The 120,714-nt window shown below is 44.5% G+C and overlaps 1 protein-coding gene across 1 annotated transcript; it reads right to left on the reverse strand.

The window, feature by feature from the left end:
• Nucleotides 1–23,480: 23,480 nt before the first annotated feature.
• On the reverse strand, nt 23,481–94,616 carry UCHL3 (ubiquitin C-terminal hydrolase L3). Its single transcript, XM_075333851.1, has 8 exons — nt 94,581–94,616; nt 93,071–93,199; nt 89,169–89,325; nt 82,895–82,980; nt 80,543–80,590; nt 31,944–32,019; nt 27,787–27,845; nt 23,481–23,708 (listed from the first exon to the last, which is right to left on the reverse strand). The coding sequence occupies exons 1-8, from the start codon at nt 94,614–94,616 to the stop codon at nt 23,625–23,627; spliced, it is 675 nt and encodes a 224-aa protein (XP_075189966.1). The 3' UTR covers nt 23,481–23,624.
• Between the last annotated feature and the right edge of the window lie 26,098 nt (nt 94,617–120,714).

A 120,714-nucleotide genomic window follows, 5' to 3' on the forward strand; every position in this document is an offset into this window, starting at 1 on the left:
ACTACAGTGACCTCATAATATGATGACATAGCAAGTGGGTGTGGCCCCTTTATTTAGTCAGCGAGCGAGGCTCCATTATTTACTTAGTGAGACTCCATTATTTACTTAGCGAGGCTCCATTATTTACTCAGGAGCTTCATTATTTACTCAGCGAGCTTCATTATTTACTCAGCGAGGCTCCATTATTTACTCAGCGAGGCTCCATTATTTACTCAGCGAGGCTCCATTATTTACTTAGCGAGGCTCCATTATTTACTTAGTGAGGCTCCATTATTTACTTACCGAGGCTCTATTATTTACTTACCGAGGCTCCATTATTTACTCAGCGAGGCTCCATTATTTACTTAGTGAGGCTCCATTATTTACTTAGTGAGGCTCCATTATTTACTTAGTGAGGCTCCATTATTTACTCAGCGAGCGAGGTTACGGGGGCGGGTGGGGGTCACTGGCACTATTAATGGTGACATTATGGCTGCCGTCATATGGACAGTCAAAATACTTCTTCTGTTTTACTGCATAAGTGCACAAGACAATAATTAAAATAATACTGCTCCCATATACAAATATACTACCCCTATTTACAAGAATATATCTACTATAATACCGCCCCTATGTGCAAAAATATAACTACTAGAATACTGATCCCTATTTAAAAGAATATAAATACTATAATACTGCTCCTATGTACAAGAATATAACTACTATAATACTGCCTCTATGTACAAGAATATAACTACTATAATACTGCCCCTATGTACAAGAATATAACTGCTATAATACTGCTCCTATGTACAAGAATATAACTACTATAATACTGCCCCTATGTACAAGTATATAACTGCTATAATACTGCCCCTATGTACAAGAATATAACTACTATAATACTGCCCCTATGTACAAGAATATAACTGCTATAATACTGCTCCTATGTACAAGAATATAACTACTATATTACTGCCCCTATGCACAAGAATATACAGTCATATGAAAATGTTTGGGCACCCCTATTAATGTTAACCTTTTTTCTTTATAACAATTTGGGTTTTTGCAGCAGCTATTTCAGTTTCATATATCTAATAACTGATGGACTCAGTAATATTTCTGGATTGAAATGAGATTTATTGTACTAACAGAAAATGTGCAATCCGCATTTAAACAAAATTTGACCAGTGCAAAAAGTATGGGCACCCTTATCAATTTCTTGATTTGAACACTCCTAACTACTTTTTACTGACTTAGGCTAGCTTCACATCAGCATTTTTTTGACTTAAGGCAAAAAATCGCAAACTGCATGTCACTGGATCCTTTTTTTTTTTTCAAGAACAACGCATGCCACCGCAAGTGACCTGAACGTTTTTTAACTGGATCCGTCTACTGGATCCAGCATAAAAACGGAGCAATCACTTGCGTTTGCATGCGTTTGGGTGCTGTTTTTTTGCTTAGTTTTGACGGATCCATTTTTATTCTCAGAATCTATGTCATCTGCCATTATGGTCTGCTACATGCCCGCTGACAGCAGACACAGACAGAGCCGCACGATCAGAATGAAGTCGGATGAACTTCACCCGACTTCATTGTCATCCCACGGCTCTGCCTGTGTGTCATGGGCTGATTTTCGGTCACCGGTGAAGGTTTCCCCTGAGTGACTAAAGTGATGTGCGCTAACAGCGGTGCCGTCACTGAGGTTACCCGTGGCCATAGCTGAAGTTCTCCACCTGAGATCTGTGGCCGCGGGTAACCTGAGTGATGTCACCGCTGACAGCGTGACTCACTTCAGTTGCTGCGGGGAGCTCACAGACAGCGGTTGTGGTATGTGACCGCTCTCTGTTAGCTTCTGATCAAGCAGAGCTGGATGCTACGTGGGACCTCTGTGGATTACGTCGGACCAGGAGGTATATTTGGGGACTTGAATAAAGTGGTGAAAGAGGGTGGGTTTTTTTTTGTCATTTATTTCAAATAAAGGATTTTTGTGTGTATGTCTTTATTTTCTTTAACTTACAGGTTAATCATGGAAGGTATCTCGGGTAGACGCCTGCCATGATTAACTCCTTATTACCTCGATTGCCACGCACCAGGCAATTCAGGATGAGCCGGGTAGAGTCCCGGGACTGTCGCATATAATGGATGCGGCAATTCCGGGCGGCTCCTGGCTGACATTTTTAGGCTGGGGGGCTCCCCATAACATTGAGCTCCCCATCCTGAGAATACCAGCCTTCAACCATGTGACTTTACCCTGGCTGGTATAAAAATTGTGTGGGACCGCACGTCGTTTTTTTATAATTATTTATTTATTTTACTGCAAGATATAGCCCTGCCCACCGGCGGCTGTGATTGGTTGCAGTGAGACAGCTGTCACTCAGCGTGGTGGCGTGTCTGACTGCAACCAATCATAGGCGCTGGTTGGCAGGGAAAGCAGTGAATACGAGATTGAATAATGGGCGGCCGGCATTTTTAAATCAGGAGAAGACGCCAGAAGAGTGTCACAGCCGTGCAGTGCCGCGCAGGTGATCGGTGAGTGGGTGAGAGTGAATGAGTCAGTGACACTCACTCACTCACACACACACTTGCTCTCACACTCAAGGGTGCTTTACACGCTGCGACATCGCTAGCGATCTCATTAGCGATGTGACACGCCAGATCGCTGATGCAATCTGCCGAAGTCGCACATGTGACCGGCGCTATTAAACAGACCTATGTGTGATCTCGACAGATCGCATCTGCGATCTAGTGTGTAACATCGCTAACAAAATCGCTAGCGATGTCGCAGTGTGTAGAGCACCCTTGAGTGTGAGAGTGAGTGTGTATGAGAGTGAGTGTGTAAGTGAGTGTGAGTGAGTGAGTGTCACTGACTCATTCACTCACTCTCACCCACTCACCGATCACCTGCGTGGCGCTGCACGGCTGTGACACTCTTCTGGCGGCTTTTCCTGATTTAAAAATGCCGGCCGCCCATTATTCAATCTCGTATTTACTGCTTTCCCCGCCCACCGGCGCCTATGATTGGTTGCAGTCAGACACGCCACTACACTGAGTGACAGCTGTCTCACTGCAACCAATCACAGCTGCCGGTGGGCGGGGCTATATCTTGCAGTAAAATAAATAAATAAATTATAAAAAAAATGACGTGCGGTCCCCCCAATTTTTATACCAGCCAGGGTAAAGCCACACGGCTGAAGGCTGGTATTCTCAGGATGGGGAGCTCCACGTTATGGGGAGCCTCCCAGCCTAAAAATGTCAGCCAGCAGCAGCCGCATCCATTATATGCAACAGTCCCGGGACTCTACCCGGCTCATCCCGAATTGCCCTGGTGCGGTGGCAATCGAGGTAATAAGGGGTTAATCATGACAGGCGTCTATGAGACACCCCCAATGATTAACCTGTAAGTGAAAGTAAATAAACACATACACCCGAAAAAATACTTTATTTGGAATAAAAGACAAAAAAACAACCTCTTTCACCATTTTAATAAAAATCCCCAAATACACCTCCAGGTCCGACGTAATCCACAAAGGTCCTGCGACACTATCAGCTCTGCTACATAGCTACATGAAGCTGACAGGAGCGGCAGTAGAACACCGCCGCTCCCGGGAGCTCCATTCAGCAACTGAAGGGAGTCGCGCTGTCAGCGGGGACGTCACTGAGGTAGTCCCTGTGTGTGCGCGGTAGTGCCTGCACATGCGGTGATGCTGGGGGCTGTAGTGCCGGTGTTTGTGCGGAGAGAGAGAAGAGAAGACAAGACAATGAGAAGAGAAGACAATGAGTAGAGAAGAGAATGAGAATGCTTCAGGCAATGTTTTGTACGGCAAAAAGTATCCTTCCAGCCGCATACTACTGCAAATGTGAAAACTAGATCCGTCGCCCATTGAAAAACATTGAAGCTAGTGCTGCAATGTACAGGATATGGTGAGCTGCAGTTTTAGGTCGGAGGCAAAAAAACGCTACATGTTGCGTTTTTGAAACATGGTAAAAAAACCTGTAACTCACAGGATCCAGACACTGCAGCATGAAAACGGATGCAAACGCATGTTGCTGCTAGTCCATTGACATTGCGATGAGCAGACAACGGATCCGGCAACATGCAGTTTGCGTTTTTCTGCAGACCGGCAGAATACAGCTGATATGAAGCTAGCCTTACTAAAGCACTAAATTGGTTTTGTAACCTCATTGAGCTTTGAACTTTATAGGCAGGTGTATCCAATCATGAGAAAAGGTAGTTAAGGTGGCCACTTGCAAGTTGTTCTCCTATTTGAATCTCCTATGAAGAGTGGAATCATGGGCTCCTCAAAACAACTCTCAAATGATCTGAAAACAAAGATTATTCAACATAGTTGTTCAGGGGAAGGATACAAAAAATTGTCTCAGAGATTTAAACTGTCAGTTTCCACTGTGAGGAACATAGTAAGGAAATGGAAGAACACAGGTACAGATTTTGTTAAGCCCAGAAGTGGCAGGCCAAGAAAAATATCAGAAAGGCAGAGAAGAAGAATGGTGAGAACAGTCAAGGACAATCCACAGACCACCTCCAAAGACCTGCAGCTTCATCTTGCTGCAGATGGTGTCAATGTGCATCAGTCAACAATACAGCGCACGTTGCACAAGGAGAAGCTGTATGGGAGAGTGATGCGAAAGAAGCCATTTCTGCAAGCACGCCACAAACAGAGTCGCCTTAGGTTTGGAAAAGCACATGTGGACAAGCCAGTTACATTTTGGAAGAAGGTCCTGTGGACTGATGAAACAAAGATTGAGTTGTTTGGTCATACAAAAAGGAGTTATGCATGGAGGCAAAAAACCACGGCATCCCAAGAAAAGCACTTGCTACCCACAGTAAAATTTGGTGGAGGTTCCATCATGCTTTGGGGCTGTGCGGTCAATGCCGGCACCGGGAATCTTGTTAAAGTTGAGGGTCACATGGATTCAACTCAGTATCAGCAGATTCTTCAGAATAATGTGCAAGAATCAGTGACGAAGTTGAAGTTACGCAGGGGATGGATATTTCAGCAAGACAATGATCCAAAACACCGCTCCAAATCTACTCAGGCATTCGTGCAGAGGAACAATTACAATGTTGTGGAAAGGCCATCCCAGTCCCCAGACCTGAATATCATTGAACATCTGTGGGATGATTTGAAGCGTGCTGTCCATGCTCGGCGACCATCAAACTTAACTGGAATGGTTTTGTAAACAGGAATGGTCAAATATACCTTCATCCAGGATCCAGGAACTCATTAAAAGCTACAGGAAGCGACTAGAGGCTGTTATTTTTGCAAAAGGAGGATCTACAAAATATTAATGTCACTTATGTTGAGGTGGCCATACTTTTGCACCAGTCAACTTTTGTGTAAATGCGGATTGTACATTTTCTGTTAGTACAATAAACCTCATTTCAATCAAGAAATATTACTCAGTCCATCAGTTATTAGATATATGAAACTGAAATAGGTGTTGCAAAAACCCAAATTGTTATAAGGAAAAAAGGTTAACATTAATAGGGGTGCCCAAACTTTTTCATATGACTGTAACTACTATAATACTGTTATAATACTGTTCCTATGTACAAGAATATAACTACTATAATACTGCCCCTATGTATAAGAATATACAGTGGCATGTAAAAGTTTGAACACCCCTGGTCAAAATTAATATTGAGAACAGTTAAACAAGTTGAAGATGAAATGATCTCTAAAAGGCACACTGCACTCCTCGCGGCGGCAGTTTTTGGATCGCACTCTGCACCTCCTTAATATACCCCCCATGCTGCCACTCTCCTTAATATACCCCCCATGCTGCCGCTCTCCTTAATATACCCCCCATGCTGCCGCTCTCCTTAATATACCCCCACACTGCCACTCTCCTTAATATCCCCCTAAGCTGCCACTCTCATTAATATACTCCCATGCTGCCAGTCTCATTAATATACCGATCCCACACTGTCTCTGCAAAATATTCCCCCCCCAGTGCCCTTTTATAAAATATCCTACACACACACACACACACACACTGCCCACTCTGAATAAAGTACTCACCCCACTACCTCTCAGGAAGCTGTGTCTCTTTCACGATTGTTCTCCCTTTCTCCAGTACAGTTCATCTTCCGCTCCTCCATGGAGCGCTCACCACTGCCCGACGTGTCTCTGTGGCGCCCACAGCAGTGTGATGACGTCAGCAAGGTGCTGATCTCATCACGCTGATGCACGTCGAAGGCCAGACCCAAGCGCCGCGCTACACTGTTCAAATGTATTTATGGCTGAGAGACGCAAATACATTTGATCAGGAAGGAGAGCTGTGGTCACCATCACTCTCCTCAGCAGTGTGTATGCCGGGCTCAGAATCGCACAGCAGGGCCGACACAGCACAGTGCACACTGCGGAGGAGAGCCGCGGTGACTGAAGATAGAGCGACCACTACAGGCACCGGCCCTTCTGGCATTTGTCAGAATTGCCCTATGGCCACTCCGGCCCTAGATGTAAATTTTTACTTGTATATACTGACTGTTTCATTAGTACTTTGATTCGTGTATAATTCGCAGTCTGATAATGACTGATAACAATAGTAAGGAGATCCTGGGAGTTGTAGGTTCAGGAGATATAACTGTATGTTGACTTGACATTACAATTGATTTCTGTACCAAGTTTGGTGATGTATTCATAAACTGATGGTAGTTCTGGTGATGTATTCATGTACTGATGATGACAGTGGTTCTTGTGATGTATTCATGTACTAATGGAGATTCTGGTGATTCATTGATGTACTGATAGTGGTTCTGGTGAAATACAGGGTGGGGTCAGGGATGAATATAGACATTTTTCCCTGGTATTGTATAAATGGTCTGCAAGCAATAAATGATTCGATATCTAATTATGAAAATGCTCTTCCTCTTGAACCTCACCTCTTTTTTTACTTTTACAGATATTTTTTTCTGAAACTGGTAACAATTCTGGGGGAAGTGATCATCAGGACTTGTTACCTGACCCATTGTTAGGGCACAGGGTGGATTTCGGCTCCTGCCTGGAGCAATAAAATACCTTGTCGTGATCCCGAAGCTTAGTCGATTATCGAGCAGTAGTGAGCACACTCACTCATCACTGGTTATTTCCGATCATTTACATTTTGTGAATATTTTTTTCAGCTCAAACTTTTACCTTCTTCCTAAAGCATTCTGGAAGGCTACCTTACATTCTCTGCATTGTTGACTAGGGATATTAGATTGCAAGGCCCAGTGGAGAAAGTGACAGATGTGGGTAAGAATCTCTGGAGAGTGAAGTAGAATAAGATATCACATGAATAAACTAAACCATAGTGTATTGAAATATCTGATAACTGCTTGTGCATGTTAAATACCTGAAGGCATGTCCTACCAGTCACTCTCGAGAAAGCCCTGGGGTCTTATATCAGCCATAGGCTAACACAATACAACTGTCAGGGCTGCTGATAATGTATCAGTACCATCAAGAGGAACAAGGGAGGAGAGAGAATCCAGCACTGATGTAGTAAAAGTATTTTCTTTAATCAAAATTCATAAAATGAAAATCTGACCAAGTGCAGAGTATAAATACGCTTAATGCGTTTCGGAGAAGAACAGACTCCTTATTCATAAGCAATATAACTATGAAGGTGCATTCTCATATGTGAAGGGTTCTGTAGGACCCTTCATACTATATGGAAGGCTATGTGGGGGCCATTATAGTATTTGGAGAACTATATACAAGGGGGGACAAAGATACAACCAGGGGATGGGAACATTTTGTGCTGAGGGAAAAAGGCTCTTTCCCTCAGCACCCAGCTTTACCATGCTCTGCTATACATCTCTCAGCACCCAGCTTTCCCATGCTCTGATATGGGAAAGCTGGGTGCTGAGGGAAAGATGTATAACAGAGCATGGGGAAGCTGGGTACGGAGGACAAGATGGATATCAGAACATAGGAAAGCTGGGTATTGATAGAGGGATTTCAGATCATGGGAAACCTGGGTTTTGAGGGTAAGAGCCAATGGTCAGCGTCATTATCCCATAGCCCGAGTGTCAGTGTAATTATCCCGTACCCAAAGTGTCTGTGTACATGGAGGGGGGGGGGTGCCCAGGTCTGAACTTTGTACCGGGGCCCATGAAACTCTAGTTAAGCCACTACCCAGAACTGTCCATCAGATTGGCTGGTAGAGAAGCATGATTTGTCACTGGTCAGAACATGTTTCTACTCCAGACTCCAGCATGCTTTACATATCTCTATTAGCATGCTTCAGCTGCGTCCAAAACGCTGCATTGTACAGTACAAGCATAATGGATGGGATTTCTAGAAATCCTGTGCTTACTGTGCTTGTTTTTTCCGCAGGAAACACTGACCTGCGGTGACACAGTTTTTGTGCTGAAGTTAACGCTAGAGGAGGCTTGGTGCTCTTCAGTCACTGAATCAGCAGAGCACTCGTGACATTAATGCACTATGTGCCCTAGCAGTTGCCGACCCCAATATGGTGGTCTACCATTTTAACTGCTAATCTCTTCCACTTTTCAACAATGCCACTCACAATTGTGTGGAATTTCAGGAACTAATTTGTTACAATGGTGACCTCCTATTGCCACGCTCAAGGTCAGTGAGCTTTTTAAAACAAGCCAGTGGATCTGTTGGTAATACAACCGGTGTTATGATGAGGACCAGGCAGGTTTATGCTGCTCTGCCGATTCACTATGTAGTGCTGCCTGCAGTCTGAGAGGTCAGGAGTACCCCTTTAAACTTGTTCTGAAATTGATTTAAATCAGTCTTCCATCTGCTGGTGGATGTAATGGCATATCCTAAAAATCACTCAGAACACCTACTGTGAGCTACATTTCCAAATGATTAACATTTTAGGTGTCATGTTCAAAACTGATTGCAATCCCTATGGATTAAAAACAAAAAGGTAATTCATTTCTGCGGATACATTATCACAAATAAATATATGTTCAGCTCACCACTCTAGAGCAGGTATCTCCAGCCTCTGGTCCGGTGCAAGGAACAAGTGGTTTGGCTTCCACAGCTGAGTAAGCAGTACCATCAAGAGGAACAAGGGAGGAGAGAGAATCCAGCACTGATGTAGTAAAAGTATTTTCTTTATTCAAAATTCATAAAATGAAAATCTGACCAAGTGCAGAGTATAAATACGCTTAACGCGTTTCGGAGAAGAACAGACTCCTTATTCATAAGCAATATAATCGGAATGAGTAGCCACGGTGATATATATACCTATACGCCCCTCATCTGAGCCGGATCTATATACATAATCCACAAAATAGTGCTTACTTTATATACAACAAAAACAATACATTACAAGAGTTATAAAAATACAAACATGCAGAAATATAAAAACAATGTTAGATAAACCACATTTTCATTATAATATATACGTAATAGATCATAGCATTGATTTAATTCCACTAAATAACATGCATGCGGCTTAGAGGTCCAAAGTGCTTGCTTTAAGGCAGATTTCTACCAGTCTCCCTCTCCAGAAGGTCCATTAACCCTCTCCATACCTTGGTTATTATAAGAAAAGCACAAATCCCCCATTAAATAAAATCTTACAATTATGTGATCATAGAATGTGGCTATTTTTTCACCAAGTTCCCTCTTAGATATACTACATAAAGTGGAATCCAATTCATACACATGGCAGGTCCAGTTGTAAAAAGCCCATGGTCATTTTTTTTTTTCTTTTCTTTTTCCTTTCCTTTCCAACCTTGACCACATCTGAACATGTCCCGATAGCACAATCCTCTATTTTATATATACGTATATAGATCCAAGAAAGAAACTCATAAGGGGAAAAATCCCCCAAATTTTTTTAATATGATATTATTTTGTCATTTAATTTATCTCTGACCACAGCTAACATTTATCACAAACAGGGGTAACGAATAGATCATATCTCAATATATGTTTTAATTATATCGGAGAGGAGAGAGGGGGTAGATGAGGTGATGTACCACTAATAAATCTCTTACTCCCTAATTTATATAATATGTAATTTTATTAATTTTGTATTATTGTTTTTTATAAATTTATGTAAATTTTATGTATTTTATGTGGAAATTAATGAAAGGAAAAGAAGGGAAAAATTCCCATATTCCATTATATGCTAAGATCTAAACTAACATAATCTCTCCATAATTATAGTATATTAGAAAAAGGACCCTACCACTCAATAGATATACAATAAATCAGAACGGTAATTAAGTCCTCCAGGGTAGCGTGCATTCAACTTAAGGATCCAAAATGCTTCCCTTGAAAAAAGAAGTTTCTGCCAATCTCCTCCTCTATAGGGTCTATTAACCCTTTCAATCCCTTGAATTTGCAGAGAGCTCACATCGCCTCCATGCACCTCCCTGAAATGTTTTGATAAACCCGAGGTTGTGCGATTTTTTTGGGGGTCAGATGTGGCTGCTGATATATGTTCGCCAAGTCTTTTTTTTATAGTGCGTGTAGTACAGCCTATATAATAAACATGGCAGCTCAAACAAGATGCCATATAGACCACATGGTCAGTACTGCAATTTATATATGTTTTTATGTCATAATTTTTACCTCTATTGTCAAAAAATTGGTTATCCCTCAAAATGAATTGGCAAATATTACACTTTGTTTAGCCACATCTGAACATACCCTTATAACACAACCACGTTTTCTTCTTTTTTTAGATCTAGGAAGGCTGATGGGGAGACGTGATCTCCAATACTCTTTCCCTTCCTTGCCACACATCTAATACCATTTTCCAAAATGTTATGTAATTTATCATCTTGATAAAGTATGGGTAAATTACGTTTTAATAATTTAGTAATTTTATGAAAATCTGTTGAGAAAGGGGTAGAGAAGGTGATGGTCCGATTTGCCGATTTATTGTTCCCTAACCCATTTTTATTTTTGTTAATAGATTTTTCTCTGGAGTTTTTTATAGGGCGATTTATTAAGAGGGACTCCTGTGTTCTGCTCGCTGCTACAATCTGTGCTCTTTCAATGTCCCTATGATTATAACCTCATGCCCGTAATCTGTTATACATACAAGTACTTTCCCGTTGAAAAGCCTCAAGATCTGAAGCTGATCTTCGTGCCCTTATAAGTTCACCAAGTGGCAGATTTTTTATAACATGTAAGGGATGGCAGCTGTCCGCCCTTAGTTAAGTATTTTCACCTGAAAGTTTGCGGAAAAGTTCAGTGTGAATGGATCCACAAGACAAATCTCCCTTCAATTGTAAATCCAAAAAGGAAATTTGTTCACTATCCCAATTAGCTGTAAATTTTAGATTTAGATTGTTTGAATTAAGGTACCCCAAAAATGTATTCACTTGGTCGGGAAAGGAAACTTCAGCATTCCCAGGACGACGCTCCCAAATGATGAGACCGTCGTCCAGGTATCTACCGTACCATCTCATGTTGTCCAAAAAAGGATTATTGGGGCTATGGATAAAGTTCTCCTCCCACCATGCCAAATATATATTTGACAAGGTGGGAGAAAAACTGGATCCCATCGGACAACCGCATATCTGCAGGAAAAATTGTCCATCAAATTTGAAATAATTGTTCTGAAGCAAAACCTCCAATACTTGTACAATGAATTCATTCATATCAGGTGAATACAGTTTAAATTTTCTCAAAAAATAGTTCAAGGCTACAATTGACAGCGAGTGGGGGATAGACGGATACAATGAAACAATATCGCAAGACACCCAATTAGATGTGGAGTTCCACGAGATATTTTTGAGACTTGCTAAAAGTGATTTTGAATCTTTTATTATTCCTACCACACTCTGTACAATAGGCTGTAGATGACAATCTATCCAAACCGACAGTCTTTCCCGAACCCACACTGGCCACAATTGGTCGCAACAGTGGGGGAATGACAGCCTTATGTATTTTCGGCAGGCCATATATGATAGGTCAGACCGGACTATCCACCAGGAGAAAATCTCTAGTTTTATCATTTAAAAGGCCACAAGCATGTCCCTCAGAAATAACCCTGGATAATTTCAACCTAACTGTCTCAGTGGGATCTCCATCCAATTTTCTATATGTGTTATGATCTAGCAACATAGATAGCATTTCCCTTTTATATAGTTCTGAATCAAGGATGACGATCGAACCCCCTTTACCAGAGGGCCTGATAGTCAGCCCCGTATTCAGACTCAAAATTCCAAGTGCTTCTCTCTCCACAACCGACAAGTTATCTTCAAAATGGGTCTCCCTATCAAGTGTCTCCAAAATCTCCCGCTCCATTACTTGCTGCAATTGATCCATGGCAGGGACACGTGAATTTACCGGATAGAAATCCGGATTCCTAACCGGTACATTAATATGCAAATTTAGTGCGTCCTCCTGCTCCAGTTTCAAATCCAGCAGGGATTTAAGTATTACCTGATCTTTCATATCCATATCCAAGGGGGGAGGAGGCACAAAACATTCAACATTAACATCAGAATCCACCAAATGTATTTTTGAAAAATCATCATCAAAGAAATGGCGCTTCACCGTCAATAAGCATACAAAACGGTTAATGTCTTTGATAGTCTTAAACAGTTCCGCCCTATCAAAGACATTAACCGTTTTCATAACACATATAGAAAATTGGATGGAGATCCCACTGAGGCAGTTAGGTTGAAATTATCCAGGGTTATTTCTGAGGGACATGCTTGTGGCCTTTTAAATGATAAAACTAGAGATTTTCTCCTGGTGGATAGTCCGGTCTGTCCTATCATATATGACCTGCCGAAAATACATAAGGCTGTCTTTCCGCCACCGTTGCGACCAATTGTGGCCAGTGTGGGTTCGGTGGGGGAAAGACTGCCGGTTTGGCTAGATTGTCATCTACAGCCTATTGTACAGAGTGTGGTAGGAATAATAAAAGATTCAAAATCACTTTTAGCAAGTCTCAAAAATATGTCGTGGAACTCCACATCTAATTGGGTCTCTTGGCGATATTGTTTCATTGTATCCGTCTATCCCACACTCCCTGTCAATTGTAGCCTTGAACTATTTTTTGAGAAAATTTAAACTGTATTCACCTGATATGAATGAATTCATTGTACAAGTATTGGAGGTTTTGCTTCAGAACAATTATTTCAAATTTGATGGACAATTTTTCCTGCAGATATGCGGTTGTCCAATGGGATCCAGTTTTTCTCCCACCTTGTCAAATATATATTTGGCATGGTGGGAGGAGAACTTTATCCATAGCCCCAATAATCCTTTTTTGGACAACATGAGATGGTACGGTAGATACCTGGACGACGGTCTCATCATTTGGGAGCGTCGTCCTGGGAATGCTGAAGTTTCATTTCCCGACCAAGTGAATACATTTTTGGGGTACCTTAATTCAAACAATCTAAATCTAAAATTTACAGCTAATTGGGATAGTGAACAAATTTCCTTTTTGGATTTACAATTGAAGGGAGATTTGTCTTGTGGATCCATTCACACTGAACTTTTCCGCAAACCTTCCGGTGGAAATACTTAACTAAGGGCAGACAGCTGTCATCCCTTACATGTTGTAAAAAATCTGCCACTTGGTGAACTTATAAGGGCACGAAGATCAGCTTCAGATCTTGAGGCTTTTCAACGGGAAAGTACTTGTATGTATAACAGATTACGGGCACGAGGTTATAATCATAGGGACATTGAAAGAGCACAGATTGTAGCAGCGAGCAGAACACAGGAGTCCCTCTTAATAAATTGCCCTATAAAACTCCGGAGAAAAATCTCTTAAAAATAAAAATGGGTTAGGGAACAATAAATCGGCAAATCGGACCATCACCTTCTCTACCCCTTTCTCAACAGATTTTCATAACATTACTAAATTATTAAAACGTAATTTACCCATACTTTATCAAGATGATAAATTACATAACATTTTGGAAAATGGTATTAGATGTGTGGCAAGGAAGGGAAAGAGTATTGGAGATCACGTCTCCCCATCAGCCTTCCTTGATCTAAAAAAGAAGAAAACGTGGTTGTGTTATAAGGGTATGTTCAGATGTGGCCAAACAAAGTGTAATATTTGCCAATTCATTTTGAGGGATAACCAATTTTTTGACAATAGAGGTAAAAAATATGACATAAAAACATATATAAATTGCAGTACTGACCATGTGGTCTATATGGCATCTTGTTTGAGCTGCCATGTTTATTATATATGCTGTACTACACGCAGTATAAAAAATAGACTTGGCGAACATATATCAGCAGCCACATCTGACCCCCAAAAAAATCGCACAACCTCGGGTTTATCAAAACATTTCAGGGAGGTGCATGGAGGCGAGGTGAGCTCTCTGCAAATTCAAGGGATTGAAAGGGTTAATAGACCCTATAGAGGAGGAGATTGGCAGAAACTTCTTTTTTCAAGGGAAGCATTTTGGATCCTTAAGTTGAATGCACGCTACCCTGGAGGACTTAATTACCGTTCTGATTTATTGTATATCTATTGAGTGGTAGGGTCCTTTTTCTAATATACTATAATTATGGAGAGATTATGTTAGTTTAGATCTTAGCATATAATGGAATATGGGAATTTTTCCCTTCTTTTCCTTTCATTAATTTCCACATAAAATACATAAAATTTACATAAATTTATAAAAAACAATAATAAAAATTAATAAAATTACATATTATATAAAATAGGGAGTAAGAGATTTATTAGTGGTACATCACCTCATCTACCCCCTCCCTCCTCTCCGATATAATTAAAACATATATTGAGATATGATCTATTCGTTACCCCTGTTTGTGATAAATGTTAGCTGTGGTCAGAGATAAATTAAATGACAAAATAATATCATATTAAAAAAATTTGGGGGATTTTTCCCCTTATGAGTTTCTTTCTTGGATCTATATACGTATATATAAAATAGAGGATTGTGCTATCGGGACATGTTCAGATGTGGTCAAGGTTGGAAAGGAAAGGAAAAAGAAAAGAAAAAAAAAATGACCATGGGCTTTTTACAACTGGACCTGCCATGTGTATGAATTGGATTCCACTTTATGTAGTATATCTAAGAGGGAACTTGGTGAAAAAATAGCCACATTCTAAGATCACATAATTGTAAGATTTTATTTAATGGGAGATTTGTGCTTTTCTTATAATAACCAAGGTATGGAGAGGGTTAATGGACCTTCTGGAGAGGGAGACTGGTAGAAATCTGCCTTAAAGCAAGCACTTTGGACCTCTAAGCCGCATGCATGTTATTTAGTGGAATTAAATCAATGCTATGATCTATTACGTATATATTATAATGAAAATGTGGTTTATCTAACATTGTTTTTATATTTCTGCATGTTTGTATTTTTATAACTCTTGTAATGTATTGTTTTTGTTGTATATAAAGTAAGCACTATTTTGTGGATTATGTATATAGATCCGGCTCAGATGAGGGGCGTATAGGTATATATATCACCGTGGCTACTCATTCCGATTATATTGCTTATGAATAAGGAGTCTGTTCTTCTCCGAAACGCGTTAAGCGTATTTATACTCTGCACTTGGTCAGATTTTCATTTTATGAATTTTGAATAAAGAAAATACTTTTACTACATCAGTGCTGGATTCTCTCTCCTCCCTTGTTCCTCTTGATGGTACTGCTTACTCAGCTGTGGAAGCCAAACCACTTGTTCCTTGCACCGGACCAGAGGCTGGAGATACCTGCTCTAGAGTGGTGAGCTGAACATATATTTATTTGTGATAATGTATCCGCAGAAATGAATTACCTTTTTGTTTTTAATCCATAGGGATTGCAATCAGTTTTGAACATGACACCTAAAATGTTAATCATTTGGAAATGTAGCTCACAGTAGGTGTTCTGAGTGATTTTTAGGATATGCCATTACATCCACCAGCAGATGGAAGACTGATTTAAATCAATTTCAGAACAAGTTTAAAGGGGTACTCCTGACCCCTCAGACTGCAGGCAGCACTACATAGTGAATTGGCAGAGCAGCATAAACCTGCCTGGTCCTCATCATAACACCGGTTGTATTACCAACAGATCCACTGGCTTGTTTTAAAAAGCTCTCTGACCTTGAGCGTGGTAATAGGTCACCATTGTAACAAATTAGTTCCTGAAATTCCACAAAATTGTGAGAGGCATTATTGAAAAGTGGAAGAGATTAGCAGTCAAAATGGCAGACCACCATATTGGGGTCGGCAACTGCTAGGGCACATAGTGCATTAATGTCACGAGTGCTCTGCTGATTCAGTGACTGAAGAGCACCAAGCCTCCTCTAGCGTTAACTTCAGCACAAAAACTGTCACCGCAGGTCAGTGTTTCCTGCGGAAAAAACAAGCACGGTAGGCACAGGATTTTTAGAAATCTCATCCATTGTGCATGTACTGTACAATGCAGCGTTTTGGACGCAGCTGAAGCATGCTGCGTCCAAAACGCAGCAAACACTGATCGTGGGCACGCACCCTAATAGAGATATATAAAGCATGCTGGAGTCTGGAGTAGAAACATGTTCTGACCAGTGACAAATCATGCTTCTCTACCAGCCAATCGGATGGACAGTTCCTGGTAGTGGCTTAACTAGAGTTTCATGGACCCCGGTACAAAGTTCAGACCTGGGGCCCCCCCCTCTCCATGTACACAGACACTTTGGGTACGGGATAATTACACTGACACTCGGACTATGGGATAATGACGCTGACCATTGGCTCTTACCCTCAAAACCCAGGTTTCCCATGATCTGAAATCCCTCTATCAATACCCAGCTTTCCTATGTTCTGATATCCATCTTGTCCTCGGTACCCAGCTTCCCCATGCTCTGCTATACATCTTTCCCTCAGCACCCAGCTTTCCCATATCAGAGCATGGGAAAGCTGGGTGCTGAGAGATGTATAGCAGAGCATGGTAAAGCTGGGTGCTGAGGGAAAGAGCCTTTTTCACTCAGCACAAAATGTTCCCATCCCCTGCTTGTATATTTGTCCCTCCTTGTATATAGTTCTCCAAATACTATAATGGCCCCCACATAGACTTCCATATAGTATGAAGGGTCCTACAGAACTCTTCACATATTAGAATGCACCTTCATATTCCTGCATGTATTATAATTCACCCCATAGTCCTTTATATATTATACTGCACCATATAGTCCTCCATATACTATAATTCACCCCCATAGTCCTCCATGTATAAAGTAGCCCTCCAATTATTATAATGAATTTCTCATAGTTTTCCATGTATTATATTTCACCCCATAGTCCTCCATATATTATAATGCACCACATAGTCCTCTGTTTTATAATGCACCCCCATAGTCCATCTATAAAAGGTAGGCCCCATGGCCATCCATATATTATAATGTAGCCCCCATAGTCCTATATGTATTATAACGCAACCCCATAACACTTCATATTGTATTATGCAGCCCGATACTCCTCCATGTATAATGCACCCCTATATTCCATGTATATAGTGTCCTTCATTTTGTATTATGCAGCCCCATACTCCATGTATAATGCACCCCTAGTCCATGTACAAGTTGTCCTTCATGTTGTATAACGCATTCCCATATACCTCCATGTATAATGCAGCCCCATAGACCTCCATGTATAATACACCCCTATAGTCCATGTATAAGGTGTCCTTCATGTTTATTATGCAGCCTCATAGACCTCCATATATAATGCAGCACCCTCAGGCCTCCATGGATAACTAGGCCTCCATATATAATAATGCAGCCAGCCTCCACAGGCCTCCATGTATAATAATGCAGCCCCCCCAGACCTCTGGTCACCGTGTACGCACTAATTTATATATACAAGTGCTCACCTCTCTCCTTCGTTCCCCCGCTGCTCCGGTCAGCGTCCTCTCGCCCTGCATGCCTCAGTACAGCAGTCACACAGCATAGAAGTGATGTCACCGTGCAGGCACAGGGGGAGGCTGATGAAGCATGGAGCGGCACAGGCCACTCTTATGCTTTATCATTGCTGTGCGCGACGACGGGGGAGGGGGCTCCGATCCCGCTGACACTGGGCACGGAGGCCCGGTGTCAGGTCATATAGCGGCCATGTGGTCTGCGACAGATCAGCGCAGCTCCTCTCTCTCACAGAAAGGAGCTGGCTGCTGATCTACAATGCAGCCGCGGGGGCCCCTAACCTGCCAGGCCCGGTCGCAATGGCGACCTCTACGACCGCGGTAGTTACGCCCCTTGTTCTGGGTTAGCATATGTCAGAAGAAAGTTACCTGCTTAACTGCATTTTGCCACCTATAAAGTTTGGCGAAGGAGGATAATACTATGCTCATGTTTTTCACAGGTTCGACTAGGCTTCTTAGTTTTATTGATGATAAAAATGCTAAAATTACTTATAATTAATTTTCCTGAAACCCATGACAGTGTCTGAGAGAGCGATCTGCCCTATCACTAGACAGGAAGCAAAGAACACTTCCATCAATTTAGTTTCCAAGTAATCAAATAGGAGTCACCTAAATTTATCATCAATCGTCATGATTTATATATTCACTCAGACACATTCTTCACCATAAGGAGAGAGAAGGAAAACCTCAACCAACCATAAGCCAGAGAAAAGGAAAAAAGGGTTTCATCATCGGTTTCTAGAAAATCAAATTAGTGGTAAGCAATGATCATTTCTCCTCATCACCCACGACAGCACCTGAGTAACAAAGTAATCCTTTTCTAGGGAGGGAGCACCTCTTGTAAGTTCTTACAACTGAAAAAAAGATACCAAGAATATTGCTTGGTTATTGTCTTAATTTAATTAGATAGTCTGTAGTTGTTAAACCCCTTAATCAACAGGATTGAGGAACAGTTACTAAAACTAGCATGCTAATGGCAGCAGAAGTGAAATGATGCAAGGAAGCCTAACAAGGTTTAGATTAGGGCTCCAAGTGGGAACTACACCTGGTTAAAAATAATTTAATTTAAAATTAACCAATATGATGCTGACATTTCTACAATAAAATAAGAGCCCCTAAGGCCAAGATCTTGAGCCTTAAAGAAACCCTTCTAGTGTTTGATAGAATACAATTCAAATCATTAGCAATTTTCAAATTAATTTTGAACAAGGACCCCCTATGAGTTCAAAATATACACTCAAGTCTATGCCATTAATTGTAGCTTGAGTACTTAAAGGATATCTGTCACCAGGTTTTTGCCACCTAATCTGAGAGCTGCATAACCTAGGGGCAGAGATTCTTTTATCAAAACTACACTGTCAGTATTTTCTATATTCTATTTTCTAGTCTGTGTTTACCACTTCCAGACAGGATACATGCGGAACCTGTCTACTACCTGCGGCTTCCGATTCGTTACCTTCTGTCACCAGAGTGAAACCCCAACCCTAATCTAATTCCCTGAGGTATACGCTACCTACTCCGGTTTATCAGCCAGTTCATCCACCCACCATATTATCCTTTGCCTGTGAGCGCCGGTGTCCATTCAGTCTAGTTTTGATAAAATCACAGTTTCATCAGCAGTAGATTATCATTAGATGACTACTTGGCGTACTACCAGGTAGTCCAGCATATTCATGAGCTCTGTATAACTGTTAGGTCTGCAGCAGAGAAAACATTGATTTTATCAAAATGACAGCAAACAACTCAGTAAGTGACACATCGCTGGAATCAGGGTCTCCATCTCTACATTATGCTGCTCTCAGATGGGGATTGACAGATTCCCTTTAAGAAAGCCAAACTATTTCCAGAGACTGATAGATTATTACTTCCAAAAGTACCTAAAGAACTCTAATCCAACTTCACCATCTCATACGTTTCTCTTTTTCATGTGTCTATTAGGGCACAACCTTAAGTCTTAAAACAAATATTGCTTTAAGTCAAAAGAACTACGGAAGACAAAGAAATCCATCTTGGACAACTTCTGGTTCTCACTTCCTAGCCCAGTACAAAGATCTGACACAACTAGATCAGGAATAGACTGGGATATTGATGGTCTACCTACCTAACTCTGACAAGTCCAACCTGCGATTCCTGACAAGAAGAGAAGACCAGTATTTAGAATTGTGCCGTCTGACTTGGTGCAATTACACACGGGCTATCACGCTGCCCGTCCTGGTGACACACATGCTGCTACATGTGCAGCTGTGAATCTCAATGGCTATCGTGCTGTAGATTCATCTCCTGATGAACCCCAACACACAAGTGGGGGGAAACGCGTCGAGTGGTTGATAATGAATTTTGGACCATGGAATGCCTATTTTTTAATAATTATCAAAGAGAGGAAAGCATATTACCTCTCTTTGATAATTAGATAAGTAAATCGAACACGATTCTTTATTGCTACAGGTTATTGTCACGGATGACCCTGTGTATTTAAGGAGTGAGCTCTGGGACAGCTTTAAAGGGATAGCCACCAAAGAATGGGGGCACCAATTCACCTTTAGGGTGTGGGTGGCGCAAGTAGCATCTCCATTGTTAGGCTATGTGCGCACGTTGCGTATAGTCACTGCAGAAATTTCTGCAGCGATCTGAAGAGCACACGTGCGCTTCAAATCGCTGCAGAAAATGTCTGTAGTGAAAAAAAAAAGCCGATTCCATGCGCTCTGACTGCAGCCCCTCCCATAGACAGAGCAGGGGCTGCCGGCAAAGCGCAGGAAAGAAGTGACATGTCACTTCTTAGAACGCGCGCTTCGGGCAGCAGCCGAAGCGCTGCGCTCTAAGACGCCCCGTGCACACGGCTCCTGCATAATCTTCATAGATTATGCAGGGGTCGCAGGACGCATGCAGTTACACTGCGCTACAAAGCGCAGCGTAACTGCATGTAATTACGCAACGTGCGCACATAGCCTAAGGTAGTGGAGAGAATCGTTCAGGGCTATCTAATATACAGTACCTTGATCTATTAATTAGTAGGTGAACTTTCCCCTGATAATTTTTGAATTCTGTATTTTTGTGGCATCCCATGGTCTTTCAATTTTATTAGTGTGTTTATTGTTTTCACAGTGTGGCGTTTTTTTAAAGATTATAGTAAAGATGTGTTGAGATAGATATATATATATATATATATAAATAAAAATAAACATCAGTGCCTTGCAACCCCAGTTACACGCCAACGTCAGCTGACAAAATATTCACTGCTTCCCACTCCTGGGAATATGAGTGTTGAGCAGTGAATATTCGTTCTCTTTAATAGCGGCCACATGTCATCGTCCAGCTGCTGCAGGAAGCCAGCGACTGGGTAATCACGTGTGCCCGGTATTAAAGAGAATGAATATTCACTGCTCCCCACGCCCATAATCCTGCCCTGCTCTCGGCACTACAGCCAGTGCCGAGAGGTGGGTGGGACTATGGGCGTGGGGAGCATGTGAATATGCATTATCTTTTTGGCTACAGCAGAACAAGGTGAAGGTTCTCCAGTGGCCATCTTAGTCTCCTGACCTCAATATCCCTGAGCCACTCTGGGGAGAACGCAAGCATGTAGTTCATGCAAGAAAGCCCAGGAATTTGCAGGAACTGGAGGCTTTTTGCCAAGAAGAATGGGCTTTACCATCTGAGAAAATAAACAGCCTCATACACAACTACCACAAAAGACTTCAAGCTATCATTGATTTAGAGGAGGCAATACACGGTATTAAGAACTGGGGCATGTGAACTTTTGATCAGGATCATTTGGATGTTTTTGGTTGTCATTAGGATTTAAAAAGAGAAAAAGAAGTTGACAATAAATGGCTTCACCCAACCGCTAATCATGAATGGGAAAAAAAAAAGATTGTGTTATTCATATTCTCTGAAAAAAGGTTAAAAAAAAATGCAAAAAATCTGCCGGAGTATGTAAACTTTTGACCACAACTATACTGTATATAAGGGGCTGTGGTGGCTATTATACTGTATCAATTACTTGGGAACATTTTACTGTATGTAAACTATGGGGGCAATAATACTGTATGGGATGATGTGTGGACCATGATATTGTAGATAGAGAGCTGTGGTGGACATCATGCTATATATTGGGGGGCTGTTGTGGATATCATACTGTAAGGGTGGTTGTAGTGACCATCATACTGTGTAGTGGGACAGGGAGAGGATAGGGTTCAGTTTGAGAATAGCAACATGTTGGGCATTATGAGTTCACAGTGTGAAGAGGATTCACTGAATAGGTATGGAGAGGGGGCAGAATGAAATGGGGGCACAAAATGGAGAGCTGTTACCATGGTGGTGGCTCAGTGTTGAGATAGCGAGTATAAAAGGAAAAAGTCAAAAGTGGACAGCCATGGTATATGCTGTAGTTCATAAGAACAATGTGTGTGCCGGTTATTGCTGATAATGGCAGTGTGGTTGGTGTAGCTCATTACAGCAGACAGCATGGCAGGTGCTCATAAGGGCAGACCGTGTGGAAGCATTATACAATAAAAGAGTCTACTATTGGGCATAGTATGAACAGAAAATATTGTGCAGAGAGCATTTTAAAAGGACACTCTTATTTTTAAGGGCACTGTGTTAGGATGTGCTGCGGAAGACCAAAGAAGATATAAGTCTATAGAAGAGAGATGTAGCTGTGAAAAGTCATCTAGACAAGGTGTAGATGAAAAGAGAGATGACCCCAATCTGAGAAGATGTCATCTATAAGGTACCTTGATGTAAATGTTTGGGATACTTCCTGCATTTCATCAGTACTGTGGTTTCTGTATGGTCCGCAGTCTGATGATGGCTGTTAACAACGGTAGGTTCATGGGATGCAAATGTATATGGGTTCTTGTATTCAAACTTTTGGTAGTTCTGGTGATGTATTTATGTACTGATGATGATCCTGGTGTATTTATTTACTGTTGCTGGTTCCGCATTTATGTACAGATGGTGGTGTTCTGGTAAGGTCCTGACCAATTGTATGGGGGTGCATTAGGGGTCCTGCTATCTTAGTCTCTGACCCATTCTTTTGCTTGGGGGTGCTGTTGGTAGTTCTATGGCACCAAAATATATGGCTCCTGCCCTGATAGAAGGATCCTTCTTTCTCATTTGAGGTCATCGGCAATGGGAAAATTTTAATGCATCAACATACAAAAACATTTTGAATATTTGTTTGCTTCAAATTTTGTGAATACAGTTTGTGGAAAAACCTGACTGGCCACACATAGGCCTGCCCTCAACCCCATCAAACACTTTTTGGATGAACTTGAAAGGAGATGGCAAGCCAGGCCCTCTCGCCCAACATCTGATCTCACAAATGCTTTCCTGAAATAATGGACAACAATTCTCGTAAGAGTGGAAGCTGTTACAGCTTGAACAGGAGGGACCAATTCCATATTAATGCCTATGCATTTAGAATAGGATGTCCTAAAAGCTTCTGTAGGTGTACAATGTTGGTGAACCAATACGTATAGTTATTTTTTCAGTATATAATTATATGTTGACCATGGACATAAGTGTATAGAACTCTATGGGTGGCAGTGAGGTTTGTTTTAAGGTGCAGTCTGTCCTTTCCTTTAGTGCTAACATCACAATGAAATGCTTTAAAAGGAGACAGAAGTGAACACAAGCTGCAGGAGGTAGTCACCACAGTATGTCAGGATTGGTAAACTGTATTTTTATTATTAATGTACAGTACTCTGAGGTTTTCTCACAAACATATAAAATTTCATTTTCATCAACGTGGCTTTCTCCCAAGTTCTCTTGGACCTTTCAGCGTTCCATCGAGGTCTGGATTCTGTCACGCTTTAGAAAAAGCCACCACAGTAAACCTCAATTCATCTGGATCACGCTGCATAAACTTTCTGCAAACTTCAATGGCATCCTGGTTGAAGGGAGAAAGTGGAAAAAAAGATCCAGGAACATTTAATATCAAAGATTAGCGTACTCACTGCATGATTAGACACTTCATATAAACATGCAGCTACAAGATTACCAGGAATGTTTCTTATACACAAGGATGAAACATCACAGTCCTACCGTATTAGCTCGTGGGCATATTGCCTTCGTCCAGACGACTGACTTTCCTCTCTATCATTATTTATTAATTGTGAATGCATGGTATATTGCTGGCAAGCCTTGATCTGCTCCCATTGTGGAAACTGATGGGATATAGACTAAGTAAACACAAGAATGGTTTGTAGGAATTCATGTACACCACAGTTCTGTTTGCCTATAATTACTAATGGGACTTGTAAATGAGTTTTACAAATTTGTGGTTACATAACAAGTGACAGCATTTTGATAACAACAACTCTTGTCCCAGTAGCTAAATATAGGCACCATGTACAGCAGCCTGCGTCCTGTTAATGGACAACTCATGAGTAGGGATGAGTGAACCTGAACAGTAAAGTTCAGGGTTTGTACTAGACACCGTTTAATTAAAAAAAATAAATAAATAAAAAAATTAATTCATGAAAGATCTGGTACCGTTTGTATGCTAATAAAAAGGTTGTTGAAAGGCTGCAGCCAATCACCAAGCTTTATTGCATGCAGAAGATGCCTGCATGCTGCTGTGAAGAAAAAAATAAATAAATAAATAACCAGTGAAGGTAAAGCCTATAACTGTGGGCTGCAGCCCTCAACAATCGCTTTACCTTGGTTGTTTATCAAAAATAGAGGTAATTGCACACAGTTTTTTGTTTCTTAATTATTTAAATAAAAAAAGCCATGTGATCCCCCTTTTTTTTTTTTTTTTTTATAACACCAGCCTCAGGCTGGGAAGGCCGATAGTAATTAGGATTTCATTTTATATTAATACATTGGGTGATTCTTTATTTCCCAATTGGATTACTTTGGAATTTAAGATTTTTTTGAGATTCAATTAATTGGTGGGGGAGTGTTTATTCACAGAAACTATTTTTTGTGTGTGTGTGTGTGTGTGTGTGTCTGTGTGTGTGTGTGTCTGTGTGTATAGGCTGCAGCTAGCAGTTGTCTGCTTTACCTGCTCTGGTTATCAAAAATTGGTGGGACCCAAAGTAATTTTTTTTAATTTATTCCCTATCCACATTTCTTTGCGGGGCAATTGCCCCCATTTTGCTTTCTTTTGCAGCCCCCGAGCCCTTACTACAACCATTTTACCAATGTTTGGGTTTCCATTGATTTATATGGAGTTCAGGGTCAAGCTCGAGTCCCTTCCTGAACTTTTAACTAAAGTACGGCAGAACCCAGCCAACCCAAACTTCACTGGTCTGCTCACTGCTCTACTCACGAGAGCTGTCAATTACTCGGTCATTATTTTATTAAGCAAAGTTGTGTACATTGCTTATATTATTGTTAAGCCAGTACAATAGTTAAGCCATGTATACACCGGTTGATAATGAGGAACGAGGGTTTCTCAGAAAGCTCGTTTCCCAATTATCAGCCTGTCTAAATAGGCCAACAATCACCAGACATTAGCAAAATGCTTATTCTATGGGTGAAATGATTTTTAAGATTGCTTAAAAATAATAATTCTCAGCAGCACATAACAATCGTATTAACAATCGCTCGGTGTGCATTGAAATTTTGTTGGCTTGTCTACACAGGCTATGAGACGACCGCCTGTCAACTAATATGTGGCCGATATATAATATAAATATAAAGCATGAAATGGCTGTACAGCAATTTGGAAATGACTGCAATAACCTTCAGCTGCATGCATTGATTCCAATGGGAACTAACAGAAATTATATATGGTTCTCTATAGGGAATAACAGAAGCATCAGAGGCGAAAGGTGGTATCATATAAAAGAATTTAATCTCCTGGAAAACATTCCAGCCAAAAAATGCACAGATCCTATCTACTTAGAAAGTGAAGTATTACTTATTGTTAGTTTTTCTATATATATCCCATGTGGGTCGGTCTCTGCACGCTGACAGCACCGGTAGCTTAAAGAAAAAACAACATATCTCCAGGGAGGAAAAAGACAGCTGCTAAGTAACCCAGTAGCTGATGACAGAATAGGAGACAAGAAAACGAAGGAGCAGAAGTTGTTTCCTTCCTAAACACCAAGATGAGCTACCTCCAACACCAAGATAACAGATCAACATGAAGTACCAAAATTATAGCAAATGTAATTGTTAATGCTGCTTAGTTTTAAAAAAATAGTGCCGATTTAACCAGGGTAAAATCAGCTGTGTGGTGGGAGTGTGGAAAAAAAAGGGGTCGCCAGCAAGAACATGCTGATTGGAATTTCAGCTCAATCAGGGTCCTTTGCCAAATTTTTCCTGTTTAACTGGACACATGATGCAATCGGTGCTGCAGAGAAGCATAAAGCTTTTTTTTGCCTGTCTGTCGTAGAGATATTGGCTATAAAATGATATGGCACCTAAACAGTTACTACGAAGTGGGCGTTGCCAGAGAGATTTCATTGTGGGTGTGTTCTCCTTTCTCTTCTCGTTGGGACATGTTCTTTCCTTTACCGTGTTGCTGCCTACTTATGACTGGTCAGTCTCAGAAAGAGGAAGAAGTATATACCCCCAGTAACATTTCTCTGGTAACACCCAATTGGAATTTAAAAAAAAAAAAAAGGTTTAAATGACAAGTATTTTGATTGCAAATATATCCACAATAATAAAGGCAAAAATGTTATATTTTGCTCTTCAGGTACCAAAAGGCCAAGTTCACATGTGCATATAAAAAAAACAATTGTTCACAGTTTCATCCAGAAAACATAAGCAATTTTTTTCTCACTCGTCATCTGTGTCCAATCTGATTTTTATAGCAGCAACTGTTTATAAACACAGGTCTGCAAGAGTAAAATTATTAAAAAAAGAGATTTTTATATCCTGTTGATTGCTGAACTCCGTAAAAACATTAAAAAAAAAACCATCACGTAAAGTTTTTTCACAAACACTGACTCCATAGGCTTTATCTTACACCATACATTGGCCCGCTTGCATGACCTTTGGTGGATGATTTTGATGTCACTACCAACACCTGATTCAGAACATGAAGAACAGGATTCTGAAAGACTTTCAGTTAGTCCCGAGCCACAGCTTTCTTCAAAGCTAGAATCAAGAATCCTAAACCTTCTGCAAAACTTTTAGGCTCTATACTAAAGGTACCGTCACACTAAGCAACATCGCTAGCAACATCGCTGCTGAGGCACAACTTGCTAGCGATGTTGCGGTGTGTGACATCCAGCAACAACCTTGCCCCTGCTGTGAGGTAATTGGTTGTTGCTGAATGTCCTGGACCATTTTTTAGTTGTTGCTCTCCCGCTGTGAAGCACACATCGCTGTGTGTGACAGCGACAGAGCAACAACTAAATGTGCAGTGAGCCGGCTTCTGCGGACGCTGGTAACCACGGTAAACATCAGGTAACCAAGAAGCCCTTTCCTTGGTTACCCGATATTTACCTTCGTTACCAGCGTCCGCCGCTCTCAGCTGTCAGTGCCGGCTCCTGCTCCCTGCACATGTAGCTGGAGTACACATCGGATAATTAACCTGATGTGTACTGTGGCTAGGAGTGCAGGAAACAGGGAGCCGGCACTGGCAGTGTGAGAGCGGCGGACGCTGGTAATGAAAATAAATATCGGGTAACCAAGGGAAGGGCTTCTTGGTTACTCGATGTTTACCGTGGTTACCAGCGTCCGCAGAAGCCGGCTCCTGCTGCCTGCACACGTAGCAGAGTACACATCGGGTAATTAACCCGATGTGTACTGTGGCTAGGTGTGTCAGTTCTACAGGAATAATTTGGTGATGGGTCATCTTTAAAAAGGGAGGTTCCATGCTAGCCCCCCCTAGCTCAGGTAGTATGTGTCACTTTGGTTACTATACAGATTTGAAATATTTGTGAAACTTTAGATCCCCAAGAAAATCTACAGGAAGTGCACATATATACAGTATATTTTATTTTTTCCCCAGTTTTGAGTCGTCGCCTTTGCAGTACCCATATTTCATCACATCACAAACTTACTTCTAACAATGTGTCCTCACTAGTATTCCCGTGGTTTACTGGAAAAGGCTTCCTTCCATCTGTCAAAAAAGGTCAAAACATTATTAAACTACCCTGAAGCCAATTTTCATCTAACTTTTTTTGTTAGCTCCCAACAATCTGACCCCCATTGATCCAGGCAACCAATCCTCTGTGAATGGTCATACAAATGTGTTCAGTGAAAGACATGAGCTGTACAGCTGTCCATGTGACATTTGTTTACTGTGTTGTCTAGAAATGCGACTTCAGAACACATCCTAGTCATAATCAATAACGATTATAAATAAAAATGCATATATTATATCTATATATAATAATCTATATATATATTTTTATATAAATATATATAGATTATTTTATATATATATATATATATATATATATATATATATATATATATATATATATATATAAAAATATATGTATAGCTTATTACATATATATATATATATATATATATATATATATATTTATATATATATTAAAAAAAACCTATTATATACTTATATATATATAAATGTCTATATTTATCTATCTATCTATCTCAGAAGTTCACTTTTTCTTGCCACTGTACAACACAGCCTCACTCTCGTCAAAGTGGTGATGCAGGTCACTATATGGTGCACAGATGAAGGCATCGCTGTTAAGGAAACAAGTCAAAGGACCAGGTCCCTCTATCTGTGTGATCGGCAGGGGTTACAGAAATCACAACTTCACTGACAGGAATATTATGGAATATAATTGGAAGGTGGAAATTCGAAGCAGATCTGTCACTAGACTGGACCATGCAAACGCCAAACATTATTAAAGGGATTTATTAAACCTGATGACGCTGGTGTACTTACACCGAGGTCCCAGTTAGTAACTTAGAATACGTGTCTAATCTTTTTTGAAATTTTAAATTTGCCTGTCCTGATTGACAGCTAATCATTGTGCCTCCTGCTGCTGAGATCTTACACTGCTCAGTACCAGCTGCAGATATAAAGTCAGGCTGAGTGGCCAGAGATCAAATACAGTAATATTTTATAGCTGGACTCATAAGATGATTATTATATTACTAGAAGGTGGCCCGATTCTACGCATCAGGTATTCTAGAATTTACGTATTGTGTAGTTCATGTATGATTTTTGTTATATATATATATATATAGTATATATATAGATGCTGTTGTCTGTAGTTACCAAGTGTTTGTGTAGGGCGCTGTACATGTTCTGGGTGTTGTCTGGGTGTGGCGGGGGGTGAGAGCGGTGTTGTATGTGTGTTGCGTTGTTTGTGGAGCACTGTGTGTCTGTAGCGTTGTGTGTGTGTTGCGCGGTTTGTGTCTGTGTGATGTGTTTTGGGGGAGGTATGTTTTGTGCAATGTGTGTGTTGTGCGGTATGTGCGTATATTTATATATGCCGCGGTGTGTGTTGGGTGTTGTGTGTGTGCAGCGTTGTCTGTGTGTGTCGGTGTCTGTGTAGGGCGGTGTTTGTGGTTCCCAGTGTGTGTGTGTGTGTTGTGCAGTGTGTGTGTGTGTATTGGGGAGAGGTGTGCACCCCCCATCGTGCTCCATCCCCCATGCTGCGCACTCCCAAACGTGCTCCATCCGCCATGCTGCGCACTGCCAAACGTGCTCCATCCGCCATGCTGCGCACTCCCCAACGTGCTCCATCCGCCATGCTGCGCACTCCCCAACGTGCTCCATCCGCCATGCTGCGCACTCCCCATCGTGCACCATCCGCCATGCTGCGCACTCCCAAACGTGCTCCACCCGCCATGCTGCGCACTCCCAAACGTACTCCATCCCCCATGCTGCGCACTCCCAAACGTGCTCCATCCGCCATGCTGCGCACTCCCAAACGTGCTCCATCCGCCATGCTGCGCACTCCCAAACGTGCTCCATCCCCCATGCTGCGCACTCCCAAACGTGCTCCATCCCCCATGCTGCGCACTCCCCATCGTGCTCCATCCCCCATTCTGCACCAGCATCAGCCTCTCTGCCCGCAGCATCAGCCTCTCTGCCCGCAGCATCAGCCTCTCTGCCCGCAGCATCAGCCTCTCTGCCCGCAGCATCAGCCTCTCTGCCCGCAGCATCAGCCTCTCTGCCCGCAGCATCAGCCTCTCTGCCCGCAGCATCAGCCTCTCTCCTCCCAGCCTACCCTAGCCTCAGCCTCCTCCAGCATCAGCCTCTCTTCTCTCAGCCTCCCTCCTCCCAGCCTTCCCCAGGAGTAGCCTCTCTCCTCCCAGCCTCCTCCAGAACGCCGTGCTCCTCTGCCGACACAGATCCGATCGCGCACACACACACACACACCCGATCGCATACACACACACACATTGACGATATTGCACATACGCGCTCACACTCACAACATCCGGAGATACCACATGCTTCTGGCCATGTGATCCTCCGGCAGGTCCTGGAAGTTCACTGCACAGTATCGCCGCCGAGAAGCAAGCGATATCCCAGGATGTTGTGAGTGTGTGGATGCAATGTGATGTGTGTGTGAGTTGTGTGTGAGAGTGAGTGTGATCTGATGTGTGTGTGTGTGCGTGCGTGCGTGTGTGTATGTTCCGCCGCTGCAGGACCTTGATGCGCTGGTAACTATGCTACCATGGTTACCAGCGTATCCCGTCCCCCGCTCGCACGGGAGCCCACACCAGCATACGGCGGCAACCCCAGCAATGTGAGGGTATGTGTCGGCTGGGTTGGCGGCGTACGCTGATGTGGGCTCCCGGGGGTACAGTACTCACCTGGGAGTCGTGGCTCCGTGTCGGTCGGTTCGGGGAATGCGTGCGGGGCCAGAGCGAGCGTGCATTGCGTGAGGGGGGCGGGGCGTGGGCGAGTTGCCAATGCCTGCAGGGTGCCGGGGCGAGAGGCCAATCCGTGTGGGGGGCGGAGCCTAGGCGAGCGGCCGGCCAATCCGTGTGGGGGCGGAGCCTGGGCGAGCGGCCAATCCGTGCGGGGGGGCGGGGCCATGGCGAGCCCAGCGGCCAATCAGCTTTGTGTCACCGTAAGGACACAATTTTGGAGCAAGACAGACAGACAGACAGAATAAGGCAATTATATATATAGATTAGGATTATAAAGTCCTTCTGACATGAATTTTCAAAGCAAGTCCATCGTCCTTATCCAATCCAAGATCTATTTAATAATTTATGCATTTGTATTGTGAAATCTGGTGACAGATACACTTTAAGAAATTGTACCAGTAACCCTCCACCACCCTAAAATGCATCTTTATTGTGGATACAGATGGCATTCACTCTAGAGTGGACTTCTTCCAATATCATCGTTATAGACAATCTGTCGGCATGTTCAGGCCATTCCATCTAAATGCAGCATAAACCAAAACTCTGAAGGGTATAATCACAACTGATGTTTTTGCATCGCATTCTACTCAATGTATTTGCTGTGTAACATACGCAGCATTTTATAATACTCACATAAACAATGAGATTTCGGAAATCTTGTGCCCTTTTTCCCTATGTGTATTCAGACTCTTGCTGCTTTCTGCCAAGATGCAGCATATTAGAAGGGACTCTGTCAGGAAGTTTTTGCTGTGTAATTTGAACCCACTATGCTGTAAACGTTAACATGCAGTTTACAGTCAGTCATCTCTTATCTCAGTCTGCTTTTGTTTACCTGCAATGCAGTTTAAGCCTCTTAGCTTTATCATTAGTGGGTCTCAGCAGTGTGCAAGTTGCAGTCCGACTCCGTCCCATTCTGTGATTAGCAGCTTGTTTATAGAAATGTACACTGAAAGCCTGGTGTGGGCGGGGGGACAGCTCCCAGAGCTCTGCTACATATTAAAAATAATATCTTTCACTGTGTCAGAACGGTTGCACCCAGTAATATAAGTGATACATCGTTAAAGTCAGAATCTCTTTGCTTACATCATGCTGCTCTTAGATGAGGTAGCAAAAACATGATGACAGATTTCCTTTAATTCTTTCAAAGTTTTTGCAGCCCTTTTCACCCATTAAAATGAATGGGTGAAAACCTCAAGTCATAGCGAGTAATTGATACAGCTCAGGAATCAGGATTCCTGTCCATATTTTATGGTGACCTTAAATTGGGAAGCAAAGCCCTGGTGATACAGGTGTGTATAGTAATTAACACAACATACATTAACACATACATGAATAAATGTATAATTACCAAGTTCATAGAGATGACCTTGTAGATGGACGAAGGCAACAAAGTGTAAATCTACTTTATCATCTATATTGGGTGCCTTAAAAGAGAAGAACAGACAATTACCATACAACATACAGATCCCAAGTACTCGTATATATGAACACTTGGTTGTCCTGTGATTGAAGTCCGGGTTCAGTGGGAAGCTGTGGCTCAAAAGAAGTTTACCCAAACTTGACATTTAAAACATGTTCCTCTTCAAACTGATTGCTCATCATGAGGTAAACCCAACAGGATCACAGTACCCTGGTCCAATCGTTGATTGACCAAGAGGCCAAGTATGAATTTTCAGTCCCCACTGAAATTAATAGGGTTCTATCATTCTGACGTTTGAATAACTTCCATTCATTACAATAGACAACGTCCCCAATTGCCCAGACATTTCTTCACCCAGAGCTGACATGACTTATGGACAGGTCAACTATCAATTTTAGGAAACTGCCTTTAAAGGGTTTTCAGGATTTGGCTGTTCTCTTCCACAAACCACGCCACACCTGTCAATTACAACTCAGCCCCTTTCACATCAGTAGTCAAACAATATCAGAAAACCCATTGGCATTGTTTGAGAGAGAGCAACGATGACTTTTTAATTCTGTTGCTAATCAGTGGGTATAAGTTCCTTGCTTATAGCTCATATATTGATAGCAGGTTAATACAAAGGATATCACTACCCTCAGAAGTGTGTAATTAATAGATTGAGGGTGCCCAAATCTGGCAATATCAGCCCTGTGACAATCCTAAATTAAGTGAGATGGTCCCAGATTCCCGGCACAGTCTCAGAATGTCATACATCCACACAAATAGGTGATCATAATTAAAAGGTGGGATCCTCTGAAGCCCACTCTGACCATAGAGACTAGCAAAGACCGATCTGGCTGCATTCAAGCAGCTGCCGGTGAACGACGTGGGACGATGCAGGTAAATGTGCTGTGCTATATAGGGACACTGTGTAGCACCTTTAACTGGGCATTGATGCAGCAGTAACTACTTTGGTTTCTGTGTGATTATGTTCTGTGTTTGGCTTGTATAGCATTTGTAATTCTGTGTAAAATGGACAATAATATGGTTACATCCATGTGACTGCAGGAAATACGATTAGCCTAAACTAGTGTATGGGCACTGCAGCGCGCATCGTTTATAGCTTACAATCGGAAGGAGCGGTTAACATAGGATATTGATGTTGCCTTGTCCAAAGATACAGTTAGGTGAACTGTGTAAAATCCATTCACAATGGTCTTTCTTTAACCAGGGATGGCAAACTCAAAAAAAAAAAAAACCAGTGGGCCAAAATTAAAATCTTCCACAAAGTCATGGGTGAACCTTGATTTATTGAAAAAATGCCTTCAATTTAGGAGGTTTTTCCTTCTCAAATATAAATTCTAGTAAACCTGATGAAGACATGTAAAGGAATAACGGGGGTCGTGGGAATAATTGGTTGGAGGAATCTGCCTCTATACAGGGGAATGCAAAGGGTCTGGTGCTTCTCAAATAGAAGGACAAATAGGAACTGGAGAACATCAGAAGTTCATAAATAGCAATGAAACAACAGCACTGTATACACTATGATGGTGCACTTAGCACCATACATCCTGTGTTATTGCCCCCAACCCTTTATTGTTTATGGCCCTCACAGCCCCATATACACTGAATTTTGGTTTGATTTTGTTTACATTCTGCCAGCTCTCCCTCTGTCCCTCTAGACTACATTCCCCAAGAGGCAAAGCACTGTGTGTGCCACTGCTCAGATGCTCCCACCTTCTGCTCCCATCCACCCCACCTACAAAGGCACCATCCCGAGACTCATGATGGATAAAATACTGCACTTACAGATTCTGCTTGCCTAACATTCCTACTATGCACTACTCTCCTGCAGCAAGTAATGTTACATGTGCTGAACCAGGACAAGTGTACTGTAGTTTTACATAACCAGGCATATAATATATACATGATTCTGTTGTAGTCTAGCACTGTTGATCATCTACTCTGGCAAAAGTCACTAGTTGATAAGATTACTTCTGGCTCCTACAATGTCTTCTGTGCGCTCTTTGACCTTCCTCCCCGCACACATTCCCAGTCACTCTAAGCTTGCTGAGGATCACAGGCTGCGCTCCCCATGACCGAGTATAAAACTATCCAAGATTCTTGCAACGCCATTCAAAGCTCAGAAAAGATATCTGTTTTGAATGGACTGTTGCAGAAAGTATAGCCTAGAGTATAGCCATGTGAAGGCTCAAGTATGACGTTTCTTCAATCCAGATAGGATTTACAATGCTTTAATAATCTAAGCCTGGAAAACCCTTTTAATAAAATCTACACTTCTTTATTAATGAGAATTAATAGCGTTCTTCAGTCAGTCGGAACCTCAGGCAGCTCGCGTGACTGTTTCACATATCCCCATCACTTCAATAGATAGGGTGATGGAGCTACTAATTCCATTCAGTTGTCACCTACACTCTATGCAGGATTATTAAGCATATATTTTCAACTCCAAGGTGTATAAACATACAGTAAATGCTTATCATACCAGGCGATGTGCATTTGTGTAATGAGGGGTGTGTGGCCTAAAGATACAACACCCTTTATGAAGGTGTGCAGAATCAATAGGCAGAATGGGTCAAAATTGGATTTACCCAACTCTGAAAAAATCAAAAATTGTTACAAGTCTTACAAAGTGATGCAGCAATCTTGTAATTACTAATATATTGCGGCTAATCACATAACCACCAAAAATGTTGTTGCAAATAGTCACCTTGGTAGCAAATTATGTGTTGAGAAAAGAAAACGCTCATTAATTGCCAAAATATTGGAGGAATCAAACTTGAAGTTACTAGGAACCAATTATCCTCCAGAACTGGTGATGAAGAGCCCCTTGTGAATGAACTGTTGATTGATCATGTGCACATTCATTCTTAATAGGACTGCTGGAGACAGTTGATCAAGCGCAGCGCTCGCCTGCTCTTCAGCTTTCCCATAAGAATGAATGGAGTAGTAATGCACATGATATACCAATGCTCCACTCACAAGGGGCTCTTTAGAGCCTTGGTTCTTGGGATTCCAGCAGTCAGACCCCGCAGACTTCGGGACGTTATACCCTATCCATTGGATAGGAGATTAGTTAAAAAGGGTTTTCTTATATTTTCTGCATGATTAAAAAGTACAAAGCAAAACCACATTATTACAACGTGGCACAAACTGATACGGGTTTATAGATGCTGACACGTATGTTGTGCATCATATGGTCAGAATTGTCTTGTTGAGACTAATCACTAAATACTTCACTATTATTAGGACAGCCGAATGAAAGACCCTCCTATAAAAATAAACCAGACAAATACACATTCATACAGAACCGAGTCGATATTGATGTTTTGAAGTTTGCGATCGGGTTACCTATGTGTGGCTCTTATATGTAAAGGTTTCTACATCTTTAAATGAATACGCAATGTTTCTATACATAATAGGTTTGTTTCTAGGCAGGACACTGCACTGGAATATCTTACAGTCTTATACACAGGCTAGAGCACTTACTGTGGGAGTAAATGGATGGCGAATGTCACAGGAGTGAGAAATTATAAATGACTGGAGTAGGAATTTCAGGTCACTGACATACAGTTTTGCACAGGACCCTCCCACTACTCTTAATACTTTAATGCAATTCCACATTATTTCATTTAGCTACTCCGAGCGCACGTTTAACTTTAGAGGGACTTAGGTAGAATATTAGGTATTTGCCTCAATAGTTGAATCCCACCTATCAAGTTGTGCACGAGTATGAACAGTATGCCGGTCTCCCTCTCCAATAACAGCGAGTGTGGGGTATTCAGGATAGGTCATCTATATCATACCTGTAGGAATCCCACACCCGTGACCCACAACGATCAGCCGGAGTTGATCATTTGAATAAGAACTGATCTTCATTACCCAGGAGCAGTCGTGTGAAGGAGCTGAGGAGTTCTGCTTCATAAACCATGTACATCAGTTAGTTTTCCGGTGGGGGTTCAGTATCATCGTCATCATAGTAGTAGACAACCCCTATAATTAGTTGGCTACTTCATAGTTGTAAGCACATAAGACCTTCTGCGGTTTTGGATTATATACTGAGCACTGAATTCCAATCCAGTGGGTGTAGGTCACTGTGCATCGTGTGATAAACTAAATCTTTCAAAATAAAGTGCAGAGAAGATAATTGCATTATGGGGGTCTCACATAAACTGCAGCAGATCCGGACAGGAGGACGGTACAATGCATGTCAATGGGGTTAGCAAAACTTTTTAGAAAGAAGCTTAGAGAATCCAAGTATATTAAACATATGCTCTCTTTTGTCATGGATTTATTCCAGAGGTGAATCCATTGTGAAGTCTACATGTAAATCCATGCAGATCTAATGAAATATATTTAGAAAGTTACTAAATTCAGATTTCTTATCTGTACAGACCATATAAGTGAAAAGAACGTATTTTTATCTTCATGGAACAGTTTGAGAAGATCTGAGATTTTCCTGTTAAGCTGGGTTCACACTAAGCGACAACGACGTCACTGTTACGTCACAATTTTCTGTGATGTAACAGCGACCTTGTAAGTCGCTGTTATGATCGCTGCTTAGCTGTCAAACACAGCGACGCAGCAGCGATCATAACGTCGCTACATGTGCAGAGAGCAGGGAGCCGCGCTTAGCGCTGGCTCCTTGCTCTCCTAGGTACAGTACACATCGGGTTAATTAACCCGATGTGTACTGCAGCTACATGTCACAGTGCAGAGAGCAGGGAGCCGCGCACACTGCTTAGCGCTGGCTCCTTGCTCTCCTTGCTACAGTATACATCGGGTTAATTACCCGATGTGTACTGGAGCCACATGTGCACAGAGCAGGAGCCGACACTGGCAGCAAGGGCGGAGGCTGGTAACGAAGGTAAATATCGGGTAACCAGGGAAAGGTCTTCCCTTGGTTACCCGATGTTTACGCTGGTTACAGCTTACCACAGCTGCCAGACGCCGGCTCCTGCTCCCTGCTCGCTTCATTTCGTCGCTCTCTCGCTGTCACACACAGCGATGTGTGTGTCACAGCGGGAGAGTGACGACCAAAAAATGAAGCTGGATATTCAGCAACGACCGGCGACCTCACAGCAGGGGCCAGGTCGTTGCTGGATGTCACACACAGCGACAGCGACGGGACGTCGCTGCAACGTCACAGAAAATGGTGACGTAGCAGCGACGTCGTTGTCGTTGTCGCTGTGTGTGACACCAGCTTTAGAATGTGCCCATTACAAGATAATATAATCCCTTTATTGTCGGCTATCAGCAACATTACTCTGAAAAGCTCTAGCAGTTAAAGGAGTTTTCTTTTTAGGGTTTACAAGAACGGTGTGCCTATAGTGTACAATGACAAATCAAGCTCACGTCTGAAATGTGCCTCCACTCTAGCCCTGCTGGTGCCGTGACCTCTTGCCGCGCTGTCAGGAAGCCAACCACTGAGCAAGTGATCCCGCTATGGCCAGTGATTGACTTCAGCAATCAAGCAATGTTTCCAGAGACTAAGAGAGGATAAAGGGCCTAGTGATGGTGTTGAGGCAGTGTATCTAAGAGGCAAGTACAGGTTTACTTAAAATATTTTCAGCTAAGCAAGTCACAGAATATCTTTATGCCCAGAAAAGCTCTGTAAATGATGATTTATTGGCATCGGAACTATTATAACACTAGGTGATATTTCTGCAATTCTTAAGTGCTCAGTTTTGGTCAGCCATTCAGGTTACCATTTCTTATTTAAGATTATGTCATTGGCTCACCTGTTGATGTGGATTCTCTAAGGCTGCTTTCGTACATCAGTTTTTTGCCATCAGGCACAATCCGGCAAAAACATGAATAAATGCATCTGGCGTCTGTTGCCGCCGGATGTGTTTTTTCCCCCACAGACTTCTATTAGCGCCGGATTAGTGCCAGATGGCCTTGCGTTCCATCCGGCTTTTGCCAAATCCGGCAAAATTTGCTTGTCCGGCGGCCGGATGGAACGTTAAAGGGGACATTTTTTGTAAACAGCGAAAAACGGATCCGACGCCGTACGTCTTTTTTTTTTTTTATAATGAAAGCCTATGGGCGCTGGATTCGTCGTCATCCGACATATGCCGGAAACCAACAATGGATCAGTTTTTTGTTTCTGGGCATGCCCAGACGTTGTGTAAATAGTCTGTCAATGTGTCGGTCGGTCCATCGGTCTCTCTCTCTCTCCCTCCTTTATACTCGCCGATCACGGGAGTGACGCTGCACAGTTGTCGCACTGCTCTGGCGGCTTTTCCTCTTTTGAAAATGCCGGCGGCTCATTATTCCATCTCGTATTCCCGGCTTTCCCCGCCCACCAGTGCCTATGATTGGTTGCAGTCAGACAGCTGTCACTCAGCGTGGGGGCATGTCTGACTGCAACCAATCACAGCCGCCGGTGGGCGGGTCTATATAGTGCAGTAAAGTAAATAGATTTAAAAAAAACAAAAAACACACGACGTGCGGTCCTCCCCCAATTTTGATATAGCCAAGGTAAAGCCACACGGCTGAAGGCTGGTATTCTCAGGATGGGGAGCCCCACGTTACCACGTTATGGGGAGCCCTCCAGCCTAAAAATATCAGCCAGCAGCCGCCCGGAATTGCCTCATCCATTAGATGCGATGGTCCCGGGACTCTACCCGGCTCATCCCGAATTGCCATGGTGCGGTGGCAATAGGGGTAATAAGAAGTTAATGGCAGCCCATAGCTGCCACTAAGTCCTAGGTTAATCATGGCAGGCGTCTATGAGACACCCACAATGATTAACCTGTAAGTGAAAGTAAACACATACACCCGAAAAATCTTTTATTTGAAATATAAGACAAAAACACCCTCTTTCACCACTTTATTAATCCCAAAATACCCCTCCAGGTCCGACGTAATCCACACGAGGTCCCACGACGCTTTCAGCTCTGCTACATTGGAAGCTGACAGGAGCGGCAGTAGAACACAGCCGCTCCTGTGAGCTCAACGCAGCAACTGAAGTGAGTCACGTTGTCGTCACTCAGGTAGTGCCAATGTGTGCGCGGTGATGATGGGTACGGTAGTGTTTGCGTGTGTGTGGTGATGATGGGTGTGCAGTGATGATGGGTGCGGTAGTGCTGGTATGTACTATGACGATGGTGGGCGGTAGTGCTGGCGTGTGCAGTGATGATGGGTGCGGTAGTGCCGGTGTGTGCGGTGACGATGGGGGCGGTAGTGCCGGTATGTGGTGATGATGGGTGCGTTAGTGCTGGTGTGTGCGGTGATGATAGGGGCGGTAGTGTTTGCGTGTGTGCGGTGAGGATGGGTGCGGTAGTGCCGGTGTGTGCAGTGATGATAGGGCCGGTAGTGCTGGTGTGTGCGGTGATGATGGGGGCAGTAGTGCCGGTGTGTGCGGTGATGATGGGGCGGGAGTGCCAGGGTGTGTGTGGTGATGATGGGGGCGGTAGTGTCGGGGTGTGTGCGGTGATGATTGGATCTCTCTCTTGGTATGAAAAAGAAAAGAAAACAAAAAACAACAAATTTGTTTTTTGCTGGATCCGTTGCATCAGTTTTTACACAATCTGGTGGGCTGGATTGTGCCTGATGCCAAAAAACTGATATGTGAAAGCAGCCTAAAGCCGTGGGTCAGGGTTAGCAGCACAGACTGGAGGCAATGATGCAGTGGAGCTGAACTTGCTGAAGGGCACGTGGATAAGTGACAACAAGTCAGTAGGGTGTGCAGGAGAGCAGAGGGGCAAGCTGAGCTCTGTGCACTAGATGCAGCTGAGCCAGGAAAAAAATAAATAGGGAAAAAGCATTTCTACAAAGGCTAATTTGCCGAATATTACCATAGCTGTATAAAAGGGCATTAAGGCTATGTGCGCACGTTGCGTACTAGCCCTGCAGATATTTCTGCAGCGATCTGAAGAGCACATGTGCGCTTTAGATCGCTGCAGAAATGTCCGTAGTGAAGCCGATTCCATGCGCTCTGCCTGCAGCTCCTCCCATAGACAGAGCAGGAGCTGCCGGCAAAGCGCAGGGAAGAAGTGACATGTCACTTCTTTTTGCGCAGCGCTTCGGCAGTAGCCGAAGCGCTGCGCTCTTAGACGCCACGTGCGCACGGCCCCTGCACAATCTCCATAGACTGTGCAGGGGACGCAGGACGCATGCAGTTACGCTGCGCTACAAAGCGCAGCATAACTGCATGTTTTTACGCAACGTGCGCACATAGCCTAACAGATACATTGCTTGTAAGTCCCAAGCTTTCTAGACAGCTGGTAATATTAACTAGGGGATGAGGATTTGGATGAACTGCATTAAAACCTGATATTTAGGTAGGTGAGTTTTATTTGCAAATTCATATAGGAGAAAGGAAGGAGCTTTTCTACAAAACATCATTAGCAAACATAACAATTAGATCATTTTCCAGACAAAACAGTTGACATAGAACATGTTGTGTCTTGTGATCGTATGTGAGCGTATGTGAAGTATGTGAAATTGAGGGTTTTCTTTTTGTGAAGAAGCTAAATTTCATCTTTACTATGCAAGATACAGAGAACTACCAAACTAATCCTGCCAATAGACAATCACAACAAAAGTGAATGACATCCAGTATAAGCAGACAATTACCATGACTAAAAAGATTAAAGAAAAAATACATGTTCATGCGTCAGGGATAAAAGTATGTGGAAACCGATTATCAATTGTTCAAGACTCCAATACCATGGGAGTGCCTAAGGACAACTGCCTTATACCAGGATTCCGCAAAAACATGGCATTGAGGTGATCGAGATGAGCGGACCTGCTGCAGCTCGGTTCAGCCGGACTTTATCTAAAGACATGTAAATATACTATACCTTTCTTAAAGTATATTTGTCTCCAGATTTCACAATACAAAACTGAATACATTGTTAAATCGATCTCTTAGGCCTGATAAGAGTGCTGTATTTACTTTTGAGAACCCATACAGCTACGGCTGTAAGATACCTTATGAAATGGTAAACTCAATCTCCGCCCTTCTAGACTGATAGACAGCTCTTCAGTGACCCTCCTGCTGCTGAGATCTCACACTGCTCAGTACAAGCTGCAGTTGTCATTAAGGCTGGGTGAGCGGAGACTGAATAGAAACGGACTCATGAGCCATTTCATTATATTGTTGAACTTGTAAACTATTCATCCTAATATCAAGATTCTGAAGCTTTACAGACATTAATTTTCAAAGTAAATTCACCAGCATCATCAGGACTAAGATCTATGTAGTTCTGTATTGTGAAACCTAGTTACTGAACCCTTTTAGAGGCTGTTGCCTGAAATATAAGAACCCCAATTGGAAAGACTAAAGCCTGGATTGTCTTAATGTTATGGAGTCTCAACCTTTTCTTCCCACTCCAGCAAACCCTTAGGCTATGTGCGCACTAGAAACTGCCATTTTCTTAAGAAAAAAACGGACCCTCTGAAAGAATCCTGCACCCGCGGTAAAACCGCACCGAAATCCGCATGCGTTTTGTTGCGGTTTTCGTGCAATTTCGGTGTGGTTTTTCCGCAGGTTGGTACATGTGTTTTAGGCAGGCTTTGCACGCTGCGACATCGGTAACAATGTGTTACCGATGCTGCAGCGATAGTCCCGCCCCCGTCGCACGTGCAATATCTAGTGAAAGCTGCCGTAGCGATTATTATCGCTACGGCAGTTTCACACGCACATATCTGCAGTGCGACGTCCCTCTGGCCGGCGACCCGCCTCCTTCCTAAGGCAGGCGGCCAATTGAAGTGGAGGGGCGGAGATGAGCAGGATGTAAACATCCCGCCCACCTCCGTCCTTCTCATTGCAGCCGGCGGCAGGTAAGGTGAAGTTCCTCGCTCCTGCGGCTTTACACACAGCGATGTGCGCTGCCACAGGAGCGAGCAACAACATCGCACCTGTCGCTGCACCGGCATTATGGAAATGTCGGAGGCTGCAGCGATGATACGATAACGACGCTTTTGCGCTCATTCATCGTATCAAAAAGGATTTGCACGTTGCGATATCGACTGCGACGCCGGATGTGCGTCACTTTCGATTTGACCCCATCGACATCGCACGTGCGATGTCGCAACGTGCAAAGCCGCCCTTAATGCATTCAATGCAATAAAGCACATTGAAAGAAAAAAAAAAAAGTAATTTCCTTCTGAGATAGATAGATGGATAGATAGATAAATAGATATAAGTATAGATAGGTAGATAATGGATAGATATATACATACATAGATAAATATAGATAATGGATAGATAGATAGATACAGGGATAGATAGATAAATAGATAGATAATAGATAGAGGACAGATCACTGCAGTTCTCCAGAGTGGTAACGTGTTGTTCACATTACCGACCGTGAGAAATGACCTGTGGTTACCTCTGCAGGCTCGTTACGAGGCTGCATTCAGTACAGTGTGTCAGACGCAGCTGGATGCAAGCATCGTGGGACTTCCGTGGATTATGCCGAAGCTGTGTGTTTGGGGGGTGTAATAAAGGGGTGAAAGAGGGGCTTTTTGTTATTTTATTTAAAATAAAGGATTTTTCGGTGTGTGTTTTTTCACTTTACTTACAGGTTAATCATGAAAGCCATCTCATAGACGCTGCCATGATTAAGCCTGGACTTAAATGGCAGCGATCAGCTGCCATTTAACTCCTTATCACCTGGACTGCCACCGCATCACGGCAATCTGGAAGAGCCAGGGACACTCTGGGACTGTCGCATAATGGAAGCGACTGTCCCGGGGCAGCTGCGGGCTGATATTCTCTGCTGTGGGAGGGGGGCATTAACCCTGGCCCTTGCCCTCCCCCAGCCTGAGAATACCGGGCCGCCGCTGTGCGTTTACCTCGGAGCCCACTACTTTTTTTATTTTTATATGTCTGTTTGATTTCTATGTGTATTCTATATGTCTGTGTCTGTGTGTGAGTGCGATGTGTTTGTTTACTCTACTCCGCTTCCTCTTCCTGTCCTAATGACATCACTTCCCTGCAAAACGCAGGGCAGTGATTAACATTACCGCAGGTAAACCGCGGCTATACCGAGGGTATACCGCACATCATTTGCTACCTGTAGTATACCCGCGGTATTTTGCGATTACATTACAGTGAATGGAGTGAAATACCGCAGGTACCTGCAGAAAGAATGTTCTTGAGAAAAAAAACGCAGCGTGCGCACAGCTATTTTTTTTCCCCATAGGTTTTGGTGGGAAATGTCTGCAGAAAGGTTACAAACATTTCTCAAGAAATTTCTGCAGCAAAATCGCGGGTAAAAACGCAGTGTGCGCACAAGGCCTTAAAGTTTTTGGTTTTAAATCCTTTTTCTTGCATACTCTTCCTTCATACTATAAAATAAAATTTTCTATGAATAAGAAAAGTGAGAGAATGTAATATGTATTTTAAAGATACTCTGTTCAATGAGCAGCTTGTAGGGGGCCCAGGATTTTAACCAGGTGAATGGTGTCTATCAAAACATAAGGCCATAGTGGAGAGGGATGTGCTAGTTGTGTCCTTTTAAGTAATAAATCAGAGCGACCAGGGCAGCCAAGCAGTGACAGGAGCGCAGCAGCTGGCATCTCGCTATCCTCACTCTTCCTGACACATACCAGCTGTCTGCTCACGAGAACAGAAGAAAGCTGAAATCCTACAGTTTATCTACTTGGCCCAAGGAATTGTCACTCTGGGTTCACAGACACAGCATCTATTCTGGGAGATTTCTGCGGTCGCTGCCTTTTCAAAACTAGATGCATTCTGAAACATTCAGCAAAATACCAGAATAAGCCGTGAAGCTGCCAAGATTACAGTACAGCCAACTGGCATCCAGGGCCTCAACCGGCTTCCAAACCCAAGACCCACAAGCAAATATAAAAGGCATTTATGCCTGTAACACCTCATTATATACTGTGTTGCAAGCAGATGACTACACGTAATTTACTTTCACCTCTAAATTCGGCAGTAGCTTTGATATAGTTGTAACATGTACAAATGGCATATATACATGCACGCCTGACAACCATTAAATAGTAGCTACACTTTGAGACATTTTGCTAATACAACATTCTAGACATCAGTCACAAGAACAGAGAGCAATCCAGTTAAAGGGCACTCAAGACTTTTACTTAAAGACTCTAACACCACTTTCCCAAGGGCTGAATACGCTGAGAGTTACAAAAATGGATGTATGTAGTAGTGAAAATGCACTACTGCGGATTGGCAGCGGATCTGCAGCACAATTTATAGAAATACGTAACACCCCCCCCCCCTTCCTCTGTCTTAAGTAAAGGTCCAGTCACACTAAGCAACTTACCAGCGATCCCAACAACGATAGGGATCGCTGGTAAGTTGCTAGGAGGTTGCTGGTGAGATGTCACACTGCGACGCTCCAGCGATCCCACCAGCAACCTGACCTGGCAGGGATCGCTGGAGCGTCACTACACGAGTTGCTGGTGAGCTCACCAGCAACCAGTGACCAGCACCCAGCGCCGCGTGGAAGATGCTGCGCTTGGTAACTAAGGTAAATATCGGGTAACCAACCCGATATTTACCTTGGTTACCAGCGCACGGAGCTACACGTGCAGAGAGCAGCGCACACTGAGCGCTGGCTCCCTGCTCTCCTAGTTACAGCACACATCGGGTTAATTACCCGATGTGTGCTGCAGCTACATGTGCACAGAGCAGGGAGCAGCGCACACCGCTTAGCGCTGGCTCCTTGCTCTCCTAACTACAGCACACATCGGGTTAATTACCCGATGTGTGCTGCAGCTACATGTGCACAGAGCAGGGAGCAGCGCACACCGCTTAGCGCTGGCTCCTTGCTCTCCTAACTACAGCACACATCGGGTTAATTACCCGATGTGTCCTGCAGCTACATGTGCACAGAGCAGGAGCCGGCACTGACAGTGAGAGCGGCGGAGGCTGGTAACAAAGGTAAATATCGGGTAACCAAGGACAGGGCTTCTTGGTTACCCGATGTTTACATTGGTTACCAGCCTCCGCAGAAGCCGGCTCCTGCTGCCTGCACATTTAGTTGTTGCTCTCTCGCTGTCACACACAGCGATCTGTGCTTCACAGCGGGACAGCAACAACTAAAAAATGGCCCAGGACATTCAGCAACAACCAACGACCTCACAGCAGGGGCCAGGTTGTTGCTGGATGTCACACACAGCAACATCGCTAACAACGTCACAAAAGTTGTTCGTTAGCAGCGATGTTGCTAGCGATGTTGCTTAGTGTGACGGGGCCTTTAGGAACAAACAATTATTTCCGACAATAGATCACAGATCGCTTTTGTCTGAAGTTAAGGTGGTCATGTTTGATTTTGTCAGCCTTAAAGGGTTATTCCCATCTCCAAGATCCCAGGCGTAATAAAAACCTCCTATTAGGAATGTAGTATAGTTCTCCTGATTAGCTATGTCACATATCTCATGTGCAGGGCATTGCACTGGTTACGTCCACCCATTGTGACAGTTAGTTGCTTGTGGTCATAACCATGCATACCTAAGCTGCAATGCCCTGCACATTTGCGAATATTATTTCAACTACTAGATATTGGGATAGGATCTTGAAAAACATGTATGACTGGGTTAAATAACTAACGGTCAATAACACTAAAAATCTGTGTGGCTGCCTTGATATAGAGATCATTTACTCAACAACTTTTATCTAATGTCTTTTCTTATAGTCACAATACACAAGAGTCAGTCTGATATCAAGTAGATGAGCTCCAACAATCTAATATATGAAACAAAGACACTTCGAGAAGAACAGATGCAGCAGAAAAATATAGTCATGATTTGCTCAACACTGGAGCAAAAAGACAGATAACTGATAAGACTAATGCACAGGTAGATGTTGGGCATTCGGAAAAAAGTAACTGCATTAAACAAAATCCCCTGTCCACGTCTTTGCCATAAACATGTTTTGTATTATTTTTTTTTTTGGTACCTGGTGTAAATGCCACTCATCTTCTGAATCTGGCAAGGTTTTCCTTTTACTCCAGCTCCTTAACATTACAGAGATATGGCTTACTCTTCCCTTTATATAAATTTAATCTTTTTATCCAACTGGGTATGGTCTTCAAGAAGACTCCCATAGAAAAGGGTTGAGGACCCCGCACACGTGACAAAAAAAACCTATATACTACAGGGAAGAAAGGGCATATCTCAGGAATGGAAAGGTGCAGGAACAAAAGAACATCACCAGATTCAGGAAAACAGGAGTATTTATGCCCGGTAAAATAAATTACATACAGTGTGTACGGAAAGTATTCAGACCTCTTTAAATTTTTCACTCTATTTCATTGCAGCCATTTGGTAAATTCAAAAAAGTTCATTTTTTCCCCTCAATGTACACTCTGCACCCCATCTTGACAGAACCCCCCCCCCCCCCGAAATGTATAACTTTTGCAAATTTAATAAACAAGAAAAACTGAAATATCACATGATCATAAGTATTCAGACCCTTTGCTCAGTAAGGAGTAGAAGCCCCCTTTTGAGCTAGTACATTCATGAGTCTTTTGGGAATCATGCAACAAGCTTTTCACACCTGGATTTGGGGCTCCTCTGCCTTTATTCCTTGCAGATCCTCTCCAGTTCAGTCAGGTTGGATGGTGAACGTTGGTGGACAGCCAATGTCAGGTCTATCCAGAGATGCTCAATTTCAGTTTAGGTCAGGGCTCTGGCTGGGCCAGTCAAGAATGGTCACAGAGTTGTTCTGAAGCCACTCCTTTGTTATTTTAGCTGTGTACTTCGGGTCATTTTCTTGTTGCAAGGTGACCCTTCGGCCAAGTCTGAGGTCAAGAGCACTCTGGAAGAGGTTTTCTTCCAGGATATCTCTGTACTTGGCCGCATTCATCTCTCCTTCAATTGCAACCAGTCGTCCTGTCCCTGCAGCTCAAAAAACACCCCCATAGCATGATGCTGCCATCACCATGTTTCACTCTTGGGATTGTATTGGGCAGGTGATGAGCAGTGCCTGGTTTTCTCCACACATACCGCTTAGAATTATTATCACCAAAAAGTTTTATCTTCGTCTCATCAGACCAGAGAATCGTATTTCTCATAGTCTGGGAATCCTTCATGTGTTTGTTTTTTTTTGCAAACTCTATGCGGGCTTTGATAGGTCTTTCACTGATGAGAGGCTTCCGTCGGCCACTCTGCCATAAAGGCCTGACTGGTGAAGGGCTGCAATGATAGTTGACTTTGTGGAAGTTTCTCCCGTCTCCCTACTGCATCTCTGGTGCTCAGCCACAGTGATCTTGGGGTTCATCTTTACCTCCATCACCAAGGCTCTTCTCCCACGATTGCTCAGTTTGGCTGGAGACCGAGGTCTAGGAAAAGTTCTGGTACTCCCAAACTTCTTCCATTTAAGGATTATGGAGGCCATTGTACTCTTAGGAGTCTTGAGTACTGCAGAAATTCTTTTGTAACCTTTGCCAGATCTGTGCCTTGCCACAATTCCATCTCTGAGTTCCTTTGACCTCATGATTTTCATTTAGTCTGACATGCACTGTGAGCTGTGAGGTCTTATATAGACAGGTGTGTGCCTTCCCAAAATCAAATCCTATCAGTTTAAACACAGCTGGACTCCAATGAAAGAGTAGAACCATCTCAAGGAGGATAACAAGGAAATGGACAGCATGTGACTTAAATATATGAGTTTCTGAGCAAATTGTCGGAATACTTATGTTCATGTGATATTTTAGTTTTTCTTGTTTAATAAATTTACAAAAATTGCTATATTTTTTGTTTTTTTTCTGTCAAGATGGGGTGCAGAGTGTTCATTAATTAGAAAAAAATGAACTTTTTTGAAGTTACCAAATGGCTGCAATGAAACAGAGTGAAAAATTTAAAAAGGGGTCTGAATACTTTCCCTGCCCAGTGTAGTTATGGCAAAAGGACAGGTCCTCTTTAAGTGCCATAATATGTGAAGCAGCTTGATTTAGGGGTTAAATATTTACTCAACTAAAGGGTACTTTACATGCTGCGACATCGCTAGCGATGTGAAATTTTAGATTGCAAGTGCGATCTTTCGAGATCGCACATGCGTAAAATGACCTATGTGCGACCCCGCTAGATCACACTTGCGATCTAGAATTCACATCGCTAACGAGATCGCTAGCGATGTCGCAGTATGTAAAGTACCCTTTAGTCTCCTTTCTGCTTAGACCTACTTGAGGTATTGGACAATGAGGGGATTACTCACCTTCCATCACATTATATTCTGTTATGTAGAGACTTAGGAGACGTATGCTCTGCAGGAATGTACCATATGTGAAGTCTTTGCTGCTCTGTAGATCCTCCGCAGCTAAACCTGACTTAGAAATAAGTGTTTCCAAGAAAAGCAACTCCTACACATGTCCTGTTCTGCAGAGGAGTATATTCATAGCTGTACTATTTAGGATATGCCTTTCCCCTGGTTCACCCCCTCCTCTGACATAAGACATTGCAGGTGTCGCAGTGCTGAAGGCATCTAGGTTGTACCTGGTTTTAACAAGAATCACGCATCATTTAACCCATATACTGGAAGAGAATAATTCTAGCTTATTTTTCAAAGTTAAGCATTATGTGACCGTGACAGAAACACAAAAGCTTCTATACGTGAGGAGCGTGAAACATTTATTTGGAGAATGTCTCCAAGTAAATGGTAGGAGTTCTGCGCACGGAAAGCCGTGGCTCAAGACAAACTGTCATGCAGATACTTGTGCACCATTGACTTAACTCATACATTGCTGTACAAAGCACAAAAGATTGGTGAAGTCATTATAATCCCTTCACAAAGTTATGTGCCCACGTAGTCTTTTGGGATGGTTTTGGGTGGCTGGCTCAGGTACTCAAAAAGGTAACAAAATTCTACAAAAGAATAGACATATGCATTACTAGGTAAAAAACACTTGCTGTTCATATGTCCCAGCTTTTTAGCATCGTTTAACTGCTACAGATTTCCAAAGACCCCAAGTGGTTAAAAAAAATGAGCTGAACATTCTTCAAGTAGCTTCCGCCTAGAAGATGCTCCATATTCAGGCTGTGTGCAGACAATGCGTTTTTAATCGCGTTTGCAAGTTCAGTTTTGTTAAAAAACTTCAAACAAATCCTTATGTCAGCAAAATAAATAGTTATAGGTTGAAATAAGACCTAGGTCCATCTAGTTCAACCTTCCTTCACCAATTTTATATTTTGTCATTAAATCATTTATTCTACTTTATATTATATCATTTATTAAAATTAAAGTATGTACAATGTTGTGTGTACTGAAGAAATCATTCAGCCCTATTATAAAAGCGGTTATAATATCTGCCATCACCACCTTTTGTGGTAGGACATTCCATAATCTGACTGCTCAAACTGTAAAGAACCCTTTCCTATTTAGCGGCCAGAATTGCTTTTCTTCCACTTGCAGTGAGTACCTCTTGGAGCTTAGTATTGTCTTTGGAAGGAATAAGTCATGTGCTAGTACTTTGTATTAACCCCACATGTACAGTGAAGTAATTATTTGATCCCTTGCTGATTTTGTAACTTTGCCCACTGACAAAGACATGAACAGTCTATAATTTTAAGGGTAGGTAATTTTAACAGTGAGAGATAGAATATCCAATATAAAATCCAGAAAATCACATTGTATAAATTATATAAATTTGCATTTTGCAGAGAGAAATAAGTATTTGTTCCCTCTGGCAAACAAGACTTAATACTTGGTGGCAAAACCCTTGTTGGGAAGCACAGAACTCAGACTGTTTTTGTAGTTGATGATGAGGTTTGCGCACATGTCAGGAGGAATTGTGCGCCACTCCTCTTTGCATATCTCTAAATCATTAAGATTTTGCAGCTGTCGCATGGCAACTCAGAGTTTCAGCTCCCTTCATAAGTTATCTACGGGATTAAGGTCTGGAGACTGGCTAGGCCACTCCATGACCTTAATGTGCTTCTTTTTGAGCCACTCCTTTGTAGCCTTGGCTGTATGTTTTAGGTCATTGTCGTGCTGGAAGACCCAGCCACGAGCCATTTTTAATGTCCTGGCAAAGGGAAGGAGGTGGTCACTCAGGATTTTACTGTACATGGCTTCATGCATTGTCCAATTGATGCGGTGAAGTAGTCCTGTGCCCTTAGTACAGAAACACCCCCAAAAGATATTTCCCCCTCCATGCTTGACAGTGGGATGGTAATTTTTGATCTTGGGCAGTATTTCTCTTCCTCCAAACACAGCGAGTTGAGTTAAGGCCAAAGAGCTCAATTTTATTCCATTTTACTATCAATCCCATCCACAAATGAGAATCCTGAAGTATAGTGCAAATGCAGTTTCTTTCCCTTGCAGATTTGGTGAAGAAAATAATCTCCAGCATGTCCACTCTTTTAGCGTTTTACACCATTGAATTCAAAGTGAAAAAAAAACATCCAAAAAAGATTCAAAAACGTGCCTTTCTGCACTGCGTTTTTCCTGCAAAAAGTTGCAAAAATGGTGCAGAAATTTATGCAACCAAATACTCGACATTTACAATAAAAGTCAAACAGGCTAGCACAATAAGTATGCAAAGATGCCCAGGCCTCTTTTAGAGAGTTTTAGCAGCATTTTCTTCATTGTTCAATGGAGACAAAAAATAGAGAACTGGGGAAACTACCAAAAAAATGCTTTAAGTTTACAAAAACGCCAGAGTAAAAGGAGAGCTTTGTGAAAGGTCTTAGACTTGAAAAACTTAATGCTCTGACCACCGTAAAACCATGTTGTGTGAACATAGCTTTAGGTCCTGTGCGCACACTGCGTTTTTTACTGCGGTTGTGCTGCAGAAAATGTTCATAACCTTTTTGCAGTCCTTCCCCAGCAAAACCTATGGTAAAAAACTTAGCTTACAAATACAGAGGTAAAAAACCTCACTAAATACTAACTCGATGTGGGCAATCAAAAAAAGGTGGATCCCCAGCACAAAGAACGTCCATTATCAAAAAGAACATTGGTAGCAGTGGCCAAAATGGATTTCTCATTAGACATGAATGGACAAAGCCAACATGTTTTTCTGCTACATCTATAAGACCTTGTAGTGGACAGCCAACTGCGATATGGAGGTTTTTTTTCTTGAAAAAAACTTTTAAATTTTGTTAAACACTTCCATTTGTACTTTTTTTTAGTGTACTGTAGCATCTTAAACATTTTTACATGTTGGCAATATTGATGGTCTTGATGTACTGTATATACCTTGATAAAGATATATGCTGACATGAGAGGTGGAGGTCTGATCTATATGTTTTATCATCAGGCAGCACTTCTTGATATTTAATACTGATATTTCAAATGGAAATTTTTTTTTTTCCTCTCTCTACAGGGTTAAACAAAAGGTCAGACCTGTTGCTCCTTCATTGAACAGCTTTTGGCCTTGTGCGCACTAGGCGTTTTTGCCGCGTTTTTAGCGGCGTTTTTTGCCGCGTTTTTGTGCTGAAAACGCAGTGACATTGCTTCCCCAGCAATGTCTATGGGTTTTCATAAGTGCTGTCCGCACACAGCGTTTTTTTGTAGCTGCGTTTTTGTGGTGACCACAAAAATGCAGCATGTCAATTATTTCTGCGTTTTTCACTGCGTTTTTCACCCATTGAGTTCAATGAGATGTTCAACAACGCAATGAAAAACGCATATAGCCGCGTTTCTATGAATAAAAACGCAGCTATAGACGCAAGGGGTGGGTACTACAGTGACGTGTACAGGAAGAGGATTCCTTCTGTTGGTAAACACAGAAGCATGAATCCTCCCGGTACCGTCACCGCTGCCTCCACCTCTCGTCCTGTGCATGTCAGCTCCGTGCGGCGCCATGTCTGGGCGGGAGGTGGAGGCAGCGGCGAAAACCAAAGTGAACAGTAGAAAAAAAAAATGTCATATATACTCACCTGTCTGCAGGGTCCCGGTGCCATGCCCGCTCTCAGCCCCTGTCTCGGTACCGCCTCTCTGGCTGTGTGCAGTCTCCCCGGGGCAGGACCTTGCTTGCAGGACCTGGCGGTGGATCACCTGATGCAGTCACCTGACGCATCAGCTGATCGTAGTCTCGCCGGCTTTTTCGCGCCCGGCCGGCTATCAGCTGATCCTGCTGTCAGGGGACTTCATCAGCTGATTACCGGCAGCTCCTGCTGCGATCGGATGGGATCAGACTCCTGTCCAATCGATCGCTCCAGGAGCTGACGGTAATCAGCACAGCACATAAGTGAGTATTATTTTTTTTTTTCTACTGATGCATCAGCTGATTGTATAACCGGCTTTTATACAATCAGCTGATGTGTGATGTGATTCAGGCACTTGAAGCTGACACATCATCTGATCGCTTTGCCTTCGAGCAAACCGATCAGATGATATTGGATCCGGATTGGACGGCGCGGGACCCTTGACCCAGGATTACTGCGGAGGGGGGTTCTTTATTTCAATAAAGATGGAGTCACTAATTGTGTTGTGTTTTATTTCTAATAAAAAAAAAAACAACACACAGAAAAATATTTTTATCATTACTAGAAATTCATGGTGGCCATGTCTAATATTGGCGTGACACCATGAATTTCGGGCTTAGGGCCAGCTGATAATATACAGCTAGCCCTAACTCCATTATTACCTAGCTAGCCACCCGGCATCAGGGCAGCTGGAAGAGTTGGATACAGCGCCAGAAGATGGCGCTTCTATGAAAGCGCCATTTTCTGGGGTGGCTGCTGACTGCAATTCGCAGTGGGGGTGCCCAGAAATCTTGGGCACCCTGCACTGTGGATTCCAATCCCCAGCTGCCTAGTTGTACCCGGCTGGACTCAAAAATTAGGCGAAGCCCGTGTCATTTTTTTTTTAATTATTTCATGAAATTCATGAAATAATTAAAAAAAAAGGGCTTCTCTATATTTTTGGTTCCCAGCCGGGTACAAATACCTGCCTGCTGTACCCGGCTAGCATACAAAAATATGGCGAAGCCCATGTCATTTTTTTTTTCTTTTTGGGCAAAAAACTGCATACAGTCCTGGATGCCTTGTAGTTCTGCAGCTGCTGTCTGCTCTCCTGCATACACTAGTGAATGGAGGATGCTGAGCCTTGTAGTTCTGAAGCTGCTGTCTGCTCTAATGCATACACTAGTTCTGCAGCTGTCTGCTCTCCTGCATACAATGAACATTTTGAAGAAGGAAATGACATCAGACCTTTTTTTTTTTCATCAACAATCTTTAATGGCATTGTGCACTGATTAAAAACGCAGAGACCAAAAACGCAGCAAAAAACGCACCAAATCGCGGCAAAAACGCATGCGTTTTTGTCGCGTTTTTTAGCCGCGGGTGCGTTTTTTGAGACAAAAACGCACATAAAAACGCAGCGTGAAAAAACGCCTAGTGCGCACATACCCTTTGCCATCTTGTTTGTTATGCATACATAATTAATTATTGTCGTCATGTTCACCTGTTTTATCTGCTATTTAATTCATGTTCCCTCTTACCTCCTGATGATCATGACTAAGCACGATCGCGTCTGAAACGCGTAAATCGGAGGAGTTATGTTTTATTGCTTCTTCCCCCTTTTTTAACCAATATTGAAATAAAATGAAATTTTAACTTTATTTCAAGTTTCTATGGACGTTCTTTGTGCTGGGGAGCCACCTTTTTTGATTGACTACAGCCTTCTTGACCCACGAGCACCATCCGGATTTTCCTTCCTGGAATGACTACATGGTGGTAAGCTGATTCAATCTTTTTTATAACTCGATGTGGGCACAAGACTTAATTGTTCCCAGAATGGATCCCTTTCTAACAATCTATAACTTCATTATACGCTTTGTCTAGTTTGGTCTCTGGCCGGCCTTACAGAGCAGATATGAACGCGTGGTTCTGCCACAGTAGACTAAGCAGAGGATGGCCTTTCAGTAGACCCAAACAGAAGGGACATAAGCATAGGTTATAGGCTTCCCACAGACGTATATGACCAGAATATATTTTCCGCTTTATATTTAAGCGGTGTGAAAAAACCCCGATTCTACTGAAGGTCCGGTAGGGCCCGCCTAATGATGTGAAGCAAATCAGACAGAAATACAGACGTCCACAAGATGTTCCGAAAACTCAAAACTGCTCAATCATGTAATAGCTGGAATACTGTGTGTCATCCTTCCCACTGTAGCCTCAACATCAATAAACTGTGCACGTCAGCACTAATGGTGCACTGGATTTTGTGCATCTTTTCCTGTTAACCTAAGAAAACAAACATTTGTGGCTCACATTCCTTTAAAAGATTAAAAAGGGCTAAAAAAAAAAAAAAAGTTATGAAATCCCTGAACAGGAAGTTTCAAATGGGCATTAAATCTCTGAATGGTTGTCACAAGTCTCCAGCTCTTTGAAATGTCAAGTTTGTAAAGGAATTAAGATAATGTGACCCATAGTGGTATAGGACAACTCCCTCACTTCCTCTGAAAGCATCTTGTGTGCCAAGCTAAAACGCAGAACACCAGAAAATAATTGGACCATTAGAGTTCTCAGGCAACGGGATATCAATCGAGTCTTACACAAAAGTCTGAAGTCGGCTCTAAACTGGAAATTTCCACTTGTCACTGCACACGGTACAGAAGGGATCAGCTTTTCCTAGAAATGCTGGCATAAATACACAGATTCTGAACATCAGAATTGAGGTAGCAAGATGTTGGGTTAGGCCTAAGCCACACGGCAAGAAAATCGGTGTGAGTGGAGTGCGATAAAACATCGCATTCCACTCGAACCAATTGTAGCCTGTGTGTCAGCGCACATGAGCGATTATTTTCTCAGCCCTAATCGGACAGAGAAAACAATTGCAGCATGCTGCGGGTGTAATGCGGGACTCCTTTCTCTCGCACTCATTCAAGTGAATGGGAGAAAAATCGCACTGCACTCGTGGTATACCGGTGTACCGCACGTGCAGAGCGAGAATCGCAATAGCCGGCTACGGAGGAGAGAGGGAGAGAAATCCCTCCCTCCCCCTCCTCCGTGCCGACCGGCCCCTCGACAGCACTGGTCCACCCCTCCTGAGAGCCAGGCCGCCCCCCGCAGCTGAGGTCTGCTCGCACAGTTGGACCGCAGTCGCAGGGATACTATCATGACACTCGGCTCCTGCTGTGCTGCCAGCGCGAGCCGAGTGTCATGCGAGCATCGCAGTAGTGCCCCGTGTGGCCCCGGCCTTACAGAGCAGATATGAACGCGTGACCGCTGCTGCATTCATTTCTTAGGGGGCTACTGAGAGCGGCTCTCGGCTTTATCTGACAGCCCCATAGAGTGAATGGAGAGAGTCGGTCCACTGTCAAGGGAATAAAAGTGGCCAATTCTTTATTAAAAAAAAAAAAAAAATAGAAATGTTCTGCAAGTCATTGGTGTGGGACACCCGAGTTGTAATTCCAGTTATATTTTCCCCATACCTCTATACATTACATGCCCATATACCAGTTGCTCCCATTTGTACACGTCTAACATGAAATCAAATGTCAATATAGGTACCATATTGGCAATGATATTAAACACATATACAACAGATTTATTTTAAACCAAGAAAGACTTCAAGCTTTTGAAAAAGGAAAGAAATGATTAATTTTCAAGGTAAAAATTTATTTTAGAATAGATGAGTGCAGTTCTTAGGTGTCAAGAAGGGCTAGATTTATTCCAGTGCATAGATACTTCTATAATCGGAGACAAGCTTTGTTTTACATTACAATCAAGTAAATTAATTATCCGGTTAGACCACTCCAGGAGCCAAGTTGGCATTTTTGTGGGCTCAGCAGAACATAAAAAAATAAATAAAATAAATGGCACAAAAGTTAAAGTTAGACAACAGCACATTTGCCACCTGGCACTGAGCCTAGATCTTTCATTCTGTACTCACAGTGCTGAGTCAAGAGATTATTAATCCGATAGTTAATCCATTTAATGTAATGTTGAATAAGACACATAGTTGTTGAATTCTATGTATAACTTTCTTAAAGGGTCTCACAATTACAAGTAAACAAGCTGTAGGAAGGGGATAAAAGGTCTTATCTAGTAAAAATATGTGGACACTATAAAATGTTCTACAACCTTATTACAAAGTGGAGGACCGTTCCCTCATATAACGAATAAGCCCCAGGAGTATGAATTATGAAGTGCATTTACATATTACAGCCTTTCAAAATCCATTTCCTAAATTCCCATCCTGCAGGAAGCAGGGCTCCCTGCACAGGCCGTCAATGAGCGCCCACCAGGTGATATCTTGCCCACAGCTTAGGCATGAGAACTGTTCAGGAAACAGCATGGAGGAGACATGTGCCTCTACGTCTATGACCTGACCCCAAAATAACACTTGCATTTTTCTTCCTATGCAACGCTTGCAGACTAATTCCTGGATGTGAGAACGCTCTAAATCTTCTTCTAGTTCTCAGACCAGCATGACAAATGTCTCAATAGCAGAGTATTGGTCTAATGGGAAATCAGAGGAATATCATGTTCTGGAGACATTCATACAGGCTCCAGTGAAAATAAAATGTTGGGTAGCAGCTACTTTAAAGATTTTACTTGGGCTTGTGGTCTAAAAAAAGACCCCATAATATAGTTATTATAAGAATCACTTAATATTCAAGCAGAAGTTATTCCGCTAAAGATCTGGGAGAAGGGTATAATCACTGCACTGTCCGCCAGACACCACCTAAATACACACAATGACCAACAGCAGAAGACAAAACGTGGACAAATCCCTTTAGGTCAAGTTATAGTTTATATTTCTTCATAAATGATATCACTAATATATTTTTTAGCACTATAATGTGGAGATGTTTTACGGCAGCATGAACACAAAAAAATAGTCTGAGTTGAAGAGAAGATGGAGGGTGCGAAATACAGGAATGTTCTTGAGCAAAGACTTTCAGTCTGTCAGTGATTTGACATTGGGACGGAGGTTCACCTTCCAACAAGACAATGACCCAAAGCTACTGCTAAAGCAACACTCAAGTAAGGGTACCTTCACACTTTAGCGATGCAGCAGCGATCCGACCAGCGATCTGACCTGGTCAGGATCGCTGCTGCATCGCTACATGGTCGCTGGTGAGCTGTCAAACAGGCAGATCTCACCAGCGACCAGTGACCAGCCCCCAGCCAGCAGCGACGTGCAAGCGACGCTGCGCTTGCACGGAGCCGGCGTCTGGAAGCTGCGGACACTGGTAACTAACGTAAACATCGGGTATGGTTACCCAATGTTTACATTAGTTACCAGCGCACACCGCTTAGCTGTGTGTGCAGGGAGCCGCGCACACTGAGCGCTGGCTCCTTGCTCTCCTAGCTACAGTACACATCGGGTTAATTAACCCGATGTGTAATGCAGCTACATGTGCAGAGAGCCGGAGCCGGCAGCACAGGCAGCGTGAGAGCTGCGGAGGCTGGCAACTAAGGTAAATATCGGGTAACCACCTTGGTTACCCGATGTTTATCTTAGTTACCAGCCTCCGCAGCTGCCAGACGCCGGCTCCTGCTCCCTGCTCGCTTCATTTGTCGCTCTCTCGCTGTCACACACAGCGATCTGTGTGTCACAGCGGGAGAGCGCCTTTGAAGAAAACGAACCAGGGCTGTGTGTAACGAGCAGCGATCTCGCAGCAGGGGCCAGATCGCTGCTCAGTGTCACACACAGCGAGATCGCTAGTGAGGTCACTGCTGCGTCACAAAAAGCGTGACTCAGCAGCGATCTCGGCAGCGATCTCGCTGTGTGTGAAGCACCCCTAAGACGTGTAAATGTATTGGAGTGGCCTAATCAAAGCCCAGAACTTAAGCAAATTGAGAATCTGTGGTCAGACTTGACGATTGTTGTTCATCAGAGGAAACCATCTAACTTCAAGGACTTGGAGCAGATTTACCTTGTCGAATGGTCACAAATCGCAGTGGTAATCCAAAGCATATTGCAGCTGTAATTGCTGCAAAAGTAATTGCTACAAAAGGGGGTGAATAGTTATGCACAATAAAATGTTAAGTTATTTTGTCCTATTTGTTATATGCATCACAATTAAAAAAAGAATGTTCACAGTTGTAGGCATGTTCTTCAAATGAATTGATACAAACCCTATAAAAACAACAAAACGGTGAAATTCCAGATTGTGAGGTAGGAAGACGAAAAATACCAAGGAGGTTGAATACTTTTGCAAGGCACTGTACATGACTAAGTAACTGACACGCTGCAACATAACAAGGAACCACCCTGGCTGTGAAAGAGGACAATCTAGAATGGGAAGGGGGAAATATACAGTAGGTATATATAGGAGCTGCTCATACACATACACCAAAAGTTTGGGCACACCTTCTCATTCAAAGAGTTTTCTTTATTTTCATGACTGAAAATTGTAGATTCACATTGAAGGCATCAAAACTATGAATTAACACATGTGGAATGAAATACTTAAAAAAGTGTGAAACAACTGAAAATATGTCTTATATTCTAGATTCTTCAAAGTAATGCAATGTGAATCTACAATTTTCAGAGTCATGAAAATAAAGAAAACTCTTTGAATGAGGTGTGTCAAAACTTTTGGTCTGTAGCATATATACACACACACACACACACACACACACACACACACACACACACACACACACACACACACACACAGATCAGAAGTTCCCTCTGTGTTATCGGAACATTTCCCAAACCTTTGCCTCCGCGGCTCCATTCTCTGCCTAGCCCCACCTTCTTCTGCTTGACGAGTCGACGGCTATGTAGCTAAAGCTTGTGAGCTGTTAGACAATGGATTTGTAGAAAGGGAGATTGTAGGTGACAAAAAGTGGGTTAAATGTGAGGTGGGGCAAAAAAATTGAAAGAAGGGGTGGCATGTTTAAAGAAAAAAGGGAAGATCCCTGTGGTTACTGATAGGTTTGGATAAACGCACTATTGAGGGTGAAGATGATATGGACTAATACATCATACAACCAGGTCACAGGTGGTTAGGTGCCATTTGGACAGTAAGGCTATGGATTCCCATGATCAGCGTTTTGTGAGTTTTTGACGTTGTGTTTTTTTCATAGAGTTAAAAGCTCAGCGTGTTTCAAATCCGCAGCATGTCAATTTCTCTTGTTGGTATGTGACGCCCCAGGGGTGGTGATCCAGTTCAGGGACGCCACAGGACTTGTTCGATATGGCAAACAGGTAATGTCAGTTTTTATTTTATGTATTGTGACGCCACTCACGGCTTGCGGTTAGTGAGGTGAATGACCGCCGCTGCAGGTTTTTAGAGTGTCTGGGGCTGATAGAGTCTGCAGCCAGATGATGTAGCCTCCCGTCAGTGAGGCAGGCCCCAGGGGCTCGGGTGAGTAGGATAGCGGGTCCCGGAATAACACAGCGTAGGAAAAAAAAAAAGATTTCCAGCTCACCTGACACCCGAAGCCGTAAGATCCTAGGGATGCACGTGGTCCGCTGGTAAGTCCAAACCAGCCAGCAGGTAACGTAGGAAAGGGAAAAATCGGACCCAGCACCAATTCCAAAGTTATGTAAAAATCAAACTTCTTTATTAATACATGGTTAAAAAATTCTTATATGAAGACCATGGTGAAGAGAATGAAACATAGCACTTTACGCGTTTCGGACTTCATAAATTTAAAAACAAATAAACTAGTCCTTCTTATGATTAAGGACTAGTTTATTTGTTTTTAAATTTATGAAGTCCGAAACGCGTAAAGTGCTATGTTTCATCCTCTTCACCATGGTCTTCATATAAGAATTTTTTAACCATGTATTAATAAAGAAGTTTGATTTTTACATAACTTTGGAATTGGTGCTGGGTCCGATTTTTCCCTTTCCTACGTTACCCGGAATAACACAGGCTGAGTCCAAAAGTCTTTCAACTGGTTTTTACTCACTTAGATGTTGCGGTGAGCTGACCCAGGCGTTGCTGTGATTAACTAGGTAAGACCAGCATTCCTTCAGGCCAGTCTGAGGGTAACCTGTTAGCTCGCCTTCCTAGCACTCTGTGTTCGGATAACCCCCTGACGTAAAGTACCATGGCGGTCTATCCAGGGAGTCGCTACTGCCTTTTCTTCCCTGTGTTCGGCCAGTTTGCCGGCAGCTTGGACCAAGTGAGATGGCTTCAGGCTCTGTCCCCTTATGGGTCCCTGCGTTGCTGCTGAGGCTCGGACTTTGTGAGGTTGGTGAGGTACCTGTAGTTCCCCCTCACTGGCAGGTTTAGCAGGTCCTTAAACTGGACTCTGCTCTAGTGACCTGTACCCCCCGTACGTGCCTAGTCTCCAGGAGCTCCGTACTCTTACTACAATGTGACCGTTCTCCCCCCGCTAACGGCTACTACCCCATGCAGGGTCTGACTAGTGGCCGCGTTCGTATCTACCTCGCGACCGCCGCTCACCACCACCAGACTGGCTTTCCTCCCTTCCTGACAACCTGTGCACTTTATAGCTCCCAGCCCCTCCACTTCACCCCTTGATAAGATTTGACGGCCAGACACCTCCGGAGACTACCCAAGGGTCCAATCTAATGGTGTGGGAGAACTGGTTGCTATGTGTCTGTGCGTACACACCTCGTTCTGGCCCTTAGGATTACCTGGAAGTACCGCTCCAGCATGGGTGCAGTACTCAGTGGTGCCTGACCGGGTCAGGGGCGCCAAAGGTACGCTGAGTTTTCTGTGCAGATTTTCCCCATAGACTTGTGTTAGATACGGATAATCCACAGGTAAAAATGGCCATGCGTTTTTAGTGCATTTGTGCTCATCAAAAACGCATGTAATTTGCACCTAAGAATCTTAATTACGTTTTATCAAAGCTAAATATCAGGAACTTTCAAAAACAATACAGCGTTATTTAAAGTATGACCCACCAAACAGACAAAAAAAAACGCAAAGCCAACAACGCAATAAAATTGGAAAAGTTAAAAAAGCAAACAAAAACGCAATAAAAAAAAAAGCAACAAACATAATTTACATAATAGATGCAGAAATTTTGCAGCATCAAAAACTCACCAAAAGCTCGTGGTGGGAAGGCAGCCTAAAGGTGGAATGCTCTTCAATCGTTAATGATGGTGAAGCAAGTTATGGGGGGGTGGGAGGAGAACGAAGCAGATGTATAGACTGAAGGTGGAAATATTTTCTGAAACACGTCCTGAGCAGACATTACAGCTGCCGATGGGGGCACTGAGGTTTCAGTAGGAAGTTAACATTGTTAAATAGCAAAATAGCTCTTGTAGGAAAATTGAGTGGAAACTTTAAATTGGGAACTGGTTGTTTGCACATAATAAGGTCTTCCTTCACATGGCTTTCATTATAATACCGCTCTGTTGGCATAGAAACAGGTCTAGGTTTTCTCCTTGGATAAGCTTGCCATAGCGGCCTTTCGTTTTCTCATGATCCTTTGCGGTAGACGACTCAAGTCAATTCAAGAGCTAAGGAAATTATGGTATTACTAGAAGGTGGCCCGATTCTACGCATCGGGTATTCTAGAATTTACGTATTGTGTAGTTCATGTATGATTTTTGTTATATATATATATATATATATATATATATATATATATATATATATATATATATATATATATATATATATATATATATATATAGATGTTGTTGTGTGTAGTTACCAAGTGTTTGTGTAGGGCGCTGTACATGTTCTGAGTGTCGCGGGGGGTGAGAGCGGTGTTGTATATGTGTTGCGTGTGTTGCGTTGTTTGTGGAGCGCTGTGTGTCTGTAGCGTTGTGTGTGTGTGTGTGTGTTGTGCGGTTTGTGTGGGTGTGGTGTGTTTTGGGGGGAGGTATGTTTTGAGCAATGTGTGTGTTGTGCAGTATGTGCGTATATTTGTGTGTGCAGCGTTGTCTGTGTGTGTGGGTGTCTGTGTAGGGCGTTGTTTGTGATTCCTAGTGTGTGTGTGTTGTGCAGTGCGCGTGTGTGTGTGTGTGTTGGGGGGAGGTGTGCACCTCCCATCGTGCTCCATCCCCCATGCTGCGCACCCCCCATCGTGCTGCATCCCCCATGCTGCGCACTCCCAAACGTGCTCCATCCGCCATGCTGCGCACTCCCAAACGTGGTCCATCCGCCATGCTGCGCACTCCCAAACGTGCTCCATCCGCCATACTGCGCACTCCCCATCGTGCTGCATCCCCCATGCTGCGCACTCCCAAACGTGCTCCATCCGCCATGCTGCGCACTCCCCATCGTGCTCTATCCGCCATGCTGCGCACTCCCAAACGTGCTCCATCCGCCATGCTGCGCACTCCCAAACGTGCTCCATCCGCCATACTGCGCACTCCCAAACGTGCTCCATCCGCCATACTGCGCACTCCCCATCGTGCACCATCCGGCATGCTGCGCACTCCCAAACGTGCTCCATCCGTCATGCTGCGCACTCCCAAACGTGCTCCATTCGCCATGCTGGGCACTCCCAAACGTGGTCCATCCGCCATGCTGCGCACTCCCAAACGTGCTCCATCCGCCATACTGCGCACTCCCCATCGTGCACCATCCGGCATGCTGCGCACTCCCAAACGTGCTCCATCCGCCATGCTGCGCACTCCCAAACGTGCTCCATCCGCCATGCTGCGCACTCCCAAACGTGCTCCATCCGCCATGCTGCGCACTCCCAAACGTGGTCCATCCGCCATGCTGCGCACTCCCAAACGTGGTCCATCCGCCATGCTGCGCACTCCCAAACGTGCTCCATCCGCCATGCTGCGCACTCCCAAACGTGCTCCATCCGCCATACTGCGCACTCCCAAACGTGCTCCATCCGCCATGCTGCGCACTCCCCATCGTGCACCATCCGGCATGCTGCGCACTCCCAAACGTGCTCCATCCGCCATGCTGCGCACTCCCAAACGTGCTCCATCCGTCATGCTGCGCACCCCCCATCATGCTCCATCCGCTTGGGAGTGCGCAGCATGCCGGATGGTGCACGATGGGGAGTGCGCAGTATGGCGGATGGAGCACGTTTGGGAGTGCGCAGTATGGCGGATGGAGCACGTTTGGGAGTGCGCAGCATGGCGGATGGACCACGTTTGGGAGTGCGCAGCATGGCGGATGGACCACGTTTGGGAGTGCGCAGCATGGCGGATGGACCACGTTTGGGAGTGCGCAGCATGGGGGATGCAGCACGATGGGGAGTGCGCAGTATGGCGGATGGAGCACGTTTGCTCAGCCTCTCTCCTTCCAGCCTCCCTCAGCATCAGCCTCCCCCTCCCAGCCTTCCCCAAGATCAGCCTCTCTGCTCCCAGCCTCCTCCAGCACGCCGTGCTCCTCTGCCGACACTCACCCACACCCGATCGCATCCACTCACCCACACAACCGATCGCATCCACTCACCCACACAACCGATCGCATCCACTCACCCACACAACCGATCGCATCCACTCACACACACAGACACTGACGATATTGCACATACGCGCTGATACTCACAACATCCGGGGATATCACATGCTTCTGGCCATGTGATCCTCCGTCAGGTCCTGGAAGCTCACAGCACAATATCGCCGCCGAGAAGCAAGCGATATCCCAGGATGTTGTGAGTATTTGGATGCGATGTGATGTGTGTGTATGAGTGAGTGTGATCTGATTTGTGTGTGTGTGTGTGTGTGTATGTGTGTGTGTGTGTGTGTGTGTATGTGTGTGTGTGTGTGTGTGCTGTTATGTGTCTGTATGTTCCGCAGCTGCAGGACCTTGATGTGTGGATGCGATGTGATGTGTGTGTGAGGTGTGTGTGAGAGTGAGTGTGAGCCGGTGTACACTGGTAACTATGATACACATCGGGTAACTAAGGGACCTTAGTTACCCGATGTGTATAATGGTTACCAGCTTTCACGGCCTCCGTTAAGATCCCAGCATCGCAAGGTTATGTCTGGCGCTGCCGGGATCCTGACGGAGCCGGTGTAGAAGCAAGTGATATCCCAGCATGTTGTGATTTGTGGATGTGATGTGTGAGGTGTGTGTGAGAGTGAGTGTGATCTGATGTGTGTGTACTCACCTGGGAATCGGAGCCCCGTGTCAGTTGGGCCACAGCGAGCGTGCATTGCGTGAGGGGGGCGGGGCCTGCAGAGAGCCGGGGCGAGAGGCCAATCCGTGTGGGGGGGCGGGGCCATGGCGAGCCCAGCGGCCAATCAGCTTTGTGTCACCGTAAGGACACAATTTCGGAGCATGACAGACAGACAGACAGACAGACAGAATAAGGCAATTATATATATAGATAGCAATTAATGGAAGTTTCTGCATCATGAAAGACAACGCATAAAATATCTAAGCACGTATAGGAGAGAAACTCTAACAACGAAGGTCACTATAAAAATTATAAAAAGGTAAAAAAAAAAAAAGTACAAAAATTCAGTGAAAAAGAGATTATTACCTATAAAACTTAATCTATTACTACAATAGAAATAAAAGACACAACGACACTCCAAAGAGTGGACGGACATGCATATCCCCGCAGTGTAGAGAAGTGGGAGATTTGGATATCCAATCATGTCTTCTGCTATGGTCAATAGGATGTATACTTCATATCCATATATTGGTTTATTCGGCTCCTGTGGAGTCTCCCTATGATGGGAGTGACGAAACGCATTACGCCAAAAGGTACACAAAACAGAATTACATGAGGATATAATACTATTCAGTGAATGGTGTCACTAATAAAAGACCAGCACTGGGTGTAAATATATTGTATCCATTCATATTGGACGCTTGGCACTTCCCTGTGATTGGTAAGGGTTGACCAAGAGTGTTTATGAGATTCAAGGTATTCAATCACTCGCGAATAGTTGAGGAGATGTGGATATGAATTACATGTGTGCATTATATGTAGTCTGATTGTGTCTTTCATTCTAGTAGAGTAATAAAGGTTTAGAAGGATGGGTAAATCACTTTTTCAGTACATTTTGATCCCTGGGTTATATAGACATCACCAGAGAAGGATAGGGAGTGCACTTTTTATAGATGACAACTGTGAGAGGCTTAAAGAGGAGGTGTTATAAGTTCAGAGGCATGAAATTGGCATGGCCCATAATAATGCTAGGAATCAGTGATAAGCGAGCACTACCAGGATTTTGTGCTCTGTACGCTATGCTCGAATCATGTACCAAGTATAATGGAAGTCTATGGGGAAAGCAGGCATTTTTCCAGAAAATCTTCCAAGAAATGCTTGAGTTTCCCATTAACTTCCATTATACTCGGTACACAAATCGAGCCCGTCCGAGTGTCCAAGTGCTCGTTACGAGTACAGAGCTTGGTAGTGCTCACTCATCACTAGTAGGGATGTCAGTTGAAGGAAGTGTAAGAGCCAGGAGTGAAGAAGACAATAAAAAGTGGTGGAAAAGGAAGGATACAGACTGTACTCCAAAGCAATAGAGGATAAGGGAGGATAGAGGTGAAATAAGGTAGAATGAGTTGGGGAGTGTAAATAAATTAAAGCGCACCAATCACCAGGATTTTCCTATATAACCTAAAGCCAGTGCTATACTGGCACTATCATGCTGATTCTATAGATACCTTTGTCAGCTCGGATGTAATGTTTTAGACACACAAGCAAGTAAAGTTATAAAATGAGCAGCTTTTTGATCGGCAGCTGCTACCAATCAGCTAATGAATGGCTGGGGTGGGTTTTGATAGTCATTCCTACCCCAGCCTTTTGTTCCGCCCCCTTTTATTTATGCTAATTCTATTATAGAAGCGTTTTACTAAGTCGCTAGAAGGACCTTTGCTGACATCATACCCATGTGACCAGAAGGGGTAGGGCCTCAGCCAACAGAAAATAATGTTGCTTCCTGGTATCAGCTATGTTGGCTAAGGCCTCGCCCCTTCTGGTCACATCAAAAAGCTGCTCATTTTACAAACTTTACTTGCTTGTGGTTCTAAAACATTACATCCGAGCTGACAACTAAAGGTATGCATAGAATCAGCATGAAAGTGCCAGTATAGCACTGGCTTTAAATTATATAGGAAAATCCTGGTGATTGGTGCGCTCTAAAGTCAGCCACAAGAGAACGCAGCAATGGAAGCCATGACAACAGATGTCCTCCATCTTTCTATTAGGCACAGGAATGATACGTCATAGCTGTAAGCACATTTTCTGCAGACAGAATAAGAATTCTGTAATGTTCAGGAGGGAGAGGAAAAGAAGAGGTAACAATAAGGGGTACTAGTTCATTAGTGACAGGAGGCAGATACTGTAGTAGAGAAGTCCTACATTAGAAGATTACATTAGCAGCAAAGGCGAAAGGGCATAAGATGAGAGAATAAGATAGGGCTTGCGATGATATTATGGGTTTATAGAGCAAGATTTCAATGTTATAGATTCATATCTGTAGATAAAGTCAGATAATCATGCAGAGACTGAGTTTGGGTCTCTGCAGTCACCTACTTTATTACCTATATTTATAACCATTGTCTTTATAGCTAGAGCCGATACAGCAGGTCATATTTCGATATTCACACTGCTTCTAGGGTATATTTGGCCAATGTACGCTAGCAGTGAGGTGATCTTTGCGCAGATTGGCATATTTTGGGTGCTTAACGTTTTTTCAATTATTGTATATTAAAAAAAAGATGTGCATTTAAATGACTAAATATAGGGAAAACTCTTAAGACTGTATGTATATAATGGTTTATGCCATTCTTGCTAAACACCTGCGCTCCATACCACTGCACTGAACTCTCACGGACACGCTCTGCTATGTATAGCTGCAGGGAAGGCGACCACAGATACACTGCGGCTCACCAACTTCTGCAAAATAATGGAGGAAGGGGAGGCAAGATCTCAGCAGGGAAATCTCAGAAAGAAGAACGTTACAGTGTCACAGGCGCTGCTAATACGATGTACGGTCACTGGAGGATTCACCGGGATTTATATAGGATGGAAACTGAAGGCAAGACTAATGATTTATAAAAAATAATCATATCTTATTATTCTACAGCCCTACACACAGATCCCTTCAGGTTCAGTTCCCAATGGGAATTTGGGAGGAAAGCCATACAGCATTGGGGGAAATGTATCGTCTCGATGTCGATGTTGTGCTCGGTTGGATTTGAGCCCAGGATCCCAGCGCTCCAAGGTAACAGTGCTAACCACTGAGCCCACTATGCTGCTGTATAGAAATGAAGGTGTACCAACATGATAGGGCGATATTGCTATATTTAACCCTTACATCCATGTTTAATAGAGCTATGTAGTAGCCATGGAAACAGATACGATCATGACTTTAGCCTAATGATTCTGGATACCGTTGTAATCGCCATATGGGAGATGCGGTATTTGGAGAGTTTCTACGCAACATGCCAACGCTTGTGGTTAAATGTAAACACAGCAAGTCAACGGAGAGGACAAGTCATTCACAGATGTCCACCTGCTCCATTCTGTAGCCAGGAGCTGAAAAGGTGGATACCCCCCATAGGGATGAGTAAATAAAAAAGATAAATGTCAAAATAAATCAAAACTGAAATGTAAAGTGACAGCAAAACAATTGGACACAGACGTACAGACTTATTAAGACGGGTGTACCTAATGCAGACGTTAATAAAAAGCACGCTGGAGCAAAATGCATCTGAATTATTAAGAGGCACAGGTCTCTTAATAAGTGCATCAATTCCTATAAATCAGAGGAAAAGGAGCAGGTCCAGCGTCCAGAGAAAATTAAAATAGCAAGAGTTTATTTATAATCCTAGAGAAAATCAATGTATAGACTTTGCAAAAGGTGTAGGGTGAAAACCTCTATAAAAATACAAACGTTCTAAACACTACAGCCTTCTGAATCCTTGAATATAAAAAAAAAAATACAGACAGAGGGGAGCAGCTATAAATCCGCTTGTTCACAGAGAAGGAGGTACAAAACAGGCAATATATGATGAAAAAACATTAATTCTATATTGATACTAGACATAAATTGAATAGAAGAATATGAATAAACAAATAATAATGAGACTTAAATTTCCTTAAATTGAAACCTCAGAGCTGCCGGCCACACAGCAGCCAGCACAGCAAACAGTACATCAGCAAGCACAGCAAACAGCAAGCAAAGCAACCAGCAGAGCAGCCAGCACAGCAGCCAGCATTGCCCTACTCCAGCACCTCCCCTGCCTCCTTTGACCCCCCCCCCCGCTGCACCACTGCTGTTACCCCCTACGGTAAGATGCACCCTATTTATTTTTTTACCTTTATATTTGGGGTGCGTCTTATAATCTGGTGCGTCTTGTAAAACAAAAAATATGGTACCTTTATTTAGCAGAAAGGTATGCTTTATCTAGTGCACTCTAAATATTTTCAAAGATGGCAATTGCCATCAATCACAACCCATCCTAGATTTCAGAAGACACGTACTGGAACCGGCTAGGGGGGAAAATATCTGCTCGAGACTGATGACAGGTCAGAGAAGCGTCCTATCAGCCAACGTGAACTTGTATTCCTCTATTCAGTCATCATGATAAGACACTGAGTGGAGTGGACAAAAGGACAAGATAAACACTTTGATTTAGCTGACTGAGAATGAACATTCATCTCAAATCAGCCTGACTGTTTTAGAGCATCTGTCTTGTACTTCTCGCATCCCGTCCTACTGCGTTTCCTCTGAAATCTAGGATAGGCTGCACACCGATATAGATGGCAGTTGCCATTTTTAAAATCCTGACCGCGTGCACAAGATAAAGCATACCCTTTTGCTAAATTAAGATACTTAGAACAATGTTTAAGAGTTAAATGTCTATTTAAATTTATGTATTTAATTACATTTCTCAGCGAACCCCTTTAAAACAGTGGAGTAGTAAAAGTTTTTTCTTGAAATATTGTCTTGATATAACATTGGAATGTGGGGGGTTTTTTTTGGTTAAAAGTGTAATATCATAAAAGTGTGGACTACCGTATTTTTCGCTTTATAAGATGCACTTTTGTTGCCCCAAATTTTGGGGGAAAGTATGGGGTGTGTCTTATAATCCGTATATACAGATTATATACTGTAGGGCCCAGGGGAGGTGGGGCAGCTCTGGAGCGGTGCTGGAGGCTGAGGCACGCTGGTGGAGGCTGGTGAAGGCTGCAGGAGGCAGTGGAAGATCTCCTGCTCCTGCTCATATAATATGCACTTCCGCTGTCCATCACCGTGGTGCTGAAACAGCACCGCGGTGATGGGCTGGGGGAGCAGCGCATATTATATGTGCCTGCGCCCCCTTTAATGGCATATCCCCCCTGTGTTAGATATGACCCCCATGCTGCTGCCCATAGTAAAATAAAAAACTCTTTACTTACCGCCTTCAGCGCTGATCTCCCGTTGTCTCCCTGCTGCCGCTGTGATCAGGCACGCAGAGATGATGTAACTCTGCTGTGTCGATCACATGACCGACACCGAGAACCAGGAAGTGTAGGAGCTCAGCAGCACAGAGGGAGACAAGGTAGGAGAGCGCTGGAGAAGATAAGTAAAGAGTTTTTTATTTTACTATGGGCAGCAGTATGGGGGCCATATCAAACACAGTGGGACGTGTGCCATCCATAGGGGCCACGGGCAGCACAGGGGGACGTGTGCCATCCGTAGAGGGCTACGGGCAGCACAAAGGGACGTGTGCCATTCGTAGGGGGCCATGGGCAGCACAGGGGGACGTGTGCCTTCCATAAGGGGCCATGGGCAGCACAGGGGGACGTGTGCCATCCATAGGGGGCCATGGGCAGCAAAGGGGGACGTGTGCCTTCCATAAGGGTCTATGGGCAGCACAGGGGGACGTGTGCCATCCATAGCAGACCTGTGCCAGCTGTAGGAGACGTGTGCCATCTATAGGAGACGTGTGCCAGCAATAGGGGATGTTTGCCAGCAATAGGGGGCTATATTCAATATAAGGGGGCCATACCCAGATCAAGGGGGCTAATTTTAGGATGGGGCTATGAGGGACATATACCCTATATGATTTGTTAGATGGACACTGGCATTATAAGACGGACCCCAATTAACATTAAAAAAAAAAACAAAAAAACAAAAAAAAACTTTTCCTTCACCAAATTTGGGGGTGCGTCTTATAATCAGGTGCGTATTATAAAGCAAAAAATACGGTATATGTAGAATTAAATCTGATTGTATCTTGAAGCTTTGCTATATTTGTATTTTATTGTAACCCAAAAAGTCTGTGCTCTATCAATTCTGTCTACAATATTTTCTCTCTTGCACTATTCTATGCATTTTTTATTCGATTTCTGAAAGTAAGTTTCTTTTTCTGTGGTTCTTTGTTTTAATAAGCTCTCCTCCAGGAATGGTTTTTTATAACATGCTTTGGATAACTTGAAGTAGCCAGCAATATAGAATTAATCAGTCCCAGTGCTTTTTGTAGAAGGATTGATTTTTTTTTTAAGTTGAATACACCATTTAAAATTCAGAATTTTTTTTGTTCAAGAAAGAAACTAATTCTATAGCCAGTTAATTTATACCACCCATTCCATGCCAGGAGCAGGTCATCAATATTACGGCGAATATAGAGGAGTCTGATCATGTGCAGCTTTGCTTTTACAAAAAGGAAGCAATTACTCAATGAACATTTACTGGTCCTGGCCCCTTCACACGTGTAAATAATAAACAGATACAATGTCATCAATGTTTTCCAATCAATATTTCACTGGTATGAATAAAAGAATGACATTACAAAGATTCTCCTATACTTTGCAATGTTAAGCAAATACAGCACTCAGACAGCATGTGGATGCCTTCCGTGTGCTGTACGCGTTACTCATAGACCATATACTAGTATTGGTCCTTGTCATCTGTGCTGCCGGAAAAAAAAACAGACATGTCTCCCTGTGGATCACACAAACACACAGTCAGTGTACAAACACGGACATGTGAAGATTACAATAGGTTATAATGGATATGTGTGGCATCTGTGAAAGCAATGGTTGCCGCACGTGCCGGAAAACGGACTTATGATTCGGCCTAAGGGACATGTTGGAAAATATAAAGAAACGCAAGGTTTAGCAAAGGCAAAAAAAAGAGAAGAAAACACGAGGAAAAAAAAAAAAAACAACAAAGAGATAGATTTACTAAGACACCAAACTATGTAGGATATTAAAAACTGAACTTGATAGTACAATATTACAAAACGATTTGGATAAGATGTTGGGATGGGCAGATACTTGGCAAATGAGATTTAGGCTACATGCGCACGCTGCTTTTTTTCCTGCTTTTTTGCTGCTTTTTTGGCTGCAGTTTTTTCAGCAGAACTTTCTGACATCTGACTTCCCAGCAAAGTCTATGAGAAGTCAGATTTGTCATGCGCACATTGCAGTTTATTTGTCAGCGTTTTTTTTGTCAAAAGTTTGTGACAAAAAAAGAAGGGAATTTTGTTTACTTACCGTAAATTCCTTTTCTTCTAGCTCTAATTGGGAGACCCAGACAATTGGGGTGTATAGGCTATGCCTCCGGAGGCCGCACAAAGTACTACACTTAAAAGTGTTAGGCCCCTCCCCTTCTGCCAATACACCCCCCGTGCTCCCACGGGCTGCTCAGTTTTGGTGCAAAAGCAAGGAGGAAAAAATAATTATAAACTGGTTTAACTTCAATCCGAAGGAAACTCGGAGAACTGAAACCATTCAACATGAACAACATGTGTACACAAAAAAACAGGGGCGGGTGCTGGGTCTCCCAATTAGAGCTAGAAGAAAAGGAATTTACGGTAAATAAACAAAATTCCCTTCTTCTTTTTCGCTCTATTGGGAGACCCAGACAATTGGGACGTCCAAAAGCAGTCCCTGGGTGGGTAAAATAATACCTCGTAAGAGAGCCGTAAAACGGCCCTTTCCTACAGGTGGGCAACCGCCGCCTGAAGGACTCGTCCACCTAGGCTGGCATCCGCCGCAGCATAGGTATGCACCTGATAGTGCTTCGTGAAAGTGTGCAGGCTCGACCAGGTAGCCGCCTGACACACCTGTTGAGCCGCAGCCTGGTGCCTCAAAGCCCAGGACGCTCCCACGGCTCTGGTAGAATGGGCCTTCAGCCCTGAGGGAACCGGAAGCCCAGCCGAACGGTAAGCTTCGATAATTGGCTCCTTGATCCACCGAGCCAGGGTTGATTTGGAAGCCTGTGACCCTTTACGCTGGCCAGCGACAAGGACAAAGAGTGCATCCGAGCGGCGCCGTATGAGAAATGTAGAGTCTGAGTGCTCTCACCAGATCTAACAAGTGCAAATCCTTTTCACCTTGGTGAACTGGATGAGGATAAATAGAGGGTAAGGAAATATCCTGATTGAGATGAAAGGGGGATACCACCTTAGGGAGAAACTCCGGAACCGGACGTAGAACCACCTTGTCCTGGTGAAAAACCAGAAAAGGGGCTTTGCACGACAACGCTGCTAGCTCAGACACTCTCCGAAGTGAAGTGACTGCTACTAGAAAAACCACTTTCTGCGAAAGGCGTGAGAGAGAAATATCTCTCATTGGCTCGAATGGTGGTTTCTGAAGAACCATCAGCACCCTGTTTAGATCCCAGGGTTCTAACGGCCGCTTGTAAGGTGGAACGATGTGACAAACACCCTGCAGGAACGTGCGTACCTGTGGAAGTCTAGCTAGGCGCTTCTGGAAAAACACAGAGAGCGCTGAAACTTGTCCCTTAAGGGAACCGAGCGACAAACCCTTTTCCCGTCCAGATTGAAGGAAGGACAGAAAAGTAGGTAATGCAAATGGCCAGGGAGAAAAACCCTGAGCAGAGCACCACGACAGGAAAATTTTCCACGTCCTGTGATAAATCTTGGCGGACGTTGGTTTCCTAGCCTGTCTCATAGTGGCAATGACTTCTTGAGATAACCCTGAAGACGCTAGGATCCAGGACTCAATGGCCACACAGTCAGGTTGAGGGCCGCAGAATTCAGATGGAAAAACGGCCCTTGAGACAGCAAGTCTGGTCGGTCTGGTAGTGCCCACGGTTGGCCGACCGTGAGATGCCACAGATCCGGGTACCACGACCTCCTCGGCCAGTCTGGAGCGACGAGGATGGCGCGGCGGCAGTCGGCCCTGATCTTGCGTAACACTCTGGGCAACAGTGCCAGCGGAGGAAACACATAAGGGAGCTGAAACTGCGACCAATCCTGAACTAAGGCGTCTGCCGCCAGAGCTCTGGGATCTTGAGACCGTGCCATGAACCTTGGTACCTTGTTGTTGTGCCGGGACGCCATGAGGTCGACGTCCGGCACCCCCCAGCGGCAACAGATCTCCTGAAACACGTCCGGGTGAAGGGACCATTCCCCTGCGTCCCTGCCCTGGCGACTGAGATAATCTGCTTCCCAGTTTTCCACGCCTGGGATGTGAACTGCGGATATGGTGGAGGCCGTGGCTTCCACCCACATCAAAATCCGCCGGACTTCCTGGAAGGCTTGTCGACTGCGTGTGCCGCCTTGGTGGTTGATGTATGCCACCGCTGTAGAATTGTCCGACTGAATTCGGATCTGCTTGCCTTCCAGCCACTGCTGGAACGCTTTCAGGGCAAGATACCCTGCCCGAATTTCCAGAACATTGATCTGAAGCGAGGACTCTTGCCGGGTCCACGTACCCTGAGTCCTGTGGTGGAGAAAAAACCGCTCCCCACCCTGACAGACTTGCGTCCGTCGTGACTACTTCCCAGGATGGGGGTAGGAAGGATTTCCCCTTCGACAATGAAGTGGGAAGAAGCCACCACCGAAGGGAAGCTTTGGTCGCCTGAGAGAGGGAGACGGTCCTGTCGAGGGACGTCGGCTTCCTGTCCCATTTGCGTAGGATGTCCCATTGAAGAGGACGCAGGTGAAACTGCGCGAAAGGGACTGCTTCCATTGCTGCCACCATCTTCCCCAGGAAGTGCATGAGGCGCCTCAAGGGGTGTGACTGGCCTTGAAGGAGAGAGTGTACCCCTGTCTGTAGTGACCGCTGCTTGATCAGTGGAAGCTTCACTATCGCTGAGAGGGTATGAAACTCCATGCCAAGGTATGTGAGCGATTGGGCCGGTGTCAGATTTGACTTTGGAAAATTGATGATCCACCCGAAACTCTGGAGAGTCTCCAGGGTAGCGTCGAGGCTGTGTTGGCATGCCTCTAGAGAGGGTGGCTTGATCAACAGATCGTCCAAGTACGGGATCACCGAGTGACCCTGAGAATGGAGGACCGCTACTACAGTAGCCATAACCTTGGTGAAAACCCGTGGGGCTGTTGCCAGGCCGAATGGCAGTGCCACGAACTGCAGGTGTTCGTTTCCTATGGCGAAGCGCAAGAAGCGCTGGTGCTCTGGGGCAATCGGAACGTGGAGATAAGCATCTTTGATATCGATCGATGCAAGGAAATCTCCTTGGGACATTGAGGCGATGACGGAGCGAAGGGATTCCATCCGGAACCGCCTGGTCTTTACGTGTTTGTTGAGAAGTTTCAGGTCTAGGACAGGACGGAAAGACCCGTCCTTCTTTGGGACCACAAACAAGTTGGAGTAAAAACCGTGGCCCTGTTGATGAAGAGGAACAGGGACCACCACTCCTTCTGCCTTCAGAGTGCCCAGCGCCTGCAGAAGAGCCTCGGCTCTCTCGGGAGGCGGAGAAGACCTGAAGAATCGAGTCGGGGGACGAGAGATGAACTCTATCTTGTAACCGTGAGACAGAATGTCTCTCACCCAGCGGTCTTTTATTTGTGGCAGCCAGGTGTCGCAAAAGCGGGAGAGCCTGCCACCGACCGAGGATGCTACTAGAGGAGGTAGAAGTCATGAGGCAGCCGCTTTGTTAGCGGTGCTCCCAATGGCCTTTTTAGGACGTGACTTAGACCGCCATGCATCAGAGTTCCTTTGTTCTTTCTGAGACCTTTTGGACGAGGAGAATTGGGACCTGCCCGCGCCCCGAAAGGACCGAAACCTCGACTGCCCTCTCCTCTGTTGGGAGAGGTTCTGCTTGGGCTGGGGTAAGGATGTATCCTTTCCCTTGGATTGTTTGATGATTTCATCCAGGCGCTCGCCAAAGAGCCTGTCGCCAGAAATTGGCAAACCGGTTAAACGCTTTTTTGGAAGCGGAATCTGCCTTCCACTCCCGTAGCCACAAGGCCCTGCGGACTACTACCGAATTGGCGGTTGCAACTGCCGTACGGCTCACAGAGTCCAGGACAGCATTCATAGCGTAAGACGCAATTGCCGAGGTCTGGGAGGTAATGGAAGCCACTTGTGGCGCGGCCGCTTCAATTTTCGCTTGACCTGCTGATATAGCTTGTAGCGCCCATACGGCTGCGAATGCTGGGGCAAAAGAAGCTCCGATAGCTTCATAGATGGATTTCATCCAGAGCTCCATCTGCCTGTCAGTGGCATCTTTAAGCGAGGCCCCATCTTCCACTGCAAGTATGGATCTAGCCGCCAGTCTGGAGATTGGAGGATCCACTTTGGGACATTGAATCCAACCTTTAACCACTTCCGGGGGAAAAGGATAACGTGTATCCTTAAGGCGCTTAGAGAAACGCTTATCCGGACAAGCATGGTGATTCTGGATTGCCTCTCTGAAATCAGAGTGGTCTAGAAACATACTCTGTGTACGCTTGGGGAACCTGAAGCGAAATTTCTCCTGCTGAGAATCAGACTCCTCCGCCGGAGGGGCTGAGGGAAGAATATCCAGCAACTGATGAATGGATGCAATAAGTTCATTCACTATGGCGTCCCCGTCTGGAGAATTAAGATTGAGAGCGCTCCCAGGATCAGAATCCTGATCAGCTGTTTCCGCATCATCAACCAGAGAATCCCCCCGCTGAGACCCTAAACAATATGATGTCGAGGGAAATTCTAAGCGGGCTCGCTTAGACGATCTGGGGCTAGGTTCTAAGTCCGAACCCTCCGTCTGGGATGTATGAGATACCCCGTGAGGACATTGTTGGTCCAACCGAGGGGGGTCAGGGAACAATGATTCAACAGAGTCCCTTTGCTGAGATACCGGTCTGGACTGCAAGGCTTCTAGTATCTTAGCCATAGTCTCAGAGAGTTGATCCTTAAGGCTGCAAACTCAGTCCCCGTCACCTGGACAGTGTCAACAGGTGGCTCCCCCTGGGCCCCTCTTAGCAGAGGATCCGGCTGAGGAAGTGTCACAGGGGTCGAACACTGTACACCATGAGGGTCAGTGGAACCTGCCTGTAGCTGGGTCTTACATGCGGCGCAGGCAACATAATAAGCCTGTGTTTTGGCACCCCTGCCTTTTATGGGCGCCATGCTATAGTTTTCCCTGAGTAACACAATAGGGTATATAGCCAGAAAGAACTGTGCTCATACAGTGTAAATTATATACAGTACACAAATAATGTACCCATACAATACAGCACCATGGGGCTAGCACCACATGTGCTGTTTACCAGCCGCCTAAGCGGTTGTGAGGCCACCAGAGACCGTGTCTGGGTCTCCCATGAATATGTCCCTCTCTGCAGCGTCGGTGGAGCTGACAGGAATGGCTGCGGCGTCCTGACGAGCTGAGGAAGCTGTGGGCGTGGCCTAGAAAGAGCGCGAAACGGGCGCTCATACTGTGTACAGTGAGGGGAGTGGAGCATGTAAATCATACTCCAGCCCTCATTGCTGCTCGCTCCGTGCAGCGTCCCGCCCTTCCCCTGCCTGTCAGGGCTGAGGGCGGGAGAAAAAAAGGGAAACTAGGCCGCAATGAAGCCGGGGACTGTAGTAATAAACGCGGCCGCCGTAAAAGCGCGGTCGCGTGAAAGTCCCCGGCGAACTACAAGTCCCAGCCGCGCCGCAGTGTCCCGTGGCAACGGCGGTCAGTGCGGTAGCCCTTACATATAAACACACTCAGCGACGCTGAGTGTGTAATGGCACATATAGACCCGGTCAGCGCCGCGGTCCCCGGTGCACTAGCACACCCAGCAAAGCTGAGGTGATGCCGTGCGCGGTCCCCATAGGGATACAGAGTACCTTTAAGATGCAGGGCCATGTCCCTGAACGGTATCGGCTCCTATCCATCAGGCTCCACAGGAGTTGTGGATGAAGCCCGGTCTCAGTGCCTGGAGACCGATAAGATCCCACTTCACCCAGAGCCCTAAGGGGGATGGGGAAGGAAAAACAGCATGTGGGCTCCAGCCGCCGTACCCGCAATGGATACCTCAACCTTAACAACACCGCCGACAAAAGTGGGGTGAGAAGGGAGCATGCTGGGGGCCCTATATGGGCCCACTTTTCTTCCATCCGACCTAGTCAGCAGCTGCTGCTGACTAATCTGTGGAGCTGTGCTGTGCGTGTCTGACCTCCTTCGCACAAAGCAAAAAACTGAGCAGCCCGTGGGAGCACGGGGGGTGTATTGGCAGAAGGGGAGGGGCCTAACACTTTTAAGTGTAGTACTTTGTGCGGCCTCCGGAGGCATAGCCTATACACCCCAATTGTCGGTCTCCCAATAGAGCGAAAAAGAAATGCAGCATGTTCATTCTTCCTGCGTTTTTGTCAACATTTGTCACCCATTGAAATCAATGAGGGCATCAAAAACGCAGGAAAAATGCATGCTAATCAAAAGTGGTGCATTTTACCTGCCTTTTACCTGCGTTTTTGGTACCAAAAACGCAGGTGATCTGTGAGGTCAGGCAAGTGGTCCCGTCCCGTCCTCCATGTGTTCCCCGAAGTACCGCTGTCCCCAGGGGAGATGATGTGGAGGACGGGACTATCAGCAGCGGCGGCAGCGAGAGGGAAAAATCAATGTTTTCAGCTGCCAATGTCCATCCCCATCTCGCTGCCGCCGCTGATAGTCCCGTCCTCCACGTGTTCCCCGACGTACCACTGTCCCCAGCGTGCACGCACAGGGGAGATGATGTGGAGGACGGGACTGTCAGCGGCGGCAGCGAGATGGGGATGGACATTGGCAGCTGAAAACATTGATTTTTCCCTCTCGCTGCCGCCGCCGCTGCTGATAGACCCGTCCTTCACGTGTTCCCCGAAGTACCACTGTCCCCAGCGTGCACGCACAGGGGAGATGATGTGGAGGACGGGACTATCAGCGGCGGCGGCAGCGAGAGGGAAAAATCAATGTTTTCAGCTGCCAATGTCCATCCCCCTCTTGCTGCCGCCGCTGATAGTCCCGTCCTCCCCGTGTTCCCCGAAGTACCGCTGTCCCCGCACAGGGGATATGATGGACCCCTCTCACCGCCACCGCCACCGCTGAAAGTCCCGTCCTCCACGCTCCTGTCAGCTCCACGCAGTAGCACGATCAGCTGAGCTGTCACTGAGGTTACTCGCGGCCACCGCTGGATTCAGCGGTGGCCGCGGGTAACCTCGGTGACAGCTCAGCTGATCGCGCGGCTGTCTTCATTAGCTGCATGGAGGTGACCCGAGCGGCGGTGTCTGCTGCTTCTCCGGTCACCTCCATGCAGCAGAGCTGGATGTGGCGCTGGACCATCCTGGATTACGCCGGACATGGAGGGCTTTGTCGGGGTTATAAATTGGTAATGAGGGAATGTGTTTGTGTTTTTTTATTTCTAATAAAGCATTTTTTGGGCGTGTGTGTTTATTTACTGTAATTTACAGATTAATCATGGAGGGTGTCTCATAGACGCCTGACATGATTAATCTAGGATTTAGTGGCAGTTATGGGCTGCCAATAACTCCTTATTACCCCGATTTGCTAACGCACCAGGGCAAATCGGGAAGAGCCGGGTACAGTCCCAGAACTGACGCATCTAATGGATGCGGCCATTCTGGGCGGCTGCTGACTGATATTGTTAGGCTGGGGGGCTCCCCATAACGTGGAGCTCCCCATCCTGAGAATACCAGCCTTCAGCCGTATGGCTTTATCTGGCTGGCATTAAAATTGGGGGGGACCGCACGCCAGTTTTTTTTAATTATTTATTTATTTCTAATTTTTTTTTTTTTTTCAATTCAACAAGCTTTATGGGCTTGTTTGAACTGAAAAATACATGAAAGAATTGTTGACAAAACTGCAGCCAAAAACGCACCAAAAAAGCAGCAAAAACGCACCTACATTTTTTGTGACATTTCCAGGCTCTCTCTGACAAGGTGCAGTTTTGGCTGCAGTTTTGGCTGCAGTTTGTGAACACGAAAAAGAAGCAGCGTGCGCATGTAGCCTTAATGTTGATAAATGTGGAGTAATCCTATAGCTGCGTATACATTAAATGGAAGTAAACTCGGGACTACAGAATGGGAGAAGGACTTGGGTATTCTTATTACAAAGAAGCTGAGCAGCAGCACTCAATGTCAAGCAGCAGCTGCTAAAGCAACCAAGATTTTAGGGTGTATAAAAAAAAAAAAAAAAAAAAAAAAAAAAGATTAGATCCCAACGTATTGTTACCCCTCTATAAATCACTTGTAAGGCCACATGTAGGATATGGGATGCAGTTTTGGGCTCCATATTTTAAAAAGGATATAAAGAAGTTAGAGTCAGTTTAAAGCCAGGCAAATAGATTATTACAAGGAATGGAAGGCCTCCCATATGATGAGAGGTTGAAAAAGTTAGATTTGTTTTGCTTAGTAAAAAAGACGTCTCAGAGGAGATCTCATTTATATGTATAAATACATGTGTGGTCAGTATAAAGGACGCCTGTCCTTTATACTGACATGACTTATTTCTTCCAAAGACAGTACTAAGGACCAGGGGGCACTCACTGCGAGTGGAAGAAAAGCGATTCCGACACCTAAATAGGAAAGGGTTCTTTACAGTTAGAGCAGTCAGACTGTGGAATACACTACCACAAGAGGTAGTAATGGCAGATACTATAACAGCTTTTAAAAAAGTGCTGGATGATTTCCTCAGTACACACAACATTGTTGGTTATAAATGATTTAGTGACCAAATGTAGAATTGGTGGAGGAAGGTTGATCTAGATGGACCTAGGTCTTTTTTCATCCTATGTAACTATGTAAGACTTGCTTTCCATTTGCCAGTCTATAAAAGTAAATAAATAATGGAAGTCAGGAGTGCTGTTCATTTGACCGGTCAAGCATTTCAGGCTCTATGCTTTGGGTCACATATGATATATATATTTTTTTTTCTCTCAAAATGTTTGAATACTGGACAGCAATTATACAATCTGGCACATCTCTGCTCTGAAAATAAAATTAGATTTTTTTATTTTAAAGATTTAGGTTTTGTGGAAAACAGTCTAGAAACAGTCTCAGATTCCATAGCGACGATACGTGAATGTATATAATGGTATATTGTGGGCACGTGCCGTGAATATATGCATTAGAATATAAATACAAAGTAGATCCATATAAGCCGGTCTCCCTCCACGGCTGGCTTAGGTGTCCCAGCTGTCCCCCTCCACAATCCAGATCTATTTCCATAGCATTTACTGCACCGAGGCTGAATGGATAATAGGAGATCCTGACAATATTCTTGACACCTCCACATAAATAAAACAGTACATCTTTCAATCAAGTCTGAAGCCGCGTCAGGTATAGGAGAGCTGGATATACCCGCTCCATGTTGGTGGGCTCTGTGAGGAACCATCGCACTTTTCCCTCATGTCAGCAATTGTTTGTGAACTTGTTATGAAGCCATTTTATGTCATGTGAGGCTTCCAAACATTTACATAGCGGCAGAATGATGATTATACAAGAGATTCTTCTACGCCAATAGATTCCCACACGGGATTCGTTTACATGTGAATGAACAGTATCAGTGTCAAGTCTGTTCCCAGAAAACTGGCAAGACAAGAACTGGGCACACAACACAAAACAAGAAGCCTTACCTCCGTCTGTCCCTCCTGAGCGCTGCTCTCATGTGTAACCCGAATACTCTGGAACAGAACAGCACAATAATCCTGTTAATAGCTGCAGACATACTTGTCTCCGCTACATGGCAATGAATGGACCACAGGAATACTAGCTATGTATACAGCCCAATCCAAGGTTTTCCAGGGCTCAAAAGTCAGCAATCAGCCCATTAATTGTATATAGGGACTGTAGCTATAGGATACATATGAAATATATAACTTTTTTTTGGATCTCAGGAACACATGCTCACATAAAAAAAAAAAACATTTTTTTTTTGCATACGCACCATATTTATTGGGACTATAGGACACACCTTACTGTAAGATGCCACCCGTATTTTGACAGCAGAAAACAGGAAAAAAAACAACATATCCTACTAATTAAAACCTCCCTGGCCGTGTAAAGAAGTGGCGGGGTCAATATCATGTATTCTAAGGCACGATGTTAGAACAGGGAGGTAGCAGATCTATTTGCGTTTCTCTGCAGTGTGTATTATACACTTTAACTTGACAGCACACAGATTATGAAAACTCTGCAGCGCACATATAAACATTGCTACATGCATGAATCGGCGCGCTACAACACACACACACACAGCTCAGCTTCCCTACAGCGCACACACGGCACAACTTGGCTACGCCACCACACACACTGCTCAATTTGGCTACTCTACACCACACACACGGCTCAATTTGGCTACTCTACACCACACACACGGCTCAATTTGGCTACTCTACACCACACACACGGCTCAATTTGGCTACTACACCACACACACACACACACACACACACACACGGCTCACCTGGGCTCCAACAGTGCGCGCAGCTCAACTGGAGTACAACAGCGTGCGCGACTCACCTGGGCTACAACACACACAGGCTAGCTCTGCTACAGTACACACAGCTCTACTCTGCTACAACACAGGCAGCTCAGTTCCACTACAACACACACAACTTATCTTCAGCACACACATACCTCCACCTACACTCACTATATTTTACTGCACTTTGAAGTTCCATTCATTCTGTTGACTGAACAAATGACCGCTAAGGTCCTTCAGCTAGCAGCCAGGACCTGCAGCATTCGTGCAGCTTTAGTGATCTGCTTTGTCCCGATATGATAAAGCTCTGCGTCAGCAGGCTACATGTTCAGGGCAGAAATGGGCAGAGTGGCTGCAGGGTTGTCCCAGCAAGTTAGGCTGCTTTCACACTACGTTTTTTTAACATCCGTCCTGAACGTTTTTTTAACGCAAAAACGGATCCAGTGCAAATGCGGTTTCATTTCAATGCATTTGCAATGGACTTGCGTCAACATGCGTTCACCTGCGTTTGCGTGCGTTATAGTAAGGATCCAGTGACTTGCAGTTGTTTAACATTTTTCAAAAACGTTACTTGTAGCGTTTTTGAGCTGCGTCGAAATACTGCAAATTGCTGGATCCTGACTATACTGCACGCAAACGCAAGTGAACGCTGGCATGCTGATAGACAAGATCCTGTTTGCTCTACTGAGCATGCCCAGAAACCAGCCTCGGGTGATCAGTCCCTCTCTCCCCCTCCCTCTCTCCCCCGCCTGAGAGCTGCAGACACTCGTAACCAAGATAACTATCGGGTAACCAAGGAAAGCGCTTCTATTAGTTACTCGATGTTTACGTTGGTTACGTGTGCAGGGAGCCCGGCTCCTAGCATCTGCAGACGCTCACAAAGATAAATATCGGGTATCCAAGCAAGTTACCCGATGTTTACCTTGGTTACGAGCCAGCTCCCAGTCTCTCTTGTTCAGTTCCCCTCACTTCCGATCACATGACTCCAATGCCCACCCATAAACTTAAAGTGACAGGATCCTGCAAAATAACACATGTTTTTTTTGCTGTAAAAGTAGGATCCGCTTTTACAGCAAAAAAACGTAGTGTGAAAGCAGCCTAACTGAATGGACGAGCAGTAAAGATTTCCTACATCGATGGCAAATGTAGCAAAGTTTTAGCTGTGATAGAAAGTTTAAGGTCTGTATGTGCTTTCAGTCTCTAGATGTAAATATGGAATGTTTTCATTACCAGAGAAAAGATCCTAAAAATCCCGGGAATGAGAAAATTATATCATGTTTATTGTACAATGATTAATCTTCATTTGCATAACAGCAGACAATTCCTTTAAAAGAGCAATTTACATAGTTTGCATTCAGCCGCAGAAGCCTCAAAAGCAGAAATCCCTGCTAGACTAGACCTTACAAGGTCCCATTCTCAGAATGAAGCCTCCTTAGTGATTAGAAAACATCTGTGCTTCTCTAACCCTACTTGGTTGCAGAAGAGCAGTGATACTTGTACATACCTCATCTTTTTCTAGAAATTTGGCTCTTTCTTCAGGACTTAAAGAGGTGGAATCATCAAGAAACTTTTTCAATGCAGAGTCACTTTCTAGAAGAAAAACATGGTCACATCAGAAAAGACCAACAATTCCCATTTGGGACTATTTGTTAGATATCCTGCCATCACGCCGTATATTTTTGCAATGTCTTTTCTGATGCTCTATTGATAGGTTTTGCCATATTATAGAGTGGCTTAGAGAATGGTACTGTTGTCTTGCAGTACTGGTAAAATCGAAAGCAACATGTGCTTATATTACAGTGAGTGCACTCAATCACTCCTTGCATACTGGAGTACAGCAGGTGTACAGAGTAGGCTGTCAGTCATTGTGGCAGGCACTAATGCCTGTGCTCCCTGTAAAATGACAAGTGACAGCAACCGCCCTCTGCACCCCTCCCATGACTGGAAGCAAGTGGCTGCAGGGAGAACTTCATTTTCTTCCTATAGCTGCTGCTCTAGTAAAACAGTCTGACATGACAAATGCTATTTACCTCCAGATTGCTATTATATCCATAGGCTTATTTTTTGCGTCTTGAGGTCACGTTTTAATGATACCATTATTTTTAAGTAGATCCTGTGAATGTTTGTGCGCTGCTGGCGTTCACAGGAAGTGAGTCATGACAGTGACAGAAGTCATCATCTGACCTCCCCACTGTAATGACAACCCATCGGCGCTCCGCCATCACGGGGCCACCGATATGAGCAGGGAATGAGGCGTTCCCGCCGGCGCGTGTTAGGTCGTGCTACTACAGTTTGACATTGCAATCCAATAAGTTAACAGGCACAGGTGAATCTCCAATCCACCCGCGCCCATTAGCTGCGCATGTCAGCTGATCAGATTAGCCTACGTGTGGGGAAAGATGTGGGCTCAAAGCGTGAGCCAACATCGAAGGGAGGGACGTGGCCAATGACATACCTATACGCCATTGGTCGTGAAGAGGTTGTCACCAGATGAACCTGTGGCCAGTCAGATATTTCTCCTACATAAAATAAGAGGTAGCCGATGTAATCGATTAGATGGGTGTAATTATATATATATTATATATATATATATATATATATATATATATATATATATATATATAGAGATATAGAGATATAGAGATATATATATTATATAGAGATATATATATATATATATATATATATATATATTATATAGAGATAGACATTATATAGAGATATAGAGATATATATATATATTATATAGAGATAGACATTATATAGAGATATAGAGATATATATATATATTATATAGAGATAGACATTATATATATATATATATATATATCTCTATATCTCATATATATATATATATATATATATATATATATATATATATATATATATATATATATATATATCTATATCTCATATATATATATTATATTATATATATATATACACATATACATACACACACACACACACACATACATATATATGTACATATATATATACACACACACACATACATATATATGTACATATATATACACACACACACATACATATATAGCATTTATATATGTATTCCAGTTCGAATAAATTAACACCTCTCTATGATATAACCAGAACAGAAGCACCTTCATACCCATCAGATCGGCAGTGTACATGCTTGGCCTGCGCTCATTCAATCTCTATGGGACTACTGGAGAAAGCGCCCCAGCAGTCTAAGGCTGTGTGCCCATGTTGCGTAGTGTCCCTGCAGAAATTTCTGCAGTGATTTGACAGCACATGAGCGCGTCAAATCGCTGCAGAAACACTGCGTAATGAATGCAGTGAAAGCCCATTTCATGCGCTCTGGATGCAGCCCCCACCAGACAGAACGGGACGTGCATCCAAAGTGCATGGAAAAAGTGACATGTTGCTTTTTAGAACGCAGCGTTTTGGCAGCATTCAAATCACTGCGTTCTAAAACGCAACGTGCGCATGGATTATGCACAATCTTCATAGATTGTGACGGGGACGCAGGACGCATGCAGTTACGCTGCAGTGCAATACACAGCGTAACTGCATGCAAGTACGCAACATGGGCACAGAGCCTAAAAGGGAATGATGGAGCAGGAGTCACATACGCACACTGCCACTCAATTCTAATAGGAAAAAAAATGGCCTCTTCTGCCGATTAGTGAGATTTCCAGTGATCAGATTGTAAGTAATCTAGGAGTTCTCATTTATGCTAAGAATAGGTGATAACTTCTTCCAGCTACATTAATTTTTGGCACACCTGGTGGACATACAGTGCTCGGCATTAATCAGTCCAACAGATTTGTCAGAAAACCTTTACTTTTCTTTCAAAAATCAACATTTTCTATGGGATACCATGCTACAAATATTCCCACAAATGTGGACCATTGATTGCAAACAAGATTTACTATTTTAAATATTCAACAAATGTTCCAAACAAATTCATTCAAGACTACACTACTCACAGAAAGTTAGGGATATTTGGCTTTCGGGTGAAATTTCAGAATGATCCTAAAATGTCCTCTAACCTTTTCAGATTAACTTAGTGTGACCTTCTGTAACCTTTTGAATGCACGTGTCCAAATGTTCAATATTTCAGTAATTGTTGCACAATTTACTATTCTCTAACAAGAGGCATAATGGCAAAATTCACAACAGGTGTTTGATCCATGAATCACTCAATCATTTTGCGGTTTAATTAGAATTGGTATTTAAACACTCCTCCTCATCACGCTGTTCACATTTTGACCAAAGACGACACCTAACAATTGATCAACAGTACCTCACCATTGCAAGGCTTCAAGCAGGATGTTCTCAGACAGAAGTGGCCACTGAGCTTGTGACACTGAGTGTCATCAGCAGGTTGCAACAGAGATACAGAGAGATTGGAAGAGACACAGAAAGGCATAGAAATGGACGTACTTTGGCCACATCCCACACTGATGACCACTTGATTGTGAACAATGCCCTTCAGAACCAGATGATGAATGCCACACATCTCCAGACACATTTAAGGAAGAAGAGCATCACTCAAGTGTCATGTCAGACCATTTGAGACCTTTTAATTCAGCATGGTCTGTGCGCTAGACAACATATAAGGGTATCTGACCTCACCAATAGGCACAGGTGTCATTCTCTTGCATGGAGAAGGCAGCTTCTACGCTGGACGAGGGACCCCTGATGAAAGTCAATTCATGCTGAGTAAAAATGATGACCCCCCCAATGATGCTGGAGACCTCAAGGAGAATGCTATGCATCAGCCACTACTGGCACCAGATGAGCCTTTGGTGGTGGTGAGGGCAGCTGTGTTGTCAATACAGAACTGCCCTACACTTTGACTGGTACAGTGGCAAGCCCCTACTACTTGAACATCATCACGAATCCAGTTATTGTGCCTCTGCATGAACAACAGAGGCCTAATTTCACCTTCATGGACGACAATGCTCCAGCTCATCGAGGTTGCATCATTAGGAAACAGGTTCTGGAGATTAGAGTACCTCAAATTGAGTGGCCTGCACTTTCTCTGGACGTGAGTCCCATAGATAAATTATGGGATCAGCTGAGTTGCTGTGTAGAGGCTTATAACTCTGTACCCCAGAACTCAATGACCTGAGGGCTTCTCTTCAAAAACAGAGGGTTGCCATTCCTCAGCAGACAATAACTCAACTAGTAAACAGCATGAGATGTCGTTGTCAAGCTGTAATTGATGTTAAAGGCCACATGACCAGTTATTGAGACATTGACATTTGGTGGGCTATACCCACTAATGTTGTTGGCTTTTGCTTCAGTAAATAGTTTGAGATGAGGATATCACCATTGCATGTTTCTAGTTTAATGCCCTACTTTCATGATAAAATATCACTGTAGCGTGAACTTTTTATATTTTACATACATTTTTTCCCCGAAAGCCAAATATCCCTAATAATTTGTGATTAGTGAATGTTTCAAAAACGATTACACTCTAATGAAAGTCTTAGGAACTAAACTAAAATTTAGACTACAAAATTCTAATAATTAATATGAATTCAACCTCAGGTAAGACTAATTATTCATTAAACAAGTGTCCAACAGACAGAGGACTATAAAAGATGACTGTCAACAATGGCACCATATAGAAGAGAAATGTCACAAGACCTGAGAAAGAAAATTTCTTTATGCAAGAAAATGTGAAGCATACAAGAAGATCCAGGAAAGATTTACTTATCAGTCAGAATACTGTAGCAAAAAATATATAAAAATCTAACTGCAATCATCTCACAGAAATGTCGAGGCCAACCAGGGAAATTAACATTTCAATAAGACCATCTTCAGAGAAGAAGGGTTGAAGAAAATTGACATGCAAGTTCACTGAAGTTATCTAAAGAAGTAGAAAGCCAAAGCTGGATGTTTCCCATGAGACTATACGGATAACCTACAGAGGAATGGGATGCATGGGTGTCCTCCATGAAGGAAGTCTCTCCTAAAGTCCATGCACAAAAAAAGCCTACCGCCTATTTTCCATTTACCATGCTAAAAAATATGAGGACTACTGGGACTCTAATCTGGAGTGATGAGATCACAATAAAGATTTTTGGAACTGATAGCTTCAAAACTATATGGCATCACAACTATGAGGAGTACAAAGAAAAATGCATGGCCTACAGTGAAACATGGTGGAGGCAGTATCCTTACGTGGAGTTTCCTGAGAGATGCTCATGTCCAGGAGCTATAATTCATTGATAGTATCATATATTCATAGATGAACTGGTCTATATTGAGAGAGAAAATGCTACCATCATTTTGTGTCCTTGGTAGATGTCACTTTTTCAACATGACAATGATGGACATGACAAAGAACATCAATCTCAATCCAGGTTCTAAAGAAGATTGTTCTTGAATAATGGAAAAAGATTGATGTTACCATATGTCGCCTACTTGTTCATTCCATGCCTAGAAGACGTGGTGCGGTTCTTAAAGAGTTAGGGGTACTTTGCACGCTGCCACATCGCTAGCCGATGATAGCGATGCCGAGCGCGATAGTCACCGCCCCCGTCGCACATGCGATATCTTGTGATAGCTGCCGTAGCGAACATTATCGCTACGGCAGCTTCACACGCACTTACCTGCCCTGCAATGTTGCTCTCGCTTAGGAAAGAGGCGGGTCGTGCGGCGTCACAGCGACGTCACACGGCAGGCAGCCAATAGAAGCGGAGGGGCGGAGATGAGCAGGACGTAAACATCCCGCCCACCTCCTTCCTTCCTCATTGCAGCCGGGACGCAGGTAAGGTGAGGTTCCTCGCTCCTGCGGCTTCATACACAGCGATGTGTGCTGCCGCAGGAACAAGGAACAACATTGTATCTGTCGCTGCAGCAAAATTATGAAAATGACCAACACTGCACAGATCACTGATTTACGACGCTTTTGCGATCGTTTATCGGTGCTTCTAGGCTTTACACGTTGCGACGTCGTTACCGGCGCCGGATGTGCGTCACTTTCAATTTGACCCCGACGACATCGGAGTAGTGATGTCGCAACGTGCAAAGTACCCCTTAGTCCCATCCCCAAGATCTTATCCCAATGTAGTAAGTGTAATAATATTAATATTAGCAAATACCACCAATTAGAAATGTAGCATAGTTCTCGTGATAGTCATGTCTCTTACCTCACATGCAGGACATTGCAGCTTAGGTATCCATAGTTACGAACACTCATAGAATGACAGTTAGTAGCTCATGGTCGTAATTATGGATACCTGAGCTGTAATGCCCTGCACATGAGGTAAGAGACATAGCTAATCAAGAGAATTATACTAGATTTGTAATTGGAGGTATTTGCTGATAATATTATTATACCTACGACGTATTGGGATAGGATCTTCGAGATGGGAATAACTCTTTGATAATCATGGAGGTCATACAAATACTAGATGTAGGGTGTGTTTATTTTTGCATCAACTAATTTCAGTAAAACTAAATATAATGAAATTAAGGGTAATAATAGAACTTTCAAGTTATGGGTTAACAAAACGTGCTATGAAAGGCAGTCGTGCCAAATTTTTTTGAAATGTTCCTGTGTTCACCGAGATATTGATAAACTCTTACTTTTCAAAAAGGGATGGGGGAGGGGAACTCATTCATGGTGAGCACTGTAGACATTTCATTACTTGCCTAAAATAAGGAACAGTTTTGAGGCTTCATTCTAAAATGACAAGGTGACAATAAAGGTGACTGTTCTCGTAGAGTCTTACGGCGCCACCTGGTGGACACATTCTGCTATGAACGTCATTTACCAAAGTGGAGCTTGTCCCGGGTGTTTGCCACTGCATGAATGAGGCCGATTGTTCCACAGGCGTTGCTGATTGTCTGCTTCATGAAGTAAACAGAGGAATCCACATCTTGACCGTGGGATTGAATTTTTTCTTCCTCCTCTGCTCTGAAGTGCTCATACTGATTGGAAGGAAAAATAAAAGGATTCAATGGTTGAATGTTAATGGTGACATTCTCACATCCACAGCTTTTAATAAGTCATGTCTTGGCTGTAACATAATGGCGTTCTTCTACACGCGCAGTGAGTCAGTGCAAGCCTACTCCAGAGATACCGGCCTCATCATCACACCAAAACACAGTCTGCTCGGAATAGGAATAATGTGTATTGCAGGCAGCCACAACTGCCAAGAGGGACGGAAAGGGGTCCACCGGCTGTCACCAGTACACTGCATAGGCAGTAAAGGGGACATTTAGGGTAGATTGCTGTAAAGACGTTGCTTGATGAAGACGTCTTTGGCATCTTGGAAATTACTACTTGCATTGTTTAAGGCCCTCTAAAAAATTTTAGCTTTATTACCTTTTGCTGTATATCTATCCCTCTAACATGGGCTAATAAAAGAGTAGTAGAAAGAATTTGTAAAAGGGCTGAAAACAGCAGCAACCAAGGGTAAAAAAACTACTTGATACTTTATTTAGCTTCTTAAAAAAACTTGAATTAGAACACATAAGAGGACAGTATTTGATATTGTTAACGTGTTTGGCCTTCACGTCATAGCACAGAATGGATATAAACGCATTGGTTATATAACAGGATAATTAAAAAAATGTTTATTAATTACTGTGCGATTAGTGTCCAACGCACAAATTAACTATTTATTACAGTGCTACTATTCAATATCAAAAGGGGTCAGTTTTGTTTTTAGTTTTTTGTTCTTTTATTGAAAATCATCTGTTATCGGTCCAACGATGGCCCAGCCAAACAGCCGCTGACGGCCCAGCCAAACAGCCGCTGACGGCCCAGCCAAACAGCCGCTGACGGCCCAGCCAAACAGCCGCTGACGGCCCAGCCAAACAGCCGCTGACGGCCCAGCCAAACATCCGCTGACGGCCCAGCCAAACATCCGCTGACGGCCCAGCCAAACATCCGCTGACGGCCCAGCCAAACAGCCGCTGACGGCCCAGCCAAACAGCCGCTGACGGCCCAGCCAAACAGCCGCTGACGGCCCAGCCAAACAGCCGCTGACGGCCCAGCCAAACAGCCGCTGACGGCCCAGCCAAACAGCCGCTGACGGCCCAGCCAAACAGCCGCTGACGGCCCAGCCAAACAGGCGCTGACGGCCCAGCCAAACAGGCGCTGACGGCCCAGCCAAACAGGCGCTGACGGCCCAGCCAAACAGGCACTGACGGCCCAGCCAAACAGCCGCTGACGGCCCAGCCAAAAAGCCGCTGACGGCCCAGCCAAAAAGCCGCTGACGGCCCAGCCAAAAAGCCGCTGACGGCCCAGCCAAACATCCGCTGACGGCCCAGCCAAACATCCGCTGACGGCCCAGCCAAACATCCGCTGACGGCCCAGCCAAACAGCCGCTGACGGCCCAGCCAAAAAGCCGCTGACGGCCCAGCCAAACATCCGCTGACGGCCCAGCCAAACATCCGCTGACGGCCCAGCCAAACATCCTGAGAACTTAATGCTGGCACCAGTAACAGATGATTGGTAGTATTGTGATACCTAGTACCCATAACAATCAGATATCGATGGCCTTTTCTAAGGAAAGGCTAGGCCATCAATAAATCCATTTTTAGAAAGAATTGAATACAAGAGTTTTAAAGGCGGAGTATAAAATATAACAACTTTATTTGATATGAAAAAGTTAGATTCAGTTTATATTATTACAATATTATGGTGCTGAATAATGAGAGCCCACATGCTAGTGAGAGAGCCCAAGCAAGATCACCAAAGGTATGGGAAGTCCAAGAGAGAAGGACTCAGTCTAACTATAATCATATCATGGCTAAAAAGTGGGGAGCCTCCAACACATACTCCAAAAAGTATAATGGATAGACTACCATGCAACTGACCAGCGTCAGGCTATTTCTATGCAAGAGGCAACAAACGAGTCAGCATAAAATTTATAAGGTTAAAGTCCTAAGACTTACACATGGCTAGGATGGTCGCCTGGACTTCTCACAGCAAGAAAAGAACCCTCCAACGCGCGTTTCGCGGTACAGTAGATGTTAAGAGCTTCTTCAAGGAAGGACACCTAGTTGAAAGGGCATTTGTTCCTATGTTCCGCCCTCTTAGCACACGGCGTGCTAACATGCTATTCAATGCTCACTACCCAGCGTCATCAACGGTGACGCACGTACCCGTGTCCATTGTCACCGCATCCGAACACCGGGCAAGTGCACATGATCAGAAGTCAACGCAGTTCAGGTCACGCATACTATGAAGTCGGGGTCCGTGTTCCCGCTTCAGAGAGGTCAAGTGCTGGGACTTCTGATCCATGTGCACCGACCCTAAGCCCGGCGTTCTGAGACGGTGCAATCAACACAGGTACGCGCGTCACTGCCGATGAGGACGCTGGGCAATGGGCATTGAATAGCATGTTTAAAAGCCGCACAGGTAAATTGTGAATACAGTTGTTCTCGCAAGTTGACATACCGTATTTTTCAAACTATAAGATGCACTTTTTTCCCCCAAATGTTGGGGGAAAGTGGGGGGATGCGTCTTACAGTCTGAATGTAGGGCTGCGGGGAATGAGGGTGCTTCGGTGGAGCGGGTCATCGGGAGCATGAGCTGGCTGCAGCAGCCTGCCGTGACGTGGTCCCACTTATTTCATATGCACACCCATCCTCCCGCCCATCTCTCAGCCCTGACAGGTGGGCGGGATGATGGGCGGGGGGATGCGCGCATAGTAAACAGCCGACCCACATGATCACCTCCGTCAACTACAGCCTGGAGTGATCATGTGCGGATGTATTCACGGCCCCCAGGGCATCATCATTAGCGTGGGGTGCAGTGAATCAGTACACTTACTGACAACGATCCCTGCAGCATCGTGATCTCCTCCTGTCTGCCGGCCGCGGCTTGTGTGTGGAGACTAGCGGTGCTCACAGGGATGACGTCATCGCTGTGCGCACGTGTCCAAACGCAACTGCGGCTAGCAGACAGGATGACGAGCGATGCTGCAGGGATCGTGGCCAGCTCTACACAGGTAAGCGGCGCTGCTGCTGGCACAGACGGGAGGAGTGATGCTGCGTGGAGCGAGGAAAGGTGAGTATAAACATTTTTTTTTTTTTTGTTTGCCACAGGATGCGGCCATATAGCAGGATAGGGTTATATAGCAGGATGACGGCATAAACCAGGATGGGGGTATATTATATGCAGGATGGGAGTATATAGCAGGGTGGGGGTATATAGCAGGATGACGGCATATAGCAGGGTGGGGGTATATACCAGGATGGGGGTATATAGCAGGATGGGAGCACATACCAGGATGGCAGTATATAGCAGGTTGGCAGTATATAGCAGGAAGTAAGCTATAGCAGGATGAGGGACATATATATATATATATATACACATACACACACACACACACACACACACACACACACACAAGGCAGGAGGATCAATACCAGGATGGGGTACCTGAGTTAGAGAATTTGGGGAGATTACCCCCGTAACAGTGTCAGCAGCAGATCCTTGCCCCATAACAATGTGTCATGACCACATTTTTTGCTTAAAATTTTATTTTCCTATTTTCCTCCTATAAAACCAGGGTGCGTCTTATGGTCCAGTGCGTCTTATAGTCCGAAAAATACAGTATCCACCTACTCTTCTTACACATATAAAAATATGACAGAGGAACCGTTAACATTTCTTCATCTCCCACGGACAGTGTGCTCCTAATGAGCAGAAGAAACTTACCTTTTCTGTGACAGGGAAGAGAAGCAACAGAGCAAGGACCGGACGCGGGACCAAACTGAGAAGCTCAGGGTCGAGTCCATACACATCTACAAACTGCCAACTTGTGCCAACACCCAACTGCTTGAGAAACTGGAAAGAAATACAGTGTAAATATAAACATTAGACAAATATAGCAGATCAAAGCCAATAGTGTTAGCATAATTTCTGGGTTTTTAATAGAAAAAGAACACACACACACACACACACACACATTAGGGGACATATATATATATATATATATATATATATATATATATATATATATATATATATATATATATATATATATATATATATATATATATATAATTTTTTTTTTTTCTCTTAACCCCTTAGTGACGTAGCCAATTTTGAGCTTAATGACAAGGCCAAATTTTTTAATTCTGCCCAGTGTCCCTTTATGTGATCATTCTGGAGGGCTATATATCCCCAGGATTCTGATTACTTTTTTGTGACACATTGTACTTTATGTTAGCGTTAAATTTAGATCAAATTTTTTGCAGTTTTTAAACTTTCAATTTTTATATCCTCAACCCAGTTAGTCATGCTGTACATAATACATTTCCTATAGGTCTACTTTACACCTGTCATTTTTCAAACATCATTTTTTTTCTTGAGGGACCTATTTGGATTTAAATGGACGTTATGGGGCCCTTGAAAACTCCCCAAAAGTGATAACATTTTAAAAACCGCACCCCTCATATATTTCAAAACTGCTGTCAGCATTAATTCCTGTGTAAAACCTGAAGGGTTAAAAAAAAGTGGAAAGAAAAAGAAATACATTTTTGTTTTTACTCTAAAATGCTGCTTTAGCCCCAATATTTTCACTTTTCCAAGGGATAGTCTGACAAAATGGACCCTACAATGTTACCCAGTTTTTCTTGAGCATGCCGACTCCCCACAAGTCGTCAGAAACCTCTATTTGGACAAATGGGAGGCTTGAAACGAAAGGGGCAACGTTTAATTTTGAGACAAAATTACAAATTTGGCTAGATTGCGAGCACCTTGTTGGATTTGCAGGGCCCCTATTGTGCCTGAACAGCAGAAACTCCCCCCACAAACTACGTTTTTTAAACTACAGCCCTCAAACACTTTATACAGAGGATAGTGGAAACCCACAGACCCTACACAGAATTTGACATTAGGTTGTTATTAGAGATGGGCGAACCTTTGGAGGATCGGTTCACCAGGTACATCCGAACCTCAATGGAAGTCAGTAATTGGGCAGTTCGTGGCTCCATGCACATGCCTTTTCAATTTTTATTTTTTTGGAGTGTGTGCACACTACATCTGATCACATTGATTTTACCCTACGTACCAGCCGATCAAACACTGCACGCAGCTCACACAGGGCTGAGCATCACTCATACCCAAGCACAGCGCTGCTCACTTGAGTGGTCTGCACTCATAACTCGCTCGAACTTCGAACCCAAACTTTGTTTTTTTGGACGTCTGTTTCCGAACGTCAAACCTCCGATTCGATCATCTCATCATATCGAACATTCATTTTATTTTTTCTTCCCTTCACATAAATGTTGCTTTAGCCTTACATTATTCACTTTTGCAAGAGGTAACATGGAAAAGTGGACCCCACAGTTTGTTACACATTCTTCTGAGCGCAGCGATTCTCCACATGTTGTCAAGAAGTTCTGTTTGGACAAACGGCAGGGCTTGGAACGGAAAGAGCAATATTTGAGTTGTGGAAAGCAAAATTTGACTGAACTAGATTGCGGGTACCATGTTGCACTTTCAGGGCCCCTGTGGTACCAAAACATTTGAAACCCCCAAAAGTGACCCTATTTTGGAAACTAGACCTCTCAGGGAATTCATATAGGCGTGTGTTGAGTATTTTTAACATCCATGGATGTGAAAGTGTAAATGATGTTGTTTTTCCTCTAAAATGTTGTTTTAACATTCAAATTGGTAATTTTCACAATGGATAATAGGAGAAAAACAGACTCCATCATTTGTTACACAATTTCTCCCAAACACAGCGATACCCCATATGTGGTCAATTAATAATGCTTGAACATGGCAAAACTCAGAAAGACAGCGCTATTTAAGTTTTGGAATGCAAATTTGCACACCGTGTTTCTAAAAAGCACCCACATGTGAGCCCTTTTGGCATACTAAATCCCATAATGAATTCATCTATTGGTGCATTGAGTATTTTTAACCCACAAACTATACAGAATTTTGGCCACAAAAAAGAAAAAAAACTTTTTTCCAGCTAAAATTTTACATTAGCTTCAAAATACTAATTCGCACAAAGGGAAATAGGAGAAAATGGACAGGGCGATTTGTTATTCCCAAATGTGGCAGTACCCTATTGTCTGAGCACATGGTGGGGATCGGATAGGAAAGAGTGAGACTTTTTATTTAGAATGCAGATTCCATTAGCCGAGCCCCTGAGGTGCCAAATCAGCAAAATCCACACAAGTGATCCCATAGTGGAGACTTCAGGGCTTAAGGTACTCATTTGGGGGTGTAGGGAGTATCTTGATCCCTCATAATTTGTTTTTAACATTAAGGCCCTGTGCGCACACTGTGTTTTTACCTGCGTAGATATGTTACATTTTAATGGAAAAATTGTAATTTTTTTTTTATTAATTGCAAATTTGTTACTTACACAAGAAAAGCCCCAGAAGTGGCCCCAGCGCAAAAATTGCACCTCTCAATAATTCATCCACGGCTGCGGTGACTATTTTGTTCTATCCACGCCACACTTTGAAATGCTCCAGAAAAAAGAAAAACATGCCCATACATTGTGCCCAGCTTGTGCTTCTGGAGACACGCATCCCATAAATTGTGCGTGCTCTCCCCACTATAGTAACCACCACTTGGTCACTTACTATGGTTTAAGCACAGGGGTCTCAGAAGAAGGGGGGCATTTGCATTAGATTTTACGGTTTTTGATAAGGTGGGAGCTGTTGCGTTTCTAGAGTCTTTGTTCTAATAATAGTGTAGGAGCCACCAGATAGTGCCAGTGATAGATGACGGACCTGAGCGGGAGCTCTGTTTGTGTGGGATAAGTTAGGGGTTTTTATTGGTAACATTTTGGGGTACAGAACATATTTTTGTGTAAATCAGATTTTATTCGAATAAAGAACATGTTTACAAGTTATAGGATAGGCAACATATGATATAGAGTAGAATAACTCAAATCTTGGAGGTAATAAGTAATACAACACTTTTCTACTTGCATAATAATTCTTTTGATTACACACTTCAGGTCAGACCATCATCACCCATATAATAGCTTTGCTTTGGAGATGATGCCCACTGGGTGACCAACAATCCGACCCCCATACAAAAATGTATGCAGCCTCGTTTAGAAACGGGAGGCAACGTAGATGGACAAAGTCCCTGAGATGACAATCCTTTCTAACAATGTAAACATAACATAAAATGTACAAAGGAAAGAAAGATGAGAAAAGAGGAAATGTAGGGGGAGAGGGAAAAGAAAAGGACGAAGAACATGTCTCGTCTGGGTCGTGTGCAGCCCCCAGCACTTTTGTTTTGTGGAATGGACAATCACAGAGGTCTCACGCCCCCAACTGAAGCTTGAAGCCATAGTACCAGGTCTGGTGTCTCTCTATACATAATCCACGGCGCCCACAGCCTGAACACTCGCTCCCCCGAGTCAGACGCCTGGCCGACCAGCTCCTCCATCCTATAGATCTGGTTCATCTCAACCACCAGTTCAGCCCGCGAGGGCCCTTTGGTCTGTCTCCAGTACCTTGGGATTAATCTCCTTGCCCCCGTCAAAAAATGCCTTAACAGGCTTCTCTTGAAGTTGGCAATCGTGATATTGCTTAAGGATAGTAGAGCCAGTTCCGGCGTCGGCTCAAACCTAGTGGATGACACTTTATTCAGAAGGGCAAACACGTCTAGCCAAAAATATTGTATGAGAGGACAAGACCACCACAGGTGGATGTATGAGCCTCTATCGTTTGAGCATCTCCAGCATTCTTCAGAGACAGATGGGAACATGGAATTAATTCTGGAGGGGCAGTGATACCACCTAGAAACTATTTTGTAGCCCTGTTCCTGTGACGCTACATCCAGCGATGACTTGTGGGTAAAGAATAATATTTTTGAGAGTTCCTCACGAGTGAGGGGTCTCCCCAAATCCACCTCCCATTTCAAGAAGAAAGGGGCATCATCCTCCCGTCCAGACAACTCAATCTGGAACATTTTGTATAGCAGGGCAATGGTGTGTTCCAGAGGCTCTCCCCCCAGACACAGAGACTCAAAGGGCGTCAAGGACCTATAAAAGTTAGTTTGTGGTGAAAGGCAGTTAATAAAGCTCTTCAATTGCTCATAACCAAACCAAGCTCCTGCGGGAGTGCGGTTGTCAGGAAAGAAAGAATGAAGGGGCCTCATACCCACATTGGACACTAGATCCCTCATTATGGACACCATGCCTCTGGACATGTGAAGAAATATGTTGCCAGTTAAATCTGTCGGGAGTAGAGAATTATTATCTAAAGGGGTCAGTGGTCCAGGTATAGTGGAAATGCCCAGGAGTGCGTTCGAACTCCTGAGAAATGAGGACAAGCTCTTTACGAGGAACGGCCTGGCCTGAGTGCACGGGTGCGAAGGGGCTGGCGACCACAACGCTACGAGAGGGGCGCAGTCTGTCTGAGCTATCTCCACCTCCACCCAGCGCTTAGAGGTTTTGTTATGGTAGAGATCCAGAAGGCATGTTCTCAATGAAGCAAGGTGATATTTTTTGAGGTCTGGACGGCCTGACACCCCCCCCCCCCCCCCAAGTCTAGGCTTGTTCAGGACTCTATAGGCCAGCTGAGGGCGTCTGTGTGCCCAGACGAATCTGGTTATGGCCGTTTTTAAGCGTGAAAAAAGGGAAGCTGGCAAGGGTATGGGAATTGCCTGGAAAAAATATAACAGGCGAGGCAGAATATCCATCTTTATGCCATTTATCCTGCCTAACCAGGATATTGGCAGCTTATTCCATTTAAGGAGATCCGCCTCTATCTCCCCCAAAACTTTAAGGATATTAGCTCTGTATCAGGACGAGACATCAGCAGTCAAGTCAATGCCAAGATAGGACAATGATTTCCCTTGCCACCTAAAAGGGAAACGACGCTCGAAGCTGATCGATCACCTGGTGCGTAAGGGAAATATTAAGCGCCTCCGACTTGTGCATGTTCATTTTAAAATTGCTCAGAGAGCCAAATCTGTGAAGTTCCAACATAATGTTCGGTAGGCTCATCACTGGATTTGTTATGAACAGCATCAAGTCGTCGGCGAAGAGAGCTAGTTTATCCTCCCTGCGCGGAGTCAGGGCCCCTTTAATTGATTGGTTGACCTTATTGCCACAGCCAAGTGTTCCATTGTGAGAACATAGAGCAGGGGGGACAACGGGCACCCCTGCCGCATTCTGTTCTTGATGTCAAAGGAATGGGAAATACCCACGTTAACCTTAATCTGAGCAGAGGGGTTCGTATATAAAGCCGAGATCCTATGTAGCATTGTTTGCTGCAGACCTGCTGCCTCAAGGACCTGGAACATGAACTCCCAGTGCACCCTGTCAAAGGCCTTTTCTGCGTCCACCGACAGGTTGCACGTGGGTATTCCAGTCCTCCGCAGTCTATCAATCAGGGATATTGCACGTATTGTGTTCTCTTGATTCTCGTCCTCTAACAAATCCTACTTGATCAGTGCTAATCAGACAGGGAAGAAGCGGCTGCAGTCTATTTGAAATGAGCTTGGCATACATTTTAATATCTATATTGATCAATGATATTGGTCTATAGCTCCCGCACTGGGAGGGGTCTTTACCTGGCTTGGGGAGGACAATTATGTGGGCTGTCAGCGCCTGTTTGGGGAAGGATTCGCCATTGGATACGTAATTACAAGTGGATAAAAATTGGGGGCTCAATTTGTCAATAAAGCACTTATAGAAACCCGCTGTAAACCCATCAGGCCCTGGGCTTTTCCCAATCTTTAATGACGTCTGTTACCTCCTCTAATGAGAAATCCTCCTCTAGGCCTGTGGTTATTATTGGGTCCAGCTCTGGTAATTTGGTAGAGCGAATATACGTTTTTATTTTCTCTAATTGTTGTTTAGGGAGGTCAGAAAAATGACCGTTAATATTGTATAAATTTTGATAATATTCCCTAAAGCATTGTAATATCCCCTTTATGTTCTGGATTTTTTTCCCCTGTTTATCATTTATAAATGGTACGTGAGTAGCCAAGTTGCGTGAGTGTAGTGCTCTGGACAGAATCCTGCCGCTCCTATTCCCAAACTGATAGAATCTGCCCTTAAGTCTTTCCCTCCAGCATCGTGTTCTCTGGTCTAAGATGGACAGCAGTTTCTGCCTGGCTGTAGATAATTGACCAAATATGTCCTGCGCATTTGTGCGCGGATTCTAGGTCAGAGATCTGGGAAGAAAGCGTTTTGATCTCCTCCATTCTTTCCTTTTTAAGCCGACTGCCATGTTTTATGAGGACTCCTCTCAAGACACATTTTAATGCCTCCCACTTCATGGATGGGACAGATTGGTCAGCCATGTGATCCAGTGTGAAGTTTGAGATTGTCTGGGTCACGTCTGCCAAGCATAACGTATCCTGCAAGAAGTTCTCATTGAGGCACCATGTGAATCCTGACCTTTCTGCTTTGCCAAGTTGTATGAAAAGATATATAGGGGCGTGGTCAGACCAAAGGATGGAGCCTCTCTCTGTGTTTAAGTGGAAATCTAGGAACGTCTGGGATATGAAGAAATAGTCAATCCTGCTGTAAAGTCGGTGTGGCATGGAGTAGTAGGTGTAGTCTCTCGTGTCTGGGTGAAGAAACTTCCAGGCGTCCACCAGCTTCAGGCCCTGCAGCTGTCTTTTAACTTTATGTATAGAGGAGTGAGGATATGAGGACTTACCCGAGGAGACATCCATGGACGGATCCATTGACAAATTGAAGTCGCCACCGAGTATCACAGGAAGGGGACCTGCGAAGTCCTCCAGTAATGTCCAACATCTGGCTCCGAACCCCTGCTGGTTCATGTTGGGAAAGTACACATTAGCTATCACAAAATTGTGGGAGGCCCAAGAAACTCTTAGAAAGACGTATCTGCCCAATGGGTCGATGAGCAAGCCTAAAACCTCAGGAGTGAAAGACTTGTGGAAGGCTATGGACGTCCCGCGGGACTTGGAGTCTGGGCAAGTGCGGTGATACCAGACTGGATAGAATTTAGATGAGCACCGAGGCACTGAATCTTGCCTAAAGTGTGTCTCTTGGAGTAGTAATATGGAGACACGCTGTTTATGGTTATTATAACTTATTTGACTTCTTTTGTGAGGGATGTTAAGCCCCTTTACATTCAGAGAGCAAAACTTGAGACTATTCATGGTGTCTGAGTAGGGTAAACAAACTGATATTTGGGACTGCTACGACTACCCAGACGAGAAAGAGAGGGAAAAAGTGAGAAAGCATAGACAAAAGGTAGAAGACATAAGATAAACATTAATAGTAGACCTTGCGCAAAAGCGCTTGTCACGGCCTGAATGTGCCTAAGGAGAGCAGTAATGTCTGTTCTGCGCACTGTGAAGGGGGAGAAGAAGCCTAAAACAGTGCTCACTCCCTCACCGACCCTCCCAGCCATTCAAACATAGTATAATAATATTGGGGTATTGGGGTAGTGCAACTTGAACCATTATGGCAATGAAGCCATCAACATATACTTTAAGGCTATGTGCGCACGTGTGCGCTCTGCACGGCACCTAAAAGGTGCGCTTCAAAACGCAGCTGAAAAGCTCCGTTCTGAAGCGCATGGTGCCGGTAAGAACGTGCGCTCTGCATGCCGCTCCTGCCATAGACAGAGCAGGAGCTGCCGGCAAAGCGCACGGAAGAAATGACATGTCACTTCTTAACGCAGCGATTCGGGCAGCAGCCGAAGCGCTGCGTTCTAATATGCCACGTGCGCACGGCCCCTGCACAATCTCCATAGATTGTGCAGGGGACGCAGGACGCATGCAGTTACGCTGCGCTACAAAGCGCAGCGTAACTGCATGAATTACGCACACGTGCGCACATAGCCTAACAGTAACTTAATTTTAAACCTTAAACATTAGCAGAGATCGTGCAGCGGACTGCGAAGGAGAGTATGAGGGGAGGGTGAAGTGGGGGATTGGAGAAGGTGAACTGGTGAGTGAGGGGGAAAAAAATGGAAGAAAGGGGGGGCAGAGGGGAGAGAAGGGAGAGAAGAGAAGAGGAACAGAACATATTTTGATCGCTTCCAGTATAATGCTGGGATCACATTCTAGTGTTCTGCACTGAAACCCAGATGAAACCCCTGACAGAACCACTCACTATAATGAGGCAGAATACAGATTTCCCATTTACTGAAATAAGAGATGACAGTTGGTGCTCATAAGGTTCTATGGAGACTTGTAACTGTAATTCCAGGAGAGATTGCAGCAGAATGCCTGTGTCTGCCTCTAGCTTCTCTCCCCTCTCCATAGAATTGTAAAATCACCAACTGTCATCCTACATCTCAGTAATGAGAAAATCTGTTTTCACTAAATACAGATTTAATAGATGTTACCATTAACTGAGAAGGAAAGATCAATCCAGGTGAAGAGGAGCATATTTCTCTGATAAGATATAGTATATTCCAATGTTTCTATGTGTTCTAATGCTTTCAGATATAAAAATGTAATGAATGCTTATTCTATAAGAAAACGAGAAATTCTAGAAGACATATGCTGCACTGGTGTCATGTGCCAGCACCACGGGTTGTTATAGGAGATCTGTTAATGAACAGCACCACACAGTGGTCACTTGGCATACAGCAGATTGCTTTATTGGTGGATTAACTCAACTAAATGGCATTTTAGTTTTCATCTGACAAGGATAGCTGATCACCAACAGATGTGTGCTGTCTGAATAGTACAAATGTGTTCTCTGAAGAATTATTGGAATAATCTGTATAAATAGTCAAATCTGCTGACCAGCTCCTAGGACTGTAGAATCCCCCTCTTGCTTTACATTTCACGTGTAACAAATCTGTCAAAAGGCAAAGTGCGGTGGAGTAAGATACACTAGATTCAGAAGACATGCAGACTTATCCATCTGTACAGAAGAAATTAAATAGAAGGTCTGGGCTATCATTTCCACCAATATCTGTGGCAATTTATGGCAAGACTGATGGACCATGATCGGCTGTCCTTCCTTCTCCAAGCCTTTGAAAATTCACATACACATATACAGTGCTGGCCAAAAAGTATTGGCACCCCTGCAATTCTGTCAGAGAATACTCAGTTTCTTCTTGAAAATTATTGCAATCACAAATTCTTTGGTATTATTATCTTCATTTATTTTGCTTGCAATGAAAAAACACAAAAAGAGAATGAAACAAAAAACAAATCATTGATCATTTCACACAAAACTCCAAAAATGGGCCAGACAAAAGTATTGGCACCCTTAGCCTAATACTTGGTTGCACAACCTTTAGCCAAAATTACTGCAAACAACCGCTTCCGGTAACCATCAATGAGTTTCTTACAATGCTCTCCTGGAATTTTAGACCATTCTTCTTTGGCAAACTGCTCCAGGTCCCTGAGATTTGAAGGTGCCTTCTCCAAACTGCCATTTTGAGATCTCTCCACAGGTGTTCTATGGGGTTCAGGTCTGGACTCATTGCTGGCCACTTTAGTAGTCTCCAGTGCTTTCTATCAAACCATTTTCTAGTGCTTTTTTGAAGTGTTTTGGGTCATTGTCCTGCTGAAAGACCCATGACCTATGAGGAAGACCCAGCTTTCTCACACTGGGCCCTACATTATGCTGCAAAATTTGTTGGTAGTCTTTCAGACTTCATAATGCCATTCACACGGTCAAGCAGTCCATTGCCAGAGGTAGCAAAGCAACCCCAAATCAGGGAACTCCCACCACGTTTGACTGTAGGGACCGTGTTCTTTTCTTTGAATGCCTCTTTTTTTTTTTCCTGTAAACTCTATGTTGATGGCTTTTCCCAAAAAGCTCTACTTTTGTCTCATCTGACCAGAGAACAGTCTTCCAAAACGTTTTAGGCTCTCAGGTAAGTTTTGGCAAACTCCAGCCTGGCTTTTTTATGTCTCGGGGTAAGAAGTGGGGTCTTCCTGGGTATCCTACCATACAGTCCCTTTTCACTCAGACGCCGACGGATAGTACGAGTTGACACTGTTGTACCCTCGGACTGCAGGGCAGCTTGAACTTGTTTGGATGTTAGTCGAGGTTCTTTATCCACCATCCGCATAATCTTGCGTTGAAATCTCTCAATGTTTCTTTTCCTTCCACATCTAGGGAGGTTAGCCACAGTGCCATGGGCTTTAAACTTCTTGATGACACTGTGCACCGTAGACACAGGAACTTTCAGGTCTTTGGAGATGGACTTGTAGCCTTGAGATTGCTCATGCTTCATCACAATTTGGATTCTCAAGTCCTCAGACAGTTCTTTGGTCTTCTTTCTTTTCTCCATGCTTAATGTGGTACACACAAGGACACAGGACAGAGGTTGAGTCAACTTTAATCCATGTGAACTGGCTGCAAGTGTGATTTAGCTATTGCAAACACCTGTTAGGTGCCACAGGTAAGTTACAGGTGCTGTTAATTACACAAATTAGAGAAGCATCACATGATTTTTCAAACAGTGCCAATACTTTGGCCATCCCATTTTTTATGTTTGGTGTGGAATTATATCCAATTTGGCTTTATGACAAATTTGTTTTTTATTCATTGAAGACAAATTAAATGAAGATAATACCAAAGAATTTGTGATTGCAATCATTTTCAAGAAGAAACTGAGTATTATCCCTAGAACGCATACCTGGGGCCTCGCAGGCCTGCTAGGTCATTTGTTTTCTATGGTAGATTTCTATGGTTGCGCGTTCTAGGGTTATCTGACAATTGCAGGGGTGCCAACTTTTGGCCAGCACTGTATGTAATGTAATATATATATATATATATATTATATATACACATACACACACACACACACACACACACACACTAAAACGTCTGTAAATCCCTTACATTCCTTGTCTACTTTATGGCTTTAGGATGTGCTAAAATGGGTCAATTTTATTAAAATCGTAAACTTTCACTCCTCTACACTTCAGTTTCATACTGGTGTATAAGACACCAGTCTTAAATTCTCTTCATAACTAAATAATTCAATCACATTATTACTTCACTATGTGAAGCCAAATTGCAGCATTAGGCTATGTGCCAACGGGACTATGTACCGGCAGATATGTCCGCAGGTTTTCCACAGCAGCTCCCCGGAATCCGCAGCTATCCATAGCTGCGGGATTCCAGTGAAATATCTGCGGTAAACCTGCGGACATTCGTGTGACTTACCTGCGGAAGTCCCGGCCTCTATCTCCATAGTGTAAAGGCAGGACATCAGCAGATATTTCCGCAGGAATAATTGACATGCAGTTATGTGCGGCTGCAGGACATTCGCAGCATATTCCCCAGCCGCACATACCGCAGCACGGACACAGCACAGCACTCCCCATGTCCCATAGGATAACATGGGGAGTGTCTCTACTTGCGGTAACCCGCGGATTTATCTCGAAAATGCAGATAAATCCGTGGGTTTTCCGCGGCAAAGTTTGCAGGTACAATCTCCCGTGGGCACATGGCCTTACAGTACCAGACATTTATTAAAGCCACCCATATTTTTATAGGTATACTAATGAGGGATGTGCAGTTACTTTTCCGAATAAGTAGAATAAGGTTTAAGGCACACTTGGAAATATGGGTCCTCAAGAAGGGTTTCAAACCCATCGTAAAATGCACAAAAAAACCTTGACATATATATATATATACACATATATATATATATATATATATACACATATATATATATATATATACACACACATATATATATATATACACACACATTATATTATAATATATATATATATATATATATATATATATATATATATATATATATATATATATATATATATATATATATATATATATATATATATATATATATATATATATATATACTTGATATATCTACAGGTACATCCGCAGGTTTCCCGCAGCTGCTCGCCGGAATCCGCAGCTTTTTTTAGCTGCGGTTGTACAGCGAAAAAGCTGCAGTAAACCTGCGGGCATTTGTGCGGCTTACCTGCGGAAGTCCCGGCCTCCATCTCCGTAATGGAGGGCCGGGAATTCCGCAGGTATTTCCGCAGAAATAATTGACATGCAATTACGTGCGGCTGCGGGATATCCGCAGCATGTTCCGCAGCCGCACATATCCACAGCATGGACACAGCACTCCCCATGTCCCATAGGATAACATGGGGAGTGTCTGCATATGCTGAAACCTCCGGATGTATTGGGAAAATCCAGAAAAGCCGCGTATTTTCCGCAGATAAATAAGCAGGTTTAATCTCCCGTGGGCACATAGCCTTGCACTCACAGTATGCTGCGACTGTTTTCTCGGTCCGACAAGGGCTGAGAAAATAATCGTTCATGGGTGCTGCCCCCGTTTTTCTCGCCGTGTGTCCTAGGCCTTAGAGGGTACCTGTTGTTATGTCCCAAATGCTATGAACCTGCAGATACAGGGTTAATCTGCAGGTAAATCGCAGTCTAATATTATCCGGCCAGCTATTTAAAGTGCAGCTCCCAGATGAAATGAACGTTATTCCCCTTGGAAGCCGCCGGCTGTCCGTCATAGAGGCGTGCCCAGACCACCTTCAGCCAGCACTCAGTACAGTGAGTGGCGGCTGTAAGTACACCCCAGCACTGTGAGTGACAGCTCCCACTGCACAAATGTGATGCAGAGCTGGCTGTCAATTAAAGTCACGGTGTGTGGTTACCGCCACCACTCACTGTACTGAGCAGAGACTGAAGCTCCTCCATGCCAGACAACTCTGGAACGCTATTAACCTGCAGATTAACACGATATCTACAGGTTATTGGCATTTGGAGACATGATTGGTTCTCTTCAAAGGGCAACAAAGGCAAATTAAAACTTGTTTTCTGAATGTACTAGTATACTGAAGATGGGATGGTCATTAGTGATAAGCAAGCATGCCCGCCACAGCTCGTTACTCGATTAAACACTGGAGTTTAAAAACGCTGGTTTCCCATTGACTCCCATTATACTCAGAGAAAATCGATGCTCGATCGAGTAACAACTAGTGGTGTTCACGCTCAGTCATCACTAATGGTCTTAATAGGACTTTCCTCATTTGTTCAAAATCCAGTAAGGCCACGTGCACGAGTATTGGGTGAGTTTTTTACCTCACTATATATAAGCCAAAGCCAGGAGTGGAACAATCAGAGGAAAAGTATCATAGAAACAAGTCACCACTTCTGGATTTTATACCCACTCCTGGTTTTGGCTGCAAATACTGAGGTAAAAAAATTCATCAAACATTCAATGTGTGCGGGTGGCCCAAGAGTTGGTTTTTTTTTTCATACGATAGATTCTCCATCATACTCTTTTTGGGGCAACAAATAGATAGAATTTCAATGAACACTTAAAGGGTACAAGCACTACAAAGGACCGGACCCCAGAAACCGTACAAAATGGCCATACATGCAGTACTGCTCTGAACTGAAGAGTGAGATATTGAGGGGGCAATTAAATCCCCGTCCTTCCCCCCCCCCCCCCAAATTTTCTGTAACTTATCTACTTCACATTCCACAAAGGCCTACTATACATTATTACAGATCTCTCCAGAGCTCAATTAGTTCTATCCTGACATATTACTTTAGTCTGAATGCTGCAGAAATAAGTGAGTAATCTATAGGATAAAACACTTCTGAGGCTGCTGGAACCAAGGAAAAACCTGCAGCTATAAAACCATGATAGACCCACATGTACTCGTATATCCACTGAAAAAATTACTTATCTGCAATGATCCCTGGATAGTGAGCGAGACAACATATCAGCATCACAAAGGTAATCTGCCAGGTTAATGCCAAGCTGTCAAACTACCTGCTGGTAACGTCACTGCGGCTGACGGGTGGTGCGTGGGCTATGAGGTGCACAAGTAAGCAGTCCTGTGCTAAAAACAGATTTTCCATCTCAGAATGTGTCACTGATTTCCTTATGTACTGCATATTGTTATACATTGTATGGGATTGGAATACAAGGGGCTGCTGATAAGTCTTTGGCTTTACCCAGAAAGAAACGAGATAGGATGATGAAACTTTACATTTATTCCACATACTCTTGGTTGTGCCTCAACCCAGGCATCCGTAGCAGCCATGGCATCAGAAATGGTGTGAAATTTAGTACCCTTGAGGTGCTTCTTCAGGTTTGGAAACAGATGATAGTCGGAGGGAGTTGGCTCTGGTGAATAAGGTGGGTAGTCAAGCAGCTGGAAGCCCAGCTCTGCTAGTTTTGCCACAATCTGTTGTGCAGTCTGAGCAGAGGCATAGTCTTGCAGGAACGTGATTCCTTTGGACAGCTTGCCACACTTTTTGACCTTCAGTGCTGCCTTCAATTGGTCGAAAAGTTCAATGTAATACCTTGCATTGATGGTGGAACCCTTTTGAAGGTAGTTCACTAGTAGGATGCCCTCCTTATCCCAGAACACAGACGCCATCACCTTAGTGGCTGATTTTTGCACCCTGAACTTCTTTGGATGAGGAGAAGGACTGTGCCTTCACGCTTTTGACTGCTTTTTGTTTTCAGGGTCATACAAATAAATCCAGGTCTCATCCATAGTGACCAGTTGATCCAGGAAGTTCTTATCAGTACGGAAACGCTGACAAATGGACCGGGAAGTTTTCACTCGCATGTTTCTCTGATCTGTTGTCAAACATTTGGGGACCCACTTTGCAGAAAGATTTCTCATATCCAAATGTTCATGGATAATGACACAAACACATTCACAGGAAATCCCCATGAAGTCTGCTATTGCTTTAGCTGAAATTCGTCAATTCTCCAGTATGAGGTTGTGCACAGCATCGACGATCTCTGAAACAACAACCACGCTCGGTCGTCCAGGACATTGCTCTTCATTGGTGCTGAAGTGGCCTGTTTTAAATTTGGCAAACCAGTTCTTAACTGTGGAATATGAAGGGCATTGATCCCCCAATGTCTGCGACATATGACCATGACTATCCTTTGCGTTCTTTCCTTGCAGAAACAAGAATTTTATCACTCCTCTGCTCTCAGTTACTGTTAATATTGCATTAGACTCTGCCATTTTGTTTTCCCGCGTGCGTAGAACATTGTTGCCATAAGCAAACAAAATTTTGAAAACATATATTAGACACATAAGGCTACTTTCACACATCCGGCTTGAGCCCTGCGGCTCAATCCGGCTGTGCAAGCTATGCAACGGATGCGGTGAAAACACCGCATCCTTTGCATAAGTTTTTCCCATGCGGCCCGCCCGGTTTTTGCCGCTTGCGGCATGCTACTGAGCATGCGCAGTGGCAAAAAACGCATGCGGCGGCCGAATGCGGTATTTGCCGCATCGCGCCGCATCCGGCCGCCATAGGCATGCATTGAGAGATGCGCCGCATCGGCCGAATGCGGCGCGATGCGGTTTTTTTTTGCCGCACGAAAAAACGTGCCAGGCAACGTTCCATCCGGCCGCCGCATCGGCTAAATCTGCCGCATGCGGCAAAAACCGGATGGAACGCAAGGCCATGCGGCACAATGCGGCACTAATTAAAGTCTATGCAGGAAAATCGCAACCGGCAGCAAAAAAAAAAACGGTTGCGATTTTCCTGCAAAGTGCCGGATTGTGCCGCAGAAGAAAAACCGGAGGTGTGAAAGTACCCTAAGACTTTCATGTGATGTAACATTCTTTACCATAGAAACAAAAAAATATCACAAAGCTAAAGACTTATCAGCAGCTCCTCTTATTAAAGGGGAACCGAACCGCAGAATGACGGGAGGAAACAACAGCTTTCATGTCAGTAAGATCTTCAGCGAGCTCAGGAAACAATGAAAACATATAGAGCAGAGCTTGCCCTTTAAGAGGTTGTTCCCAGGATTAATCATCAGGAGCGCACCACTCCCATGCACTCCGGCTTCCTGACAGGGCTGGCAGAGAACTCCTGAATATGGGCAGCTCGGAGCAGCTACAACGCTGGCCAGAGCTGTACAACTACTAATGCTGAAGTAGCATTGAAGGAGCGCATGGACACTAAAGCTGGCCGGATCGCAAGCTTCAGCCATTTTTACATCAGTGCTTACAGGGCTCTATTGAAAACAACTTGTAAACACAGAACATACTCAGCCACATTGTAATGGTGGTCGGTATCCTAGACAACAAGCATTAAACAATCAAAAATGCCTCCGTTCTTGAGACCAGGGAATAGCTAAGATTGAAATTGAAAATATGCCTATTTTTAGGTGCACTTGGCAACTTTGTTTAATATGGATGTATATATTAGTAAAGCCAGTGCTATACTGGTGCTAGGATGCTGAATGTAAGCATAGCTTTTCTTCAGAGATTGGATGTTTTATTTCAAAAATATGTGCAAGTAACGCTCCAGCAATGCACTGCTATTTGATTGACAGGTGCAACAGGATGGGAATATGTGGGTTAGGTTTTGCTATCTATTCCCACCTGCCTGCTCTGGGTAGATGCTAGACTGTATGGGCTCCTTCCAGGTATGAGTCATTTTTGTCATGTGATAGAGGCCTGTTAGAAATGCAGCCTATACAGTCTAAAGGCCGCTTTGCACGCTAATGCGATGTCGTTGGGGTCACGGAATTTGTGACGCACATCCGGCCGCATTACTGATGTCGTTGCATGTGACACCTATGAGCGATTTTGAATCGTCGCAAAAACATTCAAAATCGCTCATCGGTGACATGGGGGTCCCTTCTCAAATATCGCTGCTACAGCATGTACGATGTAGTTCGTCGCTTCTGCGGCAGCACACATCACTCCATGTGACGCCGCAGGAACGAGGAACCTCTCCTTACCTGCCGCCGCCCGCAATGCGGAAGGAAGGAGGTGGGCGGGATGTTACGTCCCGCTCATCTCCGCCCCTCCGCTTTGATTGGGCGGCCGCTTAGTGACGTCGCTGTGACGCCGCACAGACCGCCCCCTTAGAAAGGAGGCGGTTCGCCGGTCACAGCGACGTCGCAGAGCAGGTAAGTGCATGTGACGAGGCCGTGCGATGTTGTGCGCCACGGGCAGCGATTTGCCCGTGTCGCACAATCGTTGGGGGCGGGTACCCATGCTAGCGATATCAGTACCGATATCGCAGCGTGTAAAGTGGCCTTAACATCTACCAAGGTCAGGGAGGCAGACAGGGGCGGAATAGATAGCAAAACCCGACTCACATATTCCCGCCCCTGTTGCATCTGTCAATCAAATAGTACATATCTGTAACTTTACTTGCACATATTTCTGAAATAAAACATCCAATCTCAGAACAGAAGCTATGCTTACATTCAGCATCCGAGCACCAGTATAGCACTGGCTTTACTGTATACATGGAAATCCTGATGGTTGGTTCCCTTTAAGATGAGATTTCTCTTGATGCTCACATGCTACATCTAAAACATCAGAAGCAGACCATGATATTCTGTTACCTTTCGGCTTCAGAAACTGTCCTTTAGGAATTTGGGGGTTAGGTGATCATCCACTACTAGACAATTCCTTTTTAAATGGCCCAATGGAGAAGATAAAAAAAATAATACAATAAAGTTCGCAGATGCTTCATACAGTGCCTCAAAAATGTTGCCAGCCATAAAGGCCACATCTGTGTCTGCCAGAAACAGACTACACAACGCCCGTTATATTTGCCTCTTAGTCACAACCATCAACTACAGTGCCAACCCAACAAAAAAAACATTGTCCCGACTAGTGGCCACAACTCAACAGTCACAGTCGTACCACGATTGGACTCTAGCCTTCTAGAATGGGCATCTAGAAGCCCCATTACCAGCTAATATAATCCAGTGTAAATAACACTGTATTCTCAGGAGCCTGATAAAAACGGCAGCTCCAAATGTAGTGAGAAATTAAGATTGCTTTTTTTATATGCCAGTTTTGACCTAGTCTGCTGGAGTAAAATGCATCAATTTCCTAATGATGTTTTAGATTTGGGTGCACAGGGGCCAGACTATACACAAGGTCTTCTCCTCCCTGTCTGTGATTCCCCGACCCTTCTGCCTCCACTCTGAGTGGCCTGCTTCCTATGTTTGCAGTCTCAGTAGTGACCTGTCAATCAAATACCAGAGGAAGGCAGAGGGGGGGCAGGGATCACAGGCAGGGAGTAGAAGACTAGAGATGAGATGAGAGAACCTTTGGAGGTTCGGTTCGCCAGGTACAGTCAAACTTTAAAAAATAAAAAAGTTCGGTTTTTGACCCCCGACACGTCTTCACTTCACATTACAAAATCGTGCCGATTGGTTCTCTTTAAAGTAATTTTGATTAACTCCATATAAAGTTAAGTTAAAGTAGGATTTTCATGACATTTTCTTAGTTATATTTTACAGCAAAAACCATAGTACGTACATAGCTTACAACACAGCAAAGGGATCTCTTTGTTAGTAGTTAGATTCTTTTGTACCCTTCTCCTGACTTACATCCCGCTCATCTCCGCCTCTCCGCTTTGATTGGGCGGTCGCTTAGTGACATCGCTGTGATGCCGCACGGACCGCCCCCTTAGAAAGGAGGCGGTTCGCCGATCACAGCGACGTCACAGAGCAGGTAAGTAGTGTGACGGGTCCGGGCGATGATGTGCGCCACGGGTAAAGATTTGGGGGCGGATACCCACGCTAGCGATATCGGTATCGATATCGCAGCGTGTAAAGTGGCCTTAAGGTATTTGATATACCATGGAACACTGAAACTCATCAAGAAGTGGCTAAAATTTGGCACAGCAGTGATGACACCTAGAACTGGACATCCTGCAGAAAATTATAAAAAGACAAGAAAACTGGCATGCTACAAAGATGTAGGCAGATTCCCCCTGAGGAAGCAGTTCATTAACTATTTCCATATAGAATAAAAAGTGAAATGTATGTTGGGGTTCTTACACCCGAGGAAACAGTTCTTCTCATTTGTTGAACATGGGTAAGATGTAGATTTTATAAACATGTATTTGATTTTTGATTAGCTAAGGCACAGGCACTTTATGTGAGATACAGCCAAAGGGGCCTAGGTAGTGAATCACTCCTTTGGAACTATCTAAGCATATGATTGTCAATTTTGCTAGCTATATCTTTGCACCTCTTCCTTTTTCCCTAGCTATACATTCATGCAGCATTTTTGTCCATTTTCATATATTGTCATGCAATTTTCTGTGTATTTGCTATTATAAATTTATCTTGCATTATATACTGCCTGTTCTCCAGTTGTTATATTGATATGGAGTTTTTCAACACCGCTGGCACACTTAGTTGTGTTGCCACCGGCAATGATCAAAATGGTATTCTTGGATTGTTGGCTAATAAATCATTAAAGGAGCTGTAGGAATTTGTCAAGTACGGTATGTGACAACAATCTCCCATATTCTTCATATGTCTGACCTGTAAAGTAGGGTGGCAAAATGGAAGCCTTTTCTTTATAAAGAAAAACATCCAAACCTGGATATGTTTTTCCAAAACCTAAATGAACTCTTCTAACAGCATGTGGGAAAATGTGTCATGTCTGATGAGACTCAGGATAACTTTTTTTCCATGATTCCAAAACGTATGTATGGTGCAATGCCAACACTGCGAATCACTAAAAGGAACACAACACCCACAGTGAAAAATGGTGGAGGCAGCATTAGGCTTTGGGGCCATTTTTTTTTAGCAGCTGGAACTGTGGCTTTAGGAAAGGTGGGGAAAATCATGAACAGTTCCAAATATCAAGTCAATTTTGCAAAAAAAAAAATTCAGGCCTCTGATAGCTAAAGATTAATTTTACCTTTCAGCATGACAACACTAAGCATACCTTAAAGTTAAAAAAAAAAAAAAATGGCTTCACCAGAAGAAGATCAAAGTTTTGGAATGACCCAACCAGAGCCCAGAAAAGTATTGGAATGACCCAACCAGAGCCCAGACCTGAATCCAATTGAAAGCCTATGGGTTGATCTGAAGAGAATGTTGTACACAAGAGATGCCCTTGCAATGTGACAGATTTGGAGCACTACCACAAAGAAGAGGGGGCAAATATAGCCAATTTTAAATATGCCATGCATACATTAAAAGGATACTTCAATAAAGTATTTGTTTAACTGTTTCCTCCCATAATCCAGATGACACTGCGTTCTAGAAGCAGCGTCATTCCTCCGGTGGAGACACGAGTGTTCTCTGCGAGTGAAAGCAGTGTCCGTGCTCACGAGCAGGGTTCTGGGCACTGAAGACATTTGCTGTGTTCTCCTGCATCTCGGCAAGAATAAATTAACATGCTGTGGCTAGAGAAGCCGCACTGCTGGTCAGTTTACGCTGCGGAGAAAAGAATCATAGTGGGCAGGAGATTTCTATAAAACCCATTCACTGTTCTTTTACTGTACAACTCTGCATTAAGATGCTCCAAAATGCTGCGGACAGTGATGGTGCGGACGTGCCCTAAGAGTTTGCGTATTTTAGTTATTTTCTTTTTTATTTGATTTGTACAGATTATGGGTGACATTAAAAGGTGGGAAAAGTACTGAAATGATTCTTCTTACATGACAAAAAACTGGCATTTTAAACAGGGGTATGTAGATTTTGCCCCACTGTAAAGATAAAACTTGAATAATTTGTATTTTCATATTAATACATTTTGTTTTATAATCGGATTAGCCCACATGTACTTATCCTGCAGAGGTCACAGCCTACTATGTGCCCACGGGACAATGTACCCGCGCATTTTGCCGCAGAGAGCCTGCGGATTTATCTGGATTTTCTAGATAAATCCGCAGGTTATAGCAAGTACAGACACTCCCCATGTTACCCTATGGGACACGGGGAGTGTCCGTGTCCATGCCGGATTTCCCGCAGCCGCACATAACTGCATGTCAATCATTCCTGCGGAAATATCTGCGGAATTCCCGCTCCTGTACTATGGAGATAGAGGCTGGGACTTCCGCAGTAAAGTCCTATGAATGTCCGCAGGTTTACCGCAGATATTTTGCTGGATAGCTGCGGATTCGGGGAGCAGCTGCGGGAATCCTGCGGATATATCGGCGGGTACAGAGTCCTGTGGGCACATAGCCTTAGAAACTCCTGCCCTGCAGCACTGTCCTTACCTTACATACTGCTCTTCCTTTCCTCCACCTCAGTGTATAATGCTGCCGGAAGGCTAGGGACGAGGCAAACAAGCTGTGGAGGCTGGAGGATGGAAGGGGAGATGGTGTACACAGAACTGTGGTGTTGCCACTTGTCAATTAAAGGGAATCTGCCAGCAGGCCTTCACCCAACAAACCCAATTTATATGTGCATGTAGTTCTTCCAAAGACAAGTCCAGCATTGCCCCATACATAGCCAGTCCATTCCTCCATCACTGAGAAATCAGTGTCTGAATTGATGCTGAAATACTATGGTAGATCCGAAGCTGCAGAGAGGCCAGCTCTTCTCCACACAGTACCACAGCCCTCTCCCTCCTCCAGACGCCGCGCCCTCTCCCTCCTCCAGACGCCGCGCCCTCTCCCTCCTCCAGACGCCGCGCCCTCTCCCTCCTCCAGACGCCGCGCCCTCTCCCTCCTCCAGACGCCGCGCCCTCTCCCTCCTCCAGACGCCGCGCCCTCTCCCTCCTCCAGACGCAGTCAGTCATGCAGGAGGAGGCACTGACAGATCCCTATAAAGAGGTGGCCAGTCAACCATCCACAGATCAGTGCTCATGGGTAATGATGAGCGAGTTTCTAAATACTCAGATTCACGATGCTTGTAACAAGTACTGTCTACTCGTGTCTACTGTCTTGTGTATGCAGTCCGAATACGGTGTGAAATGCAAGTCAATGGGGAATACTCGCAATATAACAAGCAACTCAAATGCCGCACTATTTGTGCGAGTAATGAATAGTGCAGAATTCGGGTTACTCGTTACTTTGTGAGTATTCCCAAGTGACTTGCATTGCACACACTATTTGGAATGATTACGCGAGTATTAGACAGTACTCGTTACAAGTATTGCAAATTTGAGTATTTCGACATTGCTCATCATTGCTCATGGGCTTTTGCTGGAAGGATTTGGATTTCCAGTAAGTAGTTTACGCATTCCTCTGCTAAAAACTTAAAATCCTAAGTTGCAAAACAATCCCTAAGGTGGGGGGGAGAGAATACTGGTGCATATACTGTACATGCAAGCTTTATGTAAGGTGGCACAGAAAGGGGGGTTAAGAGTCTATGAGATGCAGACTTGCAAGTGTTGGAGATTCTATTTGTGCATAAAGGACCAATAGTAAGAGAATAGAGAAGATATCATTCCTATAGCCCAAGCATTCGTGTTCTCCATCACATTGATGGACGCTATTTTATAGATACAATGGAGCAAAATGTATAAATCAGGAGCATGAGCATGGATGGACAGAAACCGGGAACATTCAAACAAGTGACAATGACATACTTAGCTCTAGTTCATTCCTTCAGTACGTATCGCTGATTCAGCTGTGTCCATACATTTACACATACAGAACATTTTACTGATCTGCTCAGTGCTGGTTATTCCTCATCCACAGCAAACACCGAGTATCAGGATGTCTTAGCGAGGGACATGGATGACCCAGGTGGTCACTTTCAGGATGTCACCTAATAGTCTCACCATCAGCAGTGAGATGTAAGTAGCAGTACGGTTTTCTTGTACGTGAACCATTGATCCACAAAAAGAGATGGTGCATAAATAACACAACAGAATCTAATGGGATCAAAAATTATGGAAAACTGAATTTATCTTGGATTTCCACGAGTATTAACGCCAGTAAAACTATGTACAAACATATTCAATGACAGTCATCCAAGTTTTGCCAAGACACAGGTCACAATGCAAACGAATGGGATCGCATTGGGACCCCTAGGGAACTGTGACAAGCAATCATAATTAGTGATGAGCGAGCACTGTACTCCTAATTAGCCGTTTAATGCTCAGATGGGAGCAACTCGAGTACCCAAGTATAATGGAAGTCAAAGGGAAACTTGAGAATTTTCCAAGAACTCTTTTTGAAAAATGCTCCAGTCCCCCACGGACTTCCATTATACTCAGGTACTCGAGTCGCTCACATCCGGGCATCAAACAGCTAATTGCGAGTACCCGAGTATGGCAGGGCTCACTCATCACTAATCATGAGAAACCAAGGAAAAAAATTGTGAAAACATACCCTGCTGTAACTAAATAAAAGCATAGTGCATATAAACATAGGGTACTTAGTAAACACTGTTTTTGATCAAAAAAACCCATAAAGCTATCCCACCAACGCCAAGGTGTACCCAGTTGGGATAGTACCTACACTCTCTAATATTAAAACCTTACCATGGGTCTAAGATAGGCCTCAATGTGGCTAAGGGCTGAGAGCGACCGGGTCCCAACAAGACACAGTCAGGGGGATTCACAGAATGAAATGTCCAGCTCGCTGAGAAGGGGGACACTCCCTGTTTGTACTGAATACAAAAAAAAAAAAAAATGTTTTCCTTGGTTTGTCTCATGGCCAGTGTAAACATGGTCTCACAAGTTCCATGTATACCATCTCATACTCCGGCTCACTTTTTTGTTTTTATGTAGTTTTTTTGTATTCAGTACAAACAGGGAGTGGCCCCCTTCTCAGCGAGCTGGACATTTATTCTGTGTATCCCCTGACTGTGTGTCTTGTTGGGACCCGGTCGCTCTCAGCCCTTAGCCACATTGAGGCCTATTTTAGACCCATGGTAAGGTTTTAATATTAGAGAGTGTAGGTACTATCCCAACTGGGTACACATTGGCATTGGTGGGATAGCTTTATGCTCTTTTTGATCAAAAACAGTGTTTACTAAGTACCCTATGTTTATATGCACTATGCTTTTATTTAGTTACAGCAGGGTATGTTTTCACAATTTTTCCCTTGGTTTCTCTTTGTCTAATGGCCAGTGTGAACATGAGCTCACAAGCTCCATGTATACCATCTCATACTCTGGCTCACGTTTTTGTTTTTACTAATCATAATGAGCTGAACACAGTCAGATATTTTACAGCTTGCTTGTCACGGTATCCGGGGGATTGCACTGTGACCCCATTCACTTGTTTACTTTGCAATATGTCAGCAGCACACGATGATCTTTAGATGCGTAACGGTTGTTGCACCAAAGTTGCTGCATAGTCTCAGCATGTGTGGCGTCTCCTGATGCCTCCCTGATATATGATGTCAATCAGAAAGGTTCAGGCATCTGCTCCTGGTGTTCACAGGAGAGATCAACCACTACCAAAGGTGTGTCTCTGGCAGCTGCTCGTGCACCGCTGCCTATTTGGACAATACATAAGTCACATCACATGGCGGGTTCACATTTGCGACGTTTTGACGGAAACAGAATACAGCACAGATGCAGTACAGTTCACTTATTTACAATGGAAGCGCGGCACCATGTGGACACATGCGGTTGTGTATGAAGCAAACAGCTGCATGGCATCGCGCTTCCACTGGAAATAAATGACCTGTACTGCATCTGTGCTGGATTCTGTTTCCATCAAAACAACGCAAATGTGAACCCGCCGACAGTGGAGAGCTGGAGTCAATCAGTGGCCACTAATGAACTGCAGCAGCCACACGTCCCTCAGACAAAGCTCGGACCTCAGGGGCGGTTAGGGTGGATGTGAGCACTGCAGCGGCCACACGTCCCTCAGACAAAGCTCGGACCTCAGGGGCGGTTAGGGTGGATGTGAGCACTGCAGCGGCCACACGTCCCTCAGACAAAGCTCGGACCTCAGGGGCGGTTAGGGTGGATGTGAGCACTGCAGCGGCCACACGTCCCTCAGACAAAGCTCGGACCTCAGGGGCGGTTAGGGTGGATGTGAGCACTGCAGCGGCCACACGTCCCTCAGACAAAGCTCGGACCTCAGGGGTGGATGTGAGCACTGCAGCGGCCACACGTCCCTCAGACAAAGCTCGGACCTCAGGGGTGGATGTGAGCACTGCAGCCCTTTGTAGCATAAAAGTTTCAAGAGTAGAGATGAGTGGCCCATGGAAGTTCGGACTTTAGATAAAGCGGTTTTGTGGACCCAAACTACATTGGAAGTCACCGATTGGGCAGTTGCACCCACATGCAGCCAGCCATAAACAGAGCATTTTTGATGTTACTCCCAATGTGAGGCACTCAAACACTGCAAGCGGCTCGCACTGGGCTGAGCACCGGGTGTACCTGAGCACAGCGATGCTCGCTCGAGTGGTTTACATACGAAAATTGCCAGAACTCCAAACTCGAGCACAGGATCCGCTCATCTCTAGCCACGTGAGCTCTCAGGGGCCGGCGCGGACATTTCTGGAACAGCGCCAGAGCGGAAGGTGAGCACATGGCTTTTTTTAAATTCGGGGGACTAGCATTTAGAAGGGATTGTCCAATTAGCGGACAGCCCCTTGAAGAACATACAGATGGGCTGGGGAGGATTGCTGTAGGTCATATGAGGTACAGGCATAGAGATAATAAGCACCTATAGCACTACCCGCTAATAAGCTAGCAGAACATGAGGCACTTCATCTATCTACAAATTCAGCTCTCAGAACACCTGGAAAGTCCAGAGACCCCCTAAGGCTGACACGTGTGTCCATATTGTGTATCTGCACAGCATGGTATGAGATGGCGCCCGTACTGTGCCTTCTGGGACCATACCTTTTACATGAAAGCACACGGATGTTTTCCCATGGTACAACATGCCAGATCACATAGGTGGGCACCTCTCAGGAGGATATGGAGGTTAGCATTAGCACCATATGACAGGACGAGGAGAGCTTTAGGTCTGTGGTAGGTAGGGTAGTACAGGACCTGTCAGGAGAGCAGCGCGTGCCCAGTCGTCCCCCTCCCCACAGGCGCGTGCCCAGTCCCCCCCCCCCCCCACAGGCGCGTGCCCAGTCCCCCCCCCCCACAGACGCGTGCCCAGTCGTCCCCCCCCACAGGCGCGTGCCCAGTCGTCCCCCCCCCCCCACAGGCGCGTGCCCAGTCGTCCCCCCCCCCCCCACAGGCGCGTGCCCAGTCGTCCCCCCCCCCACAGGCGCGTGCCCAGTCGTCCCCCCCCCCACAGGCGCGTGCCCAGTCGTCCCCCCCCCCCCACAGGCGCGTGCCCAGTCGTCCCCCCCCCCACAGGCGCGTGCCCAGTCGTCCCCCCCCCCACAGGCGCGTGCCCAGTCGTCCCCCCCCCCACAGGCGCGTGCCCAGTCGTCCCCCCCCCCCACAGGCGCGTGCCCAGTCGTCCCCCCCCCCCACAGGCGCGTGCCCAGTCGTCCCCCCCCCCCACAGGCGCGTGCCCAGTCGTCCCCCCCCCCACAGGCGCGTGCCCAGTCGTCCCCCCCCCCACAGGCGCGTGCCCAGTCGTCCCCCCCCCCACAGGCGCGTGCCCAGTCGTCCCCCCCCCCCACAGGCGCGTGCCCAGTCGTCCCCCCCCCCCACAGGCGCGTGCCCAGTCGTCCCCCCCCCCCCCACAGGCGCGTGCCCAGTCGTCCCCCCCCCCCACAGGCGCGTGCCCAGTCGTCCCCCCCCCCACAGGCGCGTGCCCAGTCGTCCCCCCCCCCCACAGGCGCGTGCCCAGTCGTCCCCCCCCCCCCCACAGGCGCGTGCCCAGTCGTCCCCCCCCCCCCACAGGCGCGTGCCCAGTCGTCCCCCCCCCCCCACAGGCGCGTGCCCAGTCGTCCCCCCCCCCCACAGGCGCGTGCCCAGTCGCCCCCCCCCCCCACAGGCGCGTGCCCAGTCGCCCCCCCCCCCCACAGGCGCGTGCCCAGTCGTCCCCCCCCCCACAGGCGCGTGCCCAGTCGTCCCCCCCCCCACAGGCGCGTGCCCAGTCGTCCCCCCCCCCACAGGCGCGTGCCCAGTCGTTCCCCCCCCCACAGGCGCGTGCCCAGTCGTTCCCCCCCCCACAGGCGCGTGCCCAGTCGTTCCCCCCCCCCACAGGCGCGTGCCCAGTCGTTCCCCCCCCCCCACAGGCGCGTGCCCAGTCGTTCCCCCCCCCCACAGGCGCGTGCCCAGTCGTTCCCCCCCCCCACAGGCGCGTGCCCAGTCGTTCCCCCCCCCACAGGCGCGTGCCCAGTCGTTCCCCCCCCCCACAGGCGCGTGCCCAGTCGTTCCCCCCCCCACAGGCGCGTGCCCAGTCGTTCCCCCCCCCCACAGGTGCGTGCCCAGTCGTCCCCCCCCCCCACAGGCGCGTGCCCAGTCATCTACACACACACACACACACACACACGCGCCCAGTCATCTCCCCACCACACACGCGCGCGCCCAGTCATCTCCCCCACACACGCACGTGCCCAGTCATATATATACACACACACACACACGTGCCCAGTCATATATACACACACACACACACACACGTGCCCAGTCATATATACACACACACACACGTGCCCAGTCATATATACACACACACACACGTGCCCAGTCATATATACACACACACACACACACACACACGTGCCCAGTCATATATACACACACACACACACGTGCCCAGTCATATATACACACACACACACGTGCCCAGTCATATATACACACACACACACACGC

The sequence above is a fragment of the Anomaloglossus baeobatrachus genome, chromosome 2 (assembly GCF_048569485.1).
Source record: "Anomaloglossus baeobatrachus isolate aAnoBae1 chromosome 2, aAnoBae1.hap1, whole genome shotgun sequence".
Taxonomy (NCBI): Eukaryota; Metazoa; Chordata; class Amphibia; order Anura; family Aromobatidae; genus Anomaloglossus; species Anomaloglossus baeobatrachus.

What these genes read in the sequence shown, in the direction of transcription:
- UCHL3 (XM_075333851.1), bottom strand. Translation starts at nt 94,616, where the DNA reads ATGAATGTTCGATATGATGAGATGATCGAATCGGAG. An exon ending in ATGAGATGATCGAATCGGAG is followed by an intron (nt 93,200 to 94,580) that starts GTTTGACGTTCG and finishes ATTTCTTTCCAG; the next exon opens with TTTCTCAAGCAGTTGGGTGT. An exon ending in TCTTCCCTGTCACAGAAAAG is followed by an intron (nt 89,326 to 93,070) that starts GTAAGTTTCTTC and finishes CCTTCCAATCAG; the next exon opens with TATGAGCACTTCAGAGCAGA.